This window comes from Alosa alosa, chromosome 13, assembly GCF_017589495.1.
Source record: "Alosa alosa isolate M-15738 ecotype Scorff River chromosome 13, AALO_Geno_1.1, whole genome shotgun sequence".
Classification (NCBI taxonomy): Eukaryota; Metazoa; Chordata; class Actinopteri; order Clupeiformes; family Clupeidae; genus Alosa; species Alosa alosa.
The window spans coordinates 12,721,033-12,865,211 of record NC_063201.1 but is presented as its reverse complement, the minus strand read 5'-3'; the positions used below and the strand labels follow the sequence as shown (position 1 = coordinate 12,865,211).

General features: G+C 41.4%; 5 protein-coding genes and 1 long non-coding RNA gene across 8 annotated transcripts in view; 3 read left to right on the top strand and 3 right to left on the bottom strand.

Moving 5' to 3' along the window:
- siglec15l (sialic acid binding Ig-like lectin 15, like) overlaps positions 1 to 2,794 on the top strand; it is a 3,410-nt gene extending 616 nt beyond the window's left edge. The window contains 8 exon segments of the mRNA XM_048262122.1: positions 264 to 512; positions 515 to 646; positions 935 to 1,294; positions 1,414 to 1,453; positions 1,582 to 1,613; positions 1,823 to 1,876; positions 2,062 to 2,091; positions 2,178 to 2,794. Of these exon segments, the coding sequence (XP_048118079.1) occupies positions 264 to 512; positions 515 to 646; positions 935 to 1,294; positions 1,414 to 1,453; positions 1,582 to 1,613; positions 1,823 to 1,876; positions 2,062 to 2,091; positions 2,178 to 2,203 (923 nt within the window). The 3' untranslated portion in view covers positions 2,204 to 2,794.
- LOC125306639 lies at positions 1,173 to 27,102 on the bottom strand. The gene is made up of 3 exons (XR_007195583.1): positions 26,999 to 27,102; positions 25,423 to 25,480; positions 1,173 to 1,275 (listed from the first exon to the last, which is right to left on the bottom strand). It is a non-coding gene; the product is annotated as an uncharacterized LOC125306639 (long non-coding RNA).
- Positions 26,626 to 30,695, top strand: cmtm7 (CKLF-like MARVEL transmembrane domain containing 7). Its single transcript, XM_048262123.1, has 5 exons — positions 26,626 to 26,865; positions 28,835 to 29,011; positions 29,302 to 29,400; positions 29,767 to 29,848; positions 30,019 to 30,695. Exons 1-5 carry the CDS (start codon positions 26,758 to 26,760, stop codon positions 30,030 to 30,032), a joined length of 480 nt encoding a protein of 159 aa, XP_048118080.1. The 5' UTR covers positions 26,626 to 26,757; the 3' UTR covers positions 30,033 to 30,695.
- Positions 30,696 to 34,104: 3,409 nt separating this feature from the next.
- On the bottom strand, positions 34,105 to 47,051 carry cmtm6 (CKLF-like MARVEL transmembrane domain containing 6). Its single transcript, XM_048260610.1, has 5 exons — positions 46,929 to 47,051; positions 46,532 to 46,650; positions 36,400 to 36,576; positions 36,088 to 36,186; positions 34,105 to 35,247 (listed from the first exon to the last, which is right to left on the bottom strand). The coding sequence occupies exons 2-5, from the start codon at positions 46,643 to 46,645 to the stop codon at positions 35,074 to 35,076; spliced, it is 564 nt and encodes a 187-aa protein (XP_048116567.1). The 5' UTR covers positions 46,646 to 46,650; positions 46,929 to 47,051; the 3' UTR covers positions 34,105 to 35,073.
- Positions 47,052 to 48,417: 1,366 nt separating this feature from the next.
- Positions 48,418 to 58,175, bottom strand: LOC125305698 (cytoplasmic dynein 1 light intermediate chain 1-like). 3 transcript variants are annotated; one of them, XM_048260607.1, is made up of 13 exons: positions 58,052 to 58,175; positions 57,788 to 57,861; positions 57,007 to 57,123; positions 56,654 to 56,884; positions 54,553 to 54,722; positions 53,733 to 53,826; positions 53,461 to 53,596; positions 53,224 to 53,335; positions 52,092 to 52,151; positions 51,813 to 51,857; positions 51,375 to 51,495; positions 50,967 to 51,086; positions 48,418 to 49,042 (listed from the first exon to the last, which is right to left on the bottom strand). In XM_048260607.1, exons 1-13 carry the CDS (start codon positions 58,150 to 58,152, stop codon positions 48,924 to 48,926), a joined length of 1,500 nt encoding a protein of 499 aa, XP_048116564.1. In that variant the 5' UTR covers positions 58,153 to 58,175; the 3' UTR covers positions 48,418 to 48,923. The 3 variants fall into 3 exon arrangements, with proteins under 3 accessions (XP_048116564.1, XP_048116565.1, XP_048116566.1); XM_048260608.1 differs by having other exon boundaries at positions 51,405 to 51,495; positions 58,052 to 58,166; XM_048260609.1 differs by lacking the exon at positions 48,418 to 49,042 and adding an exon at positions 49,051 to 50,330 and having other exon boundaries at positions 58,052 to 58,166.
- A 921-nt stretch (positions 58,176 to 59,096) lies between these two features.
- Positions 59,097 to 119,391, top strand: cpne4a (copine IVa). Its single transcript, XM_048261272.1, has 16 exons — positions 59,097 to 59,387; positions 64,782 to 64,971; positions 76,087 to 76,266; positions 78,512 to 78,583; positions 80,407 to 80,481; positions 83,982 to 84,065; positions 84,156 to 84,245; positions 94,665 to 94,763; positions 97,310 to 97,396; positions 98,081 to 98,140; positions 99,188 to 99,321; positions 101,715 to 101,769; positions 102,083 to 102,134; positions 114,214 to 114,347; positions 114,684 to 114,920; positions 118,322 to 119,391. The coding sequence occupies exons 2-16, from the start codon at positions 64,801 to 64,803 to the stop codon at positions 118,451 to 118,453; spliced, it is 1,662 nt and encodes a 553-aa protein (XP_048117229.1). The 5' UTR covers positions 59,097 to 59,387; positions 64,782 to 64,800; the 3' UTR covers positions 118,454 to 119,391.
- The last annotated feature ends 24,788 nt before the right edge of the window (positions 119,392 to 144,179 follow it).

Genomic DNA, 144,179 nt, shown 5'->3' with positions numbered 1-144,179 from the left:
GCTTAAGGCTGTTGTATGTTAAGGAACACAGACTTTACGATTCCCTCTTCAAGACAGACTTGTCTATCATGTCAATCAATTTTACATTTCACTTTTCACATCACTCTAAATTGCATCTGAGCGCAATTGGGCATGAATGAGAAAAAGGCTTTCAGGATTTTACTTACAATGCATATATAGACAATTGATACATTAATTCAGAAATATTAATTCAATATATTCTATGTTGAATGTTTGTAAAATGGCATATGGAATCTTCACAGGATGTCAGTCTGTGCCGTGGGAGATGTGGGCCCCTCCTCAGGTGAACGGCTCAGAGAGGGACAGAGTGGCGCTGCCCTGCCGCTTCTCCCACCCCAACCAGGACACCTACACGGGTCAGATAAGAGTTCTGTGGAGAAAAGGCGATCGTTATGCCGAACCCTTCTTTAAATGTACACTGATGAACAGCACAGGGGCAACTGGAAACGAGTGCTCTGGGTACGTGGCTGCAGGGCGTTTCTCTCTCAGCGGCGACCCCGCCACAGGGAGCTCTCTCTGCTGGTCAGCAAGCTGTGGCTGAACGACACTGGCATGTATTTCTGCCGGGTCGAACTGGATTATAACAAATACCAGAGTAGTCCTGGAACCACACTCAACGTCACAGGTCAGATTAATACGTAATCAAAGAGTGACAGGCGCTTTCTTTATCCCACAAAATGTTAATATTGTTTTTGTTTATAATTTATTATAATTTATAATTCATTTTATAGATTTATTTGATTGTTAATATGTGGAACTGTAGCCTATGAAATGTGTGACATTTATATGCACATTACTACATCATCTGTCTGATTGCTTCCAGTGGAGGTTTTCGTTTGCAAACTTCACAAATAGATCTGATTCAGTGAAGTAATCAACACACTGTTCTGATGTGTCCATGCCTTTCCCAAAGGCCCAGCCCGTATCATTAGCCTCTCCCAGAAGCCTGTCCCTGACAACAGCACTCTGGAATGTGTGGCTGTCGGGAATCCGCCACCAGAGGTCACTTGGTTCTCCTCATCCAACGGGCAGGAGCAGGCAGCTGTCAAAAAAGCTGACCCGCAGGATAAGTACACCATCAGGAGCTCCATCCGTATATCCACCAAGGGGGTCTACACCTGCCGGGCGAAGAACTCATTGGGCTCCCACATGAGGGTGTTCCCCCCCAGCAAAGGGCCCACGGCCCTAACCCTGTGGCTGAGTGTGCTGGCTGGGCTGCTGCTGCTGGCTGGTCTGGTGGTGGTGGCTTCCCTGCTGTGGATGAAGAGGAGAGGTATGTAGAGAAGAATTTAGACATGAATGAATATGTTGAATTTGTGAGTTTGTGGTTGATTCTTACCTTCTGTTTTTATTATTATTATTATTATTATTATTATTATTTTTTAATTTAAGGAGCCTCCCTGAAAATGGACATTTGGTGTTTTCAAAATCGGTGGGTGCTTGTATGAAATATCAAGCAACATTGCTGGTATGGAAAAGAATGTTTGGATTTTCATATAAATACAACAAATCATGATAAACTAATCATGAGTTCAATTATGCTATATCCTTTACATTCAGAGAAAGACAGAAAACAAGCATGTCTGACCCAAGTAAGTTTATTTTGCACAAATTCATATTTTGCATTCATGTAGATAACTTTTTTTACACACTAGTAAATTTTATTCACACTTATGTCCAAAGCGATCTGGCAAACTGCTCAGAAATACGTGAGCGATCTCAACATTCATTTTGAATGACGAAATCGTTTTGCAAGAATCTGTGAGGACTATAATAAACATGCACTCTCTTTATCCACTAGATGGCGAGCAGGAGCTAGTTTATGTTGACATAGATCATAGTCAAAGCAGTCCAAGTAAGTGATACAGTATGTGTTATACAGATATGTCTGCTGTCAAGTTTTCTGAAATAATGATTAAAAAGAAAGATGATGCTTGAAGTGTTTTGTATTTGTATTTTTTTATTTATTAAATGTAAATGTTTCACAGTATATTACAATACACATCTTCTAATATTAACACCACTTCATTTGTTTTGAAGGTACAAGAGCACCACACAGAGAGGAAAATGGTAAGTATATGTAGTTATTGATATGGCTGATGATAAGAAAGCTGATGTTGCCCACACATACTGTACATTTTGATGTCACTTTCCAGATATCATTTATTCTGATGTGAACTGAGAGACCATCTGTTGCTCCAGACTGAAGAGCGAGCAGAGCAAAGACTGAGGTGTCACAGTCCTCAAAGTATGTGCAATGCCAATGATACTCTTTTCCTTTTCTACATCGTCATAAAAACTGTGGCAGTACTTAAATGACAATAAAAAATAACTTTGCAGGCTACATTTTCTCTAATGAAACATTTACCATTAACACTAATTATTGACATGTATACGTTGTATGAAAATGTGTTTTGAGTTATTATGATCAACCCCATATAATGTGAGTACCAATGTTTCAATGTTTAGTCTAACTATGTGAAATTTACTTTACTGATGTCATCATACACTTGTTTGTGACAATGTCACAACTATCCACACTATATGTATGCTCTTTTTATGTGGTATCCACAAAAGGTCAATTAAATATATTCCCTGCTGGGATAATAATCAAAACTACCCTAATGCATGTTCTGCTCAGTTAACTTGATTATGTAGGGGAATATGTTAATTAGTCTGATCAGTTTTGTGCCATAAGAAATTAACAATAAAAACACTGAAACGTTATCCTTGTCATGGGCATGGCTTTTCAAATTATTCTTGTAACAAACTGCTGCCAATTAAGTCACAACCACAGTTTAACTGGTGAGATGACTGAAAGCCTGTTTAGTTGGACAGGAGTGAGAGGCACAGGTTATTTGTTTATGCAATATAAGGCTATTATGGTCACTGCAGTGGAGATAAGCGTTAGACCAAGCTTTGTAGCTAAGTCTACCACAACACTTCTGTTGGATTTTGCTTTTCGAGGACAGTCACTGAAAGGCGGTGCGCAGAAGTTTTCTAAGGCTGCTAAAAAAGGCAAGCCCATTGCTATGGCTAAAGCCTATGGTACGCTCCCGCGTCTGCGTCCCGCGCACGCGGCACTGGTGAGCGTGTGACAAGAATTGCGTCATTTTTTTGAGTCAACCGAAAGTTGAGACCGCGCGTCACTTTGATGCGTAGACTGCGCATGTGTGAGATGGAACTGCTGTAAACACGCCCCTCCAGTAGGTGGAGCAGGTAGAGGAACAACGCTTAAAACGCAGCAAACCCAGACAGAAGAAGACGTGTTGGTTGGGACTTGGTTACCATAACAACGATGAATGCTGCAAACGATGAAAGACTGGCAGAGGAGGTGAGGAGATACCCTCATCTGTACGACCCTTCCCTGCGGGAGTACAAGGACACTTTCCGGTGTCAGAACTCCTGGAGAAAAAAAGCACAGAAAAAAGAGGACGCTAGGGATGAACAGGCATGTCGCCAGCGATGGAAAAAGTTTTTGACAAGTTTGTTAAAGCAAAAAAGAAGGCCAAGGGAAGGAATGGTGCTGCTGGTGACAGTGTCAGCAGAGCCCCTGTCCTTGCACAGCTTGGCTGAGGAGAAGTCATTCACAGACGACATTGGCAAGACGCTGTCGAGGATGCCACTGGTGAAAAGGGGACAGTGCAAGATAGAGGTGATGCTGTTGGTCCAAAAGTGGTTCGAGCAGTGCCAGCTGGAGCCAGAAGAACAGTAGACCTAGCATATCCTAGGCCTAATCATCCTTGGACTTTGGATGTTTATATTGTAAAGCATTTTTATTATGGCACTGTTCACATTTATTTTATTAAAAGCATGTTTATATTTCACATCAGTTGTCATGTGTTGGTCTGTGTGAAGGGAAAGAACAAATAAGCTAGGCGCCTGTTTATAAAGAACATAGGCCTGTGGGATAATTATAAAAGGATAGGTGAATTCCCACCTGTTCCAGAAAGCATCATCGGATATAATGCCTGGCCCTGAACTAAAACATCGAAAGTCACCATTAACACTTTGTTGATCGAGGTGCATTCTTGCCTGGCCCGGACATAATGCGTTATTATAATAATAAAGGGAATGTAGCTCAGACTACCTCCGGCTGCAGGTGCAGTCATTATCGCCTATTCCTGAACAACGCTGAACTAAAACATCGAAAGTCCATTAACACTAACGAAAGTCCATTAACCATTAACACTTTGTTGATCAAGGTGCATTCTTGCCTGGCCCAGACATAATGCGTTATCTTAACCCTTAAAGGTGTAGGTTTTTGAACATTCTAAGTTCCGCAACAATTGAAGGTTCTAAAATTCTATGTTGAATTCAATGAACCCAGATATTCTTTAGAATGTTAATTTCCCAACATTCTCGTCACACCGGTGTGACGGTACTCCTTTAAGGGATAATAATAAAGGGAATGTAGCTCAGACTACCTCCGGCTACAGGTGCAGTCATTATCACCTATTCCTGAACAACGCTGAACTAAAACATCGAAAGTTCTCATTAACACTTTGTTGATCGAGGTGCATTCTTGCCTGGCCCGGACATAATGCGTTATCATAATAATAAAGGGAATGTAGCTCAGACTACCTCCGGCTGCAGGTGCAGTCATTATCACCTATTCCTGAACAACACTGAACTAAAACATCGAAAGTCCCCATTAACACTTTGTTGATCGAGGTGCATTCTTGCCTGGCCCAGACATAATGCGTTATCATAATATGACATATAATGAACATGTTCTGAAGACAAAGAGTTGCTTCTATACTTTTATTGACACGTCATATTTACAGGTTTTTGCTCCATAGGCCTACTTTTTGGTGTGGCAGGTGTGAAGGCAATATAGGCTACAATCAATTGAGGAGACCTCTGCGCACAACTCTATCTTGCCATGGCACTGCACTTTGCTGTGTTTGGAAAAATGTCTTAACATTGTCTCGCACCAACATTGCTGCTCGAGCTGCCCTCGCTGTACCGAGTCGCCGTGCCTCTAGGAGGCCGTTGTCACCAGTAACAACTTGTCTCCACTCTCCCGGCTGTACCTGTCCATCAGGTCGCTCAGTGTCAGCGTAGTTGGGTGGGTTGTACCGACGACCGTTTGCAACATCCGTACGTGTAAGGAAATTGTGTAAAGCAACACATGCCTTAACAATGTGAGTGGCATTGTTTACACTGCAGTCAATGGGCTTGCCCAGTATCCTCCATCGTGAGGCCATGATTCCAAATGCGTTTTCAATGATCCGGCGAGCCCGTGAGTGGCGATAGTTGTACACACTCTGATCTGCTCGAAGGTTATGGCCTACATAACATAAAAAACATTAGTGTTAAAAACCCATAGACTTTTCAGCATCCAGTTGAATATATAAATCATGAAGCAGTTGTAATGCACTTACCAGAGTATGGTCGCATCAAATTCAGATGCAGCGGAAAAGCAGCATCCGCCACAAACATGTAGGGGCTTGGAGTGTCTGTGCCAGGCAGTTTGGCTGGAGGTGGTAGACCCAAAGTGCCCTCGAGGATCCTTGCTCCATACTTACTTTCTTTGAAGACACCACCATCGCTTTCCCGACCATATGCACCAACATCCACCATTGTAAAGCAATAATGAGCATCGCATGTAGCCATCAGAACTATTGAATGTGTCCCCTTGTAATTAAAATAATCACTGCCGGCGTTTGGTGGGGCTTTAATCTGGACATGTTTGCCATCGATGGCACCTACACACAGAGGGAAGTTCCAAATTAAAGCAGAAATCCTCCAGCGATGTTAGCCCATTGTGCTTCAGATGGAAATGGCAGCAGACATGCGAAAGTATTCGTGGTGCTTCTCCTCATCTAACAGCCGCATCTTTTGCACATAAGTGTTGAACATTCCTTCCCTGGATCTTTCTTTGTTCAGTGGTCGCACATCCCACCTTCTTCTCTTCTTCATGCGTTGCTCTTCTTCCAACAACAGCAACATGCAACACAGCTCCTCTTCTTCTTCTTCATAGGTCGACATGTTGACAGTACCACTGCACACCTGCTAAAATGTGAACTGTCTTCCTGCTTTAACTTCTTCTTTGGTGGAGTGTCCTCCTCAGGCTCAACTGGGCCGTTGGCGGGCAGAGTATCACAGTTCATTCAGAGTGGCGTCGCTAATCTTGATCGGGCTAACTTGCATTCAAGAGAGATCAAAACTGAGTATGCTTAAAATGTAAGCGTCAAAAATGACGCACGTCTTGGACACGCGCAAATGTGACGCAGGACCATACCAGAGCCTTAAGGCACTCACAAACTACTTGGGGTCATACTACAACCTGAATTAACTCTTGAATCGTGTCACATCTACAGTGGTTTTTGTTGGTGTCTTGATGTTGGTGTATTTGATGGATTGTGACAAAAGTCCTAACCCAATAAGTGTTGAGAGGAGGTTGGGTCCAGGACGCCTGACACCAATGTTGAGCCTTCTGGAAGTTTTGAGAAGCTAATTCAACAAAACATTAATGAAGGAAAGTGCTTACTTGACAATCCAAGAGAAATTCTCAGGAAGGCTGCCATGTTGGCTGCTCTGTTGGTAGGTTGCATCAACTGATGAATAGTTGACTATTAAAATCAATCATCAATGTTGTTTAATTTACCGCAGTCAATTAGTCAAACAAAATGGCTTAAAAAAGCTTAACAGGTTAGACATTTCTATGTATAGTAGCCCTTAAAGAAATTAAATGTTTGTGGCAGATTTGCAACAAATGAATTCACTAGAAAATATTGCCAGAAGTTTGCCAATGTTGTCAAATGAGACAAACTTCCAGCAAAGTTTTGGCAACAATGAGAAGTTTGCCACTAGTGGCAAATGTGTTCGCCAGTGATTTGCCACCACACTTAGCCAATGATGGCAAACTTCCAGTGAACTTCTGGTGACAAATATAATTTGCATATGACATGCATTGCTGCAAATTTGCTGCAACACTGCCAGAACGGTTTACCAGAAACCTAATTTGCATGTGAAAATATTGTCGTGTCTTTACTTTTGTCTAATCATTAAGTGTCTGCTGGACATACTAGTTAGCTAGCTGGTTAGCTCAGAACTCCCGTCTTGACATCAATCAATGGATATATCGTACTCACAGTCTCCGAGGCAAGGTTAATGACACGACATGAATCCCAAGGTAAAGTTGAGTTGTTTACTGAAGTATGTAGCATTACAACAGGGCTGCAAAAGTCACCTAGCTCCGACGAGGGAGAGTTATCTCGCCAGGGCCATATGGTGGGTAATATGCAGCAATCAAAACTGAATCACTTCCGTGTACACACACTATAAGCACATTACATTCAGACCCTAACGGCCAGATAAGATACTGCACTAACATTGTTAACTGAACTAAAAGCAGGCATACATTACACTGCCCCCCTCCAAGAAGAAGAGTCCCTTCAGTACAAATGCAAGTTCAACTCAAATGTAAACTTAACACATTTTAACATGGTAACTAATGAAAACTACAAATCATCATTTATAAAAGTCAAAGAATAAATGAGTCGTTGAAGCATTAGCTTAACGTGTCACAACTGATTGTAATGATGGGAGTCCATTTATAATTGGTAACGGACAGGGGGACGGACCTCACGACCTCGTGAAGTGGTCAGGTGCTGTGGGGGTGTCGGAACACTGTCAGGCTGGTTCAGTGGCGCCCTTTCCATCGGGGTGGGTTGACAGGCTTTCTTGCGGGCCTGACGGCACCGTCGCGCAGTTCTTTGACGTCCGCGACCTTCATGCCCCACTTTCTCATCCGCAGAGCTAGAGGAATTCTTTGGCTGACTGCTGGGTTCATCAAGCGAGTCGATAGCACTCTGTGGGGGCTGGTCTCTCTGGAGAATCTCGTGCCTTTTTCGTCGTATCCATCCAGGTATCATATCAGCTGTATAGGGCTTCAGACGGTCATGGTGCAGGATCTTCCTATCTCGCCTCCTGATTACTTCATACAGCACTGGACCCAATCAAGAGGCAATGATGCAGGGGCCTTTCAATGGCGGCTGGAGCTTAGGGCTAAATCCCTTTTTCTTGGTACTGTCCTTGACATAGACCAAATCTCCAACAGCATATGGTTTTCCTTTAGCTCTGACATCATAGCTCTGCTTCTATCGTTCTTGAACAGCTTTTAGTTGTTCCCTAGCGGCTTCCTGTGCCTCTTTCAGGCCCTGCTCCAGTTCACTCAGGAACTCCGGAACCTCGTTCTTGTCCCTTTTGAGTTCTGCTGCTCCTGACCATATGTCATGTGGTTGATGGACCTCTCGCATTCTTAGTACTTCGATAGGCCGCGGTAAGCAGTGGAAGATGTTCATCCCAGTTCTTTTGGTCCTGGTCCACATAACAGCGAATCATCTGTAGGAGAGTCCTGTTGAATCTCTCTACCTGGCCATTTAAAGCTGGGTGGTATGACGTAGTCCCGGTTTTAGTGATCTCGAGAAGCTGGCATGACATCTTGAAAAGAGTGCTCTCAAAGTTGCGACCCTGATCACTATGGAGTTCCAGGGGGCACCCAAAACGTGAGATAAAGTCATACACCAGTCTTCTGGCTGTAGTCTCTGCTCCTTGATCTGGTACACCATAAGCTTCCACCCACCGTGTGAACTGGTCTATTACAACCAGGATATACCTGTTACCTGCCGCCGATACAGGGAAGGGACCAAGCATGTCCAAATGAAGGCGGTCCAAGGGTGCTTCAACCTGGTAACACTGCAGCGCTGCTTTCTTTGTTGGTCCAGCAGTCTTGAGTGCTGCACAGCTCTGGCATTTATGTATGAAGAGTTCCACACCACCCGCCACCCCATACCAGTGATAGCTTTGTTTGAGGCGCTGTAAAGTTTTGCCGATTCCCAGGTTGGCCCCCTTGAGGCGGATCATGGCAAGCCCTGATGAATTCTTCTTGCATTGAGGTTGGTACTAAAAGCAAGTAATGGGGTTGTCCTCCGTCTGCCTTTTCCCACCGATAGAATAGAACTCCATGGCGCAACTCAATCTGGGGCCAGCAAAGCCAGTACTTCCTCACAGCCGGACTTTCAAGAGACACTTCATCTCGTGTGGGCAGTTCTCCTGCTTCAATCCACTGATGTAGTTTGGATAATACAGGATCTCTCCGCTGCTCTGATGTTACTCTGAAATTACTCTTTCTTCTCCCCACTGATATTGGGACAGTACAGCTCCAATGCTGTGGTTTGATGCATCTGTGTCAAGGACAAATTTCCCCTCGCTAGTAGGGTAAGCCAGTATTGGAGAGGATGTAAGCTCCTCCCCCCGCTGGAACTGGATTTCCTTCCTTAAAAGATGTGTCAAAGGGCTTGCTAGTTCTGCAAAGGATGGGACAAACTTTCTCTAATAGTTGCACAGGCCCAGGAAAGCTTGGAGTTCCCGTTGGTTTGAAGGGTGTGGCCAATCCTGTACATCCCTAACCAGTGCTGAATTAGGGCGTATGCCTTCGCCACTAACAACATGCCCCAAGAATAGGACTTCCTCCTTCAAAAGCTGACATTTTGAAGGTTTCAGTTTTAGCCCATAACTTTGCAATCTTTCAAAGACTTCTGTAAGACGCTCCAGGCTCTCTTCCACATCTTTGCCCAGGATAATGATGTCATCAAGGTATATGTGACCAGGCATGGCAAAACCAGGCACATGTCTCCCCAGAGACATTTTGAGTTATTTACAGATTCTAAAGGTGTCTCACTCATGGAGATCTGATAATATTTGAATAAGTTGTAGCCATTTTAAAGTATACACATCTCAAAGCTACAAGCTGAGAAATCAGGCTTTTCAATTTGACTATTTCTTTCTCCCTCAATCCATGGGAGGGGAACACAATGGTCCCTTATTTACATGACATTAAGATCAAGCCTCCCCCCTGTCACGGTCACTGATCTGAGCCTGCAGTGCATAATAATATGCTAATGACCCATCAAAACTATCTGTAATGGGTTACAGAACCAGCTAGTAGCAATGGATAAAGTAGTCTAAAACAAACATGAGATCACGTTTGCAAACCATGTTATTTTGAATTAACACCCAGTGCAAGGCACCAGGTTGGCAATGGATTTAGCAGGTTTAGCAATGGAAAAAATAGTCTAAAACGCGAACTAAACAAACATGAGATCACGTTTGCAAACCCTGTTATTTGAATGCACACACGATGCAAGGCACCCTGCCATCAGTCAAAAGAAGACATTCTCGCATTATTCAAATTAAATGCCCACCGAAACTGTAATGGGTTTTGGCTAGTAGCCTATGGTGCCAATAGCTAACGACAGTAGGCCTACGTTAGCTAGTGGCAATGGATAAAGTTTCTAACACACAAACTTTATCCCCGTCAAATGTAACTGTTGAAATAGCATCTGATATCTTACGATCTAGCTCCTCTGCTGTCAGAGAAACTCTGCGGAGATTCCTGGTCTTGGGTGGTCAACTTCTCCCCACACCACACATTCACACTCTGGTGGCAGGGTTATGTCTTTTTCCAACAGCACATGGGCAACAGAGTAGTCTGGCCCCTCCCCTCCAATGATCTTTGCAGGGATTGGCTCTCCTTCAATGAACACACGGCCGGTGGCCTGAATTGTGACGTTCGCAGCTCTGAGGAAATCCAGGCCCAAAAGAAGACGATCATGAATTGGGGCCACATAAACATCCCAATCAAATGTGTGGGTTCCTATCTGGAAGACCACTTGCACTCCACTCATGGCTGACATTTCACTGTTGGACTCTGCATTGTGAAGAACTGCCTTTTCAAGGGCTTGCTGCTCATCTCCATAGAGTTGCTTGTAAAGTCCTTCAGACAAAATGGTTGCCTCAGCCCCTCTGTCTACTACAGCTTGGACCGGAATGTTATTGACCTTCACTGCTATGTGGAGGCTTGGACCTCGGTTAGTGGCACGACTGATAGTCAGTGTTGGGGACTGGGCCCGCTCACGAACTGCTTCATTCTCGCCTGTTGTCTTGTGAAGAGCGGACGGGCTGGGTGACCTAGAACACCCTCTCCTGAAGTGCCCCGCCTCCCCACACTGGTCGCAAAGCCCTTTAGTGCCCCTGAGAGGACTTGCAGAGTTGGCCCGTGCTCTACTTTCAGGCTGACACGATTGCTGCAGCTGCCCGCGCCTCTGTCACGGCTTGGGCTATGTTCTCTTCCTGGGGGATGGTCTGAGTACCTCTGCTCTCTTCGGTCACTCATGACTGGCTGCAAACGGTAAGTGTCAACTGCATTTGCTCAACTTTTTCAATGAGTCCTTTAAACTGATCAGCTGTGACATAGGTTGGACTTTGAATGCGACGAGATAGTGGTGCCATGTCGTCATCATCATCAGTCCAGGAGACACGCCTTGTTCTACCTTTCAGGTCCAGCTCTCGCCGCACAGTAGCCTTGTAATTGTGTTCATGTGCCTCTACTAACTTCTGAGCCTCCGCTAGTGTGCACGGATCCTTGTTCATCACCTCATAGGCTAATTTCTGATTTTTTAAACCTTTAAGAAAGGTATCTGCTGCTAATTGGTCTTGCAGTGGCATTTCCACACCAGGATAGGCCAGGGTTATTAGGCGCCTTACCTTCTCTGCAAACACAGCTGAAGACTCTTTTGATTGTCGCAGTTCTCCAAGTTTCCTGCAAACAGTTGTTGGGGGATCATGTTGACCGAACCGTTGAGTCAGGTGTTCTTTAAGTAGAGTGTAGTCCTCTCTGATGTGTTCCGGAAGTGAACATACATAGCGCATGGCGGCACCACGAAGGCATTCATGCAGCTTGTCGACTCTTTCAGCACCGTTCCATTCATATTTCCGAGCTAGTCTCTCAAAAGGCAACAAGAATGACTCCCAGTCCTCCTTCCCTTCATATGTTGCCATTTTTGGCCTAGGACCATCATATGTGGTGGATCAACCTGCATCGGGATGTGCCGGACTGGGGCCATACGCTCGTGGGGTGGCAGCTGTGAAGCGCTGTCGTCCTCTCTCCATGCCTCTGGCCCTCTCCTCAGGACCTGAATCAGACACCATCCATGAGGGGCCTGCACTCCGAGCCCGTTGTTGAATAACGTCCAGCTGAGCCGTAAATGGGTTTGCAGTGTCCGGTATATCCATGGGTGTGGCTGAAGATACTCGCACAGGTGAGTGCCGAGTTGAGTGGTGCTCTTGTAATCCATGGCAGAGATAGCCTTCTCGATCGGCCTCTGGTCTCTGACTTCGTATAGCCTGACCTGGGTTTAGGTTTTGCGAGACTTGTGGAGTGGCTGTTGCCAGTTCTGCAGGTGTGCCATTGCTGGCCTGAAGATGTGGGGCTAACACAGCTAGGAATTGCTACATGTAATGAGCTTGCTGCTCCAACACCAATCGCAGCCACGGTGGAGGCTCTTCTGCTGCTAAGGCTGTAGCGCCTCCAGTGTCTCCAGTATCATTCTGCTGGTCAGCACAGTCCAGAATTTTAAATAGTGGCATCTGAAGCACAGTTGTCATTGTTTTTCTTATTCTGCTTCAATGCTGATGGCTACTTGCACTTCTGACACCAGTGTTTTGTCTTTACTTTTGTCTAATCATTAAGTGTCTGCTGGACATACTAGTTAGCTAGCTGGCTAGCTCAGAACTCCCGTCTTGACATCAATCAATGGATATATCGTATTCACAGTCTCCGAGGCAAGGTTAATGACACGACATGAATCCCAAGGTAAAGTTGAGTTGTTTACTGAAGTATGTAGCATTACAACAGGGCTGCAAAAGTCACCTAGCTCCGACGAGGGAGAGTTATCTCGCCAGGGCCATATTGTGGGTAATAATATGCAAGGGGGCAGGTGAATTCCCGGAAGTAGAAGAATCAATGGTGGCTGGAGGGACCACTTCTCTGCTAACCCCCATAGAAGCCCATTCATTTTAGGATTTTTTTGAAATACCATAACTTCATATAGCATATATCCTGTGCCGATTTTGTAGCTTTTGTGTTATCTACATAAACAATAAAAGGCAGAACAAGACTCAACTACCTCGTACATAACGTTAGGTTCCCGTAAGAAGAATGTTTAGCATGTCCGGTTGAAGGGAAGCTAACGCACCGAAGGGAGATTACCGTATTGTTTGGATAAGAAGCGTAATCCTAGCCTGGTCGTTACCATCCTACGTACTTCCGCCCTAAATTTGATTTAGGTCTCGCATGTAGTCTGGTCGAACCAACGTTATACGGCTCGCGTGTAGCCGAGCCATTCAGCGAACAGTTGAGTGATGACGCGGAACTTGCCTGCCGAGTTGCTTGTAGTCCAGCGAAGCTTGTAGTTCAACATTGGCGACGGAGGAAGAGACGCTAGAAGGTATTCCGCGAAGTTGTCTCAACTCTCGAGGGCATCATTAATTTAATTAATTAAAGCAGGAACAAGAGGCTTGTCTTGTCAATTTATAAATGGCAAGGACGTCGGATAACTCTCCTTCCAACTGGCTTTGGGAAAAGTTTGATTTATCAGATGGTGATAACTAAACCTAAACGCACAAGTGTACTACATGCATCACTACTTATCATGTTTTCAAATAAACGTTTGCTGCTCGTTATTCTCCCCCCTAAGCCCAAGACGAGGCTACCGTGCTTGTGGACAGTAACGTTAGCCATGAGGCTGCATTGTTTTATGCCGAACAACTGTTAGTTTAACCGAGCAAGCTCCAGGTTAAATAACACGTAGGTCATCAGTACAATCCAACTTATCCGAGAGTGTAGTCTGAACAGCCCGTGGAGGACGAAATAAGCTCCGTAGCTCCGACGAAGTCACTGGGCTGCGTAGAACAACAATCGTCTGATAAGCGGCGAGAAGAGATAAGAGGAAAACTGGCGTGTGACAAGACACTGATATAATCTCAGTGACGTGACACTTTTGGTATACAACTCTCGGTATGTGGCTGGCGCAACAGAGCTATATCCACTACGAAGAGACTGCCCTGGTGGTCAGGTAGCCTACAAACTAGCCAGCGGTCTGTTTACTACTGACAGCAGAAGTGGGAAGCGTAAGAGCCTGAACTGGAAGCGGAAGTGGTAAGCGTAAGAGCCTGAACTCCAGCGCACAGCATACGTCATTACCAAATGATGCTGATTGGTTAAGGGAACTCCAGATTTTAAACCTCAAAATAAGCATCCGCCCATTACGGAGACAGATTCTTATTACATTGTTCCAGACTGTATGACGAAGAGAAACGTAGTCACAGGCAGTAAGGACCAGGCTAGGCGTAGTCCAGCCAGCACGGAAACTCGTGAACAAAGAAGCTATGTAGCCTACAATAGCATTGTACGTTAAGGTAAAGCATAGAGGCAAGTTAACCTAATGAAAAACAGTAGTTTTACCGTTAGGTAGTCTAACAATAATCATTTCAGAGGTTTGCGATGGATTGACCGTAGGTCAGAAAAGTGGAAAGAAGTATAGCTTCAAGGCTATAATTTTTTTGTTTTGTTTTACCATGACTGTTTTTGAAGATGATCATGTGTGGTAATTTCAAAATTAACACAACTTGATATCACTTGTGAGGATGATATTAATAATAATACATAAATAAATGTTTAACTTTGAAGGCGAAGGAAGTGTGAGAAGAATTTCTGTGTATCTATTATATGAGTTATAAAATTCAGTTCGATGGCTAACGTCACAAAGTTAAGTGCGAGTCTGCGCAGTACTGGGGGGACCAACTGAAAAATCGTTCAATTTGACAAAGTGCCCTCCCATTAACTCATTGAGTGCCAAAATATTACGTTTTTCCTTCCCATGCGTTGAGTGCCAAAAACGTAATATTACGTTTTTAGCTTTTTTTTTTAAATTACGAAACTTGACACTCTAACACACCTTATATGTGATTTTGGGAACTCTATGATGAATGGAAATGAAATATATGACGATCGAAAACTCACAATCTGGACATTTTATCTGGACATTTTATCATAACTCGGTTGCCGCTTTGGGTCGAATCAGTGACGCATGCACGTCAGCTCAAAGCCACACCATTTTCGTGGGTCTATCACTAGGTGGCAGTCTCGCCAGGTCACTTCCCGGAAACTTTACAGGCAACACTTCATGTTTCATGAAAGACGTTATATCTCCATTTCTAGAAAAAAAAAACAGCGATTTTGATGAAAACTAGCCACTGTTTAGCTTGGGATTTCTCAGGAACAGAGAGGCGTGTAGAAATACACGGTTTGCACCCACTGAGAGCTTTTATTCACACAACCAACTTAGACAGACAACCAGCTTAACGCGCACTCCCTTCTCTCCAGCTTCACTCCACTCAAAACGTCCGGTGGGGAAACCATTCCCCCTGGAACCAAAACACCCAACTCTCAAATGTATGGGGAACTAAAATCCTAATATGTTAATCATTCACCATTACATTAACAGAGGAATGGATGAAGACTGAATGAAATAAAGTGACATTAAACAAAATAATAAGATAATAAAATCATTTTTTACATAAGTATAAGTATATATACTCTTTTGATCCCATGAGAGAAATTTGGTCTCTGCATTTATCCCAATCCGTGAATTAGTGAAACACACTCAGCACACAGTGAACACACAGTGAGGTCACTGTAGGCCACGGCTGCCCCTCAAAATGCCCCTACATGATGACAACTGTGATGAAAAACTATCAGTTGTGAAACCCCTATTACACAGCATGATGCAAGATTCAGCAGAGGTGGAAAAAGTACGAAAATATCGTACTCAAGTAAAAGTACCAATACCTTGATGAAACATTACTCAAGTACAAGTTAAAATAATACCGATCTGAAAATGTACTTAAGTAAAAGTAAAAAGTAGTTAATTTAAAATGTACTTTAAGTAAAAGTTACTTAGTTACTTTTTTTTTTTTTTGAGGGGGTTCCAGAACAACCAGTTTTACCAGAGACTTTCTAATGAGGAGATACAGCACTGAACAAATCCTCCATAGTAATGCATGGGGTTAGTCAGTTGTCTACAAATATCACAACCCTTCCAAGGCAAAACGTTGACATGTGAGTACATTGAGCCAATCATGTGGTGTGTTTGTAAAATACATTGAGCCAATCATGTGGTGTGCTGTGAAGACATCGTGCCAATCATCTGTTGTGATCTCGCTGCTGGAGCAAGATTGGTGTTGTGAAGCCTACGCTGCCGCATTTCTGCGAAATAGATGCGATAAGTGCCCAAAAGTGTTGCAATATGGCCGCCGAAAGTGGAGGTACTTGCCTGAAAAGGACTTTGGTCCTAGCTCGAGTTGCTGCAGCCAGCAGCTAAGGCAGCCATGTTCATGCTCCCAGTGTGTAGCCGCTGTAGCTGCAGCAACTTCGAGCTAGGTAAAACCGATTGTTTCAGTTTTGTTCATACCGACAGCACTTTCGGTGGCGTTGAGAAATGGAGATCTATGTGAAAAAAAATCACGGAGTTCTCCTTTAAGTTTGAGCAGTAGTTGATTTTCAAAGTTAGTTGCACTCATCCTTGCGTCGCTTTGCAGTGAACAGTAATCCAACTGAAAAGCCCCTCACAGGCAGCTGAGGCAGGGGAGGCCAATGTTGAGTTGTTTTTTATATTTGGAAACAAGCAGAAGGTTCAGCAGATTAAAGGGGCATCGAACTGGGGGGGAGAGGGGAAGTATAGGGCCCCAATGGAGGAGAGGGCCCATGAAAAGTGGAATCACGGGGGTACAACATTTTCACCAGGCATTAGTAATAACTCAGGTAATCCACACATAAAAATCCAAACAACTCCATAAGTAGAGTCATGTGTAATGAAGTGGAATAAAACAGGGAAAAAAAGGAGAATTGAACAAGCTAAGAAAAGCACTAAGGCAAGGAAAGGGAAGGAACGAGCTGGAATCTGTAAGTAGTTAGAGTAGTTATCCTTTCTATCTGTGCAAATTAATATAAGCTTGGTTAGTATATTGATGGGCTATAAAAGGTTTTTCATTACCAAGGTGTCACACAAGAAATATTTCATGATGGATAAAAGCAAAAGCTCTCCCAAGACCTTTGCAACCTTATTGTTGCAAAACATATCAATGAAACTGGTTACAGATGCATTTCAAAACTTCAGAATCTTCAGTAAGCAGCATGGGAGCCATTATCTGCAAGTGGAAGAAACATCACTGCCATGCAGGATCTCCTCAATATTTCTGACCAGGGAGTCAGAAGGATAGTCAATTCAAAAAGCCAAGGACCACTTTCGGAGTAAGCTCCAGAAAGGATGAAGGCAGCCAATTCAATTAAATTCAATTAAACAGTTCTGGAAGTAACTAAAGATCAGGATTCACAAGAGGGACCCCTGGAATCTGTTTAGAACAATGGGCCAAAATCACACCTGATACTGTGACTAATACGTTTTGTCATACAGGAAATGTCTTGAAGCTGTCTTTACAAACAAAGGCTTTTCCACAAAGTATTGAAGAAATACGTTCAGTACTTTTTTCCTGTGTCATTCCACTTTAATACACATAACTCTTATGTTTGGATTTTTTATACGTGTGTTAATATAATGTGTGGTGAAAATTTCGAATAGACTCACTGGAAATTTAAGCTAATTACTGAAAAAAATATATATATATATATGTCCACCATATATTTATTTTACCTGAATATTTTAACTTCCAAATTAAATGTCAAAATGAATGTCAGACGAAATTTAAAGTTTGACTGACTGGATTTTGTATACAAAACATAGTGAAAACTGTCTAAGGTCACTCTCCCTTGTTAAAGAGCTAAATGGTTTAGTCCGCCTGCACGATTCATAAGGTAGTCTATCTTTTGTTTATTTAGTTGAGCATCGCTAGTATTGGACCGCTAATTGTTGTGCTGCTGGTGCAATGTTTTCTCCAAGGAGCCAAGTCAGGTTACTAAAAAGAGAGACATCAAAATGATGGGAAACAACTGCTAATAAACTTCTTTCCAAAGAAAGGTGAGCACAAACGTCAAAACACGAAATCCCATGGTGTTTGCTTGAATATCACAGCTATCATTAGTGCTAAAACGAACTGAGACAACCCATTGAAATAGCGGAAAATACACTTTCATAGGTTAGGCTACACATGTAATCTGATGCATCTTGTGATCCAGCTCCAGCTCCATCCCTTTCAGAAAGACTGCATGGCGCCAGCTTGATGTCCTGATGTAGGCTACATGCTGATCATTATCACTAGGCTAGTGGTTTAGGGCGCGATTTCTTTTCTCTCCCTTTCTGTTTTCATTAGTCTTAACTTTTTTTTTTTTTACTCAAGTAACGGATGGGATTTGTTATGTAGCGAAGTACAATACTTCACTCAAAATGTAATCAAGTAAAATTTAAAATACCGATTTTATAAACTACTTAAAAAATACAAAATACACAGAAAAACTACTCAATACAGTAACGTGAGTAAATGTATTTTGTTACTTTCCACCTCTGAGATTCAGAGTATTCTCAAGCTGACCTTCCTCCTCCTAACATTACATCCAATGGTCATCCAATCATCACTGTTGATTCAGAGAGATTAATTTGTCACATATCGTCATAACAGTGTAGAACAGGTAGTGAAATCTAATTAGCACCAAGGCCAAACCATAGTCTTCCACTCTGCACATGCCCAACAATATCCCCAATCTGCAGTGCACACTGAGCATGCTTCCCTGTTTTCAATGATGGGGCAGTTTTCTCAATGACTGAATACTCAAGACTGTGCATGTCATGGGCACAATTATATCAAAAACTATTTTAATACAAACTACAAATACTGGCTCCTGAAATGTAACAAAATTAAATACAAAATACTGATGTGAAAATACAAAAATACCCATACATTAATCATGGTACCAACTTTTAAAAGAAACTACAAAGCATATTATTGGAAATGTATCACTATTCACTAAATGTAATACTATTTTCTGATTGGCTGGAAGGGGGCTATTAATTCTGTACAAAATGTAATCACCGTCCCATATCAATGTAAACGATAATTGAACTGACAACAAGCAGGCTTCACAACAGTAATCAACTGTAACTGTAACCAATGAAAGTAGTACAACATACTGTACTGAAGAGGTCGGCCTCTTAAACTGAACTGCATTTCCGTTTTTTTGCTATAAATGCACGCCTATTACGTACATACATCACTGGCAACATGGAGGATAAACGGAATAACATCTTGTAAGGTGCATACAGAATGAATTAACTTGGTGGAGAAAACTCCACTCTGTTTCACATCGGGGAGGTCTTTGCCTCCATCTCCTCCATTATTTCCGCATATCAGGACACCTTTGGCGGATGTTATCCCTTACATAAATCCTCATGTCGAATCCATTAAGTGGTTTTAATACTGTCCTGCAGTGAGAATGAACATCAGCTATGAGGTGCTCAAGGTCATGGGGTCAAAGATCATGGTCATATGGGGTCCATATCCTAATGTTCTCCCTAAATCTTATCTGGATCATTTTCAATTTTTAGTCTTGTGGCACTTGACACCTGACAACTCAAGCTCCTGAAGTTAGTTACTTTTAAATGTTTTCAACTTCCAGACATGTTCTAAGGGGATGATAAAACAAAAAAGACAGATCTAATGCTTTTAAGTTGTTTACAGGGTGACATAAAATGGGCACAAACAAAAAAAATGGGTTTACACCTCATGTTGTCCTTGCAGAAGGGTGATAAAGTTGACCATTTTGGCTCCCTCAATTGACTTTAAATTTTTTCCAACTTCAGACATGTTCAGAGGGGATCGTGAAAGAGAAAAGTTGGATCTAACACTTTTAAAAGGATATTCCACCATTTGGAATTACCATTATTTTCCACCTCCCCTTGAGTTAAACAATTGATTTTTACCTTTCATTCAGTCGTTTTCTGGCGACACCACTTTTAGCTCCAGCCTTGCATAGATCATTGTATCGGATTAGACCATTAGCATCTCCCCTGCTAGCATCATACTTAAAAGTGACTTTCCAGTAATTTTCCTATTCAAAACTTGTCTCCTCTCAAGTTAGAAAGTAAGACTAACGAAAAATGAAATGAAAATGGCGATTTTCTAGGCTGATTTGACATGGAACTACACTCTCATTCCGGCATAATAATCAAGGGACGTTGCAAACGTACCTTGGGCACAGCAGCACATGATATCATGCAGCACCAGAAAATAGTCCCTAGGCTAACTTCCAGCAACAAGGTTGAGTTGAAGCTGACAAATTGGTTAGTGACTGGATTATTATGACTGAATGAGTGTATAGTTCCATTTCAAATCAGCCTATAAATCGCCATGTTGGTCACAATGTGGTATACTACAGCAAGGAAATTGAAAATGTGTTTACATTTCATGCTGTCTTTCCAGAAGGGTAATGAAATTGGCATTTTTATGGATACATCGCTAGGTTAACTTTACTGCTGAAAATAGAGAATTGTACAAGGGATATCACCAGGCACCCTCCCTATTCTTATTGAGTAACCCCTCGGCAACAACAGCAGATTTTTTCCAATCCTGCAAAATACAAATTACAAAATATGCTAAATTAATTAAATATGTATTTTAAATACATCTAATTAAAATACTGGCCATGTCTGGACACAGTGCTCTCCAGACTGGTCTTTGTACATTTGAGCTCCTTAACTTAGCCGCGGTCATTCATAACTTCAAAATTCTTCTCCATACAATGCTACCCTATACAACCCATTTCCTAAAGCATAATCAATACCTCACCTCTGAAATAGCAATTTCATACACAAACAGGGACCATCTGATGTGTGGCAAGAGCCCAAACTGTAAGCACCAGAACTTAAGTTTATTAAGCATAAAAGTGGAATTCATAGCCATGACAAACAATTCTCTAAGCTCCAAGACCTGTTCTCGGTCACTCAATGTGGAATTGTATGACCTTCCTAAACTCTGAAGGCCAAACCTCTTTATGCATTATGTAGTGACTAATCATGATCTTTTGTGGAAATGTGCTGATGCTTGGCATATCTTCTTCTGCATTAGTCTACAGATAAAAAATAGTTGACTACAAATAACAAGAAATTTTATTGTGTATTGACATCATGGATGATATACCGATACTGCTTAAGCATTTAGTTCAGTATATGAAGAATTAGACTACTTTTCCCAAGACGCTTGAGTCTTTAAAAGCATGTCTTTTTTCCTCCAGTATCCCTGAGCCGATGCAGGTACATAAGTGCCCAGTAAACACCTTCCTCTACCCAGCGAGGCTGCAGGAGGCAACGCGTACTGCAACATCAAAAAACGTGGCATACCGTGCCTTCTGTGAGAAGGACACTGCAACACCATCAGGAGCCGAAAACCTTAAAGTATGGTGACAGTGAGAAACAGAATGGCAACAGACAGAACAGGGTTTCTCATACATTGACTTATTTGTGGCAGCCTGTCACAATATCAACACTGACCGACGCACAATGATTTTCTATTTTGTAGGCTACTATTTCAATTAGCCTAGAAACAATCCTTCACGCCTATCCTTGCCCCTCTCTCTCACAATGGATCTGCCCCTCCTCTGCCTTCACATTTCAAACCATTAACGATCCTGCAAGGATTTTGTGGCACAGAAGACTGACTAAATCGTGATTAAATCTTGTTAGCATCATGACCACACTGCGTGAAATCGGAACAAAACTCTGCTAAGTTCTTATCACAACGTCAACTGTGTCAAATTTCCTGTCTGCCGCTGCTCACCGGGTGTCATTCCTTGCTATCGCTGGACTCCGTGTCGATTTACCCCCAAATCTAGTGGATTAACGCCTCTCCTCCCGGTGTCTGCTGAACCTTCCTGCCCTGTCGCTGGAGCATTAATGTTGCTTTGCTGCTTTGCTGTTGTCCGTGGATTAATGCTACAAACGTTGCTACACACTTGCTCCTCCAGTTCTGTTTGCCACTGCCCGGCTCACCTGCTCTTCCCCTGCATGAGCTCTCTCTTCTTCCTCTCACCCCTCACAGTGACTACTGCAGTGGTGAGTGTGTCTCTACCCTCTTGCCTCGTTGTTGTCCCCAGTCTGTTCAATGGTTGGCGTACTAAACTGCGCTGATTACATTGCGGACTGGGTTGTGTTGTGAGCCTGGTTGGTTGGCTAACATGTAGCAGTAGCGTGGTGTTGCTGTGTCGCTTGTGACAACTTCACTGTGTCGATATCATGTTTTCCGCTGGCAGCTGGATTAAAGTCCTCAGCTCACTTTATGCTGTTGTGCCTGTGTTTTGTAACTTGGCAATGGAGCCTCTTTCCACCCCTGCTGCTCTTAAACTTTTTCGCTGCCACACCCCCCTGGACCCGACGCTGCATAAACTCTGCTGCTCGCTTGGAATTATTCGTCGTCCACGCTATGCTCATTGCTTCAAAAAAGGACCGACTCTCATCTGACACGATGCTCAAATCCCAACTGTATACACGCCCGACCGTCGACGACCCCAGCCAAGCAACAGGGCAATTAGCTGCAACTCTGCCATCAATCATTATGTTAAGCCCGCCTAACGATTTGATTGGCCTGATGGAAGTTTAATTTTTCCAGCTCACAAGCCAACGGAGCGTTGCTAGACTAGCCCTGGCAGCAAATGTAATTTGCCGCTAGGGTGCGTCTAGATTTCTAGGCTTTCAACTATATTGTTTCAGATTATTTGCCATGATATTGTTTTTCCTGTTTTGTAGATTAGATTTATATTATGCCCTTGGATGCATGCATGCATGTTTTGTATTGGGAAGGTATTCATTATCAAAACAGTAAACTCTTCTGTTGTGTCCCTGACCAGGACTGAGCACATGGACATGGTCCCTGGGTGCCTTCTGTTGGCTGCCTACCTGAGAGTCACTGCTTGGATGGAGAAAAACATACCTTTGCCATACGACTATTATATAGTTATTACTACTAACTAGTTACTAACCCCTTACCCTAAAGAAGTGAGAGAGCAGTTATGTTAGGATGGAATTAATAACTGTAGTGATATGTCAATTAAATATAATTTGTGTTACAACCTGGTACATTAATGAAATCAAATAGCACCACAGACCACCATCTACAGTTCTACATTGCTGCCTTGACATTAAAGAATTACAACTTGTGCAGCATTGCACTGTCTCTCCCTACAAGCTTTAAACTTGGCTTGACTCATTCCCATAGAGAGGGGTACTGATTGATAGAGGTTTTGGGATACTATGTTATGTTTCCAAGCTGATATTCACTTTGAAAACTGGTTCTCTTTAGGTAAAGATTGTTTTTTTCATGTTCTAGTTATGTTCTCTTACACTGTACAATACATGTTCATTCTGACACTTCTGCAGACAGCCCATAAGTGTTGGCTTCCATTTGATACTATTTCTATGTATATGGTCCTTGTGGTTGTGGAGATATTCAACATTTAGTGTTGGTATGTCATGTTGAGCAGGAAACCAACAAATTGGCCTGAAATTGCTTAAAGTCATACACACACAAAAAAAAATCAGCTTGACAACCACCCTAATGATCATGCTTGCACATAAATTGGATTATATTGCACATTTGCCCAAAATTACAGTAGGTAACATGGAAGAAAATGAAAGCACTTTGGACAAAAAAAATCCGCTTTTACCATTTATAAGAATATAGTGTTAAAATGGACAAAAAACATTTTCTAAGCTGACAACCTGGCTAGAACACATGTTAAGGGGTTAAATATTAATACTGGATAGGTTGTATGCTTGTACCAAAAAGTGTCCGACAGAGTTTTAATATCAGTTTTGGCCCCCTGACTAATATTGAGCATTCTGGGATGGCAATGTCAGAGACCTGGTTCTCTGTATTATAGGTCAGTGTAGCATCAGAATGAGTTTGAAGCCATTATTTTTAGGTAAAATAACTGCATGGTGTTACTTCAAATAGGCATGGTTGTTGATTGGCAACTGTGGGAAATCCCCTAACTAGCGCAGATTTTAACACTTTTCCTGTCTAGGCCTATATCTGGCTTCCGTACCTATAACCCATACCATCATGCATCCCATTAGCAAGAAACATGATATATTTTGCCAGACAAATAAATCTTTCTTGGGTAGCGATTGTTTGTGATCAGCATATTCAAATGTTTCTTGTCAAAGAGGTATATGTTGCCACAGCCAATACCCAAAATCCATCCTTCTGGTGGAAGATTTCAGTTATTGCCTGACAATTATAATCAACCAGTGTGGAAAAGGTTGTCTCAATCAGGAGATATCGCTGACACAATAGGGCTCCTGGGCTTCAGTTAACTTCAGATAATCACAGCTGAGTCACTTGAGTCAGTCACAGTTCAAAGTTCACGTCATGCTTGTTTTTCCAAAGTGTATGTTAGGACTTTTTGCCTTCATTCAGATAGAACAGTAAAGAGTAACAGGAAGTGAGAGAGAGACGGGGTGGGATCTGGAAATGACCACAAGTCAGATTTGAACCCGGGTCTTTGTGGACACGTGGACCTGTATCAGAGACACAGCACTCAAAGAATCTCCCATAGAAATGTATGGGGTTAGTTTGTAACGCAAACATGGTCGCCCAGATAGCAAAATTAGATTGCCAGATAGCGGACTGCTGGTGGTATGCTGCTGGTGGTGTGCCACTTGTGGTCCGCCGTTAGACCACCATGTCTTTAAATTTAACTTGTCATGAATATAAGTTTTTCTTGATTGTTTATACACATTTTCTGAAAGCATGCCTGATACTCTCAGAACTATACACAAATAAAAAAAACACACACAATGGCCCCCCTCAATTCTCCTGCAAAATGAAAACTTTACATTCAAAACAATGTTATTTTTTTCTTAAAATGGTATTTTGTTTTCAAATCACACACACAAACCATCATATGAATAGACATTTATACTGTAAGAACCAGTTGAACACTGACATGCTCAATGTAAAACACTACGATGAATGGAAACTTCTCCATTCATCATAGTGACTTAGGCCATTTTTTGTTTAGTGTTACACTTACTACAGACAGTACATACATAAGTGTGTTGTAAAATATTTGAGAATATTGTTTTTATACTCAGAACACAAATACACTGGTAACAAATATATTTTACAGTTTGTTTTACAACTGTTTACACACATTTTCAAAAATCCTCTCTGTGTCTATTCAAAACTCTACACACAAAACTCAAAATTGCTCACACAAAATGCCACAAATCTCCACACAACATTCAAAATGTCATAAACACATCTTTGAAGGGATATTCCACCATTTGGGGAATTACACTCATTTTCCACCTCCCCTTAAAGGAATACGCCACCCCTAGGTGAAATTGGGTCACTCCCCGCAGTCCCTAGAGTTGGATTAGTGAGCCAAAGCGTTTTATAGCCGACCCAGCCATTGTCCTAATCGATTAGGACAATGGCTGGGTCGGCTTTGGCTCACTCATCCAACTCTAGGGACTGCGGGGAGTGACCCAATTTCACCTAGGGGTGGCGTATTCCTTTAAGTTACATGTAAACCATTGATTTTACCTTTCTCCAGTTCATCCAGTTGTTCTCTGAGTCTGGGGATACCACTTTTATCTCCAGCCTGGCACAGATCATTGTATCAGATTAGACCATTAGCATCTCGCCTGCTAGCATCACACTTAAAAGTGACTAAAAATATTTCTGGTAATTCCGGTAAAATTTATGGTAATTTAGCCACAAATGGCAGATACAAAGGCCGTGGCTGAGTTGAGGGGTGGGGCTATGTCGTCATAAAATTGCCGACTGTGCCGTCTACACGGCCAAATTTAGCCGGCGGTTTCAAAAAATCCCACTTTGGAACCCGGTTACAAAGACTGCCTGTTACAGCCTCCTAAAATGCCGGCGTTGTGTATACGCAAGGCCTAACCGATAACATAAATTCACCGGTTAAAAAAAAAAAAAAAGCGTCATGTAGACGGGCCCTTAGCCGCTTTCGCCTCTGTGTGTGCACGTTTTTTTTTTTTCTTTACCGGTATCGTTAAAGGCGTGAAAGTGGTAAGAGAAAATTCACCCGGTGGTTTTCATGTAGACATAGTCCTAATTTCAAAGGGAACGGATATGCTATTCTAAGTGAGCATCCTGTTCTTATTTCAACAGGAAATATAGTCTAGTTGTGCATTATTTTGTGAATTTATGAAAATATTATTAAAACATATTTTTGAAATAAACACATTATTACCTGGCTTGAAAACTAACTTTAATGAGAATTAGTTACCACATGGGTACAGTGAATACACAACAAAATGTGCATCAAGTCTTCACAGTTTATTGAACTATTTGGGCTGCATGGGTGGTTAGACACTGTTAAAATAGACACAGAGGAACGAGCAACAGGCCTAACTAGGACTTTGAAATAAAATACATAATACATAACCTGATTTGAGAATTAATTGAGATGAATGACATGATCTTTTATTTGTGTGGTTTATGTTTTAGGTAGGCTATTCATTTATGTTATCACTAGAGTCTTTGTAAGACAAACGACTCTAGTCTCTGAGACCATGTGCATGTTCTGATCATAGGTGGGCTACAGTAGGCTATAGCCTACTGCTACCGAGATTTCAGCCACATGAATGAATTCGAGGATTGTCCAGTGTTGTTCGGGTCCATTCTCTCCCATCCCCCCGCATTAGTCCACTCCATTTGTAAAAGTCAACATTTAACTGTTAAAAAAAAAACTATGTGTGCCCCTCCTCCCCACGGCGTGGTCACACCCAATGGGAAGTTCGAGAGCGCACCGTTAGTAGTGAACTGGAGCGCACGCAGCACCAGATTTCAGTTTGAACCTACATCGTTTACTACTCCCGTTAGTCGTTCAATTTAGTAGCCTAATCCAAGATGTCTCACGTAGTTACCACCACCACTACTACCACATCGTCCGGTGGAGGTTTCGCAAATGTGGGTTACACGCGTACTATACAAGGACAGCTGAAAATCGCTCAAGTGGTAAGGAACGTGCACATTTTTAATTCGTTACCCGTTAAAACCTTTTCACTGTTCGTCGTTCAATTTTAGCCCATTCTTACCACAAAACTAGCTTATTCTTTGAACCAGCGAGTTTTAAGCGGCCTTCTCTTACCCTGGAAATCCAGCCTTCTCTATCCATACGGTGCATTTCCTAGTCCTGCGTAGGATAAAAACCATTTCAAGGGAAAATGCCGCCCCCTTGTGAGAATAACTTCACTAGGCTCATATTTTATTTGTCCTTAACATATTTAATGCAATGTACATTTATTTGAATTAGCCTAACATTTTTGGGATCTGCAACTGATAAGAAAGGAAAATATGGTCTACCCACATGTTTCATATCTGGAACTCATCTATTGCTTAGTCATAGTCATTACAATGACGTGGTGATGTTTTGAAGGTTGCCTAGGAAATAAAGTGTTGCTGTTGAAGCAGAGGAAGTCTTGCTGAAGGGTGGCTGAAGTTGCTGGGTAAAGATTCTTGACACCATCTTGGGAGTTGGCTACTTACCAGAATTTTGATATGAGCCTTCCTCCTTCAGGATGTTCTTAAAAGTTTGATTGTACAACTGTATAAAATGCACAAAATATAATACCACATGGAACTTGAACTGGAAACAACTCCAGAGGCGTGTTTTTCTTTCCTTCTTTTTTTTTGTTTAATTCATGTTAAAATAAAATGGTACAAATGAAAAATGGGCAACCATCATTCATTGCAAGGGGGCGGAAATGTCTTAGAATTTCTTTTGAAGGTGTGTGTGTGTGTGTGTGTGTGTGTGTGTGTGTGTCTATGGGTGTGTCCACTGTCCATCTAGGTATAAAACTACAAGCAAAGCATTGCTACACTGGCCACTTAGACTTAAAAAGACTACACCAAAAAGTTGTAGTTAATTGTAGTTTTCATGTGGCACTAAAAAGTACTCACATGAAAAGCACTGCAGTCAATTATATACCATGAGAGTATTTTTTAATACAGTAAGAGTTGTTTAGGGAAGTCTCCACCTTAATACTGTTATTAGTATCAAAACAAACAATCAAACAAGCAAGCATTGGCAGATACCAACCAGCCTTATTTAAAGTTGTGTAGAAATGACAGAGAACACCTTGGGTTATGAAAAATAAAGATTATACCCGCTGTCTTTGAATAGCATAGTTTCGTTAAGCAGCTCAGGCCAGGGATGGGGAAACCCAGCTTCAGGAAGTAAAAGTCTTACCATGCACGGGGCGTCACTACTCACTAGACCCATTTTACTGAGGCACATGCCCCAGTATTGAACTGCTGTGGCCCAGTAAATAAATTAAGGTTTTTAACTAGCCTCTTTGGCAGCAGATTATTATTATCATTAGATTGGACTGTGCCACACATATGCCAGCCCAGGACTTGTATTTTCTGAAGCCGGATGTCCCACGCCTGTGCTCATTTCATTATATTAAATGTGGCATATCAGTGTTCATTTACTGTTGTGCCATAGTGGTGTTCATTACACTACTGAAGGATTCTCCACAAATTCAGAAGGCTCTGGGTGGGGGAAATACACTGATCACAAAAGAACTTCATGAGATCAGTTAACCTTTGCCTTGGTTGAGATCAGTCTATCTTTCAAGACATGTTTCAATATAGCCTTCATGAAAATCTAAAGTGAAATACATCTTCTAATAAACAATTGGCAGATTTATAGACGTAGATATCGATTTATAGATATGATTATTTCTTCTTTTATTGAAGTATTATTGAATTACTTTAATGCCACTAGCTGACATGCCTAACCAAATAGTGATTTCCTGATACAGCCATATACCGGTACCTGAATTAGAGGTGACAATGACATCAGTTTTTAATAAGTCACATTTGGAAAGCAAGTATATGTTCCACATATTGCAGGTAAATTCTATTTGCAAAACTATTTGCTGATTTTCTCTTGTTTTGGTTTGTGTGTGTGTGTCTGCAGGTCACTCTCCTAATTGCCTTCCTGTGTGTTCACTTCTCAAAGTACTGGACTGACTACACGGCTCTGCGTTACTTTGAGGTGGTCACTCTTTTTTTCCTCATCGCCTTCCTCATCTTCTTCATCATGCACCTGCTGAGACTGCAGAGCAAAATCCCCTGTATCAACTGGACCCTGACGGTGATTTGACAGATGTCCTACCACACACACACACACACATTAAACAAACACACACACACATACTGTACACTATGACCCCCCCAAGTTTTGTCCTTCCCTTTTATTTGTCAGTGTTAAATAGCTATACAGCTTCGTATTCGTTACCTTATGTACAGTATGGCTCACTTAAAATCTTGTAGCTTTTACGAACTACAATCAGTTCTCTTTGGACTGGTATGCATGTATCTATGCCCTATGTATATTGACATGATGTCTAATCTAAAATGTCTGCTCATCTTGTTCTGTGCCAGGAATTCCTACATTATGTGCTCGGGACCATCCTTATCCTCATTGGCTCCATAGTCGTGGCAGTGAAGAATGGTGGCATCGCCGCCCTAATAGCTGGCTCAGTGAGTGTTCCTCTGGGAGGTTTTTATTTACATCTTTGACTGGATGCCTGGAATAGTGGTTAGCTGGGGTTAGTTTATCTTAGTTTACACAAAGGCCTAAATCCAGACTGAATCCAAATACTGGATCACTGTCAGCTAGCTGCTTATCGTGTAAATATGTGTGGATGATTGCCAAATCAGAAAGGAATGTTATCAGTTGTATGGGGTGTTGATAGCTCAGACTAAATTAGTTTAAGGGAAAGACTGCTCTAGAGAACAGCAAATATATTTGCGTTTTTAAGAGAATAAATATTTGTCATCAGTTGTTGACTTCATTTGTATATGTAAGATGCAGATGCGTAAAGCGTGGGGTGTTTTTTCTCACAGGTCTTTGGCTTCATTGCTTCTTTTCTGCTGGCCTATAGTATGTGGACATCCTACAAAGTCACTTGGGGATCCCAACCAACCAGTGAGTTGTGTACTTCAGTCATACAACACCATGACGTTTTGTTCCTAGCAATGTTAAGACTAACCTGCCAGATAAAAAAAAGTGCGTAATACAGTGCGTAAAACTGAATGTTTAGTGTTGAACTAATCAACCCCTTTTCTTATCTTTTTTTGCTCACCCTTCTACTTTAGGTGCAGCAGTGTAAAAAAGACAAACCTACAAAAACTGAGATGGGTCCAGTTGTTGGTTGTAAAATGAAAGCACTTCTACTGTTTTAAGAGCCTGAAAGTGTTTGCAGAGCAAGCTTTGCCAAAACCTTTGGCCATTTTATCTGCCTTTGTCATGGCTATATTTATCCGTGTTTCGAGTCATGCCGCAGTTTACAATATTTATTTGACCCTTTTTCTTCTGAAGAGTTACTATAGTGCCTTGCGTATATGGAATTAAAAAAAAAAAAAATCTACTCCCACCTTATGGTAATGTGCCATCTATTTGTAAACTAATAGTAGACAAAAACATATTGTCTCTAGAGCAAAATACAATACATTTAATATTTGTATTGTTTTCTATATGGTTAAGTACTATGTACTGCATATACTGAATGACCTTTGACCTTAAACAACACCGGTGCTAGTTACAAGGGCACAATATTCATAGAGTGGGACCAGGTTCTTGACTGAATATGAGCAGTTGCTTTAAAAATGCTTTCAGCGGTTAATTGGCTCCAACAGGGGGTCAAGCGCAGCCATATTTTTTATACAAATTTAACCGACTATTATGATTGTGTATGCTTTGTGTTGGTCCAGACTCGGACATGCAGCTGTTTGCCATTCAAATGAAGTCACCAGTTTCATATAACTGTACCGTCTTTTTGTGTGTCCCAAAGATTTCTCTCATTGGTGTTGGTCTCAAGTGTGTGAACATTGTCTTGTGCTCTTAAAAGCAAGCCATCACTCCAAACGGAAGAATTCTCTGCACAGCTGCATTTGTGATCCCCAATAATGGCTTTGGGAAAGGAAGGAAGTCCCAATTACATCATGTGTTTTGCATCCAGTAAAACTAGTAGCTATATTTAGGCCAAAAGGAGGGTTCTGCTGTAACTGAACCCAGTAATCTGGAGTGTGTGTGTCTGTGTGTGTGTGGGTGTTTCCTCACTGTGCTATGTGGACCTTTACACTGACGATAAGTTACAACACTATCATGCCATCGTAGTTCTAACAGGAGCCTCCCCCTGCTCAGCCATGTTTTGAACAGAGAATTGGTGTGTTCCTGAGATGCCCCTGGCTCTGCGCTCCCCGCATGACTTTATATGGAGCTGAGGACTGAAAGCTGCAAGCTGCAGCTGATGACAGAGCTTGGCTGTGCTCCTATACAGCACTCTATTTGTCCATTCCGCAAGGCACATGTATGTCTGTCAGTTGAAAGCAAGGGCTCTGTGGGTAGAGTGCCGTATGCTATTCTGAGAGCAGAGAGGCAAAGAGAAAGAGAGAAGAGTCTAGAAAGAGTAATCTTTGGATGGATATGTGACTGGCTGTGCTTACAGTACTATAAAATAACACCTCTGCCACTCAGTTCTCATTTTCATTACCTTGAAATCTTAGATCCAAACTTCAAAATGTTACCACTTTACAGGCTTTCCCCAGCGTTAATGTATAATTTCTCAAAGTAGTCTAAACAGGATGGAAAGAGTTTAAGAGAAGCAGTGATGACAGAGAAACGTACTAACAGCTGGTCCACACTCGGGGAGGAGGAGGGTGGGAGCAGTGGAAGAAATGAGAAGTCCGTGCTGTTTGTGTTTGGACTGAAGGGGAGTTTTCCACCACGGGAAGCACATGGAAAGTGTTGCTTCTGCTCTACCTCACCCATCCCTTCAAGCCACGCCCGTGGCAGTCCAGAGTAACATTTGCTGCCAGCCTCGCTAAGGAGGCTTGTTTGTATTTAATTTTTATATGGTCTTTTGGCCCCCCCACCGATTTCAAGGCAGCGCTGCCTGGAAGGCACTAGGGTTAGGCAAAGGTTTAGGATTAGGTATAGCAGTGTCAACCCTGGTTAGGGTATGGTATGCCAAGTCAATGGTGGGGGCCCAAAAGACCATCAAGCTTTCATTTTCTGACTGTACAATAGCACAGTCACTGAGTTGGGAAGCCCACCCACCCCAAAGCAAATCAAGAAACTTGCTTTACTAAAGGCATCTCAGGTGACATGTTTTAACATATAAACAGAAAGTAGCATCTGTGATACAACAGTTTCACCACAACAAGGAAAGGGTTTGGTCTTTATGAAACCCTTAAAAAACTTCTAAGACACAAAGTGGCATCCGTTCACATTCATTGAAAACAGCTCTTCCCTTTTGTTATCGTATGTAGTGCAATGCTCATGGATGGGGATATTGTATGTTTATTTGTCAAAAACAAAAAAAAAAACTCTCGGTGCAAAATGTGACACTTGGTGTGGTGCATTATAGATCACATACAGCACCCTCTACAGTTATTGGCTAAATTGAGTGGTAAAGTCGAGTCAAAAAGAAGTGTAAAACATTATCTTTTGGTAATTTGTCTGGGCCTCACAATGAAAGCAATGAAGAACAATTCAACCATGAAGGGAAGCTAATTTAAATCTGAGAAAAACAAAAATTAGAAGAAGTATGAAGAATATTTTCTAGCAATAAATGTACGTGTGGCATTAAGATTCCTCATGGAGACAAACTTGCCATGAAATTCTCCATGACACATAAATGTGACATAATTACTCTAAAAATTGTTTTTGAATGTGGTTGGGTTAATCTTGCTGTAATGACAAAGATGACGCAAAGTTTGCACTTCATATCAAAATGAATTTATTTATTTTTTTAAAAAGAAAAAGGAATTCACTGAGTATACCTGATACAATAGAGAATGTGCTATTACAAGCATACGAAGATCTCTCTGAAGGATCCTTTAGCATCTTTAATGTTCTCAGTACAAGCCAAAGATTCTAGAATGCCGCTCTAGAATCTTTGGTACAAACAGTTAGAAAATGCCAGCCTAGAGGCACTGCAACGAGGCACAATTCAAATTTTACACAGGTTTCTGCCTGTTAAAGTAACATAATGTAGGAATACTGTTTTAGGTCAGTTTTCCGTGTACTGGGTATCCATTTAATGACAAACTGGTACCCAATTTGTCAAGAACAGATAAAAAAGTGTAATGTTTCTAGTTGGAACAAAGTGCTTCCAGGTATTCCAGGCATGCATTGGTCTTGACAAAACACAATTCTGCATCAATTTGGCCATGTATGATGTGTTTTATTAGCCATTAGCTATTTTAAGGCCAAATAACTAAACTGTGTTGGTTTAAAAAGGAATATTCCATTACAACCATGCCTGTGCCATTGCTCTAGGAGGCTAAGCCCACGGGCTTTAGAAAACGCCTCGACACCATGTCAGTTGGCAATGGGATGGATGTCAATTGGATGGAATTAATTTAAAACAACGCTGAACAGATTGCCACACACATATACTAATGAAAGGACATTTATGGTAAAGGATACTGAATATCCCTATATGCTTGCAGTCCATTTTCCTTTCGGGCATTTTCGGTTCCTGCCATAGGCCCAACACACAATGGATCTAAACTTCTGTTAGTGCAGTTCAGCAAAACAATTCACTCTCCATGAGACAAAAAAAAGACATTGCTAAAGGCAACTCATAATCTATTTTGAAACTGGGGCCAGGAAACATACAAAATCTTATATTATGCATTTTTGAAACACAAGAATTATACTCTTAATAAGGCACTCAAAGACACCTCCATGTACATATATGACACAAAAAATACAAAAGCACTTCAACTAATAACGAAAAAAAAAAAAAAAAAAGGAAAGGTGTTCCTTTCATGAAAACAACCCTGCTTCAACATCTAAAATATTTGCAATATATTTCTAGGCTAATTCGTAGTTTATTTGAACACAGGTAACTGAACAGCTGTCAAATCTGAATCTGACATTGGTATCCAACATGTCAGAGTTGGCCAAGCTTTCTATACGGCTCTGTAGATGATGTTACTACACTGCCCCCTTGTGGAATTAAGTTAAAGGAACCAAAGTTAAAGGAAAGGTAAGACTGTGGCCAAAACTGGTACTGCAATCACTTTCAAATTACTGTAGAGCGGTGTATCCCCTCCCCCCTGACTCGAGGTTGCCAACCTGGATGCCGAAACACTACTGACTTTGTGATTAGTAGACAGGTAGAGGGTGGCGCATCAGGCCAAAACACAACATGACCTGGTCGGACTACTGTTGTCAGTGATAAGTATTTGAAATGAACATGATTTCTTAATGTCTAGTGACATATCAGGGCCATTTTATGATTAATTGAAATACATTTCTTACATACGGTTCCTTTAACAATGATCGAATGTAATACAAGTAACAACTTGCAGTGTGGGATGCATGGAATCTCATAATCTTAGGTAAAAATGTAAAGTTCTCCATGCTAAAATGATTTTATCAAATGTGAAGTGAAAAATGTAGATATGATCATTTTTTAAGCCCATGACTAAAAGGTATTACACTGCAAAAAATAAAATCTAGCCAATATTAATGTTACATTAAGATCAACAAATCTATTTGGTATCGTTTTTACTTAGTATAGACGTGGCTACTGAAATTTAGCTAGGCAGCCAAATTTGCTTGTTTTTAAGACAAATTTGCTTAAGGCATTGGCAGCCAAATGTGCTTGTTTTCATGATGAGACATCTTAAAATAAGTCAAACTCTTATTAAATTTAGTGATTTTACAAGAAAGCGCTAGGTAAGTCTCTTTATACTGAAAGCAATATCAACTAGATTTTTTGATCTTGATCTACTTGGTTAGATTTTATTAGATATGCAGTTTCTGCAGTGTATAATATTGTGTAATTTGTGCATCTTATTTATCAGTCTCAGATATTTTGGTAGCTTTTGTTTTCGTCTTTCTGCCCCTGACCAAAAGTTCACTGCTGAAATGCAGTGAGATGCAAAGAAACTACAAAATACTGGGGAACATGAATTGTTATATCTAAAAAAATCTGAAGTGCAGTATGTCTTAATTCATAAATGAATTCTGAGCCACAAAAACATCCGATCTTTGGCAAACTCTTATGTTCTTGCTTCTTTAAAACAATTTGAGATTTAAAATATAAACTGAATTTAAACTTAAGTATTCAATGTTCATCCTTACTGAAGCAGATGTCTTTCTTAGGATGACAGAATGTGACAGTAAGGTGTCCATCACACCTCTTGACCATTGGTGAGTTTCACGGCTTCTGGATTTTCAGGTTGTTGTTGTTGTTGTTGTTGGTTGGTGGGCTTGTCATTTGTCTTGCCAATGATTGTATTTCGTTTCGCCATGAAGAGGTATATCACATTTATGGAGAAGACCACAGAGGAAAATAGGCCAAACCCCTATAAAAAAGGACACAATTGAAATATTCATATGGTATATTGAAAGCACTGATAAATGCTAACTAAATGCTAAATGCCGTAACTCCATTGCCGGGCAGGTGGCAATAAGGAATGGAATAAGTAACCAGCAGAATTCCTGTGCATGAACCAAATTTGATGTAATAGCTTGGTAAAATCATTATGCTCATATTCATAGCACAAGCAAAATCCTCAAAGAAGAAATCCAAAATGTCCGTGAGCCCCTATGTTCATGCCCCCAGAGTATAGCACTGTAGCTGCCTGGCTTTGGTTCCAAAATGCTTTAGCTCCGTTTTTCAAAACATTAAAAAGTCAGGCTATTTAATTGTGCATTTCAGGTAATATCAATCAAATTGCAGTTGTGTTGTTTTGATTGAGTGAAGAAGCATAAAGACACTAAAGTGCTAAATCTAGTCATTTGTCATCCCTATTTATTACTACTAATTAATACTAAGGGACTGTTCGTTATTTATAAAAGGGGCCACCAGAGAGATTTTGAGTTCCAACGCTTCCAACGTTAACGGGGACGAATGTTGACATTTTCCTTATTCCGTGTGAGAAACCCGGGAAAAGAGAACGTTATATGGCGACAGAAATCAACAATCAAACAAGCCACTTTGATTTTTTGCTGTTTTCATGAATACAAAAGATGGGTGACCCCCCCCCTCCTAGACAGAAAAAAGTTGGGTGACCCTCCCCTCAACAAAGAATAAAAAGACATGACCCTCCCCTATTTTCCTCCGGTGGCCCCTTCAATAAATAACGAACAGTCCCAAAGTGTAAAATACCGGCAACAGAAACAACTTGGTTGAAGACTCTTACCCCAGCCGCCTTCTCCAAGACAGACCCGCTGTTGTTCCAGAGGAAGAGACCAGAAGCAAGTAGAAAGAGGACGGTGATCAGAATCGTATATACGAAGTCCTGTAACAGAGTGTCAGTGTTAAGAAACAAGTTTAAGTGAACGGACAACACAGTTAAAATAAAACACACAGTATTAAGAATTTATCTGATTCAATATTCCATCTTCTCCAACATTCAAAAGTGATCCTGAGATTAGCAAACCAGGGATTTTATTTGCCTTGTTACATTTGTTACATTGTAATAATACAGGTATATCCAGATACAGGTACTGACCAGGCGGTCCCAGCTATTGATGCCCACTTTCTTGTGCAGTGAGGAGGCCAGGAGGATGAGGAGGAGCAAGGTGAAGAGGAAGGCCGTGCAGCTGACAAACTCAAAGAAGTAGAGCAAGCTACAAGCGTTACATGTGGACACCACCTCCTCCAGGACAAAGGCTAAAAATGACAGGAACTGTGGAAACAGGGAAACAGTTAAACTGGGGACCTTTATGTGTACACACACACACACACACACACGTGCACGCACGCACACACACACACACACACACAAAGTATCAACGTCACACTCTGTGGTTAAATAATGAGTAAATCTGAAGTACAGTTAGGCTAGCTCAACAGCCATTGCCTTTACAGTATGACAACATTGGAGCTGGAAAGAAGCCATCAAAATGTGTAGCCTACACCTTAAGCCTTAATTTTAGGAGGAGAAACCAAAATCTAAGGCAAGTCCAAACTCGGCAGCCAGTTGCTGTCTCTCCTCATTAGAAGGTCTCTGGTTAAACTAACTTATAGTATGAGGTATTGAGGAATTTCGGCAAATTCAGGGATTTTTAACACTTCCCTTAAAAATCCCTTACGGTCAATGTACTGTAAATCACAGCCAGTGGCGTTAAAGCCCACCCAGACGTTAATAATCCTCCCAAAGTCTTTATTATTGTTAAACTACACTGTTATAAACTGCAGACTGGCAAGGGACTCAATCACTGAACTATATTCTGCTCTTTTTCAATCATTCATTTATTTCAAAAAGAGTTTTGCAAAAACAAGTCTCAAACGCACTCTTCCACATTAGGGAAACATATTATTACATACAGAAGTGCATGTCTACATACAAACACACACGTGCACACAAACCCACACAAAGTACAAAAAAAGGAGTTTGTTTAAGGTGATTGTCAGTTTTGCAGTATTTGTATAGCCCTACACACAAATCATCAACCCCCCCCCCCAAGTTTAAGGTGATTGTCAGTTTCACAGTATTTATATAGCCCTACACACAAATCATCAACCCCGCTGCTTCCATATGAAGCATTATCATCAATAAAAACTACTTCATCATCTTCTCTATTCTCTTTTCTTCCCAACATTTTGGTTAATGTTGAGCTTACTTTTACCTGTCCAAAGAAATGTTACAGAAATGGTACTGGTATTTAGAAGTTTAATACCAGAGGCCCATTGCACAAAAGTAGGATCAAGACATCCAGGATAAGTGACTGAGCTGAGCTCAATGAATCAAAAACAAGAGCGTCCAGGCTTAATTAGTTGCACAAAGACCAAGCCACGATGAGCAGACACGGATTCATCAAGCCAGGTGAAACCGATCCTGGATAAGTGTGCGCTCACGGCTCCCTCAAATAGACCCCACCACCAATCACAGATTCACTGATTCACAATGGCAAGTAGACATAGTAAAGTAGACACAAAGATTGTTAAGGCGGAGCAAGATACTTTGTCGTAGTTCATGTCTATGGGCTAAAATGGGGATCGAATCCTGTCTGCATAAAGAGGCGGTCGATGACGATTGACGAAGCGTAAGTTGCAACCGCCAACAGCAGCGCAGAAATAACCGGGCGACACCTGATATAAGGTTGATTTTCTCCAGACTGGATTGCTCAAAAATGCTAAAAATGTACCTGAAATGTTCAGAAGGGTTTGAGGATCATGAAAATGTGCCCGAAATTCACATTCCTAACTCTATAGAACCAAGACCTTAGCATATGTGGTGAAATTCTGAGCTATGTCCATAGACTTCAATGGAGCAGTCGCTGCCTCTGCTCTGCATAAAGGGGGATTTTGACCCCCCCCCCCCTCGTATGCGATCCGGGTTCCCGGAAGTGGCTCCTGATGAAATATCTTGCTCCGCCTTAACAATCTTTGGTAGACATAGTATCATTGCTCCTTCTACGGTGTAAAGTAGGTAGCGATTTAGCCTTTTCACAACAGCGACACCTCTGTCTCGGAGAATATTGCAACTAGTGTCACGACCACCACGCGCGAGTATGGTTACGGCGCTCTCGTGACGTCACATTGTTGCACGACAGGTCGGGAATGGCGAGTATGTAAAAGACATAATTAAAAAGAAAGGCAACACCACCACAGTGATAAAGCAATCTTCCCTGATGACGACAGTGGTCGGCTAGTGAGGGACCAATATGAGTTAAGTTAGTTAATATGCGTGATTTTATGTCCTGCAGTGGCAGAGGAATTTGGATTTTATTTTCTCTGTGGCCCTAATACTCAGTCATTTTTTATATAGCATAGACTATGGGAAACTGTAAATAATGATTGCAACATCATCTAAAAATCATCATTTATCCAAAATGATTGAAATTAATGATCACAAAACATTTAAATAATGACAGTGGGTCTATATGTGATAACAATGTGTAGTGGGCAGTGGAATAATTATTGGTTTCCGTTTGTGGTGACTGCTGACTGAGATAAGGGATGAGATTAAATAGATCCTGGAATTTAGCTTGGTCTGGAGCAGGCTAGCTCCACAGAAAAAATCTTATCACTTATACCTTATGACATATCTTATGACTTATACCATAACATATCCTGCTGCCCTCTATACTGCTTTTGTGCATCCGGATCACGGATAAATTGAGCCAGGATAACCAAGATATCCCGGCTTAATCCCTTATCCTAGTTTTGTGCAACGGGCCCCTGATCCCAAAATCCCCTGATCAAAAAAAACAAACAAACTTTCCCTTTGAAGCAATCAGCATAAAGCTAAGCAGGAGGAGGCAGCCCTTCCACACTTGTGTAGTACGCATCAGTGCACACAGGAACAGCTACCACATGGTTGGACTTGTTGCATAGTACCGATGAAATGATCCATGAATGAAAAGTCACATCGATTTAGAGATAAGTACAACAGCATTTTGCCTTAAGACTACTGAAATATATGTAATGATGCCATTTGTTGTGCAGGGCACAGGGCAGACGTATTTCGAAATGGTGATTATTTCAGGCCCTGTTAAGCAAATATACAATATCACATGCCATGATGCCTTTACAATAAATAAATAAATAAATAAAAAACTTTTAATGACAACTTACCCACATCTTACAGACGCCCTTGCTTGCACTGGCTATATTTAGACATTTACTGCTGACAGAAAAAGAGACAGTCTCTGACGTAAATCCTGTGATTGAGCGCAATAAAAAAGAAGGGGCCTCAACAAAGCGTCTCTGTGTTGCCTTAATAAAAAAAGACTGCTCTTTCTACACATCAGAGAGATGCATGTTTAGCTTGACTTGTGGTGGAGTGTATTTGCCTGGTCCAACATGTTAATGTAAGAGGAAGAAAGTGTGTGTGTGTGTGTGTGTGTGTGTCTGTGGATTAATCTATGAATGTTTTATTGCCTGCAGCGTGTGTGGACAGAATGCATGAGATGGTCTCTCAGTCCAAGCAGTTGAACGTTTCAGTTTCTGTGTGACACACATGGGAAAAGTCCCCTGCCTTTTGGTGGCAAAAATAGCCTTGATTACGTTCACAAAAGCTTTGTGTTGGGACACATGGAAAGCAGCATTTGTTTATTACAAAATTACCAATACTGTGTTTTGGTGGGCTGTCCCCCCAAATCACTAGAACCGTACTTCCACATTTTTATCTGACAATAATGTAGCCTAAGGAACACACAAACATTTTGGGAAATTACATAGCTTATTTAGCCTAGAAATCTAGACGCACCCTAGCGGCCTACCAGGGCTAGTCTAGCACCTCTCCGTTGGCTTGTGTGCTGGAAAAATTAAACTTCTATCAGGCCAATCAAATCGTGTATAGAGACGTTAGGCGGGCTTAACAATGATTGATTTGCAACGGGTTGGCTTGAATTCCCTGCTACTTGAAAACAAAGGAGATGGATGTTGCTGTTGGCGAACAGCGTGACACGAGTTTAAGTTTTTAAGTTGGCAAAGGTTTGAATTAGCCAACTAGCTCTGCTGGTGGGAAAACACATGGGACCCATAACGCCGTCCTATTGCGTGCAGAGGGAATTTGAAAGACAACCGATTATCCCACCCCTCGGACTGAGCACTGCCAACGGTGATTGCCCAGACCCTACATTTTAATGTGGGTCTGGCTCGTCAGGCTATAGCTTATTCACCCCGAGAGTTAGATAAGATGATACATACCTTTCTCTGTCTCTGTGCGTGCAGTAACTCAATCTGAAGCACCAACCATTAGCGTAGCTTAGCATAGGTCATTGAGGTGGGCAGTTCCAACTAGTCTAACTACCAAAAGTGACAAAAGAACTCAAACATTGTTCTATTTACATGTTGTGACTAGAATACAACTAGTATTACAATGTGTACAAATTTCTATGTAAAATGCAACACAGCGATTTTCTAAGCATACACTGTACATGCTTGGAACTACATTCTATTTTCAGGTGCTGTGTGTAAATCACTCTGCCCAAGTAGCAGTGCTTTTGCTGAATGACAACATAGTTCCAAGTTTGCATATGCTTAGAAAATCGCCTATTTGTAGCCTATATGTTGTAACTATACAACTCACAACATGTAAATGGGAAAATGTTGGGAGTTCTTTTGGGTGCTATAGGCTAGTTGGAACTGGCCACCTTAATGAACCATGATAAGGTATGCTAACGGTGGGTGCTTCGAAATGAGTGCAATGCATAGAGACAAGAGAGGTATGTATCATCTTATCTAACTCTGGGGGTGACAGTGAATAAGCTAATTTCCCAAAAAGTTGACATGTTCCTTTACCAGAAGCAGACACACACACCCCACTACACTACAGTACACTTCCTTAATTTTTTTTATTTTGCTAATGCTAGGGAAAACACAGATTTCTTACATAGGGATGGGAAAACCCCCTGCAGTCATGGACTACTCTGGCAGATGGAAATTGTGATAGTGATATTATAAGATAATTTAAATTTTCATCAAACACTTGTGACTCTAGAACTATCCCTACTAGACCTACCAGAATTGAAACATTATACAACATGACAACACAACATGAGACCAGGGGCCTATTGCACAAAAGCAGAATTAAGACATCCGGGATAAGTTACTGAGCTGCGCTCAATGAATCCTAAACAAGAGCGTACAGGCTTAATTGGTTGCACAAAGACCAAGCCAGGATGAGCAGACACGGCTTCATCAAGCCAGGTGAAACCTATCCTGGATAAGTGTGCGCTCACGGCTCCCTCATATAGACCCCGCCGCCGATCACAGATTCACTGATTCACCATGGCAACTAGCGGCTTCATTGCTTCTTCTACGGTGTGAAGTGGGTAACGATAGCCTTTTCACAACAGCAACACCTCTGTTTAGGAGAATATTGCAGCTAGTGCCGCGACCACCACGCGCGAAATGGTTAGGCACTCCCATGACGTCATATTGTCGCATGACAGGTCAGGAATGGTGAGTATGTAAGAGTTAATTAATGATCACAAACGTTTAAATAATGACAGTGGGTCTAGGTATATGTGATAACAATGTGTAGTGGGCAGTGGAATAACTATGATGTGATAACTTGGGGCCATTTTACATGTGGGTTCCCCTATGGAAAATGTCCATTCTAACAACCTAACATTTAGGCTACAGTATGGTGGCTAAACACAATAGAATACCAGACACTCATGACTTTTGTTTACAGGAACACAAGTCAAGGTCTACACCTAACAAGTAGAGCAGGCCATGGCTGAGACAGGGTGAATAATACAAAAAAAGTAACACTCCAGAGTTACCGGAAAGCACCAAGCAGCCAAACAGGAGAGTGCATACAAAACCAACACAATGATGGATAGGGGGGGGTTTCCAGACAGTCCCTAAACACATGTTAGGAGTTTGGCTTACTGGAAGATAACCCAGGGGTAAGAACGATATATCAGCCATTATAGCGGTCTTTCAAAGGTACAATACTTAAATTCAACCCTGCATCATGTAGTTTACTAGGCCTGTGATAAGGGTGGATGAATCTTTCAAGTATCATCTGCCATCAGAGGTGGAAAAAGTACGAAAATGTTGTACTCAAGTAAAAGTACCAATACCTTGATGAAATATTACTCAAGTACAAGTTAAAATACCGATCTGAAAATGTACTCAAGTAAAAGTAGTTCATTTAAAATGTACTTTAAGTAAAAGTTACTTAGTTACTTTTTTTTTTGGGGTGGGTGGGTACCAGAACAACCAGTTTTACCAAAGACTTTCTAATGAGGAGATACAGCACTCAAAAAATCCTCCATAGTAATGCATGGGGTTAGTTTAGTTGTCTACACATCATATGTCTACACATATCACAACCCTTCCGCGGCAAAACGTCGACATGTGAATACATTGAGCCAATCATGTGGTGTGTTGTAAAATACATTGAGCCAATCATTTGGTGTGCTGTGAAGACATCGTGCCAATCATCTGTTGTGATCTCGCTGCTGGAGCAAGATTGGTGTCGTGAAGCCTTACGCACACGCATTTCTGCTGAAATAGATGCACGATAAGTGCCCAAAAAGTGTTGCAATATGGCTGCCGAGTGGAGGTACTTGCCTGAAAAGGACGTTGAGAGATGGAGATCTATGTGAAAAGTCACCGCAGTTCTCCTTTAAGTTTGAGCAGTAGTTGATTTTCAAAGTTAGTTGCACTCATCCTTGGGTCGCTTTGCAATGAACAGTAATCCAGCACAACTGAAAAGCCCCTCACAGGCAGCTAAGGCAGGCAGGCCAATATTGAGTTGCAGAGAGTTTTTTTTATATTTGGAAACGAGCAGAAGGTTCAGCAGATTAAAGGGCGTCGTACTGGGGGGGAAAGTGGGAAGTATAGGGCCCCAATGGAGGAGAGGGCCCGTGAAAAGTGGAATACAGGGGGATACATTTTCACCAGGCATTAGTAATAACTCAGGTAATCCACACATAAAAAATCCTTACTCCACACAACTCCATAAGTAGAGTCATGTAATGAAGTGGAATAACACAGGGGAAAAGTATTGAACACGCCAAGAAAAAGCACTAAGGCAAGGAAAAGGAAGGAACGAGCTGGAATCTCTATAGAGAGTAGTTATCCTTTCTATATGTGCAAATTAATAAAAGCTTGGTTAGTAGCCTACATATTGATGGGCTATAAAAAGGTTTTTCATTACCAAGGTGTCACACAAGAAACATTTCATGATGGATAAAAGCAAAAAGCTCTCCCAAGACCTTTGCAACCTTATTGTTGCAAAACATATCAATGAAACTGGTTACAGATGCATTTTAAAACATCAGAATCTTCCAGTAAGCAGCATGGGAGCCATTATCTGCAAGTGGAAGAAACATCACTGCATCATCAACCGGCCATGCACAGGATCTCCTCGCAATATTTCTGACCAGGGAGTCAGAAGGATAGTCAATTCCAAGAGCCAAGGACCACTCGGAGAAAGCTCCAGAAAGACTTGAAGGCAGCCAATTCACTTAAATAGTTCTGGAAGTAACTAAAGATCAGGATTCACAAGAGGGACCCCTGGAATCTGTTTAGAACAATGGGCCAAAATCACACTGATACTGCGACTAATAAGTTTTGTCATACAGGAAATGTCTTGAAGCTGTCTTTACAAACAAAGGCTTTTTCACAAAGTATTGAAGAAATTTCAGTAGACACGTTCAATACTTTTTTCCTGTGTCATTCCACTTTAATACACAAAACTCTTATGTTTGGATTTTTTATATGTGTGTTAATATAATACTGTATGTGGTGAAAATTTCGAATAGATTCACTGGAAGTTTAGGCTAATTACTGAAAAAAAAATTAAGCGTTCAATACTTATTTCCACCATATATTTATTTTACCTGAATATTTTAACTTCCAAATTAAATGTCAAAATGAATGTCAGACGAAATTTAAAGTTTGACTGACTGGATTTTGTATACAAAACATAGTGAAAACTGTGTAAGGTCACTCTCACTCTCCCTTGCTAAAGAGCTAAATGGTTTAGTCCGCCTGCACATTCATAAGGTAGTCTATCTTTTGTTTATTTAGTTAAGCATCGCTAGTAGTGGACCGCTAATTGTTTTGCTGCTGGTGCAATGTCTTTCTCCAAGAAAGCCAAGTCAGGTTACTAAAAACAAAGGCCAAAACAGGAAAAAGAGAGACATCAATATGAGGGGAAACAACTGCTAATAAACTTCTTTCCAAAGAAAGGTGAGCACAAACGCCAAAACACACTAAATCCCATGGTGTTTGCTTAAATATCTCCAAGAATCATTAGTTCTAAAACTAACTGAGACAACCGGATTGGAATAGCGGAAAATACACTTTCATAGGTTAGGCTAATCTGATGCATCTCGTGATCCAGCTCCATCACTTTCAGAAAGACTGCATGGCGCCAGCTTGATTCATGTCCTGTTGTAGGCTACATGCTGATCATCATCACTAGGCTAGGGGTTTAGGGCGCGATTTTTTTCTCTCCCTTTCCGTTTTCGTTAGTCTTAACTTTTTTTTTTACTCAAGTAATGGATGGGATTTTTGATGTAGCGAAGTACAATACTTCACTCAAAATGTAATCAAGTAAAATTTAAAATACCGATTTTATAAACTACTTAAAAAATAAAAAATACAGAAAAACTACTCAATACAGTAACGTGAGTAAATGTATTTCGTTACTTTCCACCTCTGTCTGCCATGAAACATTCTGTCTCTCTAAGCTAGACTACCAGAAGCATATGGTTAAGGCTCACATATCGGTTCACTGATAACCATAGTAAATAACCATAAATGTAACCATGGCTGCTAAATTCATCACCTGTGAAGAACCATTCTGTGTAAGCTACAGACATACTGCATTTAGTGAAAAAGGAAGTGGGGAAAAGCATGATCAAATTTAATTTAATAAACATTTATGGGTGATGCATTTCAATCGAGCAGTTGTTGGGATCTGAGAAGGAGAGAATGAATGACAGTCTCATTCAATTATCCTCACATACTTTCTGCCATTGCCCAGTATCCTGCCTTTTCATGGCCTCTCGTCTAGTGAGCATAAAAATGTCCCTTGGACCAAATGGAAGCTAGCCTACACTCTTTCTTTGTACTTTAAAAATGACTCGCGTAATTGAATTCACCATCTTTTTGTTAATTACATTTGTGGTGCAAAGACAGGCCGCACACTGCCAACCCCTGATTCTGTTTAAGAGCTTACAGGAAGGCACTGTTCTGGGCCCATCTGACTGCCTCATTGGTGCTTTCTTTTTGCTCCCTTAGAGTGTAAAGCGAATCATTAGTCCAATTTCCATCACAGGAACTCAAAGGTAGTTTTTGGGGTGCTCACACCTTTGTGTGTGTCCTCACAACAGGAACGCCCCCTTGACTGCAGTTCCAGCCTGACTTGTACCCACTCTTATGCTTATGTTGACTGCTTTTCTTCTGTAACATTCTTTATGTCATTGGCAAACAATTAATGGATGACAAATATGCCTTGTTCCTGGTAAGTAGCCTACAAACTAGTCAGAACTATTCTGTTAGAACCACAAAAACAACCCTGATCCATTTCCTGCACCAGACTGCCAAGAATTCACTACACTGAAAATTCAAGAAAGCATGTACATCTGTACACAGTTCAATGTTCTTCAGAGCCACAGTTTGAAGTAATGTTACCTTAAACATTAGATGTAGCCTAACCATGACGAGAGCACAAAAGAAAGCCAGAACATCCCAATGATGTCGCATGCTGTTCTGTCGTTCTGAAGTGAGCACTGATAGTAGAATATTAAGATGGCGAAAGGTTGTGATTAGAATGTGACGGCCTTCATGCGCCCACTTAATAGAAGCATAGGCTACGGTGTGAGAAATAGTATTTAATGAGGCATTAAATAAAGTAAGAAACTCGGTGTCTTATAGGCCTACATAAAAACACCAACAACACTTCCGTTGGGTTTCCGAGAGTGTGGGTGTTCTCGTGCGAGGCGTTTAGAAATAGTATAAAATTAGTCATTCAATAAAGTAAGAAACTCGGTGTCTATCTAGGCCTACATAAAAAACACCAAAAACACGTCCGTTGGGTTTCCGAGAGAGTGTGGGTGTTCTCGTGCGAGGCGTTTAGGCTACGCCGCCCAAGTCATTTCGAAGCGGGAATACTGTTTTTAAGAGAACAGGCTCTTGTTTAAAACTTTAATCTTAGTACTTACCACTTCTGCCAACTTCAAAACAAATCCCCAAATCCCCAAATGTCCAAATTTGTTCGATTTCTGATTCTGATCCAAAGGAGCCGTGGTCGTGTTATAGGTTTGTGAGTCAGCCATTGCAACTGTTGGTAAAAAAAAAGGAATATAAACACTCACAGATAATTATAGGGTAGCCTACCAAATATGTATGGCAATAAAGGCTACAGCAGGCTAAATAGAGGTCCATATTACGTTCTAAACCGATCGTCTAGCCTATGCATCGTTTAACACGAACACTAAACAATACCTCAGTTAAGTGAAACCGAAAGCATAACAGTTTACTGAGAATCATCACTCAAATGCCACGTAATAAAACAGATAGTATAACGTTAGCCGAATTTAAAAGCAATACACATCATACCTTAACTCACAGCACACAACGAGGATTGGTCGGTCTCGTCGAACTTCGACACTTTTTCTGAGTTCAGCTAGAAAGTGGCGCAGCACTATCAGCCCAGAACAAACGAAAAGCGATACCCACTTCCGCAATAATGTTTTGGTTTTAGCCAATCGTCATGATCTGGGATGGGCCATTTCTTGGCTCCGCTTTAACCCTCTCTGGCCTAGGTTCGGTTACTTTGTAGCACTGCCTAATATCAAGGCTGAATCGCCTGAGGAGGTGCATGCAGTGCACACACCCCTACTTAGACCAATTGTTTATTTTGTTGGACCTAAAGTTAAAGGAAAATAATGTTAAAATACTCATTACGCAAAGAGGCCCGTTTCCACCATTTGGGAAAAAAGAAGCCACACACTAGGCTATCACATAAATCCCCTTCCCACACCTTGTTCTCTTTAGTGGGCAGGCAGGAGAATTCTGCAACAGGTGTCTAAAGGGAAATGTAGCCTAGGCTATGTGTCTTTGGTTAATAAGTCACATGTAGGCTGTTTAATTAGCTTTCTCTTAATGGTAGACCTTTTTCTAAAGGAAAGCTCATTCAACCACCTGGTCTTTTCTTTTTATGGTCTGAACTGAAGAGGAATCTTAATTAGAATAGGTAGCTTTATGTCATATCTAGTTTCTTCCCTGTGGAGAAAAGGTATTTTATGTTTCCTCATATTGCTTCTTAAGATGGGAAATTAGATGATAGGGTTTTGTAGTGATCGATGCTCCTGGTTTAAAGTCTGATTGTAGCCTAAATATGCACCTCAGCAGTGGCACAGAATTTACAAAAGTATAGGCAGGAATGGAGCAATGAAAATAAGCCACAGGAAGGTGAAATAAGCCACATATTTGGTTTCAATGTTATCCCATTCTTGCCTGATAAAGGATTTCAGTATTGTAGCACCTACCTCTTATCCTATAGAGCCATACTGTTGTAATATGTGCAGAATTAATTTTGGCATTGTTTTCCATGATATTCAAGGTTTTCCCTGAAAAAGACATTGTCTGGATGGTTGTCGTTGCTCTGATTGGTTAGGTCTATCCAATTGAGTGCAGAGGCATTCCCCCCCTGTATTGGTTGAAACACGCCCCATAAAAATGTCCCAATGGAGCAGTATCAGACTCATATTCTGACTAGAATTGAGTATGACTACGTCAGAGTAATGAATACTTCCACATCTTCACTTCTGAGAGACTCTGCCTCTATGGGATGCTATTTTTATACCCAATGATCATAATGACAATTAATCTAATTAGTTGTGAAATGTTCCTTTATCAACTATTCCAGCCTTTTGTTGCCCCCGTCCCAACTTTCTTGAGATGTGTTGCTGGCATCAAATTCAAAATGTGCTTATATTTTCCATGAAATAATCAAATTGTATCACAAACAAACAGCAAGCTATAGGCCTACAGTGATTCACCACCCATGTTAATAAAATGAATGTAATTTATTTTAAAGCAGAAGGAAGAAGAGGAGAAGATTTATTTGTTCTTTAACACATTTTTAAGCATTACTTTATTTCCTCATTTTTTTATGGATTTGATTTGATAAAAAACTGAAATATTATACCTCCAAAGTTTAAGGATGGAATTACAAATGAATGAATTCTGTGTCTCAGTGTCTATCCAAAATATAGCAGTAAAAACTTCAATAAGCACCAATATGTGGCGCTTTTATCCGACACAATCAGTAGCCTTACACTCACTTCCCAGACTCAGACACAGCCGATCATTCCATCTCCTTCTGGGTTATTCTCATGTCATCATACCGCACAACCAAACTCCTGTACAGCTTAACTGCATCTTAACAGGCAAACATGCAAGAGACCAAGGAGGCTTATGATTCTGTTTTTGTGAATCTGCTTTTGTGCTGTAGCTGAACTGCTGATTCACTTTGATGGGGACACAAACAGGTGTCTTTCTTTTAAAAAAAAAGAAAGGGGTAGAGGTCAAAGTGTTTGCAAAAAGGCTTCAGGACTCTTCTGACTCAATGGGGTGCGCTGTGGTGGTGGGGGACGAAGATTCCAGATCTGATTGGCTAGATATGCAATCCAGATCTGCCTGGACATCTGATAAGCCCAACTTGGAACCTGGAAAGAGAACATAATGAACGTGTTATATAAAGATTTAACACAGTGACACTGCCGCCAAGCTGTGTAGATGTTTTACCAGGCTTATTTGTTTTTTTTCTTTCTTTTTACACTAAAAAGCATATAGATGGCATTCAGTATTAAATAAATAACTTTTGAAGTTAATACGATATTTCTCAGGAGATATGTATATTGGGCAATCATTAAAGTTGACAAACCCTGACTTAGCGTGTAAATTGTTGATGTTGTAATGTATGGGATGCACACATAAATCTGCTGTGAACTCAGAAAATTACTTCCTGACCAAAATCAGTCATATTTCACTTGAATTTTGCAATAATCTAATGGAAGTCATCTGTTTCACAACTTGCATCAACTTTGGTGTTCTTTATTTAAACAATGTGTTTGTATATGTATGTCTGTGTGTTGTTACACACATAATCATTATATCATATATTCACCTTCTCTTTTCCTCTTTTTTTAAACCCTTTATCCCACAATCATTTTCATTCCCTTCTTTTCTTGGGTCAATGGGTGCAGCGCTGTGTATTGTTCATGTGGATGAATTTCATTTTTTTTAACAAAATCCAAAACAAAAACAGTAAAAGCACTAATGCTTTAAGAGTTGAATTAAGATAGGTCCTCGTGGGGCTTTGTTGCACATGAATCATACTTGATGCCTCCCTTCCAGACTTACTTCCCTCATACTCATGAACAGGAACTCTATTCAAAACATGAAACTCCACTGATCAGCATACATGAAGAAACACCCAGGAGTTTCTGGAGCTTAACGAGTGAGTTAAACTCTATGCCACAGGAACACGGTCACCATGGTAATCCTGGCTGCCCATGTCAAATGGGTCAACAGTCAGTCATTGGACTATCATAAAGCACAAACTAATAATCAAACTTTCAAACAGATTTTGGAAATATCCAACAAGCAATATAATGACAGATACTGTGCAATATACATAGACAACAGGAAAGCCAGGTGTCAGGTACTTTAGCCATGATGATGAGAAATATAGAGTACAAGACAAAGGAGGTGCAAGAATATTCAAGCAATAACATTCATGCAATCATGCAGCTGAGAGCTTCAGGTGCACATACATACACAACTGGCCTTTCTGATAAATGTTATGGCCATGCATTGATGTCCACACACACACACACACACACACAAAACACCATGCATTGCTGGCCATCAATTATTCATTTTTGTCTGTCGAATGCGCTAATGCGAGGGAGTGAGTGCTCCACCGACCTTAGCGAGGCCAGCATCCCGTTACTGACACACACAGGAAGTGGGAGAGACGTCATATGAGTTATGAGGAATTGATTCTCTGACAGAAAGTGGTCAGGATGACAAGTCAGTGAGGAAGGACACAACTAGTTGCAGAGGTTACAAAACACTTATGGGAAGATGACACGATGGAGGCACTTGTGGACACAATATGACCAGAACGATTTGAAATGAAGAAGAAAAGTAGTGGGATTCAGTTTATTTTTGATGATCATTTAACTGTCAGTACAGTAAAAATGGCCATCTAATATTTCACGACAGGTTCTTCCTTGGCTCACATGCAGCTTATTATTTCACTCATTTAAAATGGCATATCTTGAATTTCCCCTTGGGGATCAATAAAGTATGTATGTATGTATGTATGTATGTATGTATGTATGTATGTATCTGTCTATCTATCTATCTATCTATCTATCAAAACGTAATAATCAGGTATTTTGTGAGGTAACATAATAATCAGGTATTTTGGAGTAAACATGGTCCACAGTGCGATGTTGGAATGAGGGTCTTATCACTTGAACATGTTATAATTTTGTTGTGCCTGGTAACCCATAAAATCAGTCAAACAATTGTAGACACATTTCAGGATGAGAGGAAACTCTCTGCTGAGGTGTACAGTACCTGACTTCTTGACTGTCCCTGGGGTACTGTTTCCATTCCCACCTGGTCCTGGACCGCCACTTTTTTTACTCAGTAGGCTGTTAAAGAAGTTGGCCAGGACACCCTCGCTGGTCTGGCCCCCTGTAGTTGGAAACAACCACCGTTACCAGAGAGATAAGAGAGACAGTGACTTTAAAATCTCAACAAAACAGAAACTGGACTGTAGTTTGGGGAATAAAACGAAGTACAAGAATCAGAACCATGCAAGCCCAAGACATGAAAGATGGCCATTGCTCGAGAGCGGGTTGCAGGACTGTTGAGGTTCCCGCTGGAAAGGTGGACGAGCCAGATGGGTGACAGGCAGAGGAGAGGAGAAGTTCAGACGGAAGGCATGCAACCACACATTTAAAGCATGTCCAGTGCACACACCTTTCATGTTTGGATCTATCTTCTTGGTACCTGATTGCATGGGCATGACACTGGCTACATTGGCTGTGGCGGAGCGGTTTGATGTCCTCGGCGAGCCACTCGGCCCCCTATTGGTGGAATCCTGGTGAAAAGCAACACAAGGGGTGATTATGTTCTCTGATAAGAATGTTTCTCACTTGGCTCCCTATTGGTGGAATCCTGGTGAAAAGCCACCAATGGCCACTAGTCAGAGTGGAAGTCTACTTCAGAACTACACTTAATATTTTATTCTCATCCAACAAAGGTCAATGGACCAAATAGATTTTTTAGGAGGGAGATGAGATGCTAAATAATACTACGCAAAATGTTCTTTTTTTGTTTACATGCAAGCCTTAATGATTATTTAGAGGAAACTATAAAACATTCTAAACAGCAAATCTTATCTGGGCACACACTTACCACAGGTCTTCCAGCAGCAGCTGGAGGATTTTTTGCCAGAAGTGACTAAGAAGGAGGAGACACGCCAGAATTAGGAGGATAGTCCAGATGGCATTAAAGCATGGAGAGTTTTAGAAGTCCTGGGCCCTCAAAATATCTTAAAATTTAGCGCAACATCTTCTGACATTTGTCCTATTTCAAACAAGCATGCACAGTAACTTTGGGTTTTGTAGTGATATTTCATGGTGTGTGTGTGTGTGTGTGTGTGTGTGTGTGTGTAGTTGTCAAGTCTCTCCGTACCTGCAATTTCACTAAAAACACCTGGTCATCTTCAGCTCCAAGTTCCTTTTCATGTACAAACTTCAAAAACAAAGGTTGTCTTTAATCAGAAGCACTTTAAAAAAACATCCATTATCCACACAGTTGGTTCTGTTTTCACTCCATAATCTGAGCAAAAGATGCTTTGCTTTAATTCTTATTACATTGGAATTCCCATTTACATTCTACTCATCTCCATGGATTGGTTTGTTTGCTAAAACCATCTCTGCAGCAAATACTTACTAATGGCAGTTACCATGTCTACACATGAACGCACACACACACACACACACACACACACACACACACACACACACACACACACACACACACCCCACTACTACTAGAAATACACAATTTCAGAGGGGTGCTGATAGAGGCTTTAGGTTTGCCTCAATGGAACACACCTCTGCAGACTGAACAGCAGTTCTCTAAGTGTAAATCAAGTAAACGGAAGCTGCAGGAAGAGATATGAACCATCAAAGTTATGTGAACCACCAGAAACTGGAGTCTTAATCAGTGCGCCATCACATCACACACACACACTGACACGCCTCTAACATTATGCACACCACTGACACGCCTCTAACATCACATACACCACTGACACACCTCTAACATCACATACACCACTGACACGCCTCTAACATCACACACACCACTGACACGCCTCTAACATCACATACACCACTGACACACCTCTAACATCAGGCACACCACTGACACACATCACATACACCACGGACACCTCTAACATCACATACACCACTGACACACCTCTAACATCACGCACAACACTGACACACCTCTAACATCACATACACCACTGACACACCTCTAACATCACACACACCACTGACACACCTCTAACATCACACACACCACTGACACCTCTAACATCACGCACACCACTGACACACCTCTAACATCACGCACACCACTGACACGCCTCTAACATCACACACACCACTGACACACCTCTAACATCACGCACACCACTGACACACCTCTATCATCACACACACCACTGACACACCTCTAACATCCTTTACGTGTATGTAACTGTGAATATCTCATTCTCATTACAGTGTTTGTATGGTTACACATACTTTACCTTTCCCAGTGGAGGGTTAACAATAACGTCTTCAAAGTTGTCATTCATTTTCAGAGACTGGAAGTTCTCATACAGGATGGCTATCTTCTTTTCATTGTCCCAACCTGAGGGGCTAGGTATATAGTGCATACAGAGATAAACAAATGCAATGTTCAACAACAAATATATAGGTAATATACTGACATCTTCATGTACTATATTGACATATATTAGTATATATACTGTATATATACTTACATAAATACAGAGTCTTTCTCTACTACTTGTGCAGGGATATTAAAAGGAAACCCATATAGTCTATGGACGAGGTATTTATATAACAAATCTAGATTTTTGTTCTCCTTCATTGAAGTGTACAGCAGTGCAGCCCCATCTATGAGGTAAATGTCAAGGAAAGTGTGGAGAGAGAGAGAGAGAGAGAGAGAGAGAGAGAATTATCCTGTTGTCTTGTTGCACAACAGACTCATACTCATCAGTTCCACTGAACACCAGCCATGGTAAAAGGATACACTCCAAGCAGAAGCGACGAATATGTGACTGTATGAAATCAAAATGTTCATCTCTGTAATCGTGCTCCTTCTCCAAACTGCTAATGGCATCACACTGAAAAGGGTTGTGAAAGAGAATACACGGTCAAAGAAAACAGAGGTGGTAAGATATTGATATGCAATGGATGCAATGAAAAATCATTGACTTTAATTTACCAGAAAACATATATACATATAATGTAAATACAACCCGAATTCCAAAAAAGTTGGGACGTGCTTTGTGAAATGTGAATAGAAAAAGAATGCTATGATTTACAAATCATGTCAACCCTATATTTAATTAAGAATAGTTCATATCAACTACTGAATTTTACTATTTCATGGAAAACATATGCACGTTTTGAATTGGATGCCAGCAACACGTCTCAAAAAAGCTAGGGTGGGGGGGCAACAAAAGGCTGGAAAAGTTGCATAATGATAAAGACAACAAAATAGGGAACATCTCAGAGACTCTCAGAAGTAAAGATGTGAAGGTATTCATCACTCTGGTAAAAATGCCCCTGTCCCATCATTTTTGAGACGTGTTGCTGGCATTAAATTCAAAATGAACATATTTTTTCCAAAAAATTATACCATTTCTCTCCTTCAGTTGATATGTTGTCTTTGAACTAATCTCAATTAAATAGAGTTGACATGATTTGACACTTTACAAAGCGTCCAAACTTTTTCGCAATACGGATTGTATATGTATTATAACATTTTGCAAGCCAATTTTTAATCTGCTTTTATGACGTGCATTTCTTAAGTTAATACAATAAAGAATAATAATAAATGCATTTACCTTGGTACATACTACCATCATAGGGACCCCAAGGTTGTGTGTGAGTGTGTTGTCCCCAAGAGGGAGTAAGACATTGTCGTCATCTGTTTCACCCATGGTTGGGTTTCTTCTCTGGGGAGACGCAGTTAAGTCACTGCCTGGTTCTGTGTACTCCTGGTACTGTCTCATCACTAAAATATAGAGTGAGAAAAAGAGGAAAGGATATACATTTGGATGCCACAATATTTAAAAATGGAGCCCCTTGAGAGCTCCCCCCAGCCCTCAACCGTAAGCAAATTGAGTTTTTTTTTTTTTTTTTGGCTAGCATAGCTAGCCTAGCATTGGCCATTGAATTGAATGGGGGCAGTACTTCCTCACTCTCTCTGAGTTTATTACCTCTATGGGTGAAATGTGTGTGATAGAAAGTATGACAGAACTCACAAATGTGAGTGAGTTATTCCAAAAGAAAATCCTGATCTGAAACAATAACAAATACATCAACCAAACAATTTGTTCACCTCCTCAATGGCCCAACTTCCTATTCATCACACTTGAAGTATTGAGTATTCCTTTAATATAGTCAGTAAGTCCCCTGACTGGTATTTTACTCTACACTGTCTTGTCCTGCCCTGGTTGCACCGGATTGTTGTGGTTTGCAGAAGCGCAGAGAACTCTCTCTTTTCCCTTGACTGGTATGTTTTAGCTGACTGTGCTTATTTTTTTAAACAAATCTTGTGTTTTTTTCTAGCATTGGCTAGCAATTGTCAAGCATTGGCAAATATGATCATGAATGTAGCCAGTAGCTTATGTGGGGGCTATGCATTAATAGCAGTTTACTTTATGAAAATCAGTTAGAACATAACTGAATCTGGAACCCTTATATTAAATGGCTTGTACATTTTGTAATCCATATATAATTTTGCATTCATTGATCAATACAAAGATACCATAGATGCCGCATGCTGTCTGTTTAGATTATCAGATTTACTTGATGACAAGCTGTATGATGGCAAGTATTCTGAGCCATTACGTAATGTAATTGTACTGCCATCCTCTGGCAGCACAACAGAATATAACTGAAACATGAATGCACTCTGCTGGTCATGTAAACATAACTGGGTCAATGGTTTATCATTCATCCAGAGAGAATGAGTGTGCACCATAAAAGTATGAATATGATAAACAACCATGATGCCATGTCAGTGAGACCACAATGCAATTCATTCATATTATGAATGTATTATTAAGCTAATATACTTTGAGGGACAAGTGAACATTTCCATGGAAAATTACATTTTTTGTAACATCCATAACGCCAATAAAATGTGATGGTATGGTATGATGTGAATGATTACATGAAATTTGAGCATTTGCTATTTTTGGCTGAAGAATGTACATGAGAAAAAATGCACAAAAAATGAATGTTATCATTCACATCATACAAATGCCAAGACATTTCACTGGCGTTATGGATGTGACAAAAAGTCAATTTTCCGTGGAATTGCCCGAGATCTAGAGCATGAAAAAAAACAAATCATATGTCCTTAAGGTATCTCTATAAAACCCCATAAAGAATATGAGATATGGGCTTTGAAAAAAGCTGAATTATTTATCAGGCCACATTGGAATGACAGAAGCTTGCACATTCAAATGACTATGAAGGTGTAAGTTTTCAGCTGACACCCTTGCAAAAAAACAGTGTCTGGCAAAACTACAAACTCTACCGATAGTTCATATCCATCAGTACAACTCACAGTGTGGAATAACAAGAGATTCCAGTGATATACTTACTTACCTAATGTCAATTTACCCTTCCATAGTTTATATGAGACCGATATTTATCTGTTACTGTCTATTAACAGACCACTCAGGAGTGAGTGACATTGTACTGACATAGTCATTGTGCATCTAAAGTGCATACAAAAAGCAGAGCAATAGCAAACTTAATGAAGCGCTTAGCGAAACGCGTTGTTTGCTCTGAATAAAAAAATATGAAAATAGTAAATAGTGTGCGGTGACTTTGATCTTTCACTTTTGGTGCATACAAAAAGCACTTCAGACTGAACTAGTTTTGTCAACATGCAGCAGTCTATCTATTCCCATCCCGCATTCATTAACTTACGCCTCTGCTCCATGTCCCTCATGGTTTCTGGGACGATCCTGAGCTTGTCGATGTGCTCCCGCACCACACTCGCCCACTTCTGTAAGGAGTCTATCGCCAGCCAGGGCCTGGACATGTCCACAACCAGCAGGATCATGGTGTTGGCAAGATTGTCCTGAGATACAGCAAATTTCTGAAGACCTTTGTGGTACAGGTCACCATCCAATACCCAAGCACTACATCTGGTATGGTCTAGATAGGCCAAAAATGAAAGGATAAAAAAAGGTTATTTCTTAATACTTCTATAAATGTCCTGGAATTTCTTTCCAAAGACATCGTCAACTGCAAAGTAACTCAACTAAGGAAATCCTTACCGTCAATGTCATCATCAAGAACATTAAAGTACATATATTCTAACCCTCTGCCTTTCATGTACTCCTCCACGCCTTGGAGCTTGGCAACCAAAGTTGTTTTACCAGCCCTGGTTTCACCTAGAGAAATGACCCAGAAACAGTCTTTAAGTCACAGGGTCTAACACCAAAAGACAGTTAATAATGACTAACAATAAGACTAAACAAAAGTCATGATTTTCTTCTAATTCTTTATTTGATTTATCATTTTGTATAGGCCTATCTATTATGTCTGTTAAGCTGCAAAAATGCCTGAAGAGTTGTTTAAGCAAATCAGGAATTAATATGCAGATTCAGTTTTAGCCACTGAAGTCCTCTGAATAACTGGCAGGTGCATTACTCTGAGCCAATCTGCTATCAGCAGGGCCTGCCTCAAGAAGTATCTGTACAATTAACATAATATGATAGTAGATGATGCAAAATATTCCTACACCCCAGGTCATAGGTTAATGAACTTGCTATATTGCACACATGAACGACTAACTTTTCGCAGGGTAACACCCCAACGCGTAAATATTAAACAATAAATGATGCTCAGTTTTGACCTGGCCTGTCTTTTTTGTATTCAGACAGGCAGTCACCTTATATATTTAAACTAACATAGCGAGACGACTTGACAACAACAGAAAGACAAGCAGACACTCCCTGTCTGTCTAGACCCTTACTCATTCATTCTTACAGCAAAGCGCAAGACACACAATGCACGCGCAGTCTACGGACAACGCAAACACCATAATACACTCACCCAGGACAAGAACATTTTTACCAGTTGGCAATTTCGATCGAGACCGCGTTGTTACTTCACTCAGAATAGAGGACCTATGTGGGAGACATCACAGGATGCATATCAAATGACAGAATCACTGAATTTCTATGGCATTGATGCAGTAAGGTATCACAATTTACATGCGTCTGTTTAGCTACAGTAGCGCCCCAAGCTCCGACTGGGATTTAAGTGATATGTCTCTGCTTACACATGTACGCCTGATCTGTCTGTAACAAGTCTCACCATAAATTCTGGCCGTCATCGTCTTCTGCACTTTGATTGTCTACCGTGGGATAATTTCCAGACGGCATTGCAACGGTGGATGCTCTTCCCACGGCAGCCATCTTCACTGCTTTACTACAGCCTCCCAAAATAGAGACCCGGATGTTACCACATTGCCCAATAAAGTTCAATAAGGGTGGGGTTGCATTTCATTCTATTCTGACAACTCTAATGAGATTTTCTTGACAACACGTATGTTAAGTTAGGTGTCGGCGAAACATTTATTTTTCATTTGTTTTTTTTAATCGTATTTGGTTCCTGGCATTACGTTGCCAGTTCCACGACCCACTGTCAATGTCTCTAGAAATAGGCTTGATAACATTGAGGAACTTTTCAGGGAATCCAATATTATCCTTGATTTTTATTTTATCAAGTTTCTTCCAGTTCCACTCTTTCCCATGGTGTTTGTCTGTATACAACTGAATCGCGATGCGTGGCGCTGTTCAGTCTGTCGGTGCTGAACAGTTCCAGGAGAGGCACGCTGTGGATACTGTAGTCTCAGAAACAAGGCTGTAATCAGAATATGTATTGAGGGAGACACATCACCCAATATTATAATATGCCCCCCCATATAAATAATAGCCTATAAAAACTTTAGCAACCACTGACGGAGAAAATGATTTAGAGGTCTGAGAATATAGCTAGTAATAGTCTTTAAAAGGCTATTTATTAGAGATAGCAACTCAATGCATCTCTCAAGCAGATGAAAGGGTTATGTATCGGCTTCCAAATGTAGTCTAGTCTATAGCCTTTAATTAGTCGCATGACGCGACATAGCAACTTGTCGCGTTATGAATGCTCTCATACCACACATTCATTTGCAGCTTCAACTATTGCAGTGACGTATGCTATGCTACAGCAGTAACTGAGGGAACTCCCGTTTTTGTCCCCATCAAGTCAATAACTCCAGTCAACACCAGAGAGCACTGTTGTAACACATACTCACACATTCACTCTTCTTATAGTTGAGTTATACACTAGCCTACACTGCTTGATTATGCTGCGCGGAGAAAGTCAGACAGAGCAGTGAAAGAATCTGACACTGTGCCCAAACATCCCTGACAGTCGGATGTGGATTGGTTGGCGAATGGAGTGAATCACTGATTTCGTTTTCACTTTGAGGCAGGTTTCGTTGGTTTCCCATGCCACTCGCAGAATGGACTGAGGATGGGGGTTCCACTGTTTGCTTGGCGCATCCATCTGTGATAGCTGAGTTTGTTCTCGTCACTCATCAAATACAGGGCAAAAAGAAGTTTCCGGAGCAGAATCTGGGAATATTTGTTCATGTTTACTGAAGGTGAGCGTCATTTTTCTTACTGGACTTGGTTTGTCACTTTCCATATTTATTACAATATGTATTTATTTTTTATTTTTCCTTTATCAGACTTTCATTTCCTATTTCAACATTTCACATTGCAACTAATTCAGCTAATCTTCAGATCGGTCAATCAGCTGATACCCATGGAGCTACAGTACATGTCGTAATCTTAAAAAAAAAAAAAAAAAGTATCAACATTGGTGAACCAGGTGTATCCAGAAGCTGGTTAACGACCATCGTAGTCTATCGAAGTAACAGCCCAGCACCAGCAATCAAATGAACAATATCCCATCTAAATATTACTCCACTTGAAACTTGTGAATGTTTCATGTGAGACTGTAGCCTATCAGATAGATATGACATGATAAACAAAATTAAAACCTGTTGGCTGCAAAAAGCCAGTCATACTCCAACTTAAATGTAAAATGTCACCAAGGACTTATAATGATCGAAATAGGACAACTACAACAAAAGCAGTGAAGGAATTACCTCTTCTGAAGGAAATCATAAGTAGCCTATCGATAAAGTTACAATTGCTTGTAGGCTAGGCCTATTTGGCTTTACTGGTGCTCAAATTCCAGCAGTTACTTAATAAGACATTTTTACAATAGAAACGTTTTAATGGTTGAACGTCCATTTATTGTACTGAAAACATCCTATTTGCTCATTTTTTTTACCTAACTAATCTAACTAGTGTTATCCTGCGCAGTATCCAGAGGGTATCACAGTGCGCACCCATATTTCCAAACAGCATTGTGTTAGTGCTCAGTTAATGGATATTCAAAAAAAATGTAGGGTACCCATTTCTCTGAGAGTATGTTACTCCTCTTCAGTGTATGTCTCACTCGTTTGTGGGAAGCCCATGTTACCATCCAAGGCAGTGAACAGACCTGTTTGTCTCACAGGCAGACAATACCAGACTATTAGGACCACTGCAACAGTGTCACATTCTGTCTGCATTCAGTGCTTATCTGTTCATACATATTGAGTCAGTGAAGTCCAGCTGGTGATGTTGAAACCGAGTCTTCTTATTCTCAGCATTTAATTGTAATGGCTAGTGGCCAAATGGACCATTGTAAGAACCTAAAATGTTGTTTGAAGTACTTCCGATGTACAGTGAGCAATATGTTCTCAAGCATAAATTTAAATATCTCTGTTTTTATTGGAAGTTCAGTGAAATATCACCAAACCAATTGGTAGCTGAGGATAAGTGACAAGACTTGATATATGGCACCAATGATTGCAATTACATATGCTCAAATTATGTTCCCATATGCATATCTACTCATACATTCACTGCTGTTTTTCTGAGAAATTGTATTACCATTACCAGCACTGCTGTTTTTTATACTTTATTTAAAACTGAGACACACATATAACAGCGGATCCCCCTGGCTCTCAGGAATGATGAATAGCCCGGGGAGAGCTGCTTGCAGTTCACACACCGCTGTTAGGGTCATTTCCCTCACAACGCCACACTCATCACTCCCCCTTGACTTGAGCATGGAGACAATTACCTGTGATTGTTCAGGGAGGCCACGTTCTGCTTCGCTTTGCCATGTTCAAAAAACACACACACAAAATTAGATGATGGCAGTAACATATTGTGGATATTGTGGCCACAGGCAAACGACACAGTAGGAGATGTCTCATATGAAACATAGCTGCGATGTTTAATGGTATCATTCGTTTGAATGCATTGGGGAATAGCAGTGTGGTGGTTCATAGTGAATTGGAAATCTCAGGAGAGAGAGTGCTTTATTTCTGATCATGGGAAATGTGTGTGTGTACGTCTGTTCAGGGCTTAATTTCTCACGAGTCATCATCGGTCAGATCTAGTGAGAGGTGACAAGGATGTGAAGACATGATTGGGTGTTACAAGTTACTCTCAAACAGAAATGTATATATTGTGAAATAGGTCCTTCGCAAGAGCCACAGCTTCACAGACAGTATAGACTCAGATATAACAGGATATAACAACAAGATTGTATAGAGAACTGTAGCTGAGACTCACACACACAAGATATACGAGAGGAACAGTAGAGACTGACACACACACGCACACACACACACACACACACACGTGCGTGTGTGTTTATGTGTGTTTGTGTGTGTTTGTGTGTGTGTGTGTGCGTGTGGGTTTGTGCGTGTGTGTTTGTGTTACAGTAATGCATATGTATCTGTGTTTATGTGTGAGAGTGAGTGAGAGAGAGATTTAGAGAGCTCTACTCAAAACGTTTCCAGCCTTGTTATTTTAGCACACACTACAAATCCAGTAATAAAGTCACATATCAACTGGCAAAAAAATGTGTTGCAGATGATGGGCAACTAATGCTATTACTGACCCCACCCAAACTCAGCTTCATCTTCATGCATTTGGCAATCATCTTCATGCAATGGCAATTCACACACCTGTTAAAGAAACTCTCTGCCTGGGATAATAAAAGGGTCAACAGACAGAAAATAAACTGTCAGAGATGAATTTACATGTATTCATTTAGCAGACACTTTTATCCAAAGCGACTCACAGAAAAAGAATAAGATTCCAGCTACAGTACAGAGGAGACCTTCTCTGGGAATTACTACTGCGTCTGTGTATTCCGTAGACTCATTATCTGGAAACAGCACACAAACTCCTCACTGAGAAACAGAAAGAAACTGAGAAAATCATGGACAATCACACACTATTTACACACAATTCACTAATTTAAAACCACAAGCAAGATCCTAAACACAAAGATTGGTGGATCAGCTCAATGCTCCCACACACCACTTGATGGCTTTAGCTGTTCATGCACAAGACACTTTGCACATTGACTGACTTTGCACTTTGCCTGCCATTTACGTTAGGGCCTGAATAAAATTACAATAGTTTTATAGATACAGTACATTAAAGTGAGCAAACCCATTCCAGACAGTGAGGTTATACAGTGGTTTCAAGTGATTTAGAAGTGAAGTAACTTTTGGAGCTGAGAGGTGTCTTTCATCTCTCCATAAAAAGACAGTCAAGCCTTTCAGTAAATATCAATGTAACAGTCAGTCCACTCTCTTGCTAAGCTCAACTTATGTGCTGGTTTCTTTCCATTTCTGACACCCTTTCACACAGTGGGGGGATTCTGGGGATCAGGGTGTTGATATGAGGCGCTTGAGCAGCTGGAGGCCAGGCATAAGGCACACCAACGCTGTTGGCAGTGGCGGAGCAGGAGCAGGGACCGGGGATGGTGATGGGGAAGAGGGAGGAAGAAGTGATGGATTTCCGTAGGCATGAAGGGGAAAACATGGTTTTACTTCATATAGTGTTGATCTCATGTCTCACACAAAGGTTTCTTCACATTTTGATTTTGGTGGGATGAGCAGCGGTTTTATTTTGGGCATGGCTTTAGCAGTGCAGTTTTAAAATCATCTCATACAGTATTTACTCATGAAAAGCAAAAGGGAAATATTTTCCCATATTCAGCCTACACATTTCTATGTGTGTTTTTCTGATTGCGTGTGTGAATAATTGGCCATGGGTCAGGGGCTTTGCTTTAGTGTTGTGTTCTTCCAGTGGAGTCTCTGTTCAGCTTGGCATGTTCATGCATGCCTGAGGTTTATGAAAGAAAGTTTCTTTTTAATCAGAGTCAGAGTGTGAAATGGAATATGGTTTGGAGGAAAACACTTTTTTTTTTTTTCATAACAGATTGTTTCATCTCACTTCTTGGTTTCAAAATCAATCCAAGGCAAACCATTTTCTTTTCACTGGCAGTGCATTGACTCAAATGGCAGACAAATCAAATGCCAGTCTATGAGAAACCTTTGTTTCCTTTCCTGTGTTTCCCCTTGTTGCCCTTGGTCTCATTTGCTCAATCTTTGTTTTGTCACATGGTGAAATAAAACACATGATAAAACCACTGCTAGCAGGGGTCACTGATTCCAACAAGAGCCCCTGAGAACCGTTGAAGAGGCTCTGCCAAAAATTGCTTGTCTTCTGTCAAAACAGCACTTGAACCCTCAAAATAGAAAGCCCCGCTCTTATTAGATGATGCACTGAGTTATTTCAGGAGATGACCTGTCAACCTGAAGAGGCTCATACACGTTTGAGCCTTGCCCTGATTGTCACCACTTTGTCAGTGCACGGACCTCTCTCACCACAGGCACCATGGCTCTGATCCATAATATATTAGCTTGACATCTGCCACAGTATGTCTATTGGGGTAACAGATTGTCCTGGGATTCCACAGAATTGTCCTTTTGATTGAGCTGTTCTTGATGACGTGGCAGCCATAATTCAGAGCTGGCCCTAAGCTGACCTCGACACATATTTCATCTCACCCTTGACAACAGAAATATTTCTTAATATACCAAGGAGAAGAATAGGTGCCCCATGGCTGTAAATCACCAGATAACGTGAATGGGCTATTTATTGTATTGCTTGTAGTTATCAGTTTTATAGATATAGTAGCAGAGACTATCATATATCTGTAATAGAAGAGATTATCATTAATCCTAATCAAGCCTTAAACTTTGCTTATTTAAGCCTGGATATTTCATTTAACATAGGTTGAAGATATTATGCACAACAAGGTTGTAGATTTCTCTAGACTTGGGAAACAACGGAAAGCTGTTATACATTGAGATAAGTGGATGTTGACTGGGGGTAATTTGTAGTCTGTGGCAGCAAATCAGTCTTATTCTCTAAAGTAATTTCTGCCCTCAATCTCTTTTCCATCTCAACTTGTCCCTCCCCCTCTCTTTCTCCCTCCCTCTCCCTCTCTCTCTCTCTCTCTCTCTCTCTCTCTCTCCCTCCCTCCCTCCCTCCCTCTCTCTCTCTCTCTCTCTCTCTCTCTCTCCCTCTCTCTCCCTCCCTCTCCCTCTCTCTCTCTCTCTCTCTCTCTCTCTCTCCCCATCTTTTAATGGCACTGGAACCAGCCTGTACCAGTGTGATTCCATGTTGTCACTTGCTGTTTTGCAATCGAGATTTATTTGCCCCACACATCCATCTAAATTCAATTAGTCTGTGAGGAACCATTTCATTAGACCGCCTACCTGTCAGTCTACTCAGATGAATGAGTTTGCTGCACCCTGGGAGAAAAGTGTTTCTTGGAAAGCCAGATTGGCATGGAAACCCAAAATCCAAAATTAAAATCCTAAGGTTTTCGAAAATGAATGTGATTAAAACTGAAAAGGAAGACAAAGGCATGTCACTTTTTATGTTATGGAATGGCTCTTCAATGTCAGATCTCTTTAGGCGAATGACAGAGAAAATTAGCGCAGACCTTAAAGACCGCAGTAATTTGTATCTGTCTGACTCTGTTTGTCCGTCTGACATTCTGGTTCTCTCTCTCGCTGTCCACTTTGGTGTCCCGCTAATAATCTCATTCATCCCTTATACAGCACAAGACCCACTGAAAACATGAGCAACATCTACGAGTCTGCCGCCAACTCCCTGGGCCTCTTCAACAGCCCCTGCCTGACCAAAGTGGAGCTGCGTGTGACCTGTAAAGGGATCTCGGACAGGGATGCTCTCTCCAAGCCTGACCCCTGTGTCGTTATCAAGATGCAATCCCATGGACAGTGGCTTGAGGTGGGTGGACTATTTAGTGCTTATTTGTAGATGCTGTTGTCTGCATTATTCTGGTGGTAAAAGGTGACTTTTAAAGTGACAAAAACACACACTGTGGTGAATATCTTTAAGGCAGTCACCATAGGTAGTGCACCACATGCCCTGCTTAACTGTCTTAGCATAGCTTTTCATTTTTTACTGGCATGTGTTGGCTTGCAGTCATTTAATCCGTTGGTAAGACGGTAAGATACAGCTGAGCGTTTTCAGACTGACACCCTGCCCATTTCATAATCTTATTGACATTGAAGCCGATGTCTGGGTCCAGCTCCACATCAGCCTCACAGCCCTCCCCTCCTCATCAGCGGGGGGGAGGAAGGTTAGCGGGCCGAGGCAGTCTGAGAGTCAGGACGAGGACGAGGAAGATGAGGATGTGCTCTGTCTGCAGGGGATCCTTCACATGCCACTCTCTTGGCTGGGAACCCATCTCTCTGATTACTCATTCATGCAACTGGTCAATTAAATTTAGATTCAGATATAGATACAGACTCTCTCCATCGCACGCTGTCCTAATTGGACAAGTAGTGCGCTGCAGTAGTACTGCAGTATTTGTGCCATGTATTTTTAGTCTCTCCTATTCTCCCAGAGGATGCCCTGTTTATTCCCCATGCTAACTTTTATGCAGAGAGTACCTATTCTATGGGGTTTATTTTTGTGACATCATTTGTCATTTCATTCTCCTGTGCAGTTCTCCACAATTAGGTCAGCACACGAAAGCCTCCAGCATATCCCACATTTACCTGCCCGAAGGCCTCGAGTATCACAACAGCTCCAAAACGATTGCACGGTTACATTTATATAGTTTGTGACATTTAATATGACAGCCAAGAGTCGACCATTACAATTGGAAATGGCCAAAGTGGCAATATGTGTTTTTTTTCATGCATACTTTATTAGTTGTTCATTACAATAAAAACATTCTGCAATACCTGATTGAGTTGTAGATAATAAGCTGATATTAGAGGAAGATAATAGCTCATTGCTGTTTGTAAAGGTAATCAAAGCAATTGCAATTAAACTAACTGCAGATTTGTAAGCAACATCATTTTAACTAAGGCCCGTAAACTGTCAAAAGAGCAGATGTTTAATCTTTTCGTTGGATACTTAATAATCTCGTTTTCTGTTAATAAATTCATCAGTTGTCTTGTCCCAGCTGTTGTTGTTTCTGTGGTATGCTTATGTAATGAAATCAATGCTAAAAATGTAAACACATTTCTCATCATATGTTGTCCTCCCCACATCTCTCCCTCATGTCTTCAACCATTATGTGACTCTCCTCTCTTGGTCTTCTCTGCTGAAACGATCGGAATCTGACAGCAGGCCCATGACATGTGTTTCACACAAGACAGTGTTTGCTTTCATTCCTCTTCATCAATAGAATTTGATAATGATTTTCATTAGCTATAGGACACGTTAAATCCAGATGACTAAAAATACCTCCGCGTTAATCACCAAGCCAAGCCAAAAAAGCGTGAAACAGCTGCCTGGTGTTAAATTATGATAATTGTATGGACACACCAGCTGCCTCCATGTCAGGACCATGCCAGAGGAATCCAGGGGGAGGCAATGTGTTTTCTCTTCCGAGAGCGGTGTTATTCACATCCCTCACCTTCCCCATCTCATCCAGTAAAGGGTGAGAGCAGTGAGCAGTAGTTACGATTAGCCTCTTTTCACTTTCTTGTGAACTGACGGCAGAGCAAAGTGTATTTTACAAGATTTATATTTAAAGACATTTGATCTCTCTTTCTCTCATCTACACCCCTCCCTCTCTATCTATCTATCTATCTATCTATCTCTATCTATCTATCTATCTATCTATCTATCTATCTATCTATCTATCTATCTATGTCCTGCTATATGAGGAAGTACTCTCATTATAGGCTATTATTCAAATCACTTTGCACAGTGCATGCTAGTTCAGATTTTGTTGCTGTTGAAGAGGTTAGAAATGATGGCACACGTGGGTCCTGGTTTCAGAGGTTCCTCCTCGGATAAAGTTTCCAGTCTTTTGCTCACGACAGTCCTCCCAGAGCTGCTGCTCCGCGAGTATGTCATCATCCATAATTGAGTTTGACTACATTAGTACACTTGTGATCAATTTTTCATTTGCAGCCAGTCTGCTAAAAACTACATGGATAGGGTTTGTCAAGAGAGGTCTTTTATGGGACACGGGGGCCGCGTTGTGTTCCAGTCCCTCGCTTGTTTATCTGCAGAGCTGAAAGTCTGTACTCCAGCGCCAGGTCACACCGGGCCATCTGCTAGAGCATCTCAACACTGATCCAATTATTTGTTTATGGTCGCAGGCTCTCTCTATGTTGCCATCAGTGTGTTTGTGTGTGTGTGGGTGTGTGAGTTTGTGTGTGTGAACCCACTTACAGTATACATATTTGTGCTGACCCCTGGCTACCATTCTCTCTCTCTCTCTCTCTCTCTCTCTCCATGCAAACTTCCAGTCATTCTGAATGAGGTGGCTAACTGCTCTTGCCCCTGACCGCGCTGCTGCTATGAATTACTGAAAAGCCTCTCTGGCACATTCACAGCTGACCTTCAGTCCAATGGGCCGGCGCTGCTGCCCCAGGCGATGGAAACCTAATGCATACCCTCAGGGGGGTCACTTCCATTCGGTGTCCTTGTGAATCCGCTGAACAGGGAATTCTGCACTACGGCTTTCATGAGAAGAGGATCGTTCACTACCTGAGCTGAGCAGAGCAGTTGTTCCCTGCATCCTCTGAGATCCTCTGAGAGCCCCCAATTCACATTTCTCATTCTGTTATATGTGTATAGAATTTGTAAGAGACCCTTTTTCACCAAAGGTCAGCCATTGTGTCATAATAGCCTATGGTTTCATCATATACCTGCATGCAATGCATAAGATAGCACCCCAAGGATAGGTCATAACCCCAATACTAGCATCAATGATTCAATACAACTCACAGGATACATACAGTACTCCTGCTTTAAACTGTGAGGAACACCTGTAGCCTCACCTTGTCCATTCCTAGTTTAGAATGTGTGTGTACTTCCTTTGATGCAGGGAGATCTGTTTCTGTCTATGAATCCAGCTGGACTCTTCTGGCATGGCGTGGGTAGATTGGCTGTCAGTCTGTGAGGTGGAAGTGGACAGGCTAATCTGTTGCTGCTGGTAATGGCCCTGTCACAGTCCACTAGCCACCAGAGTGAAACTGTCTCTCTCTCTCCCGTCTACAGCTTTCTTCCTCTTCAGGTGCAAGTGTGGCTTGTGGCTTTTGACGTTTTGAAGTACTTCTGATAATATTCCATTTTCAATGTGGTGTGATCTAGAATTCATGAACTTTGATATTTCTCTCACTTGGCCTTCATTCCGCTAGCTGGTTTTGAATTATTGAGCACCTTGAATGGCTAATATAATCACTGGGTACACAGCAGAGAGGAGCAGAGGAAGCCAACAGTTCATATATGTCTGTCAGGCACAGGATCGGCCTAGTGACCCATCGCCTTGGGTCAAAATGTTCAATTTAAACACGATGACAAATTTATGAGTTGGGGGCTCGTACATAATCACCTGCTAGTGTGTGAGCTTTCCCCTCCCCACCTTCCCTGTCATCTCACTCAGATAGTAAGGCTGCAGCGATGCTATCTTACGGTGTTTGAGTGTCTCTCACTGACAACGGCATGGCATGGGAGGAGCTCATTTGAATGTTTTTGTTGACTTTCATCCATGCGGCTGCACCATACTCGCTGTACCAGGGCATCTCTTCCAGTTGGGTTGTGTGTGTGTATGTGTGTGTGTGTGTGTGTGTGTGTGTGTGTGTGTGTGTGTGTCAGATAGTTTGTCACGAAGGAGACTACTGGAGAGTGTGTGCTTTCTTCCAGGAGGGACACGGAGAAAAAAGACGACTAAAAGAAGTGATGTTGCTGTGGCATACTCGCACTCACTCTCTCACACATAAACACAGACACACGCACATACACACACACACACACACACACACACACACACACACAGATCCCAAAGCCAGTGATACTGTACCTGCGTGAAAAGTGTTTGATGCATGCGTCACTGATTTTCGAATCAGTGATACATGCACGTCAGGTGAAAACCAGGCCATTTATTTTTGGTTGGTCTGGTGATAGCCAGACTAGTGAAGAATTGTTTAAGAGTGAGAGCTCAGATGAGCTCAGTACGTATCCTAATATTGCACCACACTTGCACATACTTTTACATTATAATGTTGTATTAAATATAGACAGTGTGTTTTTCTCTGCCCTCCCTCCCTGTCATAGAATTTCTGTCTCGATTTTGATTTCTCCCACAGCTTATCATCACCTTCTCTCTCTCTCTCTCTCTCTCTCTCTCTCTCTCTCTCTCTTCTCTCTCTCCTGTTCCCTTTGCCATAATCTCCCCTCATCAAACCTCAGCATAACTTATCTGTGGATTCAGTTTATCATCCTGACATTTGGGCAGATAGGGCACCAAGGGGCCGGAAGGCACTTGGACCTGTATGACATTTCAGAAGCAGACATCGATATTCCAGAATGTTGAAGAGCAAACATCAGTGGCAGAATGGCTAAGGCGTTTAGTCAACAGGCATGAAAATAGTTAGACCAATGACTGAATCACAAAGAGATTTTTGTAATATTTTTCATGTTTTTATTTTCTTGAATGTTCTTCAAGTTGAATTGGTCTCTTATTATGACTGCCGTGCATGGCCGGATTATCATGACCACGGGCCCTGGGCACAAAATTGGAATGGGTCCCCCCTCCCACCCCGCATGCACGCACGCATGCACACACGCAGGCAAATAGCCAACAAGCTCACTCTCGCGAAGGACACACAGTGTTTACAGCGCATAAACCCTCAATCTAACAGGCTACAGATATGTATGTTTTGGTGTTGTTTTTTTTCTCATGTATTAGCCTACCTTTTTGAAAAAGTTTGAAAACTGTTGAAAAATATTTCTCCTCGAGGAAATGTTTTGAATTCTGGCAGCTAATTGGACGTTTTTCGCGCAATTTTGGACAGAAACGTTAAGGTGAAGACAGGCAAGCTGCCCGTCTGGCTCATCCAAACCACACACTGCATGCGTTAAACAAACACAACAACTTAGACATCACAATAAATGAGGATACCCATAAATAAATCTGCACTGATAAGATGTTTAATTGACAGAATTCAATTACGTTTGTGTAGGCTACCATGTAGAAACTAAAATCTTTCTAAGCAGCCCATCAGAGGTTCTCAAAGCTGCTGGAACCATTGTTTTTTAGCCCCAAAAGGATAGCATGGAACCATTGTTTTTTCTCAGAATTATGAACAGGCAAGATAGGGGTGGGGTTGTATAAAATGTATTTTACATGTGAAATCTATGAACTAATCATGTTTTGGTGTTGTCTAGCAGATACCAGTGAGAATTGAGTGTGCATAATGCAATTCAGTGAGACAGTTAGAATCATATATTCCTTTCACCTTTTGTTTTTAGCCAGCAGCCAGACCAGCAGATACCCTGACTTTGCTGAATTACTGAAGCTAAGCAGGCTTAGTTAGTACTTGGATAAGAAACCTCCTTGGAAGAGTAGGTTCCTGCTGGAAGTGGTGTTGGTGGCTGTCCAGTAGGTGGCACTCTTCCCTGTGGCCAAATGCCACCAAACAAATATCAATCCCAATGTCTTACTGCAGTGACAGGGACACTGTACTGCAGGAGATGTTTTCCTTTGCAGGAATGTTAAATTGAGATCCTGTATCACCATGGTTGTTAAAGATCCGAAGGCACTTATCGCAAAGAGTACTGTAGGTGGTTCCCTGATTTGCTTTATTTATGTACACATACATAAAGACACACACACATGCACACACACATATGCACAAAAACAACCACACACTCAATTACAAACACACAAAAAAGGAACAAAGTAGAAAATGAACACTGAATTATATTTTGTACCGCTCTGCGGTACATGTTGTTGGCTCACAGATTGTATTCATTCCTTCTTGACATTTTCAGCATAAGTGGTGCATGGACAGGTCATCTATTTTGCGTTGGGAAGCCTTTTTTCATTGCATATTTTTTGCCATCATAAACTGAACCCATGTGATCGTCTTGTGGAGAAGACTGTTGACCTTGCATAATGTGATCCCCCATGTTTCAGACTAGGGGAAATAAGCAGCATCCACTTCAGCCTGTGGTAGAGATTTTCATATTATTGCCATTCTAGTGGTGTCCCGGCCCTGTAATCAGCCCAAAGAGGAGCGTATTCCTCATGTATTTGTAAGAACACTCCAAAAAGCATTTTTCACACATGCATAAAAAACCTGCTAGTGAGGCTGGGCGGTTCTGATTAAACAAGGGTGGTGGGTAGCAAATTTTCCTCCCCAAACCTCCCACCAAAACATAAAAATAAAGAGAAATGTCAGTCTTACCCTTCAGCTGAACTCTGTCTCCATGGGACTCCAATGTTGAAAGGTTCTCTGAGGGCTCTTCCGACTTCCCTTTGAACTTCAGCCGTCAGTGCCAGAACCTGCCAGAACCACTTTTCATAGCCAGTCAAAGCACAGGTAACTGAATGTAATGTGTCAGTCGAAGAGTAAGCTCTTATTTTTTATTTTATGTGGCTTACTTAAGAGTTGGTTGCAATCTATAGAGATTGTTAGAAGTGGTTAATGACAGTACATAATAGTAATAAATTGTAATTTCCAAGTACCGGTAATTATTTATTTTTTGGCACATGAGTTTAATTGCATTTATGACATTTGGTTCAAAAATGGCCTAGAGGTAAATACAAATGCAGTTTGGAAATCAGAATGAACTAATTATTTACTTTTAAAATTTGAGATAAAAACATTTTTGGATTTGTTTTACCTCACAGCTCAGCACCTTATTGGCTGCTGACTACTGGTTGGAATTTATTTTAGAACAGTTGACTCACAAAAACCTCATCAAGTCTCCCAATCAAACAAACCAAACTGCAAATCAAACATCAGAGGAGGTCCAGTTGCTGCTCAGCAGAGGTGGACGTGCTAGCCTTGCCACCCAGACACTGCACAGCGCCTGTGCTGATCCTGGGAGAGTAATGGGTCTCTGAGTGGAGCGGTCCATGTTGATTAGGCCTGGTGACCCCCACTGGCTCTCGTTGGTTAGCAATGAGTAGGAGCGGGCAAACGGGGTCCACAGGTAATGAACATGATTACACGATCAGACCCTGCCGAGAGTCTCTCCCTTCCCCATCCGGGGAGCGAGGGAGCTGGGGTAGCAGGGGATGGAGTGGGTGACGGGGGGTAAACCGCTGCTAACTGGGGTAATTACCTGTTTTTGTCTGGGCTGCTGTGCACCACGGCACGGATCATGGGGTTTGCGCTGAGATCAGAACGCACAGAAACACAGAGAAGATGAAAGGGAGAATGGGACGGACTGGAGAAGAGAGAGAGAGAGCTGCGCTTCGGTGGTGGGAGAGGAGATGATTTAAGCCACCGCACAAATGCTGACGGGCGTCTGTAGGCTTCCGTGCATGTACACGTAATTGCACACAGACTTGTTTTGAAAAGGTATACACACCAGACCTGTACTGTGTACACACAGACACACAAATGATGACCAGAAATAGCAATGAACCTCATGATCTATAGTGGTGGACAGTTGATGTAGTACTCCATACTGACCCTGTCGCTGATGAAGTCCCCTCGTATCCCCTCTGAAGGTGATTCATTCCCCCCATACAGCATCGCTCATCTCTGACCATCAGTGAATGATCAAATTCCTATCTCGAGGCCAGGCCACTAAAATGTGATAGAGAGACGGAGAGAGAGAGAGTGAAAGAGACTCATGCTTGTATTCTCTAGAGAATACTCTCTCAGTCACTCATTTCTCTCTGTGTGAGGTGAGATAAAGTCGTGCAGATTCACTGAAGGGAATCCATCTTCCAACATGAGTTGTGTCTGTTTGTGTGTGTGTATGAGCGAGACAGTGAGATTATGTATGTGTGTGTGTGTGTGTGTGTGTGTGTGTGTGTGTGTGAGAGACCGAGAGAGAGTGAGAGTATGTGTGTATATGTGTCAGCATATGTGTGTGTGTGTGTGTGTGTGTGTGTGTGTCCATCCATCTTGCGTTTGGTGTCTGTGGGTGTAATTTGGACTGTATTTATTGCAACATGCTGGCACTTGAAATAAATGTCCCCAGGGAATTGGAAAGCTATTTCAAGCTATTTCAGCAACACATTTGTGTGTAAAGAAAGAATAAAAGAAAGGAATTAAGACAGGGAATGAGAGAGGAGAAAGAGAGAAAAAGAAAACAGAACAGTAGAAAGTGAAAGAGGGATGGGTGAAGCAACATGGCATCATCCTAAGCAACATTTTTTTATTTAATTAAAAGTTTGTGCAACTCTTTGCTCCAGGGAGGACACACTGGGTTTTCTTCTGCTCTGGGATGGGATCTCTCCAAAGACAGCTGGGACCTCTGAAATGGACCTCCACCACCATCCTCTCTACATCCTCCTCCTCCTCCTCCTCTTCCTCCTCTTACCCCACCGTCCCTGCTTCTCCGCCTTGAGATTCATCTCTTTTCTCATCCCTCTGCATTTTTAACTCTCAGTCTAAAAATACAGGCCATGCCGCCGTGTCGTTCTCAGTGTTCACCCTTGAGCAAGCGGTCTGTTGCCAGCTCACTGTGGATGCTGAGGTGTGAGCTGCTGTGAAGCGGCCTTTTCTGGGCTTTTTAATTATACACTTGCGTATTTTTAGCCAGCAGTTTTTAAGCACATGAGCTACAGGATGCATGTGGGATGACGGGGGGGAAGGGATCTCCATATCACCCTCCTCTCCTCGTCTGCCACCTCTGTCCTTGCATATACTTTAATCACTCCTGTCTTTTCTGCATTCTTTCAGTCTCTTCTCTTCTTTCATCCTCCTCTCTGCTTTCTCTCTCTCTTCTCTCCCCCGAGTCCTACACAACCCTCTACTCCGCTCCCGGTCCTCTGCAACCTGGTCCTGCTCATCTTATCTCATTTCATCTCTGTTCTGTTCTTCCGGGTCACATCTCACCCCTCTTTCCAACTCCTGCCCTCTGGTCTTATTTCCACACCTTCTCCTCTCAGATCTGTCATCTGCTAGTCCATTTCATCCCCATCTTCTCTCCTCTTCTCTTCTCCCCATTCCTTTATTCTGCAATCCACTCCTCTCTTCTCCTCTCCTCTTTTCTGTTCTCTCTCTTCTCTTCTCTCCAGTGCTCTATTCTCTCCACTTCTTTCAAATTCTTCCCTCCTCTCTAGTACTTTCCACTCCTCTCCTCTCTTCTCTTCTCTCCAGTCCTCTTCTCCTCTCCTCTCCTCTCCACTCGAATTCTTCCATCCTGTCCTCAGCCACTCTTGTGTGTTCTGTGAGCAGCAGTGACACTCATCTGATTGGATAATGTTCATTCTGATCGTGAGCCACCAGCCGTGATAGCAGAAACAAGTATCAGGGGTCGCTAATGGATTTAACATTGTAAAATGTGCAGTTGCAGAATGTTTCCCTGCATGTATTCCTCTTGGATATGAGATTTAGCCTGTATCAGATCGTTATTGCCAATCTCGCGAAAAAGCAATAGCTGCCTTGAGGCTTTGCCCACAGCTTTGATCTCAACACCGGGTGAATTTCAGAGCAGACCCTCATAACAGAACCCTGGTTGGTAAGGTACGCTAATCAAACTCTAACATCTGGAGGAGCTTTGCAAAGGCCCACAATGGCTCCCCAAAGCACAATTGAGGGTGGTTTAAGAGATGATATAACCTTCTGTTGAAATTTTGTGTTTGTGCAAAATTTGTTTTTTGTTTGTTGTTGTTTTTTTGTTTTTTTAAACCTGACAGCGGCAAGCACTATCAGACGAAAAGGGGGGGGGGAGGGGGCATAGAGAGGAACCAGATGGGTTTAGAGTGCTGGACCCTCTCTCTTGTTTTGCTCAATTTAGCGCTCTCTTCTGGAACAAGAGTGAAGATAAAAGATTTTGAAATCCTCTCTGAGATAATGAAGGACCATCTGTTGGGTGTGATAAACTCTCTAGAAAGAGGAGGGGAAGAGAGAGAGAAAAATAGAGAGAGAGAGAGATAGCAAAGAAAAAAACAGAAGGAGAGAAAGAGAGAAAGATAATCAGATAGGCAGACAGGGAGGGAGAGAGACAGTGAGTGTGTGTTTGTGTGTGTCAGTGTGTGTGTGTGTGTGTGTGTGCGTGTGTGTGTGTGTGTGTGTGTGTGTGTGTGTGTGAGTGTGTGTGTGTGTGTGTGAGAGAGAGAGACAGAGAAACTTGACAACCTGCCCTTGACAACCAAACATAATTATGTTACAGTGAAGGGAGAGAAAACTATGTGCAAAATAATGAAGAGTCTCACAAAGACTAATTGCTGATGTTTTCTTTTAAAGACAGGAGGCTTAAAGTGCTCATCAGCTCAACAGTTCTCAGCACTGTAAGCAAGGAGCAAAAGACAGCAGGATAAAGCATGATGGCATGAAAGCATGATGTTTCTTAGTGCAGATTTTCTCCCCAAAGAAGATAAATCACACTAGAAAAAAACAAAGATGCTCTATGACATCCAATCAAACGTGTCATTACTGTAATACTTCAAAATGTTCATCTTTTTTCTGCTTTTTGAAAGCAGGAAAGACATAAGGTCCTAAGGCTCTCTAGCAAAGCAGACTATTTGTATCATTTCACTCACTGTAAGTCCTCGGCCACAATGTCCACTCAGGCAGTCCTGATCAGAACAGGATGAAGAGATCAAGAGAATTGGTGGCCTCTGCCCTCCTCTCTCCACTCAATTTCAAGTCAGCTTATTGCAAAGGTTTCGGTGTCAAGTTCACCCCCCTCACATACCTGATACTGTCATCCTCTTAAGAGTTGTTTCCCTGAAGCAGAAGCAGGCTCTGCTTGTACATGGTTTCCTAGAGAGAAGTGAGAGTGAGATTAAATATTAAAGCACGTTTCTGTACAGAACTGTGTGCTGTAAGTGTGTGTGTGTGTGTGTGTGTGTTTGTCTGTGTGCGCACACACATGTGCATGCATGATGCTTGCACATGCTGATGCAGAAAATAGCCCCTGTGTCCCTTAATGATAGAGTTTTTTTGTTTCTTTTTACAGGTGGACAGAACAGAGGTGATCCGCAGTTGCATCAACCCCACCTTCTCCAAGGTGTTCACCCTGGACTACTACTTTGAGGAGGTGCAGCGTCTCCGCTATGAGCTCTACGACATCAGCAGCAACTACAATGGCATCAAGGAGGCAGACTTCCTGGGAGCCATGGAGTGCACCCTTGGACAGGTAAGTGTCTCCTTACACCCTTCACGTCCAGAGGTGGAGAACTTCAGAAAGGCTTCAGAACGTAAAGGTTGAGGTTCTACCATGTTTTGGTTCCTCCTTCCTCCTTTTCACTTTACACAAGCAATATTACTTATTAGTGGATTCACTAATCTGAACAGTTGTGGTAATTAGAATGATCTTGTCTAGTGAATGTTTGGAACAAACAAACATGTGTTAGGAGTTTACGTTCTGAAGACGGAATTTTGCACCTTTGCTCGTGTTCCATTGCATTTAGCTCACTGATGACTAATGAGGTTGTTGAAATGAATGAGAATGAGTCAGTTGTTCACCACTTGGCTGATGGCCACAGGTTTCTGAACAGCTGCAAGCCAGTATCATTTGTTTATATGAAAGCCAGTTACCTACAGCACAGTGTAATTATTTGTTCCTGGTCAGTAAAGGGTGAAATGGCTATAAGCAACGCTTGCATTAACCGAGAGCTCCTAATGAAATTAGCACAGTCGAGAGTAACGAGAGCTGCTTTATTCACACCATATTGATGATACACCAGCCTTGTTAGCATGAGATGTGCCATTCATGGGCATTCATTTTCTCTTTAGCACTGGACTAGACTTACTTCATTGTATTTTCAGTACCTTTAAGTCGTGCTTTATATTTACGAAAGCATTACATTGCATAAACCTTCCAGAGGAGACTTTGTTCTGCTACCGATGATAGCAAAATGCAAATATCCTAAATGGCAATTTTAGCATGATCAACTATGATTAAGCCTATCTATTAAAACTTTTTAAACTTTTTTTGAAGAGTGCCTTGGACAATCCATACCTATACATATATTTTTTCTACCAAAGAGCACCTTCACAATTACCTTAAATTACCAGTAGTATTACGCCACAGCCCTCCAAACTCATTCCATTTAAAATGACACATTTCAGAAATGATACAGATGTTTGACAGAAAAAAAGCCAAATGGGTTTAAATACCAGGAACCTCTGTCTGTCTATCTGTCTATTCAGTGCAATTACATGGACACGGTAAGGACTCATGAGTGCCTAACATAATCCATTGTGGCCCCACCATACCTTACTCAGCCCTTGATGGCCTACCCAGGGGTTTCTCTGAGTAATTTGGAGAAGTGGTAAATACTCACCCCCTGTTTATGTGTTAGTATGTATGCTCACTCACACCAGATGGCTGATAGCTACTGAAGTCCCAATCTCACTGCCAAGAATCCTCTCTGGATATTTCACCTGATGTATTATGAATGGCAGTATTTTGTTTGATTATCTTTCCAAAATTGCTCTCTCTCTCTCTCTCTCTCTCTCTCTCTCTCTCTCTCTCTCTCTCTCTCTCTCTCTCTCTCTCTCTCTCTCTCTCTCTCTCCCTCTCTCTCTCTCTCTTCTTTTTGTCTTTCCTCCCCATCTGTCAGTCCAGCAAGCCATCTTTCTCAAACTCTCCCCTTTGAATAAATGAATGGGAGATCCCACCGTATGTGCTTGGTAAACTCTTTGATTTCTCTGACAGTGCCTCAGCCATCGGGTAATATGTGACAGATTTTTATGCTAATGAGAAGGGTGTAATGGTATGAGGGAAATTGAAGCTTTTCACCTGATATTGAACTGTCAATCAAATGTTTAGCTGCAAAATAAATATTCATTCCAAGTCAGGTATCAGTATCTATTTATTTAAAGAGCTTCAGGAAATGCTAGTTTCTTGCCAGAACTTTGTCACTAAATCAAACACTTTCAGCTTAGCACCAGCAATGTTCGATTTCGCCTTCTGAAACTAGCATTCGCTTTGATTACATATTCCTTCAGTGAAGCGGAAAAAACAGCGTAGTTTATGTTCAGCTGAGGATGATTGTCATGGGGACCCACAAATCCTCCTTAAACTAACAGCTCCTCACCCTTTCATCTGTTGAAACAAGAGCGCTGTGCTCCGAGTCCTAGTCACTCACCTAGTCTGTGGGGTTTTGCTCCCCTGCTCTTCCTGTTCTCGCGTCACTAACAAACACACACACGCAGGCATGCACACACGCACGCACGCCCACATGAACACACACACACACACACACACACACACACACACACACACACACACACACACACACACACACACACACACACACACACACACACACACACACACACGTGCGCACACACAGTCTTCCCCACAATGGACACAGTTTCAAAAAGAGCCATCAGAGTGGAGGCGGCGTCCTCAGCCTTTATCTCTCTCCAAACAGATTGTGTCCCAGAGAAAACTGTCCAAAGCCCTCCTCAAACAGGGGAACACAGTGGGGAAATCCTCCATCACGGTGAGTGTCCTCGCAGTCTCCAGCTCTCTTATGTTGTCTTTTCTTTCTCTCTTTCTCTTTGTCCATCTTGTTTTAATAGCACTTATCACTGTTCTCTTTGTGACTCCCAACCTACATCTTACATTGTACATTTTCACCCAATTTGTCATCCAACTTCTGAATTGTCTTTTGCTAAACTGATGAATTGAAAGTAAAATTGACCATATAGAATTCTCTGGTTTGCAGACAAGCTACAGTACACTAATGTGACATTTTTCATATCAATATAAATTTATTTTGGAACTTTTTCTTAAATATTTTCTGTGTTGTATCAAAACTCACATCACTGAAAACAAGTGCTGATCTTCAAGGAAATAAGGAATCTAAAATTCTCTGCCGTCCTTGTAAATGAGTACACTCCATTTCTTATGACCAATGTTCCTATCATTTATGAATACAGATGAGTCCCTTCTGTGTGTGGCTGCCATATGCACTTTCATTTTGTGAGAGCAAATTACAGTCATATTTGACAAACAACAAGATCAGCTGGAGGGCCATTGGGTGTGATATCAGGCCCATGGCTTCATGGGGTCCGCAAGTGAATCACTCCATTCGCAGAGCGTAAAAATGGTTTTAGATGATGGGTCTAATTTTTTCAAACGTATGCACTGCTATCACGTCTGGTGTAGCCAGTTCCATTGGTCATGACTCAAAACACATAACCGAACAGCCAACTTTGAAAGAACTCAACAGCATAACTGAGAACCAGTCATTTGAAACAGCAGGCATCGGAGCCAGCCATTGAGCAGTACCCCACAACATGCTGTCCTCTCTCTCTCTGTCCTGAGCTAAAGAGCATGGCCCCCCATAAGTGGCCTCCATTAAAAAAGATATCAATCCAGGGCAATAACACTTAACAGTCCAAACAGCAGTGTGCTGGGCAAACTGTGGCATTAGTAGCGCTGCCAGTAGCCCTTATGGGGAGAAATCCATAGCATCTCTCTCACTGCCTCATCACTTTGTCTGAGGGGAACAAGCCGTAAAAAGAGACACGATGCCTCCTCTGCCCATGTTAGTCAGCAGGGCTAAAATAGCTAGCAAGCTCGATAAGCTTTAGCCTTGATGGGGGAGTGTTTCCTTTCTCCATGAACTTCCATTAAGTCCACATCCATTAAAAGTTATTGTTTCTCCCAGAAACAGATGCAGTCAATTCTGTGGAAGAACTGGCCTCCTCTCCACGGGCTCTCTTTGTGGTGTGTCATCTACATGTACCAAGAGACAAACTAATTTCTTTGTGTTATACTACTTCACTGAAATTCTCCTAAAACCATAAAATGTCCAAAAACAATCTGGGGAGATCAAGAAGATTTTCATTTTACCTTTACTACACTTTTTAAAAGGCTGTTCATTTCATCTCAAGAAAGTTGGTCAGACCAATCAATTTCAAATTCCATTTCATTACCTTTTTATTGGTACAGGGCTCAACCTTAATTTAAAAGCATGGCTAGCCCTGTATGTGTGTGTGTGTGTGTGTGTGTGTGTGTGTGTGTGTGTGTGTGTGTGTGTGTGTTCATGCAACAATCCCTAATTGACTCAGAGAGGAGGGAACAAAGCAAGTAGAAAGAGAGAAGAGACACAAAACAAGACCTACATCTCATCTACAAAATTGATCACTGATTACATGTAACATATTCAATAGTTGATCATTTACTTAAAAGAGAGGCAACATCTCTTTAATCAAATCTCTTTAATTCACTCCCAGTGTAAGTGAAGTTTATCACGAGAGGTGATTTTCTCCTCAGACAGATGTGCTAATTGCTCATTTCTTACATGTTTTCCTCTAGATTACTGCAGAGGAGTTGTCTGGGAACGATGACTATGTAGAGCTCTCCTTCAGTGCCAGAAAACTTGACGATAAGGTCGGTGTCAACCTCCTCTATTCTCCACACTAACGTAGCTTCATCAACCTACTGTACATTACTAAACCTTCTTTCTACAAAGTAAGATCCTTGAAAAGCAGCAGCAGACGGACGTCCATTGATGTGCTGGGCAGCGCTTTTGAAAGCCCTCCAGCACTTCTCTTTCACACGCACACTGCCAATAAGAGATGGCACCAGTCGACTGCCAGGACAGGACTTAACTCAATAAGAAAGCCTGATGCCATGTGCTCTCCCCGTGGAAACCCCATCAGCGCCCATCAGTGGAGTAATTACCAGAGATTATAAACAGGATTAATAGGAGCGCAACAAATGATTCCCTCCAAAAAGCCTCTCTCTCTCTCTCTCTCATCTCCCATCTCTCTCTCTTTCTTTTCTCTCTGTCTTTTGCTCAACCCATCTTTCTCTACCCATTTCTCATCTCTCTCTTTCCAGCCATATATATGTCTCTAACCATCTTTCTCTCTTTCTCTCTCACTCTCTCTCTCTCTCTCACACACACACACTAACACACACACACACACACACACACACACACACACACACACACACACACACAGAGAGAGAGAGAGACACAATCTCTTTGACTGTTGTGAGCCCTGCAGGCTGCATTTTTGCAAGTCAGTAGGAAGGGAGGTGGTGAGGGCATCTTCATCAGAAAGCGCTTTTCTCTCCCTTCTGCCTAATCCCTCGGAGTGACTCCTAGCCCCTGTGCCATTCTAATTAGGGCTAATTTAATTAGATTAGCTTGCTGACTGAACCAAAGTTCAATGGGAAAAGGCCTATGGCGTTGAATGGGTAGGAGAGGGTAAGGGAGGGTGGTTGTGTCATTTTTGTTTGTCTCATTTTTGTTTTGCTGTGGCAGAGTAGGCCGTGGCTTTGATGCTCTTTCCACATGCATGCCCCAGATCTAAACAGAGGTGCAGCTGTATAAGAGAGTGCCTAGACTACTGTTGCACACTTAGTCCCAATTACACTGTTGGATTGGGACGGTAGTAGCATAGTGGTTAATGAGTTGGGCTAGCATGCAGTAACCAGAAAAGTTATGGGTTCAATTCCTGACTTTGAGCAAGGCACTTAACCCCGAGTTACAATGCCCTTGTACTACAATTGACATATGTAAGGCGCTTTGGAAAAAATGTCTAAAATGAGTAAATGTAAATTAGAGATCATTTTAAGCTTTGTTTCTACTGTCTAATGTTCTCAGTGGCCTGTCTAATGTTCTCAGTGGCCCGCTGTAAGATAAATCTGTCTGAACTTGGTCGATTGTTCTGCACTGTCAATCTCAGCCCAAAGCAGTCTTCTGCGTGAACCGTATCTTTATAGGAATATTGATCCGTGTAGCCTGATTATTTATTTTTAGAACCAACGTGATCCTTGAGTGTAAGTTTGGTAAGTGGATCACTACAACATCCCCAAGTTAGATTTAAAGTTTGATCTTAAGAGATATTTTTACGGAGTGTCTATTTGCACCCCCGGTACGAATAGCCTAGGCCACACAGCTGAGCTATTCACACCCTGTGACATAACAACAAAAACACGTTGTTATGCTGGCCACACGTTGCATTGTGTGATCAATATGCAGGGTAAATGCACAGGGGTGCAAATAGCATATATTGATATTTGGACCAGACAGGGTATTAATAGAACACATTGTTGTTTGCACCGGGGTACGAATAGCATACATTGATATTTGTACCAGACGGGGTATTAATAGAACACATTGCTGTGTGCACGCAATGGGGTACGAATAGCATTCACTTCTAATTGCACCAGGGTACCAATAGCATACACTGCTAATTGTAGCAGGGGTGCAAATAGCCTCACCCTAAGGCTAATGAAAGGCGATGAAAACATGCCAGAAAGCCAAGTTTCATCATATAGACACTCAAAGGATTTTGAAACATTTTTAAAAAATCCTTTGTCCCCAATGCTGTGAAGGTATAGTATAGTATAGTATATAGTATAGTATATATACTTTTTTGATCCCGTGAGGGAAATTTGGTCTCTGCGTTTAACCCAATCGGTGAATTAGTGAAACACAAACAGCACACAGTGAACACACAGTGAGGTGAAGCACACACTAATCCCAGCGCAGTGAGCTGCCTGCTTCAATGGCGGCGCTCGGGGAGCAGTGAGGGGTTAGGTGCCTTGCTCAAGGGCACTTCAGCCCACTGGTCGGGGCTCGAACCGGCAACCCTCCGGTTACAAGTCCAGAGTGCTAACCAGTGTTCTGTGGAAGAACTGGCCTCCTCTCCACGAGCTCTCTTTGTGGTGTGTCATCTACATGTACCAAGATACAAAGAAACACAAACTAATTTCTTTGCGTTATACTACTTCACTGAAATTCTCCTAAAACCATAAAATGTCCAAATATAGTAGGCTATATTTATCTATTTATGTATTTATTTATTTTACTTTTGTAGACACAACCTTTGTAATGTAATTTGCCATGAAATATATTATCTGTTTTGTCCGTCTTGGCTATAATGTTTTTAATGTCCTGTATTCTTGTATTCTTGGTGAAACCAAAGAAAAATGATCTGTGGATAACAAAGTTTTCGTTCGTAAAAGTCATGGTGAAATGTCTATGGTATTGCAGAAGCCAAAGTCATGGTAAAATGTCTATGGTATTTCAGGAGCCAGGGTTATGGTAAAATGTCTATGGTATTGCAGGAGCCAAAGTCATGGTAAAATGTCTATGGTATTGCAGGAGCCTAAGGATTACTTTTTTCTTCCATTTCATCAAAGATCCGCTTCAACCCTCTCTGCTTTCATCTTCAAAACTTGTCAAATCCTCTTCTCCCAATCCACACATCCAGTTGAATGAAGACTAATGACTAATTTCTTCTACTGAAAAATGAAAACCATGCATCACTGGTCACTTGGTCACTTAGTCACAATAGAGCGAACGCTAAACATGACCCTTGATCCTGGAGGAGATACAGGTTTGAATAATTCCTGACAGCTCTGACTGCTGCAGAGAGAAGGCTGATTTGAGAGATAGGCCTGGGTCTCATGGGTCCCATGGCACCATACAGCAGCAATGTGAATTATGCAACAGGAGTAGAACATCTTCTACTATACGCATTCTGTGGGCAGAGAGACAGGATGAAAGGAAATGTGGCTTTATTACGATGCACTTACAGTAGATAGTACACAGAGAGTGCTCTTAGTGTGGGATGATGAACTGTTAGTACTCTGTGCCTACAGCTGGCTAAAAGGCATATGGCAAAGTAAGAACAATAAATCAATCCATTCAAAAGTTCAATCAGGTGTTCCTCGCTCTTGTTCTCACTCTCAGTTTACATTGAATGCCTTCGATAGTACCAAGAGTGTTTCCTTTTTTATTTCGATGAATTTCTCACTCATAAATCATCTGCCAAACCCTCTGTTACTTCAAAGAAGAAAAGAAACTGTGTCTATTGATAGCAAACAGAGAATTAGACATTTATTAATTTAACTTTCCTTCCTCTGTGCAGGACTTTTTCAGCAAATCAGATCCCTTTTTGGAGATTTTCAGGGTGAATGATGACTCCACCCAACAGCTTGTGCACAGAACAGAGGTAGGATCGTATGCCGAAACAGTCTCCAAATGACCTAAACCAACCACACCAACTGTAAGTCATGTAAACCTATTCTGTTTACATTTGCAGACAGTCATGAACAACCTCAACCCTGTCTGGCAAACTTTCAAAGTTTCCCTGAACTCCTTATGTAGCGGTGATCATAACCGAATACTTACGGTAAGAGAATTGCTTTTCTAGAACACCATTGCACTCATGAGGTCTACTAGGAAACACACACACAGCACAATAATCCAAAGGTTTATCATTTTAATTTGAGCTTGGTAGTGGGGCTTGGAGAACTATGTTCTGATCACACAAGTTTAAAATCAGTTGGAGTGACTGCCTCGGGAGGTGGCACAGATTTAATTTGCTGGTGAGGCAAACTATAAGTTCTGAGCTCAGCAGTCTCTGGAAGTCTCTTTGGGGAGTTTCATCAGTGACCAATACTTGGAGCTGGCCTTTTTTGTACGCTGCATCGTCCTTTCACAAGTCAGTGTGTGTGTGGTGTTGCTTCTGCATTACCAAATGCATTAGTCACACACCATGGGGGACTACATCTCTGCATCTTAATTCCCTGAGCAAGTAATGCTGATAACAAATCTGGACCCCAAACGGCTTCTCTGTAAAACTTATCAAGGCAAAGCACACTCATGAATACATTAGTGTATTGATCTGTCACACAGGCATGAGATAAAGACCTTGAGGTGATTAATATTTCCTCCTCTGATACTGATAATGAATGAACCCCGACCAGTAGAAAGCGGCTGAAGTGCCCTTGAGCAAGGCACCTAACCCCTCACTGCTCCCCGAGCGCCGCTGTTGTTGCAGGCAGCTCACTGCGCCGGGATTAGTGTGTGCTTCACCTCACTGTGTGCTGAGTGTGTTTCACTAATTCACGGATTGGGATAAATGCAGAGACCAAATTTCCCTCAAGGGATCAAAAGAGTATATATACTTATACTTATACTTATAATAACATGTAAGTGCTAGCTCCTCTCTCCTGATGTGTGTCCTCGGCCCCCCTGCGTGGTCGTGACAGGGCCGTGGCCGTAGCATGGCGTCTGCCATCACTGTCACATGCTGGTGAAATGCGGCGCAGCATGTTCTATTACAGACACCTCGGTGGGTTGGCTGTCCTCGCCTCGCCTCCTCCCTTCCTGCGGGCCGACTGTGAGAATCACTCCATCAGGAACATGGGAAGCCCCACTGCTCTGTAATCTCCCTCTGCTGACACACATGGGAGTGCGGGCCCCCTAAAGCAGGGGCGCACTCCTGTCAGGTTGTGACGCCACGCCAGCTCTGTGGCATCTGGCTGGAGCTCTCTCTGGACTGTGCCGTGCCGTCCGTCAGAGACGGTGCTGGCCAGACGATGACGGACGGTGACATCGGTGACGGGGGGGGGGGAACTCTGGTGTTTCCTTCGGTGTGGATGTCTCTCTCCATAGCACTGCGCATCCTGGGAGCAGCAGGGGGTTTAACCCTTAAAGGTGTAGGTTTTTGAACGTTCTAAGTTCCGCAACAATTGAAGGTTCTAAAATTCTATGTTGAATTCAATGAACCCAGATATTCTTTAGAACGTTAATTTCTCAACATTCCCGTCACACCGGTGTGATGGTACTCCTTTAAGGGTTAATGGTGCTGATGCCGAGGCAGGAGGGCGAGCAAGAGGAGATTACCATGCACACTCCTCTTCAATCCGATCCAGACAGACAGCACTTGGTCTCTGTGGAGGAGAGCAGTTGCTGGGAGAAAGCTGGAGGCTGGCTCCCTCACTACAGCCTGAGAGGGGAGATGATGCACACAGGCTCTAACACGCCCATGTTCATTGTTTATGTCCTTCTTTAATCCCTTTGTTAAACAAATGTCTCTTTCACTGTGTCACATTTTATTCACATTCCTCTGGATTATTCTTGCATTTAAGATGATTTTACAGAGATTGCATGTATCACCAACATCCTGAGGCAATATGTATGTAAATCAAAGCTGGGTATTTGCATTGCAGAATGTAATGAATCATTTGAGTTTGGAAATCAAACCGGGGTATTTGCATTGCAGAATGTAGTGAATCATTCGAGTTTGGTGAATCGCCCAAGCAGTAAAGTTATGTCTTCATTCTGAGGATGGGTAACGCCACAGTAATTATTGAGCAATCGGTAGAGTTTTCTGCCAAGGCAACGACTAAGGATGTAGTGGAGACTAAAGTGCAGTGCATACACTTCATAACTATCTCTCTCGCTCTCCTTCTTTCTTTCACTCTTTCACTCAATATTCCATTGCTCCCTTCCTTTTCCTCTTCAACTTTCCTGTGTTGTACACCCTTCAGATTACTGTGTTGTTACAATACAAATGGCTGTAGGTAAGAATAAAGCCTTATTGAAACACACACAGCCTCCAGAATCAAGATAGCTCAAGTCAGGTTTATTCATAAAGCACTTTAAAAACAACAACAAATGACTGAAGTGCTAAATAATAAGAATAAGAAAAATATCAGGACATGATAGACAAAACAGTAGACAATTCAAAGCAATGTTTGGAAAACATCAAGATTAATACAGACGACAGTAAAAACACACAAGAGCAGGAAAGAACAATAAAATAACATAGGTAAAAGCAGTTACCTATAAAACAAGTACTGTAATGCATGTAATACAGATTAATAATAAAAGAGGATACAATAAAATAAAATAAATAATAAAAGAGTATAAAACAAGTATTCATACTTGTGTTTTAAGGTGTGATTTAAAGCAACACCAAAGAACTTTCCCTCTGTCGCACACACGCTATTTGTTTATCCAGCACAGGCTCTGCAAATAACGATGTCCACAGACAAGGTAGAATATTTTGCATGACTTATAAAAGTACAATGTATTGCGACATCAGATGCAAGTCAAATTTGTAGTTTCTTTTGTCTCATTGCATCGAACTACAGATCCGCTACCCGATCTGGCAAACTTACATAGTGCGGTTATAGCCGATAGAGGGACACGAAGCGAATGCAGAATTGCCGTTCACCCTTTTACGAGTTGATGAACCACTGAAACGATTTTGGAAACATTATTTTAAGGTATAAAAAACTCTTTGGTGTTGCTTTAAAAACAGGCAAAGAAAGAGCCAGCCTTATTTGCAGCAGCAGCTCGTTCCAAAGATAAGGGGCAATTACTGCAAAGGCCAGTTGACAGAGGGACAATATGCAGCATTGATCAGCAGACCAGAGTACCCTCGATGGAGCATGTGGTTTTAAAAGATCTGATATATATGAAGAAGCAAGCCCAATTAAGGATTTAAAAACAAATAACAGAATTTTAAAATTAATCCAAAAACGTACAGAGAGCCAGCGAAGGGTGGCGAGCACAGGGGGTGATGTGCACTAGCTTCCACATTTCTGTTAGAAGGCGGGCTGCAACTTTTTGGAGAGGGAAGAGCAGCTAATGCCCGCAGGCAGGGAATTACTGTAATCAGGGCAGGATAAAATGAAGGCATATACAACCTTTTCAAAGTTAATAAATCATAACAATGGCTCCCGATAAGAGCCTTATAATGGAAGAAGCTGGATATTACCACAATTTGTATGTGTTTCTCTATCTTCATCTAGATTTATTGCGAAATGTTTGACAAACGGTTCCAGGGAACATACAGAGCTGCTTGAAAGTAACCCCTGAACAGTTTTTACATATGAACTGTCAAGTGTGTATAAATGCATGGACATGTTTAGAGGGAATTGTGTTAGAAGCCAAAAAATCATGAAACATGAAAATAATGTACAAAAGTAAGTGAACCCTTAGCTGCATTGGTGAGTCAAGTAGGTAATTGAATAATGTCAAACATATTTGCTGAAATAATCAATTAAGCCTACTAATGAAACAGACTTCCTTTGGAAAGGGTTTGAGCAGCCATGATTACAAGAGGAAGGAAATCCACCAAATCACGGTACCAAGGCATACCCACAGGGATCAACAATGCTAAGAGGAAATGAGATATCCGAGGACTTAAGGAAGAGAATAGTGACAGCCCATCAGTCTGGGGAAAGCTACAAGACCCTCTCTAAAAGATTACAGCTCTATTTATCTACTGCAAGATAAATTGTTTGCAAATGGTTGCTAGAAGGAAGCCTCAAGAAAGCTCTCAAGAAAGAACAAAACTGCCCGACTCAACTTTCAGAGGCCTTCTGGAAGTCTATTCTCTGGACAGGTGAGTCCAAAATTGAATTATCTGGTTACAATCCAAATCGTCATGTTTGGAGGAAAACCAAACCTGTATACCAAGAAAATACCCCCTCTCAACAGTGAAGCATGGTGGTGGAAATGTGGAGGTGTGGGGCTGCTTTTCTCAGGCTTATCAACACATTCTTGACCTGAACCTCATGTCAGTCAAAGAGATGAAGGGAGGTTATAGATTTTACAACAGGACATTGACCCTATAACCATTTAAGCAAATTGACCAAGGATTGGCTTAAGATGAAGATAATTCTTACTCTCCTAGTCAAAGTCGAAACCTCAATTCAATAGAAATGTTTTGGCTAGATCTGAAGCGGGCAGTCAGTGTTGTAGTCAAGTCACTATGCCTCGAGTCCGAGTCCAGGTTCGAGTCTCCAGTGTTCAAGTCTGAGTCAAGTACAAGTCATTAAAAAAAATTCCAAGTCAAGTCTGAGTCGAGTCCACTACTCATCCGAGTCAAGTCCGAGTCGAGTCACTATTAAATGCAAAACAAACAACCTTCGAGGCATTCATGTCTCCAGGCATTTGCCGCCGTTAAAGTTAACGTCCGTTATTGTAGAAACATGGCGTAATGTGTGATGTAGGCCTATGACATGAAGCAGTAACATTCCATTGCACTAATATTCATACTTAGAATAATTTAGATATTAAAATCATATACCAAATAATATTCTAATGACATATTATAGCCTAATGACAAAAAAAAGTCGAGTCCTTGTCTCAATTTCCGAATGTACGAGTCCGAGTCCAAGTTCGAGTCATTCAGTGCTTAAGTCCAAGTCAAGTCATGAGTCTCTAAATTTAGCTCATGACTCGGACTCGAAACACATAAATGTCATATTTTCAGTTTTTGTGAGCTAAACCACTTTTATTGAATATATAATGAAAATATATAACTTTTGTTTGTTTCTGTCTATTATTTGGAAGGTCAGCTTTAGAAATTGGGGTTTGGATGTGCATTAAATAAGGTTATTTTTATTTATTTGTTTGTAAAGAAACAACTGACCATGTCTAAGGGTTCAAAAACTTTCAAGCAGCACTGTAGGTCTAGGTTTGCATCACAGGCACCACTGGGTTGAAATATTTGGACTTCTGTTTTGTTCTCATTAAAATTTAAAAAGCTTACTGTAGGGTCATCCACGTTTTAATGTCTTCAAGACAGTCCAAGACACATTTAAAAGAGACAGACTCTTTTTGTCTCGATGGCAAAAAATAATTGATTGTAGATTTGGGTATGGTCAGCATAGGAATGGAAATATATGTATTATTTTCTTAGGATGGACCCTAAGGGTAGCATGAAAAGGGAAGAAAATGAGTGGCCCAAGAATAGGCCCCTGGGGGACCCCACAAGGGAGAGGTGCTGACACAGATTCACCCAGGCTGACAGAAAACCTCAGCTAAGATCTAAACCACCCCAGAGTGATATCTTTAATATTCACACAGTGCTCCAGGCAGGAGATTAATATACTGTGATCCAGCTGATAGATCAAGAAGTATCAGAATAGTACAGTCCCCAGAGTCAGTGGCTAGTAACAGATAATTAAAGGGACACCAGGCAAGCCTGATGCTTTTTCTCTACGAAACTCCCCCTCACTCGGTCTGAAGCTCTTTATCTTTTCTTTGCGTCTTCCGTCAAGGGTTTTCGCTGCTTCTTCGCCAGCTCTGCCATTATACACACGTTTGCAACAATCTCTAGCGTTTCGTTAGCCTGCCTCTGTGCTGTAAACTGATCCTGCTTCGGTTGGCGGGTAGGATACACCGAACTTGCAAATGGGATATTCTTCCTACAGGCAGTAGGGGCGGGCGAGAGAGCCTTCATTCGCCCCGTAATGAGTCATTTAACCATATACCGACTTACGAAGATGATTAACACGAAAACGTTGCCTGGTGTCCCTTTAAGAAATTTTAGATAAAAAAAACATAGAAGGAGTGTACTCAGCTCTGTTTGAGTCTGAGTGGTATCTGAAGTGCATTGCTGATTCTTTACTATGAACCACAGGCAGTCATGTAGCATTCTCACTCCTATGCAACAGTTTAACATAGTCAGACATCTGCTGATAGAAAACTCCTGTCATAATTCAGTCGTCCTGCTGACATACGCAGACACAGCAATGGCCAAACAAAACAAAATAATAGAGGTCTATATCCCTCTCGTTCTCTATGAGGACAGGAATTTTATCATAGCAGAATAAAGCTCACTGCAGGACACATAGCACAGCAATCCTTTTCATCTGCCTTTCTCTGTGTGTGGCAGCCACTCTATGGCCATCCCTTTCAGTCCTACTTCTTACTGACTGAGGAAGAGCAGAGCTCTGTATGTGTGACCCCTTTAAAACATGAATAGGAAGGCTGTGCCTTTAGAGGCCCTGAGTGTCTAATCCTCTCATCTCACCCACCCCAGTAACTCCATATAATGACCTCCATATAGTGGGTTACTGTGGCAACTGGCTCATTGTCATTGTTTTGGAAGGTTCTAGAAGGTCCTCTGAAGAGTTCTGCACTGCAAGAACAAAAACATGAATGGAGAAGTCTGTTGCACCTCAGTACACCTGAGCTAGACTGATGTCAAGCCAATTATTTTTGTCTTAAAGTGTTATTGTAACACATTTGACTAATGCAATGGGAACTAATATCTCATTACAAGACAGATGGTGGACCCATTTATGCGTTGGTTGGAATAATTTCACTCGTTTTAGTACTGTGATCTCAGGTGATGCTCTGATGGAAAAAGCTTAAGAAGCTTGTCTGAGTGGTAAGCCAGCAGCTTCAGTGCTTTGCAGCACAGTGTGTCTTCTTCCTTTTTATGGCCTGCCAACTGGACGGTTTGATTGAATGACCTGTGGAGTAGGTGGCCACACAGTTGGCCCTCTGACATGATGATTTGTGTTCTACCTCACAGCAGGTGATTGGTGGTCGAGTTTTTGCTCCACTACCTGCTCAAACTAACGTAATCTGAAGAATGGTCTCAATTAGTAGCTTCATTAGGGTCCACCTTATTCTGTGCCAGTTACTTCTGATGAATTGGTATAGACAGATTTATTAGTAGAATGAGTGTTCTTAAACAACCTTTCGTCACAACACCACCAAAATATTGCATGTGTTTATGCAGGCCTATAATTAAAGTTTATTAAGAATTGATGCTGATTTTTTTGTGTTGGACCTTCTCACTTAAAGAGGGACTAATTGGATTGTTTCCTTGCTGATGGTTGGATAACTGATTAAAATCACTGTGTCTTTTCCCCTAATGAGTATTGTGATTTTGGCCTCTCCCCCCTCTCTCTCTGTGTGTGTGTGTGTATTTATATAAATGTGTGTGTGCTGGCAGAAGTGACTGGTTAACGAGCAAGCTATAATGGTCTCAGATAAAAAAGAAAAAAAAAACCTCTGACAGGTGTGTTGTCGAGCTCCCTGGATCCCTGTAGGTGCTAATTGGCCCAGTCTTTACTTCGCTGCCATTGACCCCAACAAGGGGAACCTGCGGAGCCGACCAATTTAGTACTCAAAAAGAGCATTGAGGGATCACCAGTTCTGTTTATAGCCATTCTACGCCACTTGGGCTGAACAGCCGGACATAGTCCTCCATTGGAGGTTCCGCTGATGTGACGCGCTCTCCGGTTCTGCATTATTCATGGGCTTCTTGGACTGAGTTAAGTGGGACAGATTCTATGGGAAATTGAGGATGCCCTCTGTCAGGGAGATGACAGCAATATGTCAGTCCTGCCTTTCATTTCCTCATAGCCACACTTAAGGATCCATGTTGAGTTAAAATATCCTGATGGCCTGCAGCTGTTGGAGAGTTCCCTCCTTTTTTTATTTCAAACGGTAGTTGGTACATAAAACAACATTAGTACATAAACCATTATGGGAAAGTGTTCTGAAGACAAGTGTTCTGGAAGGGCAACACAGGTCTGATTTAATTTTGTTTACATTAATTAAAGACGAGGCCCTTTTGTAATATCAAGGTTGATTAAATGTTTAAATTAGAGCTTACAAATTACTTTTGAAAAGAGAGAGGTAGAGCAATTGTATGGCCAATTTTAGGATTTATAACTCCACTCCTCCCAGTTAATTTCTATTTTATGTATTTGTGTAGCGTCAGAGTCCTGGGGTAGGCAGGTAGGATTGTGGCTGACCCCTCCCAATGTGATTACATTACTTTGTTGTCACTTATGGTTGTCTGTCTCGTCCTAACATGTTGTCTATTTATTGTGTTATTGTATTTTATGTATTTTAATTATTGTATGTCATGCACCTTGAGTGTGTGTGTGTGTGTGTGTGTGTGTGTGTGTGTGTTTGTGTGTGTGTGTGGCATGATGTAGGCAATGTGTAGTATAACACTGACATCAACAGTTGGGTGGGGCTCCAGCAACACCTCACAGTGGAGAGTCTAAAGAGTGAAAGGAAGAAAAGTGACATTCTAAAGAGTCAGATACTCAATACACAATATGTGTGGTGTATTTCAGAATATTAAGTGTTGAAATCAAATAGATATTAGGAGTAGATTGTGGATTCTGGCTCAGGATCCTGTAGCTATGGAGGGACAGAGCAAAATGTTCTGTTTCACAGACAGAGAGACTAAATGCTGAGTGTCAACAGGGACAGCTGGTTAAACACTGAACAATTTCCTACAATTGATTTATTGATGTTGTCATTATTCACACACACCTCACATGTATTTGCTCCACACATGTCTCTCTCTCTCTCTCTCTCACTCCCCCACTCTTCCTCTCTATCTCCCTCTCCATCTCCTTGAGACAGTCGCAAAACAGTCAACTAAAGCCCCAGGTGTCTTCCCCATTTTATTTTCTGATTGCTCTGAAAGGCTGAGCTCGGCTGGTGTATTGCCTTCCTGTCCTCCTCTCCCAAAGACTTTAATAATGACACATGCTGCCTCGTCTACCTGGCTGATCTTGAGGCCTGATCATGCACACTGGTGATGAAAACTGGGTCTGTGTGTTCTTAGCACTTATAGTTGCTGCATTGTTCATGATCATTGTGGCATTTAGAGAATAGATAAATGATTGATATAGGTTTGTTGTTTTTTGCCACCTGCTGCTGTGTCGTAGATGTGCTGTGTGTTGTAGATGTGTCCCATTACACAATTTATGTCCTTCATGAGTACGTAGGTGGCCTGGTACAGCTTGTTAGGTCTGAACTATTAAGACATTTTTGAACAACCACCCGACCTACATTATTTAAAAAAAAAAAAAAAATCTTACTGTAATATATCATGAATCCACCATGTTACATGTGTTCAGTATTGTAGGTCAACATAAATCCAGAGGGAGTCAATTAACCATGGTCCCATTGTCCATTTCCCATGTAGAGTTATTTACATGTTAGAATTTCATATCATTATCAAATGTGGATCATGTTTCCATAGCCCATTACCCATGTAAGAGTTATTTACATGTTAGCATTTCATATCATTATCATATATATTGTTTTTTTTTTCTTGGTTTGGCCAAGGACGGCATTGGACTACACACTAACTCACAAGCATGGAAAAACTGTACGTTATACATTTATGCTGCATATATGATGCATAATGATGGATGAAGTGGCATACTGTAGCTGTAGCAGCATATTGTAGCATGTTGTAATTGATGTTCAAAAAGCCAAGGAGTTGTATTAGAGAGTGCTCCATGCCAAGTTATGGGTTCCCTAACAACAGCAGCCAATCACTGTCAGCCTTTCACTCTGAGTGGTTAAACTGAATTTTTCATTCCATCATCAAACTTTAATTAATTCCATAATGTCCATTACTGACTCATTTATTTTGCCATGGCAACCAGGGAGCTGATTTGCCTTCCGTTTCCCTGATGTTTGCTGTGTGTTTGCGGTGAGGCCGGTTCACAGCACTCACGCTCTGTTTGCATTACCGCTGCCACTGAGGTTGCATATAAATGCCGAGGCCAAACTATGCACATATCCACTTAACCTCAGGGACATCCTCCCTGCCTTCCTTATCAAGCTTCAGCAACCTTCTCTGCATCTGTGCAGCATCTGTGCTGTGTGCTGGGGATGTGTGTGTGCTGAATGAAGCACAGTAGAGATTTTAAGGTTGAACTCTAGAAACAAGGTTTCCAAGTTTGACTGTGCAAATGTTTTATATTTTTGCTATGAATGAATTCCAGTTTGGTTCAAATTAAGTTGGACTAAATAAACATGTTCTTTTGAAATGCTTTCTTTTGTGTAGTCAACCTTTTTTAAACCTTGTTATCAGTCAACTCCTTTATCAACCATGTATATTGTATTTACTCAATTTGATATGACTGAGAGACTGTTTTCACTGCATGCCATAATTTATTTCTGTACAATATTTTTTTGTTTAAATAATACATGTTTCATGATAAGGATCTGCTTGTGTCTGTTCACACAGTGCAAAGTGTGGGACTGGGACTCTAATGGCAAACACGACTTCATTGGTGAATTTGAGGCCACCTTTAAAGAAATGCGAGGGGCCATGGACGGGAGACAGGTAAAGTGTACACAAATAATCAAACAAACATGCCTAAACAAGTTTGACCATTCAACTCGCAGGGAAAGAAAAATTATATTTAGAATGTACGAATGCAATTTGTTGTAAAGCTCTAGAAAAGCCCAGCAATGTGTTGGAAAAATCCAGATGAATAAACTGTTTCCGTTTCACTAACAAAACAAAAAAGGAAAAACTTGCCATGGATAATTTGCTGGTATGTTATGTATAATGAGATATATATTCACCTGAATGCTTTAAAGTTACCTGAGATAGTAAGCAAGCTGGCTGGATATTAAGGGGCAGCCTGGATCCGCGTATCTTCTGTAGTAGACCTCAAAGTCACTGGCCATTCTTATAAATCACAGAAGTTGGTGTCTGTCTCCTCAGTCCTGTAATTAAAGACTGACTCAGTGATGCCAGTAATGGGTCAGCCTGCTGAGTAGGAGAGACGAGGCTCATTCATCACAAGCCCACAGAGTGGGATGGTGACATCTAATTCTGTTTGGGGGAAAAAAATCCACCACAGCGATATCTGTGTGATGATAGGAACTGTCTTTTTTGATAGGCCCTTTGCTTTTTGTTGTTTATTTGTTTTTTTATTATTTGGCTGTCCTGCCATACTTTCTCTTTTGTGTCTGTGCAACTTAAAGAGTTATCTGATGCTGTTTCATGAGCTTAGAGTAGTAGGGAGAGAGAGAGGGAAGAGGGAGGGGTTGGATAGTTTGAAGGGAGATCTGTTCCCTCTCATGGAAGATCCAAACTGCTCTGGATACTACTGTAGATGAGCGCAAAGAAGACGGACAGGTTTGTGCCAAGCAAGGGAAAGCAAAGGAATACTAGTCATCGTGGCTTTTGCATTTGTTAGGTGTGTGCGTGTATGTGTGTGTGTGTGTGTGTGTGTGTGTGTGTGTGTGTGTGTGTGTGTGTGTGTGTGTGTATGTATGTGCATGCATGCCTGTGTGTGTGTGTGTGTGTGTGTGTGTGTGTGTGTGTGTGTGTGTGTGTGTGTGTGTGTGTGTGTGATTATGTGGACCTCGATGCAATGGTAGAAATAATTGGTAGGCAAAAATCCTTTCACTCCCACTTATTATAGCCCCTAAATCTCAACCTCTAATGAAACGCCAATATATCTGGACAGCGACAGTATGTTGAAACTGGCCACAGCTGTCACCATTCTATGCCTGTTCCTCCGGGACTCCCTGAACATGCCGATGAATCACATCACTTCACCTCAGCTCACTCTGACTCGGAATGTCCTCCTTTTATTCTGTGTGTAACTCTGTGTGTGTGTGTGTGTGTGTGTGTGTGTGTGTGTGTGTGTGTGTGTGTGTGTGTGTGTGTGTGTGTGTGTGTGTGTGTGTGTGTGTGTGTGTGTGTGTGTGTGTGTGCGCGCGCGCACACAGATGTCCCGTCTTAGGCTCTGCCAGGACCAGTGAATGAAATGACAGGCAGACAGTTTTCATTTCACACAGCAGGTCTACCCAATGCGTTTCTGAATGTGCTCTCTCTTCTGAAAGACACTTCAGCTGGCATTGAGCTTAATTAAAAGACTGGCCGATAAAGACCGCAACAAGTGTGCACTGAGTTCAAAGTTGATGATGAATTAATTGTGGTCATTGAGGCCGACATTTACGGTATATGTTGAACGAAAATCTGTAGAACAAAATCGATCAAAATCGCAAAATCAGAGCAAATGGAGCAGCCTATATTAACCAGATGCCTTTGAGTGTTTGCCTATAATCTTTCCAGCACAGGACTGTGCATGGCCGAGCAGATGCCTTCTTATTACCACGCTGACAAGAATGGCACAGGGAGTAATTGGGTGACATAAAAGGATACTTTGTGGGCTCGCTGTGCAAGAGTTAGAGGCAATAGGGGCATTAAAACATGGCGCCCAACCTTAATCGGTTCTTTCATGGCTTTTATGACCATAAGCTTTTCTGGCCTGCTAACACGATCTTGGGTTAATGTTAATGTTTTGGAATGGCAGCATATCGCTATTTTGAAAAGTAATGAATGAAAAAGTAATCTAAAAACCCATGTTTAACAGGCCTTACATCTGCTGAGCTGTGTTAGGAAGAGGAAGAACCTTACAGGGCTTTTTGCATGGGTGCTTTTAAAAACAAAATGATTGCTTTTAGACTAAATATTTTTTTCAGAATTGCATCTTTCTTCTTGATATGTTATATATGGAAAGCTGCACAGCCATTAAATGGTTCATGTTTTTTTTTCCTTCTGTGGAAGGTAACAAAAGACCTGGGAGCTGTATCTCAATTGAGCAGGGAATCGCAGCCAAGTTTTGCTAATTATTTTTTAACAAGCACCAGGGCATCCTAATCAGTTTTCATTGTCACAGAGGGTATTGTTGTTTTGTGTTCTTTTGTTTAGTGACGAGCCTGGTACCTTAGCCCATTCTTTCCACTGGAGCAGAGCCTCTGATAAAGCCAGCTAGGAAGTCATTACACCATTTAAAATGCAAGCGCAGTCTCATGAAAGCTTTTCTCTCTCTCTTTCTCTCTCTCTCTCTTTCTCTCTTTCCATGATAGGTGCAATGGGAATGTATTAATCCAAAATATAAAGTAAAAAAGAAGAATTACAAGAACTCTGGGATTGTTATTTGCAATCAGTGCAAGGTAATGTACAATGCATGTCAGGTAAATGTCCACCCACTACCAAAAGATGGGGAGATGGCTCCTGTCTTTGTTTTATATGTCATACTTCCAGTGTATGTTGGGATGGATGCATTTCAGGAGTATATTTTATAGCAAATTCCAACTTTCCTCCCAAGGACCTTACACATGTTGCAGAAATGTTGTGTATATTATATAATTGATATATTTTGCTGTGGTTATAGAGGAAATTAATAATACTCTTTGTCTTCAACCAGATAGTGAAGCAAAGACTACTGTATCTTAGAATCAAAATGTGGTTAAATCACATTTGTGGGTTTGCTGTTGGATATGGCTTTGCACCAATTATGGCAAACTTTCAGTGTGATTATTTAAAAACACTAGCAGGACTTGGGCATCACACAATATACTGTACACGGAGCGTGGTGTTTCTTCTCAGACTCATATCCCAGCTGAACGCTGTTCACTGATGCGGTGTACACGGTCCATGTGCGGTGAAAAATAGATCAGGAGACAGATGCAGTTGCTGTTCTTTCATTTAGCTGACAATTGGCATCTTGATGGCCAATTAATGTCTGAATAACATTAACATTCCTCTGCTTCAAGGATAGGAATCTTTTAATAGCATTCTAATGATGTATACTTAATGACGTTTTGGGTTTTAAAGAAATTACTTTGTATTTCCAGATTATAAAGATGCATTCTTTCCTGGATTACATTATGGGAGGTTGCCAGATTCAGTTTACAGTGAGTATGAGAACTGAAACTGAAATGACAATAATGTTTGAACTTCTGTCTTTATTCTTAATCAGGTGTTAGAAATATGGAATTAATGGTCAAATTAGACACAGTATTAAAGAGACATCCTGAGAAAGGGAGTTGACCCTCCTCTTCTGGGTGTTGACCCTCCTCTTCAGGGAGTTGACCCTGTAAACTTCAGGTGTAATTATCTAATGTTTCACTCGCCTTTAAGATCTGTCTCCTATTTGGCGTAACCTTTACAACCTTGCTAGATTGCTAATTGAACATTGTCCACAACAAATGTAACTATGAATTGTGCATTGTTATGTTGTTTTGCGGTGTCAATATCTTGTACAACAGACGCGGTAGCGAAAATCTAAATGTCTAGCTTCTAGCGACAGCGTTTGTGTTGCAAACAAAATCAACCGAAGTGTGCTCAGATGACATGATAGACAAGGCACATCTGTGCTCATCTGTGCATCATCGTACAAAGCCAGCCCAAACAATTTAATTGGTTCAAACAGCTCTGGTTAGGGCACAGTTGCTTCTCAAAGGAACAAGTCCAGACAGAACTTCCCGACTTCAAATTCTGTGGGCAGGACTAAGTCCAGTCTGGCTTTCCGGGCCATCTTACTGGACCTCCTCACTGGCTTCTGGGGACGGCATGTTCTTGGAGCTTGCACTCCTTGTTCTCAACCTAATTCCCACAGCAACAGTTCTAGCTCTTGACCCAGTAGAGATACAGTCAGTGTGAGAGATTCACGCAAGGCCAATGTTACATTGTAATGTTTTGATATATCATTGGTGTGAAGTACAGTGAGCTCTTTAATGTGAACTTGAAAAGCAAAGATGAACCCTACAGTACGACGTAGTACTCCATTCTCGCTTAATGTTATTCTGTATTTCAATAGGTTTATATATCATGGCTTCAAACCAGTGGTTGAGCCATACCTTGGTCTTGAGGTCTGTTCTCAGCAATTATGAATAAGGTGCAGAGATATTAGGTGTATAACTGTCTCAAAGCTCCTCTTTGATTACCGCCTATCTGTCCAGGTTGCTATTGATTTCACTGCGTCTAATGGGGACCCCAAGAATAGCTGCTCGCTCCACTACATCCATCCATACCAGCCTAATGAGTATCTCAAAGCCCTGGTAGCGGTGGGGGAGATTTGCCAGGACTACGACAGGTGAGAGGCCAGATCCCTCGTTCTCTCTCTCTCTCTCTCTCTCTCTCTCTCTCTCTCCAAAAGCCTTGAGTCTGATCATTGTAGTTACTGTAAAAGATTGACTTGCTGGTGTTGTGTACTTGTTGTTTACTGTGTACCTTAAAGTAACTGAAAGAAGCTTAATATGGAGAGGGCATTCCAGTGGAGGTGAATAAACATGGACAGGTGACTCCAGTGTAAATAAATAAACGTAGGCAGGTGACTCCAGTGAAAAGAAATACACATAGACAGGTGAATTAAGTATAGCACTGTGCTCATAAAGATGACTGTGACTTTGACAAGTGTTACAATACATTGCCTTTTAAGGTATGGTTTTCAATTGGTTTTGCATGACGGCACTGGATTGACATACACAGGAGTGCAACACTAAATTGAACAAATCTAAATGTTCTTCTTTGATTTTGTAGTTGTAGATGGACATGTAATTAGCTTTCATTTTGGCAAGATTTTTTAACATTCTTGAAGGATGTAAGTAAGTAAGTCCTGTGCTCTCTTCATCCTGATGAAACATCTATGAAATCAAATCATTAGATAGATATATAGATAGATAGATAGATAGATAGATACATACATACATTAAATGCCTTTTATATGTTTCTATATGCTTTGTTCCTTAAAATCTGCAAGGTAGATGTATCTTTTAAGAGTCTAGTAATCAAGTATTTGGGATGCTGTGTGTAAAATAACAACAGAGAGGTATGCTATTACATTGAACCTTTGTCATTCACAAGCAAATACACCAAAATGATTGATTCCGTCTTGTGTTCTTTTGTATCCCAAGAGAGTTAGATAGATTAGCCTTAATGGTCTTGTTATGGAGAAAATGTGGCATTTGACATACTCTTCTTCACAGCAGTGCATTAAGATCAATACTTGCTTTATCCAGAAGATTAATCTCACAATAATGAAATTCTCCTGCAGCTCCTCCTAAAAGCGTGGTATTGACTCTATAGAAGCATGGGGCTATTAACGCTGATAAAAGATAGTCATGTGATTTCCCTTGTTTCCAGGTTATCTAACAAGTCATTTTTTTTTCTTTTCTGTTATACTTATGTACGTACTGTACGAACATTTTGACTGCTGAAACTGGGAACTGCATTGGTAAAGACAAACTCTGCAATATTGAAATTAAGCCAAGTTAAACAAGCTTTAATGTCAGTCTCTTGTGTTGTGTGATGTTAAAAACTTTGAAAAATGGGCTTTGTTGAAAACATAGTTTTGGAATTACTTTACTGAAAGACATTGAACTACAGCAAAGTTATCCTGGGCAGCAACTTCAAACTACTTCTTTAAAAAAAGCTCAAATTGACAATGTGCATGTGATACGAAATTATGACAAAATTAGTCACACAAAGCAAACAGTCACACACCAGCAAATATGCCGCTCAACTACTTGACTACTTGTTTGAATAAGTCATACATGACCCAAACAAATGAAATACCCCCATTATTCATGCAGAAAGAGAAAGGAATCATTTTTATGTTGCACATTGAATTGCCTCTTTGCATAAAACGTACTATATGAATAAACTTGCCTTGCCTTGCCTATGGTCCATCAGTCAAAAACCTGGCTTCCAAAAATTAGAGGTGTGGTATTGCACTAAGCAGGATCAGTGAGGCAGATAACTTCTAAACTAGAAAGCAACACATTCTCTGATAATTTGAACATTTAATAAATGGCAATAATCAATTTTGCACATGCACTACTACACCAAGGTCAAGTCTGACGAATGCATTACCTCAGCAAGTCAGCATCACAGAGGTCAGGAGGAAAGAGAAAGGGGTCGGGGCAGATCAAAGAGGGGTCAAATAACACTGAAATTGGGTTAAGAGTCCCCTACTATATCTAAAAGCCTATTCCCATTCTGTCACTATTTACACTCTGACTCGAGAGTAGTCTCTCTAACTTTGTCAGGTCACAGTGAGAAACAGAGAGAAAACATTGCTTTGCCTGCAGAGACTCCTGTGGTGCTGTGGGCATATAGGTGGTTGAGACCATTTTAAGTAGGACAGAGAGAGAGAGAGAGAGAGAGAGAGAGAGAGAGAGAGAAAGAGAGAAAGACACATAGAGAGAAAGAGCTCTCTCCTCTGAAGTTTCTAATGTTTCATGCTTTGTTTGAAAGCCTGAGTCATTCTGTGGCCCTGAAAATGCTATACCTAGTGTAGAGGATTAGATGGGGATAGCACATCCTTTGAATGTGCAAGGAACTAGCAGCAATTATGTTATGTTGATACGCCATGAATGAAAATGAGTCTCCTACAAATTGCTGGTGAGGAACTCTAATTCCTTGAGGTGAAGTGGGGGCAGTTAGTTGTTCTGTGCTTACCCAAGTTTGTTATTTATCTCTTTCCAGCGACAAAATGTTTCCCGCATTTGGCTTTGGTGCTCAGATACCTCCAGACTTCAAGGTAATTTCTTGTGAGGGTCCGAGTCGAACTGTGTGCTCAGTGCCAGTTAAGGTTGGTTGGGTGTGCAAATGGTAATTAACAAAGTATTAGGTGATGTAAACAAACACTTTGTCTTACTTAGTGAGGAAATGGATTTGCACTCCATTCGGTTGGCACTGTGCTGGATGTTATGAGGGGAAATATTATTGTCTGACCAGTTTTCTGTAAACAGGCAAGAAGTTGAAATGCCTTTGCTTTCACCCCTTCACCAGTTTGACAGATTTGCCCTTGGTGTAATGAGATATGCTCTCTCATCAGGTCCTATCTTTTTTAGGTCTCCCATGATTTTGCTGTGAATTTTAATGAGGACAACCCAGAATGCGCAGGTATGACTTTCTCTTTTATCTTGCAAACAACCATATGGTTGATGTGCTATATTTAAATCTGTTGCTCTTCACACAAATGATGCTGAAGGCACATCTCCCCTAATATCTAGGAACACACAGGACTTGGGTTTTTGGGTCTGGTTTGTGGGCTGTATGTTACGATAAGGACAGAGGTATAATAAGTAGACATGCCTGGAAGAGTTTTTCAGGATGAATTTGAATACTCTGCCAGCTAGCTTGCATACTCAATACCTTGGACCACCATCTTCTTACTATGAACAAGAAAGAAAATACACCACAATGTATACAATTGACTGATACTTTATTAATCATTTACAGGAAATTTCTTTGTTACAGCAGCTATGCATCATCAGAGTACCACAACACTCACACTACATCCAACATTGCATGACCATGCCTATTTAATGCACATAATATGCTGTCATACTGAACTACACATAGTGGAGCGGTTAAGTTCAAATAATGAGAAGTATTGTGCATTTTATGACTAAAGCATGACATTTTGTTCAGTGTCTCTACACACCTTGAAGTTTATTTTCAGACGTGGAGCCACTTCAGATCTGACCTCTGTGGCTAGATATTTGCTGTATAATATACACATCTTTTCCACTGCACTGATTACGTATGATGGCGTTACACTCCGAAACATCGGAAATGAATTGCCTTTTTTGTTTCGGGATGTTTTAATTGACGATTCTACCTGGCCGACTGAGATTCTCCGAGATGCATCAGGGAACCATGGAGACGCATCTCGGCGCAGAAGGAAAAAACACCGAGGAAAACAAGCCGGGGCCCGTAACAGATTGCGGAATAGAGCTCATAGGCCTCCACTGCCTAGCATTCTCCTAGCCAATGTCCAGTCTCTTGTGAACAAGATGGATGAACTAAGAGCGAGGATACAGTTTCAAAGAGACATCAGGGACTGTAACATTCTATGCTTTACTGAGACATGGCTAACTGAACTTGTTCCGGACAGTGCCATCACTCCGGTGGAGTTTTTTCTGCTGCTCGCTCTGACAGGACTGAGAGGAATCTGGAAAATCGAAAGGTGGCGGTGTTTGCATCATGACGAACAGCAAGTGGTGTGATCCTAGAAATGTCACCGTTCTCTCAAAGTCCTGCTCGCCTCATCTAGAACATCTAGCGATCGTCTGTCGACCCTTCTACCTGCCCCGTGAGTTTACTTCGGTAATATTCAACGCTGTCTACATTCCTCCACAAGCCAACACAGATGCTGCGGTTTCAGAATTGCAAGAAGTGTTAAATAGACAACAACACACGCACCCTGAAGCTGCGCTTATTGTGGCCGGTGATTTCAATCAAGTACATCTGAACCGGTCCATGCCTGAATTTATTCAACACATTCACTTCCCTACACGTGGTGACAACACACTGGATCACTGCTACACACAGTTCAAGAACAGTTACAAAGCGAAGTCTCTACCAGCTTTCGGAAAATCAGATCATGCCGCTGTTTTCCTACTGCCTATGTACAAACAGAGAAGTCGGACGGACCCCCCAGTGACGAAGGAGGTCAAGCGCTGGACTGACCAATCGGAAGCCAGGCTACAGGACGCCCTTAGCAACGTTGACTGGGAGATGTTCAAGACGAACTCTGCTGACATCAATGAGTTTACGGAAGTATCATTGAGTTACATCAATATGCTGACTGATTCCATCATCCCAACTGTAAAGATCCGAAGCTTCCCTAACCAGAAACCATGGGTGGATAGAGAAGTGAGAACGGCATTAAAGACACGCACCATGACTTATAATGCTGGGCTTATTTCAGGGGATATGACGGATTACAAAGCAGCATCTTATAGTTTACGTAGTGCAATTAAAGATGCTAAGCGGCGCTATAGAGACAGAGTTGAAGCTGATTTCTTGGAGGGTGATCCAGCACGAGTGTGGAAAGGACTCCGAACCATCACTGGCTTTGAAAGAAAGTCCCCTCCTATGATGAATGTGAGTAAAGCCCTCCCTGATGAACTTTTTTATGCTCGCTTTGACATGAAAAACACAGACTATATTGGACTAGCTGCAGCATGTGAAGCAAATGAGGATGCACCTTTCTGTGTCTCTGAGGTCGATGTGAGCAATGCCTTTAGGAGGGTAAATTGTAGAAAAGCTACTGGACCGGATGGAATTTCTAACAGGGTTTTGAAATCCTGCGCTGCTCAGTTAGCTCCTGTGTTCACTTATATCTTTAACACATCATTGGCTCAAGAGACAGTTCCTACTTGCCTCAAGCAGTCTGTTATTGTTCCAGTACCGAAAACAAAAAGTCCATCATGTCTGAATGACTACCGCCCAGTAGCCCCTGACGTCTACAGTGATGAAGTGTTTTGAGAAGCTTGTGAAAAACATTATCTGCTCATCCCTCCCTGCCTCCTTCTGACCCCCCCTCCAATTTGCTTACAGAGCCAACAGGTCTACAGAGGATGCCATCTCAAACCCTCATGCACACCACCTTAACTCACCTGGAGGAGGGGAATGGGAATTATGTGAGGATGGTGTTCATTGACTTTAGTTCAGCATTCAACACGATAGTACCTCTCACCTTGGTCACAAAGATGAAGGCCTTAGGACTGAACACCACCCTGTGTCACTGGATATTTGACTTCCTCACCAACCGCTCATAAGTGGTTAGAGTGGGGGTCTGACATCTGACTCATTAACCATCAGCACTGGTGCTCCCCAAGGCTGTGTTTTGAGTCCACTGCTGTACAACATCTACACACATGACTGCAAAGCCAACAGTAGTCATACCTCCATCATCAAGTTTGCAGATGACACAGTGATCTTGGGCCTGATTAGTAACAACAGTGAACAGTTCTACTTGGATCAGGTTGATGAGGTGGCACAGTGGTGTCAATCTAACAGCTTGACACTGAATATCAATAAAACCAAGGAAATGGTAGTGGATTACAGAAGGCAGCAGCAGAACTACAGTTACACCCCACTAATGATCAACCTGTAGAGAGAGTCACAAGTTTTAAATACCTTGGTGTCCACATTACTGAAGACTTAACATGGACTGTTAACACTCAATATGTTCTGAAGAAGTCCAGACAACGACTCTACTTCCTTCGTCAGCTAAGGAAATTCAAAGTTTCTACATCCATCATGAAGGCCTTCTACACTTCAGCGGTTGAGAGTGTTCTAACTGGTAGCATCATCACCTGGTATGGGAACTCCACAGTTAGAGATTGTAGTACTCTGCAGAGAGTAGTGCGCTCAGCTGAACGTACTATAAGAACTCAACTCCCTGCTCTACAAGATATCTATTCCAGAAGAGTACTCCTAAGAGCCCAAAAGATTCTGAAGGACTCTTCTCACCCTAACAATGGATTATTCCTACCGCTGAAATCAAGAAGACGCCTATGTAGTCACAAAGCCAGAACTGAGAGACTCAGGAGAAGTTTTATCCCCAGGCCATCCGAACTCTGAACTCACACTATACTGACTTTGCACACATTCACTCCTCAGCACTCTCAAACATTTCCCAACTCTGAACTCACACTATACTGACTTTGCACTCATTCACTCCTCAGCACTCATGCCCCCCACACACACACACACCCACACACACCTACAAGACTTTTAGCACTTTTACATCCCTCTCCCTATGCTACAGACCTTTTATTTATTTTCTTATTTCATCACACGTCAAAACACACACACACACACACACACACACACACATATCTGACTTTCTCCAACTTTTGCACACTTTTTATTTATTATTTTTGATTTCTCCTCCATCTACCCATGTCCTTGATTGCCTAGCCTTTCTGCCCCCCCACTCCACCCCCATCCCCAACACACACACTTACATCACCACTGTCATCACTTCACATACATACAGCACACTGCTTGCTACAGTAAGCCTCCCTCTACATACTTGCTGCACACTGCCCCCACATACACAGCACATTGTCTTCAGGATCTTCTCCAACACACATCCTCTACATACTTACAGCACACTGCCCCCACCTACCCACACACACACACACACTACACACACACACACACAGTCACTGCTCCACTCCCCTCCCGCCCACACACACATCTTCACTGTCATCACTCACATACATTACATACAGTACTCTGCTTGCAATAGTAAGTCCCTGACCCCCCCCCCCCAACACACACACCCATCATCACTGTCATCACTTCACATACATACAGCACACTGCTTGCTACAGTAAGCCTCCTCTACATACTTGCTGCACACTGCCCCCCACACACAGCACATTGTCTTCAGGATCTTCTCCAACACACATCCTCTACATACTTACAGCACACTGCCCCCACCTACCCACCTACACACTACACACACACACACACACACAGTCACTGCTCCCCCCCCCCCCCCCCCACACACACATCTTCACTGTCATCACTCACACACATTACATACAGTACTCTGCTTGCAATAGTAAGTCCCTGCCCCCACATACACAGCACATTATTTCATCAGGAAGCTTCTCCAACACACATCCCCAACATACTTACAGCACACTGCCCCCCAATACACAGCACATTGTCATGAGGAAGCTTCTCCAACACACATATTGCACACTGCCCTCTCCCCCTCATACACAGCACACTATCCCATCTCCCCTGTCATCCCCCAACACACACACCAAGACCCCTGGCAGTTGGGTTAGCCCTTGAGCCGTGGATCTGCCCAAGGTTTCTTCCTTGGTAAGGGAGTTTTTTCCTTTGCCCCTGTTGCTCTTGGGTGCTCCTTGTTGGTGCCCTCCACCCAATCCCAATCCTCCCCCACCTTTTTTTATGCAGCCCTTGCCACTTAATCTACTAAACCCTCTTCTACTGCCCCCATTAATGCACAAATAGGCTGACACCAGACATAATTTCACTGCATTTCTTACTTCCAGTAACTATATGCATGTGACAATAAACTTCCTTGTACATCTTTTAGGAGTAAAATATTTGTACAAGTCATTCCAGAATTCTACTGTGAAGATCTAGAACTTACATTAACTGCCATTCAAACTGGTTGCTTTATGACAGTTTGAGTTCATTATGACAGTTTCAAATGGAACCTTTAACTGGCAACATTCTAATCATATACAAATGTGATTTCTTTTTTCACCTTTAGACGTATAGTTTGGCAAATTAAATTAAGTAAGTTCTGATCATTAACTATATAAAAAAAATATTTGTAAGTTAGAATGGCAAATAATAATACATATAAAAAAACGCAAGGTTGCCTATAGTAAGACGTAGTAGTAATAGCACATGAGGCAGTACTATTGCACATTTTATTAATGTATTAAGCACTGTTCCTTCATTAATATTGGAAATTTGCCTAATTTATAAAGTTATAACAGATATATAGATCTAGGCAAGATGTACAGTATAACCAGACGGGCTCATGCACAGGTGAGAGAAACACTTCTAACATTCAAGAGGATATCAGAGATGCTCTCATGAAGGCCTGTGACCACGATCATGACAGTGATGCTATGCATTTGGTGAGAGCAGCACAAGTAGTGCGCAAAGAGATTTTTGATTCTATGTTTCACTTTGACGACTCATTCCATCCCAGTAGTCAGAATTATTCTGTCCCACCATCACTTTTTGCATTGATGTCTATGATCTTCGATGGAGCAAACATCAAACACCAAGCTCAACACAGACCACCATGGCTACAAACATTTCAAAGAAACACCCAGCAATCCTGAAAGAATTCCATGCTGGGAGGTTCGTTGTGCATAAGACATGCAACAAGTTCTCAGCCATTGTAATAGACCAGTGTCATGAACAGAACAATGCACTCATCAAAGGATCTGGTGGACCAGTTAGACTAACAGAGAATCCTGGGGCACTGCGACGCTGGATGGTGGCTTGGCCCGGCCCTGAAATTGCCAGAATAATTATTGAATTTGAAAATGAAGGTCACCACAACCTGAAAACCATCACCAGCATTGAGCAGCACAGGAAGCATGTTAGGTCCCTCATAACAGTGATTGAGGAGATGGGTAACCCATTTCTTGAAGAGAGCCAAGATCTGCTGGTCCTTGATACCAATGACATCAAACTGCATGGGAGACATGGAAATCTTCCACAGAAGTTACTGAAGCTTTCAATTGAAGAATGATCAGAGTGAACTGCTGGAGCGCTTTATATATAGGACAAGTGACATCGTGGTGAATGAGGCCAGAAAACCTGTTTGCAAAGAAATCTAGAGTTTTAGAGAACATCCCACCCACAAAGGCTGCATGGACAAACCATAATGCATAAGAAAGACTTAATAAACTAATGTTGAACAGATATGCCTTTAAAAGACCCAATACTATCTCAGGAACAGAGAGCACTGGGCAAATCATTCCACTAACAAGGAACCACTGAGGAAAAGAGTCTTGAATTTGACCTAGCGTTTATGTCTGGTCGACACAACATCATCAGAAGTCAGGAACAGATGTATATAAACTTAGTTGTGCAGTGTTGACATCATGAATATAAACTTTCTTTTTACAACTATAAATCCAGTTGCTACAGCTTTCATATCCATTATATGCATAGTAAACATATAAAGTCCAAGAACCACAACCATATAAGGTGAAAATAAAATCAATCCCAGGAGGAAGTACACAGACACATAATACAAGCATTGAGTGAGCATTGAGTGCCCAACTTTGTGACACCTCCAAGTGGGCAGGTCAAAACTAATTGAGAAAGTAATCAATTTTGCATTGAATATATAGAAATATTCTATATATTTTAATAATGGTATTCTCCTTAATGGTAATCCTTAGACTGGAAAATCCAGATCCTGATAGTCTAGAAACTGATTTGTTGCAGCGCTGCCGTCATTTGTTTAGCTCGCCTCTGGCCCGCCTATATCAGATACACCGATGTGATTGGTTACACAAGATGCTCATTACTCATTGTGAGTCTCTTGCAGAGAGAATTCAAATTATGCTCTTGTGAGAACTCTGGATTTCCAGGGTAGGTAATCCTGACAATTCTCTGAAACTCTTACACAGTAATTTTGCTTATCAGTTGTTCTACCTCATACAAATCCAAAAAAGCCACAATAAACAGTAATGAGAAAAAAGAAACATTATCAACAGGAAAGTAGCATTTTACCATAATCCCTAACTGCTTTGTATCAACTGTGCCACTAGTTTATGGGACAATAACACCGATTTCTAAGTTATTTGAACAATTGTCGTGAATCATAGTCAACTTCAGACATCAGGCCTCCCATGGCTGTTATGAACCGATCCATTGTGGCTGCAAAAGGGTGTACTATGCGTTGCAGGTGCAAGAAGGCTGCCTTCAAGTGCACTGATCTTTGCTCTTGCTCAGGAGACTGTTAGCCTGGACACAGCCAATAGAGACATGACATTAAAAAAGGAAAACATTGTTGAGACAAATACTTGTGTATTCTATGAAAGGGGTTCCTTATTAAATTGCTCTTTATCATATTATTTACTATCTACCATTCCACTATGTATTTATATATCTATAGGCATAGCAGTATAGGCCTAAAGGTGAAAAAATAAATCACATTTGTATGTGATTAGAATGTTGCCAGTTAAAGGTTCCATTTGATACTGTCATAATGAATTCAATCAACCAGTTTGAATGGCAGTTAATGTAAGTTCTAGATCTTCACAGTAGAATTCTGGAATGACTTGTAAAAATATTTTGCTCCTCAAAGATGTGTATATTATACAGCAAATATCTAGCCCCAGAGGTCAAATCTGAAGTGGCTCCACGTCTGAAATTAAACCTTAGGGGGTGAAGATTATATGGTGAAACTTTCATGCTTTAGTCATAAAATGCACAAGTGTTTTGCTTATCAGCCTAACTAACAGGTGTTTGTGTGTTTCAGTTATAGACCCTTTCAAGAAAGTTCCATTATCAGCATCATAGTTGGCCCCACAAGGCTTCCATTTTAACATTCCATATGTTATCTTAATGCAGAGGAAGTAGATTGGGAACCAAATAGAACGTTCAAGCATTGTTTTTGTTTTTATTGTTGAAAGGGTCTATAAGACTTGTAGTTTTACTGGATATGTTCTACTCAATCTTTGCCTGCACTGCAAAGTTCATTGAAAAATATTGGAATCAGTGCAGCTTTTGATATGCTTTTGGAAATTGAATTGCATTCGGTGGGTTAATGCATTGATTGTGCATGGCTGACTGACAGATTGATCTGAGAAAAAAGAAAATAATATTGTGAATAGAGAGAATAGAGAGAAATAATGTTATGCAGCAAAGATGATGAGAATAACTTGTCCTCTACACAGTAATGGACATAAAATAATATGTAAATCAAAATTCAATTAGAGACAAAAGTCTCTTATCTCCTTTCAGCCACAACCCCCACAAAAGTACAACCTCCCACAGCTACAACCTCCCACAAAAGCACCAGGAGCTTTAAAACTAGATTGCATAGCTCCTCTCTGTGCCATTGTTGTGCTTGTACAGTATATTATTCACCCACAATATTGGGCGAATAATATATGTTGCCGACAGCGGCCTTACTTTCATAGCCCTCCACTCCATCACTGTCACACCCGCCTGTCTGTCTGTCTGTCTAAAGAGTGCATTGATATCTGCCTTACCTCTCACTTCTATTGATGTCACTCGATTTTGCACCGCTATTTTTGGGCCTGCCCTCAATCCAAGCCGGCAGCATACACCCCAGAGTGGCGCCCTGTACGGGCAGAGAGCCTCCAGGTTCTGGAGCCTGACACACACACACATGTACACACACACGCACACACACACACACACACACACACACACACACACACACACACACACACACACACACACAGTCTGCCTCCGCTCGCATCACACACCCTGCCAGAAATAGCTGGTAGCCTCCCGTCTCTACGGCCTAAATGTCTGCCAATCGTGTCTAGGCAGGTGTGCCTTTCCTTTCCCTTATGGATTGGGTATGCCAGGCTGTGCCACTGGCTAAGCAGAAGCTGTGGATGAATGAAAAAGATCTCCTCATTGTTCAAACAGTGCTTAGTTTAGTTAATGTGCTTTGTATTTGGGTTGTTTCATTTTATTCAGAGGTTGTTTTATTCCATGGGAATTGATACCAAGACTCTTCAAAGGAGAGTGTAAACACTAGGAGCAAGCCTCAGGTGGCGGTGTAAGAAATTCCTCCCTTTTTAGATAGATTTTCAAAAAGGTGAGTTTTTATATGACTGACATTGTAAGACAAATGTTCAGTCCATGGTTTTGGGTATAGTGAAGCAGTCAGAGGTCAAGTACATACAGAAGGCTGCATCGAGGTCGTCTCTGAATATTTGTTGTTTATTTGAGTTTTTTTCTTCGCTACAGCTCTTTCTTGTGAGTACTTTTGGTTGACGTGAAAGTAAGAAAATGTTTTATATTCTAACATTTAAATGCATCAATGAAGTTCACTTTGAAAAGAAATTCAGAAGTTGACTTGATTATTTTTTATCTATGGATGGAAATATTTGTGCTATAGGCTGAACTATTTTGCACTTCAGAATTGTAACCATGCACACATGGGTGGAATAGTTATGATGATACTGCAATAAGTTCTCAACCACAAATAATATTTGCTGAGTTTCACAGTTCAGAAATGGTACATTTTAGCACTCCATGAAATTATGCAGTAGTACTCACCTGTGTTGTTCAGCTAGTTAAGCTAAGATAAGATTTTATATATATATATATATATATATATATATATATATATATATGTACATATACATATTTTATATATTTTTATATATACAGGCGCGCCTGCAGATGTATGGCCGTACGCACTGTGCATACCATCAGGCTACTCAACAACGAGAGAGAATTTCCCCTGTGTGTGTATTCACACCAAATTGGCCTACCACAACTTACCAACTCTGCACAGTATCCCATTAACTGCATGACAGTAAGCTACTAGGCTATTTACAATTTCCTGTAAATAGTTTGTAAACACATTATCAAAATCAGCTTATGCAGAACTATATGCACGCCCACACCTTTTGTTTGAGCAGGAGAGAGAATACGCACGCGCGCTATATAAGTTGTAGGCTATGGTCTGTAGGTGGATGTGCGTACCATAGCATTCATTCCTGCAGGCGTCCCTGTATATATATGTGATGGTGATGGTGGGATACTCTGGCTAAGCAATTTACAAAAAATGTTTTTACTGACATAAATTGTTTGAGAATACATTATAATTTTGGCCCAAAGTTGGAGACCATGTAGAAATGTTTTGCAATTTCGAAATCGTATTACTCGGGAACCGCTTGTTGTACAGATGCATGCTTTGCTGGGGACTTTAAAAAGGATACTCTCTTGCTGGAGAGTTTCTGAAAGGGAGCTCTTGTGCTAGAGACAAGCCCTAGAGGACATAGAGGAAGTCAAAAGGAACACAGGTTAAGGCAGTGGAAGCAATGGATAGAGCGAGAACAAGCAACGTTATGTCACAGGGACTCCACCATATTGAGTTCAGTGCCAGCACAGGATAAAAACAGGGCTAGGGGCTGTTGCTCTCCACAGCAGATGATCATTAATAACAGGCTAATAATTACACAGTAATTATCTATAGCCACATGCAGGCATTCGCTTCTCATTCCCAGATGACATCTGCTGATTATGCACTGTGTTTACTCGGAGCCCACCAACACCAATCTGGACCTTCTCGGTGGGTGCAACATAAACATGGGATTGCCAAAACGGTACATAGTGGTCAGATGCATTCTGTCAGGTTGGAGCACTTTATGACTTTTCCAATCCCATGCAATTGCAATGCAATGCAATCACAAAACGAACACACACACACACACACACACACACACACACACACACACACACACACACACACACACACATACATACAGTATACACATACTATTATACTCAAGACAACTCTCATTTTCTACAAGTAGAGTTTGAGAGTCAGTGCAAACAACTGCTTTTTCTGAATTGTTGACTAAACAGGTGAAAATGTGTTTTGGATTTTTGGATTTTTTTAACTTTCAGAATCTTGCTGCCTGTTTGTCCCTCTCTTTTGGACACAGATGTAAAAGTCTGGCTTCAGAAAGTAAAAATCCTGCCATATTTTGTTTCTTCCTGTGTGCGCTTAACACATTTAATTTTACTAATTAGCTGATCTACCTGGCTTAAGAATTGTGGTAATTAGAATCAGCTGATTAAGTGAATACCGGTAGTTGGAACCAAAATGTGGTAGGACTTTTACTTTCTGAAGTTGGACTTTTACACCTCTGCTTTTGGATAGTCTCTGAAATGGGTTTGTTCTTTGACTCATCCTCGAAGCTTGAGTATGTCACACCTGATTTGGGCACCAGGGAATAATAATACATAGATCACAGTAAAGGTGTGTGTGTGTGTGTGTGTGTGTGTGTGTGTGTCTGTGAGGTGTGAAAGAAATGAGAGACAGAAAGTGAGAGAGAGAGAGAGAGAGAGAGAGAGAGTGTGAGTCTTAGAGTGTCCTCAGTCAGCTCTTTGTTTTTGTATTAGAGACAACTCACTCGAGCGAGCGTGCCTACTGACCCATGTACTGTAGATGTCTCACATCTTTCCTTTGTTCCCACGAGAAACAGCCCACCTCCGCCTGCAAATGACCCGTGTGTAAACGAGAGCGTGCAGGCATGGCCTGATGAATAGAGGAAGCAGCCAGTGACCCGACAGAGAGGCTTAGCCTGACCCCAAATAAACAATCTCGCTCGGTCAGAAAATAATATTATCTACGCCGCACTGCATTAACGGTGATGAAGCATAATTGGTGGTATGTGTTTCCCCACTGCTCCAATTGAAAACACAGATGTGAGTCTCTGCCATGTTTGTGTTTGTAAGTGGTGTGAAATTGGTGTCACATCTCTTGGCATGGTGAGGGGATCTGAATGTCTGGCAACGTGAAAGAGAGCATATTCTAATATCAATTCAGTGTTTAACTGACTGTGCTTATTGTTACCCAGAGGATGGGCACTTAATCCATGACTGCACAACTGTATCGAGGGGTCCATTCTCACAGCACGTCTCTGGTCTGTCTACACTCGTACAGGTATACAGGGTGTGGTGGAAGCCTACCAAAACTGCCTTCCCAAGATCCAGCTGTATGGCCCCACGAACATCGCTCCAATCATCCAGAAAGTAGCCCACTCAGCCTCGGAGGAGATGCACACCAAAGAGGCCATGGTAAAGATGTGCAATGGGCCTATACTGTAGCGTGTACCATTCATTTGGACTATACTAGTCCTCATGTAGAAAAATGTACCGATTACCTAGTTAATTCCACTGCTTAACTGTTAACTACTCATTAACATCCATGATTCCTAGTTTCCAAGACATTCCTAAAATGACATAGGTTTTTATCATTATCATTTTTAATGTCATTGTCATTGTTGATAAGAACCTAAATCTTGAATATGTCAATGTATGAATGTGTTAAAAAGTTAAAATGTTATTCTAATCTACTTTATTGTATTCTATTCAATAATAATCACATGTAATTTGTTGCGATCTATCCTTCAGCAATACTTCATATTGCTGATTCTGACGGACGGGGTCATCACAGACATGGCAGACACCAGGGAGGCCATCGTCCACGCCTCTCAGTTGCCCATGTCCATCATCATCGTGGGAGTGGGCAACGCCGACTTCAGTGACATGCAAATGTTGGACGGGGACGATGGCATTCTCCGCTCGCCCAAGGGGGAGCCTGTGCTGCGGGACATCGTCCAGTTTGTGCCGTTTCGCAACTTCAAACATGTGAGTGGCCGCCTCTAAAGCCTGTGATTTAGCCCTATTTCCTGAAAGAGGGCATTTTTGCACTCTGTTGTACCTTCGACTCTGTTGTACCTTTGACAATTAATTTTAGATGCTCTGAATTATCACAGCTACACAGCTGTTGCTTGCAGCACTCTCTAGAGAGTAGAGAGTATGTTTCCTTTTTTCTGGAAATGCTTGCAGCAAGTAAGAAGTAGTGGTTTCTGTGAAATCCTTAAGAAGTGTTTAGGGAATGGGAAAGTGCTGAAGGCAGGACATGGAGGAAAGTGTGACAATTATGGCCCCTCATGTGTGTCTGATGTCTGGTGTCTGGTGCCTTTTGGAGGACCAGTCCTTAACAGTGACTGAGACAGCTCAGCTTTGCACCCTGCAGAGAGCTGAACTCTCTATTAAAACCACCACATCCCTCCACCACCAACCCATGCTCTCCAAATCAGGGCAACTCTTTCTCTCTCTCACACACACACACACACACACACACACAAGTACACGCGACACACACACACACACACACACACACACACACACACAGACAGAGATACACACACTCAGACACTTACACTCAGACACAGACACCTACACTCAGACACAGACACACACACACACACACACACAGACACAGGCAGACACACACACACACACACACACACACACACACACACAGACACTCACACACACACTCTCTCTATCTTTCTCTCTCTCTCTCTGTCTCTCTCTCTCTCACACACACACACACACACACACACACACACACACACAGTAACACATTAACTCCACCTGGACACACGCCCAAGTCTGAATGGCTTGTGAAGAGGCCACTTTCCCTCCTTAATTAATCCTGCAGCTCTCCGGCTTACTTCGCCTCAGGCCAGACTCTAATAACCTGTGGAGCTAACAGCTCTGTTAATTACCACACATCCGCTTAGTGTGCTCTGTTTGGAAAACATCAAATTAGCAGGGAATGCATTTAGGATGGGGATTCAAGATGGCAAAGATGGCAAGATTGGAGTGTGCAGATTTTAAAAGTGAAAGTTTGTATTGAGAAGTTGAGAGGTCATGAGAGGGAACAAGGGGGGAGTTGTGAGGGGATACAGCTACATGCAATACTCTCAAACTGATTACTGTAATAAGTCTGCTTAATTATGATTTCATCCGTCCAGATGTTATGCTTATAAAAATGTGTCTAAAATTGGCTTGAACAGAGCTGTACACTACACACATCACATCTTTAAAAGCTCTTTATGGTTTGTGCTTACTTGGACTACTTGAACTTACATGTTGTGGTTTTACACAGTATCTTCCCTTCTGGTTCACATGCCAGCGTAGCACCCTAACTGTGCCTTGGCATTTAAGTGGCACATTGGGAAACAGACAGCCTCGTTCTGCCAGTAAGTCATGGTGTCTTTCGGGATTTAGCTGCCTGCGGGTAAGGTTGAGACACTGCTGTCTTGGGGAATGAGCTATGTCTACAGCACAGTTTAAGGGGGCTTTCACACTGCTGTAGGTTCCCTTTTAGTAGATCTGGCGAGGCAAAAGCAACGAACCTCTGACAGACAGAGGAGATTCCCCCATCAAATTAACATAGCATCACAGCAATGGAGTGTGATGCAATGTCTTGAAAGAGTTTGATTACGTCACACAGAGTATTTCAGATGCAGATGGGGAGGGGAACCTCAGTAGTATGGCTTCTGTCGAATGATGTTTCATTAAGGTAAAGAGAACACACAAAAGTAAAACACAGATATGTTGTGTACAGATGATGAAGTCAGGATTCTACATGTGGTTGGTGGGTTTATGCACAGGGAAGTGCTTTTATGATTTTACCCTGAGGTAGTTGAGGTTGCATTACTGTTGGGAAGTTGTAATCCCCCTGGAAATGTTCCAGTAAGGAGATGCTCTGGGGCAGTCATTCCCAAACTGTGGTCCGCGGAACACTAGTGGTCCGTGAGGGTACTCCAGTTGGTCCGAGGAAAAGCAAAATAAGGTTTTTTTAAACCTTCATTTTACCAGGAAATTCTAACATATATTCTAAGAATATGTATATTCATATCAAATTTAAATGAAATAGTCAAGTTATTGTGTGATTATTGTGTGACTAAAAGGCTAGTGGCGCTAGGCTGTGATGTTCAAGTGCAGTGCCGCTAACGTTTAGAACTGGTTAGAACCACAACGTGGATCGGTGGATGGCAACAGGTTCTCTGAAGAGAAAAGAGGCAGATGTGAACTTTAGTTCTAATAATAAGGAGATTGACAGTGAGTCGGGCCAGATTCCTCATAAAGAGCTAGCCTACTCTCTTTCTCTGTCTCCCCCTTCTCTATCTCTCTCTCGCACCATTTGCTGAACACTTATAGGACGGCTTTGAGAGTTGTTGGCTTTGAATGTTTAATTTAAAGTGGTTTTAGAGAATGAATTTCAAGTGTGCAATAACAATACAGAAGTTGAATACTTTAACATTTCTAAAAATGTATACATTTGTAAAACAAAGCTTTGTATTGGAATCGTTAACGTTTGGATGTGTACGATTCCGATGGATCGGAACATTTGGAACCGGTTCCTTACCGATACCTGGAACCGATTCCCAAGCCTACTTGTAATGTTATACATTTAATAATATAGGCTATTGTTAAGTATGTTAAAATTAACTTGATTATGCCATCGGGCGCTTGAGTAAATAAATAAATTAAATACGTGGCAGCCGTTGTGTGCAGTAAACTTTCTTTTAACAAGCCTGTTGTATCCGCCCTTTTACGAGTAGCATATGCGTCAATTAATATTAATTTATAGCCTACAAACCAAGACGGCGGATACCTAAAGAAACGCAAACACCCACCCCATAAGTGTATTTAAATTAGCTATGTACAGTGGCTCGAAGAGCAATGTGTTGTAAGACTGCGTGTACAAAACCGCTTGGATTCCAGTGGATTTTTTATTTCACAAAGAGAATTCAAACTCTGTGCACGGTTCCAATTTCTTGGGCAGTAAAAGCTCACGCTAAGAACCAACCCAGATTTTGTTCAAATCTACACACATATGGTTACTGAAAATGTAAGGTTAATTTATCAAATGCTATTTTGAAGTATTAAAAAACATTTTTGTTTTAGACATATTGGTGCTTTTACGATAGCCTATATGTGATGCCCATAGGCCTCGTTTTAGTGCTAGTAGGCCTATTAGGTGCAGATTAATTCAGGTAGGACTGTGTATAGACATTTTATTAAGGGTATTATGAGGTAGTCCGCGAAAATTCTTCATTACAAATAGTGGTCCACACACACACAAAGTTTGAAAACCCCTGCTCTGGGTACCACATGTTTAGAATGATGACAGGCTATCAGTCAAAGCAGTCCAAATGAGCACTCGGTTTTTCTCCTCTACTTTTCAGGCTACTCCCGCAGCACTCGCAAAAAGTGTCTTAGCTGAAGTGCCCAACCAGGTGGTGGACTACTACAACAGCAAGGGCATCAAGCCAAAATGCCCGAGCGAGTTTGAGTCTTCCAGGACATTTGGCCATTAGGCTGTGAAAGCCCAGCCTGGGACTTTGCTCATTGCGGACGTTAAGCACGTTACTTTAGCATTGATACTTTAACATTATTAAAAAATGAAGTACTTTTTCTTTGAATTGTTTTGCATGTGTAGCCCTTGGTGGCTTGCATCTGTGTTGCAATGGTAGAGTTAACTACTGTGGAGAGACGGAACAAACCAATGAACGACCAAAATGAGCATGTGGACTGGGGGTCTACTAGTGATGTAATGTATTTGTTTTTTATAAAGGTTTGTTGAAGTTTTGCAAATTTCTTAATATTCCTACAGTGCAAAGCATTTTGGATCACTGGCAATGGATATGTGCCCATATTAGAGTTATCTGCATCTACAAAACACAGACTTTTTTGCAGAACAATATCAGATGCATGAACTAGATTTTGCATGTTGAAAAATATATTATAAAATTATAAATGATAAAATTATCCTGTTTTTTTTTTTCATTCAACCTCATGTTTTAATAGGACTTAATTGTGTCTTTTCCCAGTTTGTAATGGCTATGAAATATGAAAGAATGTTAAGCACAACACATTTTGAGCAAATGCTATCCTATAAGAGTAACACTTTAGAATATGTTTTGATTGTTTACAACTATTGTTAATTAAATGAATATTCTGTATATTTATGAAATATTTAATGACTGTAAATGACGTGTTGCACTAAACCGATGAATGTAGCAGCAAAGATTTGTAGTTAATTTGTGACCTTTGTAGACAGACAGTGATATTACTGTGTGCATTGTGCATGCCATCACAAGTCTTCCATTGTTTCACCACTTCATGGGTTAATGGACGAAGTCAAGTCAAGTTCCTTTGTTGTTTGCATTCTAAAGTGTTACGAAACCATGAGCCTGATATATTGTAATATTCTTTTTAATCAAAAATAATAAATGATTGTTATTTCTGAACACTGCTACGATGTGAGTCATAGTGCTTAAATGCTTACTCAGTTTAAATGAATGAAATAGTTTTGATAAAATAAATGACAGCATAATATTTTTTTTTTACATCAATAAATATGTGGCAAATGAAACAGCATTCATTAAGGCATGAGTCAACAGCCAGAGAATTCCTGTTCCTGACTTCTCATCTAAAGGTAGTCAAAGGTTTAATTAATGTAAAATAATAAGAATACAAATTTAAAAAGGAAGCAATTAAACATTGTATCTTGCACATGGCTGCTCCCCACATAAATCAAATTGCACAACATAGAGAACCAGGTATAGTTATGTTATAGCAGGCACTTTAATCCAAATCCATTTACCTTATATGATATGATATGATATGATATGATATGATATGGGATATTATTTAGACACTTACTTATTTAAGTGTATAAAATGTACTTAAAATGTATACAGTTTTATAAAGCATGCTTTTTGGATACCTCTTCAACAGTTTACCCCAGTGCGTAATATTTTCTGTACTTCTGTCCAATGCAGTTGTGCCATTAGGAAGTCACTCATGGTCATTTCCAACCAACCATGGAATGCCACTAATAGTACATTGCCCACAGCCAATCACTGAAGCCCTTTGCCACTGACCAAGCGTGACTGACGGCACTCTCATTTCTCATGTTTATCCAAAGACCCTGAGGGCGACTGGGTTCATCATCATCATCATCATCATCATCATCATCATCATCATTGATGTGTCACTTGGGAACAAGCACAGGAAGAGTTTTGGGCCATTACGTCTGACTCAAAGCTACTAATCTTTCAGGATGCTTGTTGTCAAGGAGACACGGTTGTTAATCAACATTGTGTTTTCATGCAATAATGACACAGTGGTCTTAGGTGAGGGAGGGGAAGAGGGCTGTTTCTTGGGCGAGGGAGGGGGTAGTGGGCAGTTTCTTAGGTGAGGGACGGGGTAGTGGGTGGTTTATTGGGTGTGGGAGGGGGTAAGAGGCTGTTTCTTGGGTGAGGGAGGGGGTAGGGGGCTGTTTATTGGGTAAAGGGAGGCAATGGGGGCTGTTGTCATACATTGCTGAGTGAACCCTGTCCTCAAAATGAAGCTCCAAATGGAAACTGAGCTGTGGGGGGGATATATAGTAGTTTAACAGAGAAAAATGTGATGGCATTTTTGCCTGTGGCAACCTAAACACTGTATTACCACTCTCCCTTCCTACGTCTCTCTCTCTCTCTCAGTCTCTTTCTCTCTCTCCCATCCCCCTTCTCTCTCTCTCAGGGCCAGATGTACTAACGCTTTTGCGCCCACTTCAGGCGTATTAGTTTCGTAATGTGTGTGTAAAATCATTGGGAGGTATGTACAAACAGGCCGCAATGATGTAAAAGCGCTGAAAGTGGCAGATTGCGTTTGTCATGTCATGCATATGCATTCATGGGAGGATCCAGGGGAAAGTGGGAGTTTAGCGTAAAAAGATGGGAGGGGAAGAGTAAAGAGCGCCTAATTATGTATTCCGCGGTACAAAGACTCCTGAAAGCGCACATCTATTCTTCGCCTAAATACTTCCGCCTTGTAAAAGCAGGTGTTAATCCAAATTGCAGTTCAATGCGTCAATAAGAGAACCTTTCAAAGACAACAGAATCGCTATTTAGAGCACCAGTTTTTGTGGTGAAAGTATTTGTACTACCAAAAGCAACCTTAACTTTCGTTGGCCTTTCGAATGTCTTACTTTTAACTTTCACGTCATTCACTTAAACCATAGGTTCTCAAAGTGCGGCCCGGGGGCCAATGGCGGCCCGCGAACATCTGATAACCTCTGTAAAACTGTTAAAACTGTACAACTGTACTGTGTGCTTTGAAAAGAATGAATCTCCGTTTAGTGGTGTTTTGTGGCCGTCAGGTTTTCCTGTGGTGCTTTGGTAGCTGGAATTGGCCCTGAATAAGGCCTATGCTGATAAGAAGCAAGGCACACTGAGACTGTTTGTTCTAAATAAGTTTGTACTTGAAATGGACTGCAACCAGAACTGTTATATCCCACATTTGTCTGTTCAAGTGGAAGAGAACCCCAGGGATTGTGTGTGCATTGCAAATTTTCTTAAGATTTTCACAAGTTTTGCCAGGTTTAGCCTCAGTTATGAATTCAAATGTGTTTAATGCAATAAATATAAACTGTAGAGATGCAACCTGGTCATTAAAATGATTTTTTCTTTTCTTTTTTTCTTTTTCTCCCCCCACCCCTTTGGCGGCCCTCAGTTCAATGTTGGGTTCCTGAATTGGCCCTCACCAATCAAAACTTTGAGAACCCCTGACTTAAACTTTCCTACTTGCTAGATTTGACCAATCTTCCATAGCCTACGTGCACAAGTAGTTTGAGTAGAACTACTGATCTTTATTATCTCCCTGCTTGTTTACATCTTATCATGTATGGTATTATTTCATGATCGCTAAACATTTGATTCTTTTTAATGTTGTCATCAGTTAACTTCATTCAACGGCACTTGTATGTAGGCACTGCCATTCAGTTGTGGACATTCTAAATTGCGTTTATGGGCGGAGAAAGGCACTTTGGCACTTTTGAAATACTGCAAATTGCCTGTGGAGCGTGTAGAAAAAATAAATAAATTTAAAAAGATTGCTGTCCTTGTGAAATGCTGAAATGCTGCAGATGTATCAGTATGTGGCATCAGTCTGCATGTTTCAACACCCCTATACATATCATGCATGTCAGGGGGAATATTTCTTGTAATTGACCCATATGCAGTTACCATTCCGGAAATCCTGGGTCTGCTTTGCAAAATAATTGAGAGTTTGTTTAGTGTGGGAAAGCCAGTGGTTTAAAAAATACACTGTTCAGCATGTTTCTGCTGACTAACTAGTAAATGAATAATGTATTTTGCATAGTATCACTCAGTTTGATGTATCATTTAGTTCAATCCTGTCAGTGAGTCAGTTTAGGCTATAGCGGGAAAAATTGTAGAAAATATAAATTTGCATTGAATTATTATCTGAAGAAAGATATATAACTGTGTCTATATCTAATCCATAACAAGATTTCAACTTAGCAGTTATTGTACTTTGTTAAAACACATAATCAACTGGAAAACAGATAATTGTCCTGTAAATTTGCAAACAAATGACCTTACCTTGTGTCATCTAAGTGCCTCTATGTAAATGCATAAGAGCAGTCAGGATTTTCATGTGATGGATTGAGGTGGGTGGGGCTGAGCTGTAAATGATCTACAGTGACTCCTGTCAGAATCAGAATCAGAATCAGCTTTAATGATCTACAGTGACTCAAGTCACAATCAGAATCAGAATCAGCTTTATTGGCCAGGTTTGCGTACACAAACAAGGAATTTGACTCCGGTGGCTTTTTTTTTTCTCCAAAGTACACAATAATCACTTTACATAAGAATAAAAACAGAAAGGACAGTAAGAAATATACAAAATAAAAAGATACTGTTAAAAATATACAATATTCAATATGTCATTCATATTCTTGATGTGCACTTTTGGCAAGCTGGTATGGTCATGTTATGCTACAACACTATTCGTTTTCAAAGGCATATTTATGACATAGAAAGGCTTATGTGTTAATACCTTTTAAAGTCGGTTCAGAGGGAAAGGAATATTAATGTTCATGTATGAATAATGATTCTGCTTGACAAGTGTCATACAAACTCCTCCTTCAGTCTCCATGGTAACCCAGCTCAAAAGGTTACTGTTCCATGACCTGTCAAACATGCACCGTATGCACTGTTTTATTTTTGATGTGATGCATTGAAATATTAGCCTGGTGAGATCATCCTGATCTCGCGAGCTCCATTTTTCCAGGAGATAGAGATCAGTCTGGCTTCTTGCGATGGAGAAAATTTGGAGCCATTTGCCAAACGAACGGCCAATCAGCGTTGGTTGATTAGTACATCTTACGCTTTGTTGATCTGATTGGTTGATTTGGCCAGTCTACTGTATCACCAACATAGGTGATAATAGACAGATGGTTTATCCAATCAGTTATCCATTTTCGCCCCTTCCCAAAAGTTCTCCAACGGAATGTTCCCAGATGGATATGCCGAGCAAATGCGAAGCAATCCATCTGGCGGAGTCAGGTTATCAAAATATGTCCTCTTACACCACACACACACACACACACACACACACACACACACACAGACACACACACACACACACACACACACACACACACACACACCAGTGTTAATTTTGTCACCTATTTTTAATTTAGTCTTAGTCTTAGTCTTGTGACGAAATGTCCTTTTTAGTCTTTGTCATATTTAGTCATTCAAAATATCATTTTGTTAGTCAAGTTTTAGTCAACTAAAAGTCTAGATCATTTTAGTCTAGTTTTAGTCAAAAGAAAAACTAAAGCTATCTTAGTCTTAGTCAGTCTTAGTAAAAACATTTTTAGTCTTTTTTTATAACTAATTATTTCTGATTACCATTTCAGTCAAATAGTGTTTCACACATCTTAATTTTCGAACAATATTGTGTGTCCACAGGGCTACTCGACTGTTATAATTACTCATTCTGATTTTTGTCCAGTCAGTACATGCACAGGTAAGTCGAGCTACAGTTATAGCTCGGCTGGGATTTAGCCATAGACAGTAAAAGATTTGACTGGACCACTGTCATGATCTTCATAGACCAGTGTTTCACAAAAGTAGTAGTATGGTCCGTGACCACTGGTGGTCCATAAAGTTATCCCAAGTGGTCCCGCGAGCAGGCGTGGTAAAATATAATATAGATGAGTTGTTTGCAATATTGAACCAACTTGTATGTAAATTCAAACTGTTCTACAACACTGTCTATGTCAGATATGCCAGTTTAAATCATATGAATCCTCTGACACAATTAAACAAAGTGCAGAGACAATAAGCAAGGTGGTTCAGTGAGTATTGTGTAGGCTAATATACTGCTAGGTCTATTTTTTTTTTTTAGCTAGGTGGTCCGTGCGTTTCTTTTTTATTGATTAGTTAAGTGGTCCTTTGATCTGAAAAAGTTTGAGAAACACTGTCTTGGACCCAAGTATGAATGTTTTTACTCGCCACGCTAGATGGCGATATGTAAAGCAAAACAACACAAACTCTCAATCTTAGCTAACTTGCTAGCTTAACTTTCCATATTAGCTTACTTGCTAGCAAACTTTGCATCATCAGTGTAACTAGTTAAAAAAGTTGACATTACTTGCTGAAAATTTTTTAGTATGGACATTTCGGGGATGTTAATTTGTATATGTATGAGAGAAGCTTCAACTTCTGGGTATGTAGCATTGTGGCATAAAGCCTAACTCTGGCAGAAATCTCCGGTGTTCTTGTTCCATGTAGTTTCCTGCTGCAGCCACAGGGTTGCAGCAACAGCACGTAGACTAGCCTACAGGAAAGCTGCTGCGCATGAACCATGAACTCATTCGGAATATGTTGAAAAGGTAACAGCTATTCTGTCTTTTCATTTTGTAGACGAAAATGGAAGAGAAATGTTATCTTAGTTTTTATTTCATACAAAACATTTTAGTCTCGTCTTTTTTCGTCAACAATAATGCATCTTAAGATAGTCTTAGTCAGTGTTTCAGGACATTAGTGCAGTCTTGTCATCGTCTCCTCTTAGTCATGGAAAAAAAGGACGAACATTTTTCCTCTCGTCTCGTCTGACGAAATTAACACTAACACACACACACAGACACACACACACACACACACACACACACACACACACACACACAAAGAAGTGTCAAAGAGTTCAAAAGGTTAGTGTTGGTTCAATTATTGATTACCTGCAAACTCAAATCCTGATTAAGGTTGATCCCTTCCTCCAGCAGGCATTTGATGGTAATTGCTTCCATTTGACCTTCGAACCTGACAAGTCTTACCAGAGAAAGTCCTTGAGTGGTCTCACTGGTTTGGGCCCCAAGCTATCAGTTTACATAGCCTGGGTGAACCATAGGGGGTGAACCCAGATGAACCTGTAGGCGTCAATGGACTGTTAACACTCAATATGTTCTGAAGAAGTCCAGACAACGATTCTACTTCCTTCGTCAGCTAAGGAAATTCAAAGTTTCTACATCCATCATGAAGGCCTTCTACACTTCAGCGGTTGAGAGTGTTCTAACTGGTAGCATCATCACCTGGTATGGGAACTCCACAGTTAGAGATTGTAGTACTCTGCAGAGAGTAGTGCGCTCAGCTGAACGTACTATAAGAACTCAAATCCCTGCTCTACAAGATATCTATTCCAGAAGAGTACTCCTAAGAGCCCAAAAGATTCTGAAGGACTCTTCTCATCCTAACAATGGATTATTCCTACCGCTGAAATCAAGAAGACACCTATGTAGTCACAAAGCCAGAACTGAGAGACTCAGGAGAAGTTTTTATCCCCAGGCCATCAGAACTCTGAACTCACACTATACTGACTTTGCACACATTCACTCCTCAGAACTCTCAAACTTTTCCCAACTCTGAATTCACACTATACTGAATTTGCACTCATTTACTCCTCAGCACTCATGACCCCCCCCCCCCCACACACACACACACACACCTACAGGACTTTTAGCACATCCCTCTCCCTATGCTACAGACCTTTTATTTATTTTCTTATTTCATCACACGTCAAAACACACACACACACACACACACACACACACACACACACACACACATATCTGACTTTCTCCAACTTTTGCACAGCTCCATAGAACTTTTTATTTATTATTTTTTATTTCTCCTCCATCTATCTACCCATGTCCTTGATTGCCTAGCCTTTCTGCCCCCCACCCCCACCCCACCCCCATCCCCAACACACACACACAAAACACACACACTTACATCATCACTGTCATCACCTCACATACATACAGCACACTGCTTGCTACAGTAAGCCTCCCCTACATACTTGCTGCACACTGCCCCCTACATACACAGCACATTGTCTTCTGGATCTTCACACATCCACACATCCTCTACATACTTACAGCACACTGCCCCCACCTACCCACACACACACTACACACACACAGTCACTGCTCCACTCCCCTCCCGCCCACACACACATCTTCACTGTCATCACTCACATACATCATACATACAGTACTCTAGTAAGTCCCTTCACCATACTTGCAGTACACTGCCCCCCCCTCCCCTACCTACACAGCACATTATTTCATCAGGAAGCTTCTCCAACACACATCCCCAACATACTTACAGCACACTGCCCCCAATACACAGCACATTGTCTCATGAGGAAGCTTCTCCAACACACATATTGCACACTGCCCTCTCCCCACATACACAGCACACTATCCCATCTCCCCTGTCATCCCCCCAACACACACACCAAGACCCCTGGCAGTTGGGTTAGCCCCTTGAGCCGTGGATCTGCCCAAGGTTTCTTCCTTGGTAAGGGAGTTTTTCCTTGCCCCTGTTGCTCTTGGGTGCTCATTGTTGGTGCCCCCCCCCAATCCCAATCCTCCCCCACCTTTCTTATGCAGCCCTTGCCACTTAGGGCCAATCTCAATTTTCTATTCACAATGTCTCGCATTTTACATATTTCCATGTCTACCCCGCGAATTGGCAGCATACCATGTCAGAAATGGAAAGTCCAACAGCAGCTAAATTCGCTGAACATTTTTACCGCTCGTCTGTAATAATAATAATAAACCACAAATGTGTAATAATAATTCACTTCAACTGAGAAGTTAACAAAAAATATTCCACTATTCTGTAGGTGCTAGTGCTTCCATGGCGTTCATAGTTGTGCGTCCTCCTTTAGCAACAAACAAGCGCTGAAATAGAGTGCGCAGTGCGTAATGAAATCTAGGAGCAGTGATTCGCAAAACATCCCTTATTGCAGTCGCACACATTTCTTCTAATTTTTTGTTTTAGTACCGAGTAACGAAGATGCTTAGTGGAAATATAACGGAGTAAAAGTATACATTTTATCTAGAAAATGTAGTGGAGTAAAAGTGAAAGTTGACATAAATTTAAATAGTGAAGTAAAGTACAGATACGTGAAATTTCTACTTAAGTACAGTAACGAAGTATTTGTACTCCGTTACATTACAACACTGCTCAGAGGTACGCTTGAGTTATCTGATTATCATACAATTACTATATCACACAATATTCTACTTAAAAATTATCTAATTCCCCCTGCATTAAATGGACTAACCCCTGGGATCAAATAGTTCTGTTTCAGATCGACAATGCTGATTTTATTAATGCAATCAGGTTTCTGAGGCCTCCCACTCTCATCAACTGATTATGGAGAGTGCAATACACTGCAATAGCTCAAGCAGGCTATCAGTACCTCAGCATGGAATTAGACATCCCAGTAGCCTCCTGTAGATTGCATATGAATTTCAAATTACCTTGAATATGTCACTGTCGTTTATTCTCCACGCAAGAAACTTTCATCACTTTGTATTTTTTTTTTTTCATTCTCAAGCGGAACCTATTAGCTCAATCAGCGGCTCGAACAGATCAATCTTGCCTTGTAAAGGTTTTATGAACCACATAAAATTGAATTCCTTGGTCGACTAGATTTTGTGTCTGCGATGTTTGCAACATCGCACATTGGATTATGCAAATAATTTGCACAATGTATACAAAGCGTCTGATTGAGAAAAGTGGTCTTATTCATGGCTCAGAAAGCTGTAAATGAAGATGTTGAGTCCAAACACATGGTCAGTGTATACAATTAGCTGATTTGATTTATGACATTTGCCACAGTTTGTCCGGCAAGAACAAGCAGATGTCAATGCCACACAAAAATGTGTTTCTTGAATGAACACACACACACACACACACACACACACACACAAAGACAGACAGAATCCCCCCGCCCACACACACACACACACAACCATGGCACTCATCCAAAACGGCACGGCCATGATTAGGAAATCGGCCATCATAGGCCCAGAATTGTCCACCAAAATCTGAAATCCATGAATGCTCCTCCAAGGCTCATCCTGCTCTGCTGATGATCTGACCAACACTGGCCAGAGATGGGTCCAGCTTATATGTTGTGTCGACAGCATGAGGTGATTGGCACCTATACAATTCACTTCTGTTCATCACCGTTCCTTCATATTGTGAATGAATAAAGATCGCCAGTATCTATTTCTCCTCAGATCTGTGTAATCCTTGCCTGATGGTCTTTGGCACAACAGGAGGGAGATTCACAACGAATAGCTCTGAATGGAGTCCAGCCACATGCATATCACTGAGCCCATTCCATCTTGGACCACCTGTTCCTTCCTCCCTGACCGCTCTGCCTGCCAGGCCTGACTCTGTGTCCAGCCAAAGCGGAGGGAAGTAGAACAGTTTCACGCCAGTGGCTCTGGCTACCACCTTCTCCAGTGGGCTTTTCAAATGTAAGACAATGTGTCAGTATTGACAGAGTTCTCCACAGAGGAGTCAGGGAGCAGGAGAGCATACAGGCCTCCCCCCCTCCCTCTACCATCCCTCTTGGGATACAGACCTTAGCTTCAGTAATAGTCTGGGAGTTTGGGGGAAGGAATGTGGTAAATGTGGTCTATTGTTTGTTTATTTCCTATTTTTAATTGTATTTATTTATTTGACAGCATATATTACACGTATATGCGCATACACACAGAGATATGCACATATACATGCATACTTTGTGAGTGCCATCAGCAGATTTTTCTTTTTGTCTGAGAGTAAGACATTAATATGGTGGATCACAGCCATGCACAATCAGAAATACAAATTCCACTGCTGCCCTGTACAGTGGGATTAAGGGAGGATCAGAAGCAGAAACAGCCACCCTGTCGCACAAAAACTCTGCCAATGCAGCCATCTTCTCAGCTGTAACACAGAGCCCCCGTGCACCACACACACACACACACACACACACACACACATATGGCAGACAAATTAGGTTTTGAAGAGGTAGGACCCCACCTGAGATAAGAGGCTGATCACCGCCAACAACACCCAACGCCCACCCTCAGCAAGCATGGGACTTGTGCACTGTCAGAACCCTGGAGTGGCTGAGAGAAGCTTAGGTCTGGGTCTCATTAGCCTGGAAAGCAGCCAGAGATCTCAGGCCAATTATGAAACCGATTTTATTTCATATTAGAGCCTGTGAACAATAGAGTGGAGGTGAGCGAGTGGGCAGGAGCGTGAGTGTGTGTCAGTGGGGCATAAAAATGAGACTGAGACTCAGATAGAGAGATATAGAGAGACAGACAGAGAGAGAGAGAGCAAGAGAGAGAGAGAAAGATGTCTGTATTCCTCCATCGCAACTGAAGACTCCCCTGAACGATGGAAAAGATTAGCTCTTATTTTGTAAATGAGCAAAGGCAAACCAAACAAAGGGAGAGGGGAAGAAAAAGGTCCGCGTACATTTACATAATCTCCTGTGTCATGTGTAAAGGGATTTCATAATTACAGCAAACAGGTTCACCGCCACGGGCCACTGCGACAGGACTGCCTGTCAGAGTTCAGATGCGCGAGCCACAAGTGGGAGGAGAAGCTATAAGCTCAGTACCGTGGGCTTCTATCGCCGCCTTCTGCATCTTGTGAACTGCAGCTAATTGAGTAAGAGCAGAAAGTCAGCTTTTCTCAGAGGATTAATCCACCCCCACCGCACTCCCGGGAATAAATTTAACGAATTACTGTTCTTAAGTCCGAGGACCCCAGCTGTAATTTAAACTTCAAGGATGCCATGCCGTTTGTTTTGTTTGGTTGCAGCATGCTGTACTGTGGACTAATGAAAAACATAAATCCAAACAGACGTAAACACACAAACAAAATCATCCCATGTTTGTCCATTCTCTGTGAAGCCACAATGCTTCCATGCATGCTGCTTTCTGTAATAACTCATGCTCACTGTACCTTCACTTTGTCCTGCCATGACTGATGATACTGATGCCACTCAGCAAGTCAGTCTTCTGGTGCCATGACCATGTGGGGTTTCTATAAAGCCAAATTTAGTCTCATGCCTGCTATTCAGCTAGTTTAGGGGTCAGTGGTGAAGGCAGATGACAAGCACGGTTTTCATCGCACCTTCACACCTATGAGGGTGTCGCACCTGCGCATTCATAAGGCGTTCCATTCAACTGTACCTGTTAGTTCACCTAAACTTTCCCAACTTTGGTGCTTCAAAACACCAAACTTCAGCTTTAACGCATCCCAAAATGACAAAGAAATAGCAAAAGAATGTGAAGTAACATCTGTTTTTGATGTAATGTCACTAAAGATCACTGAAGTTAATGCACTAACTAGCTAGCGCCAGGACAGCTTGTTTGCAATAGCCCTTGGTATCATGTGTGGTGCTGAATTAAATACATTGCAAGTCGATAGAGGAGTGGTGGCTGCTCAAGACAACTTGAATTCTACAGAATCACGCATAGCTCCTTTAAATAAAGCTCATACTGTCCTCTTTCATAGCCAAATGAGTCCTGTTGTGCATGTATGGCAAGGTAGGGGTGCAGAAAGCATGCAACCAGACCACCTCACCATCCAATTCGCTCAATTGTCTCTCATACTGTTGTGTAGGGTGATATTACTGACAAATGACTGTCACATTTGGGAGTATTTCCAGAAACCTGAAATGTCCTCAAAAGACTATTAATATATAGTATAGTATTAATAGGCAGATGTTTTTGGCATTGTGTACCAACAGTCAGGTGGGAGAATAAAACCAGATAAACTAAAACATCATTATATTTGGGCACCCCATTTTTGTGTGATCCACTAATGGCCTTTGATATCACTGTTTACTTTCTATTGCTGCATAAAATATACATTTAGGACAGGAATGCTGTTGGTGGTAAATTATTGACTCATTGCAGAGTCAGGGCCCCATTTACAAAGCTGTTTGTTTGATGCTTTGTTGAATCTCCCAGTAGTCTGTTGGATAATATAAATCACATCACAGTCAGTCTCAATGAAATCAACAACTTCTACACTTCTTCTTTAAATAACAAATTTCAAATCTGTTTGAAAGAAAATCTGAAGCACTTATGAGGGTTATATGTTTGTATATGTTATACAAACCAAACTCTTCATAATGGACTGGAATTGCCCTCCATAGCCATGCAATTATTTAACAGAAAGTGAAGCAACCAACAAGCAAGTAAAGCAGCTTACAGTGCACAAAAGATTTTATCATCTGAAATTAGGGAATTAAAACTATTTCCTGGCCATAGTGTGAGGATTTACAGTGATTGTCCATATTTTGGATTTTGAGTTTGGGCTGATAAAATAAGGACCATTTGAGAGATAGCAGTTTCATTTAGGGGATGTTTGGGAAATTGTCTCATTGTAAACTGATACCACTACTGTGTGTACAGTATAAATAGCATCATTTATCAACACTCATGTGTGTGCGCTGTGTTATCAACAAATCTAAGGCCCACACAGAAACAGTGGCAACTCTGGCTCAAGGATAGCTACTTTAGTGATAATACATGTCTTAGAGAGAGAGAGAGAGAGAGAGAGAGAGAGAATACTGTATGTGTGTGTGTGTGTGGGGGGGGCATATCTTAAGCATTTAAACCATAATATTTTCCCATTATTGTTCTTATACAAAGAAGCATGTAGGAATAGTATAACTCCCATATAGATTTTATTCAGAATTCTGGGGGTCATGAAAGATCAGTTCAATTGATGCACAATATGCTGCATTTGTTTTTATAATTCTGTCTGTAACTCCACCAAAGACCTTATATATGCAGCCCATTATTTCTTGAAAAGTTCCCGTGGTAACTCTTGAAGTAAGAAACTTTGATCGGCATCCCCACCTCCCACCCCCACTGTCTCGAAACCTGGCCTCCTGCTGTTCACCTGTGCTCTAGTTCCCAGCTCGACTGTCGGAGCAGACTCACATATCCACTCCCTCCCTGCTCCATAACTACGCCCCTAGGGAAGCACAAGAAGAAGGAGTCATACATCTACACTTGGTCAGCATTCATAGTCTGGACAGAATATGGGGTTCCTTACTGTCAGTGCCAGTGGTGCTGTTAGGGGAACCGTGACCATCTGAACAGGGGCTGTTCTCTGGCTGTTCTCGTAATGTTTCCTTGCTTCCTGTAACCATTTCGGTATCAAACTCTTGTCAAAAACTTGTGAAAATAAATCACCCTTTTTCATGGACTTTGCACTATAACAGACATTTTGTCTCCATACGGCAAATGCTGCTTGAATTCATTCATACTGGCTTTATACTGTGTATTAAACATTTTAATTCAATCAATGTGATGTCTTTATTTCTGTTATAACTTAGCTTTGAAAATGAACTGTGATGGATAAGCTCTTTAGAAGTGTACGTACAAATGCTACATAGTGTTATAAGATGAGAAATAAATTCAGGGAAAGTCTTTGCAAGTAGAGCACCACCACTTTAGAGAACCCATGAATAATGAGACCTTTTGGGAAGAGATAAGTCATTTGAAAGGAACCATAGTAACTGGGACAGAAATCACAAAGACACACGACCTTTCAACACACACACACACAAGGTATGATAGATCACCCTCCCAGCACCTAAGTGTAAGTAAACTCTGATTTATGTAACGGGAGGAGAGGTCAAACAGACCACGCTGTTGTTCCCCTTCTCTCCCAGAGACACATTTACATATCTCCCTGGAATTAACATTCTTCTGAATAATAAATGCAAATGGCCCTCTCACTCGCTGGCTGGCTGGCTGGCTGGGTGAGAGTACGAGTTGCCAAAGGAGAGAGGAGCTGGAGTTTTCAAGATAAATGCTCAAGTGGAGCAGCTCTAATGAAGAAGAAGTGTTTGTTTGAGACGACTGGAGAGGAGAGGAGAAGCTAGAGGTGGAAATGTGTCTTCTGCACACTGTAGCTCCACTATGTATCTTTCTGACTATAATGACTACATACCGCTACCTTCCTCATACAGTATGTTTACATTTAAAATGATGGGTCCTTCCTCAACAGGAACTAGTCCAGTTTATTAACTGAGAACCTTTATGTATATCCTTCCATGGTTTTGGTTTCATTGACCTTTTTCATATTTTTATTGGCTTATTTTTATTCTGTTGACTTGGTATTAATTTTATTTAAAGAGTTATTCTGGTGCATTATGCATCTGCTCGCAATCACCTGTCAACCTATAGGTGCCACCTACGTCACTATCAAATAGAACGCCGGCATATTTTACGACCGATCTTGCCCAGTAGCTAATACCCACACTGCACATTTGAATGTGTGTGAGAGAGAGAGATGTGTGGAGAAAATTTCAATTTTAGGCTCCAATCCTTATTTGTTACCCCCAGATTTCTTTTGTCCCTTATCTGCCTCAGTCTTGCCCCAATTGGCTTTCCACGATATATACATCTACCTTCTTCATAACCCCTCCCCGTACAGTGGGGATAGCTTGAAGGCATTCAAGAGTAGGGGAGCTGGGACGATTGAAACATTCCAGTTTTCTCCGAGTGTAGTGATGATAGACAGATGTCCTTTGGTTAAAACATAGAGCATCCTTCTATCAGCCAAATATCGTCCTGCTATGTCATTGTCTCAAAGTTACAGGCGATAAACGAGTTTTGATGCGCAAAAGTAAACTTCATTAGTGGTTAAATTCTTTTGATTATTAATGAGTGTTTTTCACTCATTAATAACTCAACTCATTTCACTCATTTGACTTAATGTAGGTATTATGTAAAAACAATTAAAATGTATGATTTTGGTGGTAGTTTACTCTGACTAGGTAGGCTACATGTAGTAGCGAGTTGTTAGCTAAGTGGCTAACAGCTAGCAAGCTACCACTCATTTTAGTGTCGTTTAGCTCACAGCAAGCTAGCTGTCATTAATCTGGATGATGTTCTTTAATGTCAGATGTGTTTATACCTACTTTATTTTTTATATAAATATAGTCCATGGTTTATAGGCCTACTCATTGATAGAACGTGAATGGAATGGAAACGAGGCGATTGTGACTTTATGGGAACAGTTTGTGGTGGGTTATCAGCTGTTAGCTGTCAGATGGTCAGCTGTTGTGACCACTGAGATGGCGGTGCAAAGCTACAGTGACATCATGAGACACAAACGAATAGTCATCACACAATGCTGATGAAAGAAAATAGTCAGGGTTATATCTGAAACAGAAAATCTTTACAAAATGAAATATACTACCATGAGTAATGGATGGGAAGGTGTAAAGAACAGTCGACTATATGCCACAAACAACTCTGCTGAGAGTGTTCCTTACACATTGTTTGAATTTGTTAACAGTTGTAATGAAGGATAGCCTAATAGTTGCAGTGCCAGGCCTGTGAAGAAAAATCCTATTATTTGTGTTGATTAAAAAAAGAGTTTAAAGGTAGTTACTGAAGCAAGACAATCGGGCATGGACAAGGCTGCCTTGGTCTGTCTGACCTACACACTGTGCCTCAGGTCAATGACAGAAATTCTTGAATCATTCATCATGATGACTACTAGTGGGATGGGTCCTTTGGATGACCAACGATCCTGGCACACACAATTAATCAAGTGGACGAAAGTAGCTTTCACTCTGTTTACGTTCAAATGACTCAAACCTTTAAAAAGAACAGATTTTCTAGAATTGGAAAATGCCACTTGACCATTCATCAAGAAATAAACTTTGTCTATTGCAATGATTGTGGTTGGTAAAATCAAACATTGTAAAAATATTGTTTTTGGGGGCGCAGTGGCGCAACTGGCTACAGCGCCCATAATAGCCTACTTAGTCCATGTATTTATGTTGACCCGGGTTTGAGTCCGGCCTGGGTCATTTCACGACCCCACCCCATCTCTCTCTTCCACTTGCTTCCTGTCACTTTCTTCACCGTCAGATTAAAGGGCCGTTTTGTAACTCCAGTCACTTCTTTGCCGATTTCTCACTATTGTTGTCACATTTTTCTCTACGGAGCTCCTCCTACAGCTTTAGATCTTTTTTAGAACTCTTTTGATCCCGTGAGGGAAATTTGGTCTCTGCATTTATCCCAATCCGTAAATTTGTGAAACAAACTCAGCACACAGTGAACACACAGTGAGGTGAAGGACACACTAATCCCGGCGCAGTGAGCTGCCTGCAACAACAGCGGCGCTCGGGGAGCAGTGAGGGGTTAGGTGCCTTGCTCAAGGGCACTTCAGCCGCGCCTACTGGTCGGGGTTCAAACCGGCAACCCTCCGGTTCCAAGTTCGAAGCGCTAACCAGTAGGCCACGGCTGCCCCTTTGGGGTGCATATTTCACAACCGCCTCTTTGGTCTTTGGCTAATCAGTGCTTCAGGGGGGCGTGTGTATGTCCAGAGAATTATAAGCATTTTGTGTTTCTCACTCGTTCTCCCTTCTCATGGGACTTTCTGATTCAGACACTGCCAGGACGCTAGTGCAGATATTGCAAGGCTGGTGAGCAGGGAAAGCCGCCATTCTCACACAATAGGTCATTTAAAACCACATAGATCTCAATACAAATTTCAAGTTTTTGCCTGAAATTGCACTGTGCCTATTTACAAGGGCATTGTTCCCACCTCTTTTGGGGCCTACCATCAAATGTTGGACCTCTATAGAAAGCTGAGTGCATGAGTGCATTAGACCATTATTTGCCAAGGTATGCTCATGCGTTTTGTAAAATGCCTATGGAAACTCCCCATTGGACTTTTTGTTATCCAAAATGCATACCGACACTCAAATGCTTACTGCATATGAACCCCTTTGTATAGAAGCATAATCCTGGTCTCAAATGAAAGGTAACACTTTGAGGTTTCTTGTGGACTATTTAGATTGTATGTCAGGTGTTCTGATATAGACTGTCTACACAAAATATGGAATAATTACAAAAAAGTCACTATTTTTGCATTTACTTTGTTGGTTCAATGAGTGTGTATAAGATATAGAATATTGGATAATACAACATGAAGGTTCAATTTCTATGGATTCTTGTGAATATTTCAGTACCCAATATGTTGCATCTACTTATGGTGCTGCAGCTACACTGCAGCCAGAAGTCAGGGTAGCACCAAAAGCGGAGGAGGGGGAGGGGGGCATTTTGGATCAAATTTAATTGAGACATAATAAAATTAATCTGAGAATGTAAAGCACTATACAGATTGTACATGAATAAAGTTGTCATTTTTGGATTCCCAAGAGCCAAAGCTTTGAAATGGTGTATAACATTACTATGCTACATAGCAATATGGTGCATACAATTGATTTAGAATGTTGGGGGGAGTAACCGTCCCGCCGGCGGGATATGAAAATTATTAACCATCACAATGATTTATAAACTGAAAATGTTACATATGGGTCCTTTAAAGGCATAAAAGCCTAATATTTATTTAAAAATATATACAGAACAATGGCAATATTTCCTTTTTAACCATCTCTATTAGTATTCATATTCCCCAAATTCAGCTACATTAAAATAATTGTGTAAGCCAGTATTTATTGAGATCTGAAACCATACTTTTTCCCTCTGCTTGCAGACTTTCATATAATTTTAATGAGACTACTCCACCATACATGTAAGTCAGGGCCTGGCAATGTCACAAGCAACGAAAGGAATTCCTCTCACTCCCAGAGATTAGTGCTGCTCAGCTGGTGGGGGAAAATGACAGGCTGTCTGCCGACAAGGTCCCTACTTGGCAATTTACACCTCAGAAGAATTTTCTCAGAGGGCAGTGGCTTGGAAGAGCATTCAGATGTTCAGGGGAAAAAAAAAATGACCTTTTTCTTCACCCAACAAAGTTGAGTTGTGTTTAATGAGATATTTGCAGCTGAAATAAAAGGGGATTAATTTAGAAATTATGTTCTGGACTGAAAGAGGAGGAAAGAGGAAAAGTTAACAGGAGGGATGGCCAAGGGCTCCTCCATCATCTTCCTCTTTGCAGCAGCACAACTGTCACTTTGATGTTAAGACCTGGGTTAATTGCCAGCTGCTGCTTGTCATATTAGATTTCATAAACCCACTTTTGTTGTCTGCTATGTAGAAACGTTGGTGCCTTTTGTTTGGGTTGTGGTGGCCACATGTAAAATGGCCACTTTTTACTGTTTTTTTAATAACTGTTTATGAGTTTTATTTCACAGGGGTGCAGAAAATCAGAAAAGATTAGGCAAAAGTCAATTAGGAAATTCCAGGGAGAATCACACCAGGCGGCAATAGCTTATTATAGCGTAAAAATTATATGTGAAGCTGGTGATGTGAAAAAATACAAACTCATTCACAAAGTGACTCATGATTGGCATTCGCACTAACTTTGAAATCACTGGTCCAGCCTATCATTGGTCAGAATGTGTCGAAAACAACACAACTTGCGTTGTTTTTAACACATCTCTGTGTCCAGATAGGGTGTGTGTACTTGGGTACTTGTGCAGTGCAAATACAGACACAAATTTAGCTGTCACCAAAGAGTACTTTGTTGCATCTCACTTGTTTTAGTGAGGTAGTGAACACACGTTTTTGACCTTGTAGAGAACATGAGGATGAGAGTGGCTTTAGAACATATACTGTTGATGATGATTTGCTATGATCTTCCAACTCCACAGAACCTCAGTCAATGGGTGGGTGAAGATGCTGTAAGCTATGTATGGCTCATGGCTCTTTAAAGCATATTCTTTCTTGTTGTATAGCCTGACCCAAGGTTGCTACATCTGGAGACATAATCAGGTTTTAAAATTGACAAATGACAGGGACTGTGGTATAGGTGCTGTAGCAAAGCCACAACAAGCCACAACATTTCTTTTGGTTTTCAAGAACAGTCACTGAAATTAGCTGTTAGGAATACTAGGAATTTAACATCTATCATGTGTATATTTGGAAAATAATTGCTAAAACAACTTGAAGATTTTAAGAAATTTATATGAGCAAAAATATGAGTTTCAACAATCATTGAGCAGCCAAAGGCCAAAGGGCAATCTTCCATTTTATGTATTTTTACAGTGAACACTGTTCAGATTGTATTCTGCTAATCATAACAGTGGGTCAATCAATCTGAACTAGAAACTAATGCACATGTGTGTGTGTGTTTGTTTGTTTGTGTGTGTGTGTGTGTGTGTGTGTGTGTGTGTGTGTGTGTGTGTGTGTGTGTGTGTGTGTGTGTGTGTGTGTGTGTGGATGCCTACCTATGCAGGTCTACAGTATGTGTGTTTGTCTGATGACCAAACAAGGCAGTGCTGTCTATCAGCACAGCACAGAGTTGTCCTCTGACCCCCTTGTTCACTAGATGGTGTTGTGTCATTGTGTCTACTAATCCCCAAACTGTAAACAGGGGCTCAGTCATGTCCATGTATTAGAATTCAATCTCAAAAACATTCCGCCCATTAAGTGGCATAGATTAAAAGGTCATAAAGATGTGTTGTGTTTTTCCACGGAAAAAAAGCTTTTTGGGTGGAAATAGAGAAGGCTTAGAGCAGGTGTTTTTCTGAGATTACTCTGTATAGCATACCTCCTTGGTTTTGCTGTTTGTTCCTTGGAGGGAGATAACTCATCTGAATATTAAATAGGATTAATGCTAGAGGGTGCAAAGTATTGCATGAAAGGAAATAGTAAATAAAATAGAAAATAAGAAAAAAACATGGATGTTGATGTCTGCCTTTGTAAACCATAAATGTCTGTGTATGGGTTTAGTGTGAGTGTCTCAGAATAGTTTGCATTCAACAGTTTGGAGTTACAGCTGAAGAGACACTGCACATTTTTCTGATGTCATTCTACGATTGCTGAGTGACGTTCGAATGAGTTGACAGTCATATTCAAATTTGTAGTGGTCTCTTAATTTTGAATATAACTGTTAACTCATCAAAAAAAATGTGCAGTGGTTTCCAGAGCTGTATATTAAGCTATGTTTCAGACAGTCTTAAGCTTAAGCTTAGTTTTTGCCAAAAAATATTTCTTTTACACAATAATTAGACACATTCCTAGCATTCATAATATTGACTGCTGATATGCTCACTAATATGCTCACTGATATGCTCACTAATGTTAACCATTACACTGATATTTCTGGTTTAAATAATCACATTACCCATGTAGTTCCATTTCCATTAAGTTCCTAATAATATTTAAACACTAATGTTAATCATTAACCACTGATATTTTCACTAATGTTAACCATTAACCACTGATATTTCTGGTTTAAATAATCACATTAACCATCTAGTTCCATTTCCATTAAGTCATAATTCATAGTATAATGCTGAGAGTTGAGGATTTCTTTGGCATTGCGCCATACTGATTCCTCCTCACTTTGTTCTGGTGTAGGAGGTATTTCCAAGTAGAATTCTCCTAATGGTGCCCTTCTTCACAAGTCCATGAGGGCAGATTGGTTAAGCAGTAAAATGCCTGTAAAGTGGAAGCGAGCCTCTGGAACTCAAAACGGGCTGGTTTATAACCTCCACCTCAGGTTGTGTATTCACACACATGTGGACAGCTATTAGAGGAAAGTAATGGTCTGTCAGTGCCAGTCTCGCCTCTGCCCAAATTATGGAGATGGGTGGGGGTCATTACTTCTGCCACCTCTGGTTAGTGGGACAACACTCCCGAGGGGTCAGGATGTTTGTGTGGGGTCAGAAAAATATGTGTGTGTGTGTGTGTGTGTGTTTGCATGTGCGTGTGTATATGTGTGTGCTTATGTACGTATGCGTATGTGTGTGTGTGTGTGTGTGTGTGTATGAATTAGCGCACACTTATGTATGTGTGTGTGTGTGTGTGTGTGTGTGTGTTAGTTACAAAGCTAAGTCTCTACCAGCTTTCGGAAAATCAGATCATGCCGCTGTTTTCCTACTGCCTATATATGTACAAACAGAGAAGTCAGACGGACCCCCCAGGGACGAAGGAGGTCAAGCGCTGGACTGACCAATCGGAAGCCAGGCTACAGGACGCCCTTAGCAACGTTGACTGGGAGATGTTCAAGACGAACTCTGCTGACATAAATGAGTTTACGGAAGTATCATTAAGTTACATCAATATGCTAACTGATTCCATCATCGCAACTGTAAAGATCCGAAGCTTCCCTAACCAGAAGCCATGGGTGGATAGAGAAGTGAGAACGGCATTAAAGACAAGCACCATGACTTATAATGCTGGGCTTATTTCAGGGGATATGACGGATTACAAAGCAGCATCTTATAGTTTAAGTAGAGCTATTAAAGATGCTAAGCAGCGCTATAGAGACAAAGTTGAAGCTGATTTCTTGGAGGGTGATCCAGCACGAGTGTGGAAAGGACTCCGAACCATCACTGGCTTTGAAAGAAAAGTCCCCTCCTATGATGAATGTGAGTAAAGCCCTCCCTGATGAACTAAATGCTTTTTATGCTCGCTTTGACATGAAAAACACAGACTATCTTGCACTAGCTGCAGCATGTGAAGCAAATGAGGATGCACCTTTCTGTGTCTCTGAGGTCGATGTGAGCAATGCCTTTAGGAGGGTTAATTGTAGAAAAGCTGCTGGACCGGATGGAATTTCTAACAGGGTTTTAAAATCCTGCGCTGCTCAGTTAGCTCCTGTGTTCACTTATATCTTTAACACCTCATTGGCTCAAGAGACAGTTCCTACTTGCCTCAAGCAGTCTGTTATTGTTCCAGTACCGAAAAACAAAAGTCCATCATGTCTGAATGACTACCGCCCAGTAGCCCTGACGTCTACAGTGATGAAGTGTTTTGAGAAGCTTGTGAAAAACATTATCTGCTCATCCCTCCCTGCCTCCTTCGACCCCCTCCAAATTGCTTACAGAGCCAACAGGTCTACAGAGGATGCCATCTCAAACCTCATGCACACCACCTTAACTCACCTGGAGGAGGGGAATGGGAATTATGTGAGGATGCTGTTCATTGACTTTAGTTCAGCATTCAACACGATAGTACCTCTCACCTTGGTCACAAAGATGAAGGCCTTAGGACTGAACACCACCCTGTGTCACTGGATTTGACTTCCTCACCAACCGTTCACAAGTGGTTAGAGTGGGGGGTCTGACATCTGACCCCCAAGGCTGTGTTTTGAGTCCACTGCTGTACAACATCTACACACATGACTGCAAAGCCAACAGTAGTCATACCTCCATCATCAAATTTGCAGATGACACAGTGATCTTGGGCCTGATTAGTAACAACAATGAACAGCTCTACTTGGATCAGGTTGATGAGGTGGCACAGTGGTGTCAGTCTAACAGCTTGACACTGAATATCAATAAAACCAAGGAAATGGTAGTGGATTACAGAAGGAAGCAGCAGAACTACAGTTACACCCCACTAATGATCAGCGGGCAACCTGTAGAGAGAGTCACAAGTTTCAAATACCTTGGTGTCCACATTACTGAAGACTTAACATGGACTGTTAACACTCAATATGTTCTGAAGAAGTCCAGACAACCACTTCACCTTCTTTCGTCAGCTAAGGAAATTCAAAGTTTCTACATCCATCATGAAGGCCTTCTACACTTCAGCGGTTGAGAGTGTTCTAACTGGTAGCATCATCACCTGGTATGGGAACTCCACAGTTAGAGATTGTAGTACTCTGCAGAGAGTAGTGCGCTCAGCTGAACGTACTATAAGAACTCAACTCCCTGCTCTACAAAATATCTATTCCAGAAGAGTACTCCTAAGAGCCCAAAAGATTCTGAAGGACTCTTCTCATCCTAACAATGGATTATTCCTACCGCTGAAATCAAGAAGATGCCTATGTAGTCACAAAGCCAGAACTGAGAGACTCAGGAGAAGTTTTTATCCCCAGGCCATCCGAACTCTGAATTCACACTATACTGAATTTGCCCTCATTCACTCCTACATGACTTTTAGCACTTTTACATCCCTCTCCCTATGCTACAGACCTTTTATTTATTTTCTTATTTCATCACACGTCAAAACACACACACACACACACACACACACACACACACACACAGACATATCTGACTTTCTCCAACTTTTGCACATCTCCATAGAACTTTTTATTTATTATTTTTGATTTCTCCTCCATCTATTTATCCATGTCCTTGCCTAGCCTTTCTGCCCCCATACATCATACATACAGTACTCTGCAATAGTAAGTCCCTTCACCATACTTGCAGTACACCGCAATGCATGTGACAATAAACTTCCTTGTATCCTTGTATCCTTGTGTGTGTGTGTGTGTGTGTGTGTGTGCGAAGGCTGTGGGATTCACTAGTGGCATTATGGCCCCGATGAAGGCCCCAGAAAGAGCTCTTCATCTCAATGCCGCTCTAATTCCGGCCTCAAAGAGACCTTTATTACATTGGGTTGTTCGGTCGTCACCTCCTATCCACCAACAGATCTAATAGAGCTGCTGAGAGATCAAATAAAGTGTGAAGAGTCGGCTCAGCTTTGATCAGCCAAATAATGCATCATTTCAGAAGTGTGGGTGGCCTGCTCCAAAAGCCATTGGGGAAATCAATATAATGTGGACTACACATTTATATGGACCATACACCGCCATAAACCATACATTTATATTGAGCAGCAAGGATGACTGAGATGCACAACAAAAGCTTCCAACACCAAAGCATCAGCAACAGTTTGTCTGGTATGATTAATCCTGTACATGCATCAAACTGTTACTCAAAGTCATGGGGAAACTTTTCTCTCGAAATGAGGCAATGAATTACTTGTCTAGATGGCAGGTCCCAACAGAACAATGGTAGTTTAGCTGCAACTGCCTGTCCATTCGGTGTGACTGAGGGCTGGGGGAACAACAGCGTGCGCATCAGACAGATTGCGAGCACAATGCTTTGTCACTGTGAATCATTGCCAGAAGAAGGCTTTGCCATCCATCTTTGCTAAAGACAAGCTCAGGTAGAGTGTTCTCTTTGGGAACACTGTGTTTGTGATTGTCTTCTGTGGAATGAGGAAGAGATAAAGAGCCTATTCGTTATCATTAAAGGATAATTCCGGTATTTAGCACTTTGAGTCCCTTTTCTGGTTTGTTTTGGATGAACTAGAGCAGGGGTTTTCAACTGTTTCTGTGCCAGGGACTACCATTCTGACTAACAAGTAATCCACGGCCCACTATTGTGTGTGTGTGTGTGTATGTGTGGGGGGGGGGGGGGGGGTTATAGTTGGAAAGGGTAAAAGACACCTTACAGCACTCTTTCTCATGAGCGGCTGTCCTTTGAAATTACGCAAAATCTGTTGCATATAGGCTACTCAAGAAACTGTAATGTGTGTCTCCATATGACGTGAGTTTCGGCGGTTTCATGGCCTTGTTGAAAACAACGTTGAACATACGAAACAGTGGTAGGCCTACCTCCTTTCCAGTTTTGCCAATCGTTACTGTAAATCCATATTTAACATAATCTTCACTGTATTTTCTTTCTCGTTTTCCACTACATTTCCTCCGAAGTTGTAGCTTTGTCTGAAGAGCATGCAGCAGAAGCCTGTCCATCTGTTCTGACATCTGTCACTTTCCTTACTAAATAGTGATCCTTGCTGGTGCTGACTAGCTAACTTCACCTTAGTTAGAAACGTTAGTTAACAGCTCCACTCCACTCCACATTTTACCAAACTATTAAGCTTCTTTTCAACGAAACCTTAATAACGTGAACTCTGTCCGAGATGCTGGTCTGTTTCGCTTAGAGACTGTAGCCTACCTTATGAGTGTACATGTGACGTTGGGGACTCAAAACACAGCTTAATCAAAGCACAGATACAGACCTGATATGTACAAAGTTAGCCTATCCTGTGTCAGTTCTCGTCTCCTCTATAGTATTTTGGATATTTTTTGGATTTTGGATATTTTCAATAAGTTCAGTATTCACACCAATGCGCAAATATTCTGGAAACAGTTTTGAAAAATTAATGATGGAAAAAAAAAATTT

What these genes read in the sequence shown, in the direction of transcription:
- cpne4a (XM_048261272.1), top strand. Translation starts at nt 64,801, where the DNA reads ATGAGCAACATCTACGAGTCTGCCGCCAACTCCCTGGGCCTCTTCAAC. An exon ending in TGGAGTGCACCCTTGGACAG is followed by an intron (nt 76,267 to 78,511) that starts GTAAGTGTCTCC and finishes CTCTCCAAACAG; the next exon opens with ATTGTGTCCCAGAGAAAACT. An exon ending in TGGGGAAATCCTCCATCACG is followed by an intron (nt 78,584 to 80,406) that starts GTGAGTGTCCTC and finishes GTTTTCCTCTAG; the next exon opens with ATTACTGCAGAGGAGTTGTC.
- LOC125305698 (XM_048260607.1), bottom strand. Translation starts at nt 58,152, where the DNA reads ATGGCTGCCGTGGGAAGAGCATCCACCGTTGCAATGCCGTCTGGAAAT. An exon ending in TCTTGATGATGACATTGACG is followed by an intron (nt 56,885 to 57,006) that starts GTAAGGATTTCC and finishes TGGCCTATCTAG; the next exon opens with ACCATACCAGATGTAGTGCT. An exon ending in GAGAAAGACTCTGTATTTAT is followed by an intron (nt 53,336 to 53,460) that starts GTAAGTATATAT and finishes CTATATACCTAG; the next exon opens with CCCCTCAGGTTGGGACAATG.
- cmtm7 (XM_048262123.1), top strand. Translation starts at nt 26,758, where the DNA reads ATGTCTCACGTAGTTACCACCACCACTACTACCACATCGTCCGGTGGA. An exon ending in AGCTGAAAATCGCTCAAGTG is followed by an intron (nt 26,866 to 28,834) that starts GTAAGGAACGTG and finishes GTGTGTCTGCAG; the next exon opens with GTCACTCTCCTAATTGCCTT. An exon ending in GTATCAACTGGACCCTGACG is followed by an intron (nt 29,012 to 29,301) that starts GTGATTTGACAG and finishes GTTCTGTGCCAG; the next exon opens with GAATTCCTACATTATGTGCT.
- cmtm6 (XM_048260610.1), bottom strand. Translation starts at nt 46,645, where the DNA reads ATGGCTGACTCACAAACCTATAACACGACCACGGCTCCTTTGGATCAG. An exon ending in TTTTGAAGTTGGCAGAAGTG is followed by an intron (nt 36,577 to 46,531) that starts GTAAGTACTAAG and finishes CTGTTTCCACAG; the next exon opens with TTCCTGTCATTTTTAGCCTT. An exon ending in TCAATAGCTGGGACCGCCTG is followed by an intron (nt 36,187 to 36,399) that starts GTCAGTACCTGT and finishes ACTCTGTTACAG; the next exon opens with GACTTCGTATATACGATTCT.